Source organism: Cyanistes caeruleus, chromosome 20 (assembly GCF_971803275.1).
Source record: "Cyanistes caeruleus chromosome 20, bCyaCae1.hap1.1, whole genome shotgun sequence".
NCBI classification, from domain to species: Eukaryota; Metazoa; Chordata; class Aves; order Passeriformes; family Paridae; genus Cyanistes; species Cyanistes caeruleus.
The window spans coordinates 2,132,042-2,274,765 of record NC_141720.1 but is presented as its reverse complement, the minus strand read 5'-3'; the positions used below and the strand labels follow the sequence as shown (position 1 = coordinate 2,274,765).

Genomic DNA, 142,724 nt, shown 5'->3' with positions numbered 1-142,724 from the left:
GAATATGCTCAAATGATTTGTGGGATTACAAAGCTCTTAAAGAGAAAAATGGCAAGGGTCTCTACAAGGGCTATTTCCTTTCTCCCCCCTGGTGAAACAGAGAAATAGATCTGTCTGAAGAGAAGCAGAGTCTGTCTCTATGGCTTTATGGCTGGTTTTAAGTGCCTGCTTAAGCCACCTGAGTATGAATTGGCCTCTGTCTAGGAGCTGAGCAGCCCTGCTGAGGTGGCAACAAGCCTGGGGCCATGGAAAAGGCTCTGCAGGAATTTTAGCCTGGAGTAGGCTCAGGTCTAACCAGCCTTAAACTTAGAATTACAGAATTAAGAACTTGTTTGGGTTGGAAGGGACCTTTAAGATCAACTCATTCATTCCCAGCCATGGGCAGGGACATTTTCCACTGGACCAGGGCACTCCAAGCCCCACCCAACATCCAGGTTCAGAATGGGCAGGAGCCCCTGGCTGCTTGCAGAGTTTAATAAGCATGCAAAATAAAATCCATTCCTTGCTGTCCCTGTTCCATCAATAAAATCCCTCCCCAAAGCACTGGTGGCCTCAGATGAAATACATTCCCCCATTTTTCCTTATCTATGCAAGTGAGCCAGAGGAGCAGCATCTCATTTCTCAGCTTAGCAATCACCTCCATCAAGGAAAAAAAAAAAACCAACAATTTCTGCTAAACAGAAAACCATTAAAGCTCATAAATCCCTGCCTGTACAGTCTCTAGGGGACAGAACAGGAACTGGAAATGAGGAAGTTTCTTATAAAGATCACAAGTCAACAACATTGTTATTGTAGTGCAACATGGATGGCTCATTAAGAGAAACACTTGTTCTCACCCAGGGCACAGGGAGCAGTGATGGAAGAGGATGCAGGGCAGGAGGGGGAGTGCAGGAGGAAATCCCAGAGGTTCCCTGTGTGTCTCTGCCCAGCCCCAGCACTGAGAGGTGCCCGAGACACAGAGCTCCAAGCAGTTCTTCCATTGCAGCCTGCTGGGATAGAAGGAGGAAGGAAAGTGGATCCAGGGTTTCAGCAATCCATTGGTGAGGAAGTGTCACATCATTCAGGCTTAGGGTTTTAGCCTGAATTTTAACTGCCTGTGTTGTCAGCTCTGGGGTTGCTCTCTGGGGGGGTGATTTACGTGATGTTTTGTGGGAAGCTGATTCCCCTACAGAGGTGAAACTTTAACCTGGCAAATCCCAGCTATCAGACTCTGCTGTAGACAGCTCAGGTACCTCTGATTTTGCTCTGTTTGCTCTCTGGTCACCCACTGTAAGTAAATGTTCCTGGCTCCCTCACTGCAAGCTCAGGCAGGAATGTCACTGGCCAACAGCTGCCTAATGTTTGGCTGATAAATTCATTTCAACAGAATCCCAAATGGCAAAGCTTGTAAATGAGGGGTTCACATTTTTGATTCACGTGTAAAGAGTGGGGGCGGAAGAGGAGCTGTTGTTTTCGTTCTGCTCTTCTCGTCTGCTTTTAACCTCAAAACCACTTGGCATGGGAAAACAATTCCCCAAAGGCTCTGAAAATAGCAAATCTGAATAAGCAGAATATTTTGCAAGTGAGATAGCACAGGCACAATCTCAGCAACAGCGCTCAGAGAGGAGGAACATCAGCAGTCACCTCCGAGGAATGGAGGCATTAATCTGGGAGCAGAAAACCAAGAGGAAACTGAAGCAGACACCTAAACGTGACTCATTACCTCCATTTGTCTCAATTAACACGCTGAGACAATGGCCTGATTATCTCGGGTCGTGGTATACCCACCAGCCAGTGTCAAGGAGGAATTAGAGAAGGACATAATGCCTTCCTTACACAGCAGCTGAGTCATCAGCCAAGAGAGACGAAATAAATCCTGGAGAGGAAGAGTGGTTAATTGATTAGAGCAGAGGAACAAGGGCCAGGGGCTCCCAGTCCAAGCTCTGCCTGTGGAATGACTCAGAGGCTGCACAGGGAGTGCGTGTGAAGCTGCTCTGCTGTGCCTGTTCCAGGTGTGCTCACAGACCTGGTTAATCCTGGGATACCCCTGCTGCTTTTCCTGCTGGGAATGGGGGAATTTCATCCCTCGCTGCCCAAACCTGAGGCAGTGAAATGGAGATGTTAGCAGGGAATCCAAAGGAAAGGGGCACAAAATGCTCCAATTTCCTCGGAATTTCCCTCCAATGAAGGAGCCCTTTATTCCAGCCTATTTTGAAAGGAAATAAGGAAGTTCCAGTGTGTTTGCATTTTCCAGGGGGATGTCTCTGTGTGGTCAGTGCATGAATAGGGTACCTCGCCTGTACAAACAGGTAATGGCCATCCCAGCTTCGGCACAATTTTGAGTTTAGATTTTGATAATAATGTGACCAAAAAGCATGAGGTAGGTACTGTATGGATGAAAGGTAATGATTTCCTGTGAGACAGTAATGTCTTTAACAGGAAAACATATCAGGAGGGAGCAGGATCACTGCAGATACTTGATAGCTTTTGCAGTCATTTGTGTTATTAATGCAAACACCACAGAGTCTTCCTTGGAAAATTAATTTAATTGTTGAAACTGTTTGTTGTCTAGAAAATAATTATGGGTGCGACGATGCTGGGCACTTCCAGAAACTCCTGGGTCATTTTCTCTTAAGGGGAGGGAAATGTTTAACTTCCAGATGGGACAAAAGGTGGGAAAGCCTAAACACATTTTCAGGGAATGTAATTGTAGCAAAAAGCCAGGGCATGGCGTGGCAAAGCTGAGGGGCAGCCCCCGGCTTGGAGCTGCACAATCGTTTAGGTTGGGAAAGAACTCTGAGGTCATCGAGTGCAACCATCAACCCATCCCTGCCAAGCTGCAGGAATCAGAGAGTCACAGCACGATTTGGGCCAAAAGGGACCTCAAAGCCCATGTCACCCCACCCCTGCCATGGCAGGGACACCTCCCACCGTCCCAGATTGCTCCTAACCCCATCCAGCCTGGTCTTGGACAACTCCAGGGATCCAGGGGCAGCCCCAGCTGCTCTGGGCACCCTGTGCCAGGGCCTGCCCACCCTCATGATGGGAGGGATGGAAGTGGTAGCTGAGTTTGAGGCCATTACTCTGGAAAGGAGGCTTTGGTGAGACTCTGCTCTCCCTGACTGGGTTTGTCAGATCCCCTTAGATCGTTCTGACCAAAGCACAGTGGGCAGGACCAGGAGGATGAGGAGCTGCTTCCTCTGGCCTTTTCCACAGCTGTGGACCAGCCCAAAAACCAGACAACTAAAACGCTTCACAATCTGTCCTGAAGAGATAGAAGACACTGTAAAAGTAGTTACCCTCTGAGTTTCCAAGGAAAAAGCTATCTCATGCCTGGCATCACTTAGATTTCTGCGTTTAGCGGGAAAACTCTGGTTTCTTGCCTGCCTGCTCCAAGGGTGAGTAGTTTAGAGCTGTGTTCCTCAAAAGCTGCCCTGGCTTGCCTGGCTTCCTTCTCTCTGATTTGAAGCAATCAGTTAAAGAGGAGACAGTGCTGAGACCATCCAAGTTCATGTCTTCTCTGCTCCACCAGCTCATCCCCACCCAAACCCAAAGCTCCAGATGGTTCTCCTGAAATCAGCCACCACTTCCACCATTATCTACCTCAGAGCCTGTCCCAGATTCCCTCATTAATGGGAAAAGAGCTGAGAAATAGCAACAGGAACACTTTGGGGTGAATGAGTCCCCTTCTCTTCCCCAAAAGTCTCCAAGAAGTATCTGCTGTGGATTTTTGGGGAAGCCTTTAGAGCAGCAGTGAGTCCGTGGTGCTCTCAGGGCGGCTCTGTGAGCGCAGTTGGCCAAACAAAATCGTGCTTTGGATTGTCACTTCAGGCTGTCTTTAACAGAAGTGGCAGAAACCCAGCAGCGTTAGTGATGAGTGAGATTTGGGGAGAGATAATGCCTGACCATCTGTCAGGGTATTTTTTAACTTAGTATGCTGAAACAGTGGATTTTTGAGAAAAGTCCTCTGTTAAAGTCTACTTTAGGCTGGGCTTAGCAGTTCTTGCTGTTCTAACAATCAAATTCTAAAATGTGAGCCTTCTCCAGGAATATCTCTGCCTCAGGTGTTTGCTGACAGAGATATTAATGGCCCGAGGGGTGAGTATGGATTTGTTTATATTTTCAGAGAGGTTTTTTTTGTGCAGCAGATGACAATGCACTGAAGCATTCATTTATTTTACTGCGGTGCCGACAACTGCAATCGGAAGTTTATTTACAAACCAAAATGTTTAGAGGGAAAACATTCCTGGGGAGATGCTCTGAATCCAGGCAGTGACAAATAACCGTGGTTTGCAGCTTCCTCTTTTAGTGGAAAATAAGAAAATAAAACAACTCTGATCAGGTGGTGTGTCAGAACTTGTAGCTGGGTTTAGATATTGGGATCAACTTTGCTCTTGGGTACAAATGGGACTCTTGTTTCCTTCCCTGCTAATGAAGAAAAATGATCAGTGTAACACAGCAATTAAGAGCACTGAATTCCCAGGGGAAGATGCTGTACAAATAGCTTCTGATTGCTTTTTGATATATTTTTTGTTTTGGTAATGAGCTGTTTCCCAGAGACTTTAATATATTTATTAAGTGACAAATGAGACTTGTTTTTTTTAAAGACAGTAAAATAAAATAACAACCACAACCTGAAATCACAACAAAGCAGCTTGATATTCTTCAGATGGGAAGCTTGCAGCAATTATTTTTTGGCCTCCTGAACCCCAGATTTGTGCAAGTGCAGGGATTTGCTGGGCAGGGTGACCTGCACTGGTGGTGTGAGAGCTGCCCTTGCTGCAGGCACACTCTGAAGACCTCCAGAGGAAGGACAGCTCCATTCCAGCAGCTGCTTTTTCAGCTTTAAAAAGGTACTTTAAAACCAACCAAACAACCCACACAACGCCAAGCCACCTCCAAAGAAACAACCAATAAATACCCAGACCCAAAGGGAAACCATAGGAAAAACTTCTATTAATCTTCAGATGTGGAAATTGCCTCAGTTGCGCTTTGGCCTCCTGCAATGGGATTTTCCAAGTGGTTTGTTTTGCCTGATGGTTTCTTCCTGTTGGCAGCAGCAGCTTCAAAAATTCCCCTTCAAATCCATCCACTGCTGCTGGTGTTAGCAGGAGGTGTCAGTGCTCAGTTTCCCAGAGTTAAGCTGCAAACACTGCTGGGATTCTCTAATAATCCTAAGGCTCAGTTTGATGCAGGGAGTCATTTTACCATCAGAAGGAGGCTGAGGAGCTTTTTAAAAGCTTGGTAGATATCCAAAGCTGTTCTTGGAAATGGAGGAGTTTGGATTAAAGATATCTGGAGGAGTTATTTGTCCCTAAGCAGAACCAGTGGTGGCAGTCAAGGGCAGAAGTGTCCCAGGCTGGACTGGATGAAGTCACATTCAAGCCATCCTCTTCTTGGAGGGGTGAACTGTGCTAACTCAGCCCCATTTGGGAGGGTCTCCAGGTCAGGTTCAGCTACTTTTCTAAAAGTGGTGCAGCTCTGACAAGAAGGATTTACTGTCTTTCTGATTAAAATGCTCTCCTGGCATGGGATAGTTTGAGCTGGGACTTGACCCCAATTTGGCACAAGTCTTGAAAGAACAATGGACATTAATTTTTTAGTGATGCCTTGGGCCTATATTTCATTGTCTGAATGGGATGGAAATAGTTTGATTTCATTGTCTGAGTGGAATGAAAATGGTTTGATTTCATCCTGATGTGACATGAAAAAAAAATAAATAAATCCCTTTGAAGTTGTACCTTTTCTCGAAGATGGATCACTAATTATTTTATTTGATTTTTTAAATCAGCTTTTTTAATGGAATGTTCTGATGAAGCTGCATGTTCCAGAACATGCTCCAGCACAGAGGTGAGGGTGTGAGATGTGGTGAATGTGGTGATTAATGCAGCTCAGCCTGTACTGGTGAGTGGGGTTGTTCTTCCCCAGGTACAGGACCCTGTGTTTGCCCTCATTGGAGTTCAAACACTTTTTCTCAGCTGAGGTCCCTCTGAAGGGCTGCTCAGCTCTGGGGGTATCAGCCCCTCCTTGCAGATTTGTGTCATCACTGAGCTGCTGAGGAGGCACCGACCTCTCATCCAAGCCACTGATAAATTAATTAAACAGTACTGGGCGCAGTATTAACAGTATTATAAACAATATTGAACCCTGGGGGACAGCACCAGTGACAGGCCTCAACTTCACCCTGTGCCACTGCTTCCAGCCCTCTGGGCTCAGCTGAGCCACTTCTCACTGTCCAAATCAGCAGCTCTGGCTCTGATGCACTGCCATTCTCAGAGAATCACAGAATATCCTGAGCAGGAGGGACCCCCAGGATCACCCAGACCCCCCAACATCCCAGCCTGGGCATCCCTGGAGCTCTGGCAGCCTCGGGGCCGTGCCCATTCCCTGGGGAGCCTGGGCAGTGCCAGCAGCCTCTGGGGGAAGAAGCTTGCCCTGCTCTGCAGCCTGAGCCTGGCCTGGCCCAGCTCCAGCCGTTCCCTGGCTGCTGTCCCTGTCCCAGAGCTGCCCCTCTGAGGAATTTGAAGACCAGAGTGAGATGTCCCCCTGATTCAGTCACTGGAGCACCAGAACTCCTGTTTCACTTCCATCTGTGTCTCACATTACCGGTGTGAGCACGGATGGCAGAATTTCCCCTCTCCCAGCTCACGCTCCCAGAGAAGTTTCGGTGTTGGTGGGACCCAGTGCAGACACAGCCCTGACTCGCTTTATCCCCAATTCTCTCATGTGTTAAACATCCTGCTGCTGGCCTGGCTTTTAGCACGGAGTTGGACTCTGAGAAATTTGCAGTGACGTTCATTGCCCCTGCAGATCATTCCTGTGTGCCTCACACCGAGAAGTGGGCCAGAGCTCTGCTCGGAAATAGAAGGGAGCAGAGAGTTTTGGAGAATTAACGCTGGACTAATTTGGTTTAGAGATTTGTAAGTTCTGAAGTATTTGGCGGAATTTTTTTCTGAGTGTTGCAACAGCCTAGATGGTTTTAATAACACCATTTTTATGAAATAGGAAAAAATTACAAGTATCTTACAGAAAGGAAGTCAAAATTGAGTTTTTCCACTCAAAATTTTGCTTCTAGACTACTCCAGTGAACAAGGAAGAAACAAGCTGTGAGGAGAAAGAAATTCAGAGGGAGCAGAATTCCTCCAGAAGACAAAAATAATCTGGTCTGATGCATGGTTTGGGGCAAAAGAGGATATTTTTAAATGTGAGTATCCAATTAAAATCATGATGGACTGTGCATCCCTTGCTTGGAAAGTTGCACACACCTGACATTCCCACACAACAGTGGCAATGAGGGTGAATGATTAAGGCAGGACTTTTGTTTTAACAACCAAGAATATTCCATTTAGGAGAAAAAGATGTGTTGCATAGGCACACCAGAGCTTCCCTGCATTTCCTCTCCTGTGTAAAATCAAAACTGGGAGAAGGCTGAGCAGCCACATGGGACAATATGAGGAAGATGAAACTTGTAAAAACACAGAGACAAAAATCTTATTTCAGAAAAGTTTTAGGTTTGTCCCCCTCACAGCAAAGCACTGCACTGGTTATGATCACTCCAAAAGTCACTGCTCTGTGAGCTCTTGAATGGGATCAGCAGTGAGGGAAGATGAGTTCTGCTTTCCTGAGCTCTAATGGGGCCACTCTGATGGGCTCAGCCAACAAACCTCAGGCTCCTGAAATGACAAGAAATCAGAGTAAGGGCAGCCTTTGAGTAATCCTCACCAAAGTGGCTTTGACAAGCAGCCTTTTAATGGAAAACCTTACTGGGAGTAATATTTTCTGTTTCAATGAGAAGAGAAATCAGGCTGAATATGCACACTGCTGTACCCCTTGGGCTCAGGGTTTAATTTTGGAGTGATAAAGACCACTTTGTCTCTCTGTTTCTTGAAATCCATGTTTTCCTGCATGTCTTTGCTCCATTCCCTCCAGCAGTTTGTTCTGCCTAATTGCCCTGAGTGTCAGAGCAGGAGCAGGTGCTGAGTGCTGCACAGAGCTGTGCTATCCATTTCCCTAACCAGAAGCTGCTTCTGGTGTCATTAAGATTTCCACAAGGCTTGTTTTGCAATGTGCTCGTTCTCTCAGAGCTGACATTTTCTCCCCAAAATGCTGATTTTTTCTTTCTGTCAGCCCTTCAAGTGTAATAGCAGCTTACAGGAATCTCAACCTGGGTTTCACAGCCCTTCCAGAGGTTTTGCTGAGGCGTTTTGCACAATTTTCAGGTTTTCATCTTTATGTTATAAATGACTTTGGTTTGGTGCTCTCAGCTGCTGAAGGCAGCTGGGTGTTTACACCTCATTATAAACCCTTCATGGTGTATCTTATAATCATGGAATGCCAGGCTGGTTTGGGTTGGAAGAGACCTTAAAACTCATTTTATTCCACCCCTGGCATGGGCAGGGACACTTCCCACCATCCCAGACTCTCCAAGCCCCATCCAACCTGGCCTTGGGCACTTCCAGGGATCCAGGTGCTGCTCTGGGCACCTGTGCCAGGGCCTCAGCACTCTCTGAGCAGAGAATCTCTGCTTGACACCTCATCTAAAGCTCTCATCCTTCAGATTAAAACCATTTTGCATCTTTGAGCAGTTTTGCAGTCCTGCTCAGCCTTGCAGCTGTGCCTGTTCTCAGGCAGCAGGGCCAGCACCAGGGAGAAAACCCAGCAGCAGGTTCTGGGTAAATCACTTTTGCTGCCTGAAGCTCTGTTTTCTCTGGGAAATAAGACTTAGAGTGTGACATGAAGACAGTTTAACTGGACAGGAAAGGAAGGGAAAATCAAGCAATACAAGAATACACAAAGCAAGTGATGCTCTGCAGTTGCTCCCTGCTCTCCTGGGGGATGCCCTGGGAGCAGGCTAGCACCCCCAGCAGTTCCCCCAGCTCCAGATGCGGGGCATGGCAGATGTCATGGAACACCCCTGGGGTCTGCTGGGCTCATCTGGGGTCTGCTGGGGTCTGCTGGGGTCTGCTGGGGTCTGCTGGCCTGGCCATGTCCCCTCCCAACCCCTGGGAAGCTGGGAAGTGTTTGACTCGGTGCAAGCACTGCTGAGCAGCAGCTGAAACATCAGTGAGTTATCAACATCACCCCCAAACCCAAACCCAAACCAGACCAGCTTCTAGGAAGAAAATTAACTCTGTCCAGCAGAAACCAGGAGAGTTTTGTGGTTGGTGTGGAGCTCCTATGAGTAACACAACTGCTACAGAAAGAATCACATCTTTGCTGTCCTAAATTCAAACCAAATCTTGGCTTTTTATTTTGCTGAATTACATATTGTTTGTATTTTGTTTGTATGTTCTTGGCACACTTGTGATATGCTGGGACCAAAAAAATCCCAGCCCTCAGACAAAACAATTTTCTTCTAACTGAAAGAGGATCTCCTCTCTTTGATAAGTTAGCCACTATTTAATTTTCTCCGTTTGAAGTTTGACTGATGTGTAAAAGGAGGTTACACAACAAGCATGCTCTTAATTTACAAATGAATCAACATCTCATTAAGAAATAAACCTCATAAAAATCCAGCCAGCATATTGTTATCCACCAACTTTTATTGTTGTTTTGCTGCTACTGAAGAAGTGCCCAGACTGGGAACTCCAGAGAAGTTTTAGTCCTTTTCTAGAGCAAAATAAAAGTGGGACCTTCATGACAAGAGAACTTCTCTGCTCCTTTTTCACCTGCTCAGCCTTGGATGGTGTCAAACACACACTTTTCACACTTAGATTCTCATCTGAAATAAGAATTAAAAATGTGTATGTAACATTTCGTAGAAACCTGATATGGTTAAAATCAGGACAGATGATTCCTCTGCTCTCACAATACTGCAGTGGGGAGAAAACTGAGAAAACATCTTGAGAAAACTGATTTTGCACATCCAGGAGAACTTGATTTTACAATTCCAAGCTGGAGAGGAAAGTTTTCTGTAGGACATTGTGTGCTCCTCTGTCCCTCTGAACATAGAAATCTACTGCAGTTATTCCTTATGCTCTCACTCAGCTGCCAGCTTGCCCTGAGGTACCTCAAATCTCTGAACTTTATTTCTAACTCCTAAAACCAACAGTGATTAAATTTCTGCTCATTTCTGCTCCTCCATGACCACACTAATGAAGCTGGCAGCTCTTTCACAGGTGAGTTCTGGTACTTTCCACACCAGAGGTTTTGCCTTCTCTTGTGTGTCTGATTCAACAGCTGAATTTAGAGAGTGCTTTGACCTGCTGGGAAAAAGGTTCAGGTGGAAGTGTTCCATGTTTTACCCGGTGTCTCTGTGGAAAATTCTTCTGCCTGGACTAAAGATCTGGATGGAGTCTGGTCTAGCAGCTCATCTGGGGTGAGCTGCCCTCCCATTCCAAATGCTCCACTTGGTATGAAATATAATAAAAATATGGGAACAGCTTCCTGTCCTTGCTCCAATAAATATTTAGTCAGTGACACAAAGCAGAGCAAGTTCATGAGGAGAAGCTGAGAGGCTGCCAGCTGATAATTAGTGGCTGCTGTGGGAGCTTGGGCTCCAGGGTTCCCATCCTTGCTCCAAATCCAGCAGCTCTGGGTCTTGGTCCTGAGTCTGCTTCACCCTGAATGGCTTTGGCTGTTGGCCTGGAGTGGAAGAGGACAGCACAACTTGTCTCCTCAGATCTGTGGGAGATGGGATTCACCTGTCCTGATGGCCTCTGAGAAATAAACATCTCCTTTCAGTCCAGAAATTTAAAAAATATTAAAATTACTCTCAGTGCAGAATTAAACACTCAATTTTCTTCAGGCTCCACCTCTCATCATTTTTAATATCTCAGTGATCTGCTGCTTGATATAGTTGGTGTCTTCTTGCAAGACCTTATGAGAGGGCTCTTTTGTTACAGAAATAATTAATGGAGTGTTTGCATTACTCAGTAATCCCAAATGGTTGGGCTTAGGATCAAGAACCTGTCCTTATTTACTCAGTTCTTTGAGGGTTTTTATTCTAAATGTGCAGGTTCTCACCTCAGCTGCAGCTAGGGACATGAATAGATTAGGGGTAAATGAGGTGCTGACATGAGTGGAACTGAAAAACTATAATTGAGACAGAAGTGGAATTTCGAGGGATACTTTTCAGCTTGTCCAGAAGTTTGTCAGCTTTTCTTGCCCTGGATATAGATCTCACTGGGTTTGATATTCAAAGAGCATCTCCTAATGTTGAAGAGATTTTGCTCTGTGGCACCTCTGTGGGGCAGGATGGAGTTTGGGGGTTTCCAGGTGAGGAGGAGTGGCAGGAAAGAACATGGGGTTCTGGCTGGGGAGAAATTGTTGAATACACATTTTTAGCTGAATACCCTTATTTATAACCCTTTCATTTCTGCAGTGAGGTCTGTAGCTGGGAGCAGAGAAGTAAGTGGAGGTTAAGCAAAGCTGAATCCTGTACTGTTAATTGTCCTTCTCAGCTGAAGGTTTCCACCCCTCCTAGAGTCATCTGTCAATATTTCCAGCTGTTATCGGGCTTAGGGTTGAGTTTTTTTTGCTCTTTAATATTTTGTTAGCAGTGGGGTTTCACAGAACTGACGACAAACACAAAATGTGCTCGGCAGGAAGGACGTGACCAAGGCTGCCATTAAAATCCCTTTTATTTCTGTCCTTGTGAAAGAAGAGCAGGAGAGGTCTTCTTGTGTCTTCAAAAATTCTTCACTGCAATGAAACGAGAGATTCTGGGGTAATTTTGAGGGAAAACCTCCATCCTGTGCATGGGAGCAGCACCCCTGGCTCGGGGCTGCTCCTCTGGCCCAGGCAGGATGAGTTGGAGCTCCTGGGTGATTTCTGGAGGCGCAGAAGATCTCAGCACCACCAATGCCGCGTGCCACAACACCCTCAGCGGGTGCACCGTCACAAACATCGCTCAAACGCTAAACCAAACCTCATCACGGGCCCAAACTCCCCAGCTAGGGTCTGACTGGAGCTCCAGCTGTGCTGGGGAGTGATTTCCCTGCCTTGCCAGCCCAGAAAGCCGAGCTCCAGCTGCATTTCTGGGACAGAGCCATCCCGTGTTGCCCCAGGAGTGCCACGCGGAGGAGGAGGAGGAGGAGGAGGAAGCCAGCGGAGCACAGGGATCATTTCAGAGAAGGGCTTGGCTAAACCCTGCGAATGTGATTTGGCCTCTGGCCACGCAGCAGCTCGGGATGACCTTAAAAAGCAGTGGAAGTTGTGTTAGCATGTGCTGCTGGAGCGGGACGGCTCCGGGTGCTGAGTCACGGGCCGGGAGCTGCGGGGGAAGGTGGATGTTGGGTGATCCATCACCACCCAGGCCTGGCACACACGGCGTGTCCGTGCTCTCCTGCAGGAACCCACACATCCCGAGTGGAATTGGGAACTTTGGCAGAAGGCAAATTCAGCTGGGATCCAGGTCAGGCTCGGGAGGTGCTGCTCGGGGTCTGAGGTGGAGGTGGTTGTACCCACAGGAAGAGACAGAAAGGAAGGAAAACAATCCGGTTTTTATGTGGCTTGGCCAAAACTGGAGCAAGTTATGGATTCCTCCAGCAATTATTCCATTAAACAACAGCCCTTGGGTTTGCCCCTCAATGAAACAGATGCCAGAAGCATCTCCAGGTACTTCTCCAGCAGCACCAGGCCTTGACCCCACAGGAGTCATCAGAAAAGAGGGTGAGGACTCCATCAAAATTCATTAAATCTTCAGAAAATCATTAATGTTGGTAGGCTTATCTCTGCTCTTGGAGCTCAAGGACACTTGAATAAAATTCTCACAGCTAGGAGTGAAAAATGAATGAAAAATTTTAACAAGGGAGCTTCACGGGCATTTCCATTTGTACAGAATGGTTGTGCTTCAGGGGAAAGACCCAAAAGTGAAAATGAAAAACTGGTCACATTTTAAATAAAGCTTCTAAAAGTGTGTGCTGGGTGTTTAGAGCATGTTTAAAGTTATGATTCATGTATGGGGAGGGTGTGGGGGGCTCTGTGGGGACAGGCCAGGACTGCCCTGTGCCCGGCACAGCCTTTTCAGCCTCCTCAGAGAAGGGCACTGCTGGGCCTGGGAGTTACATCAGGGGTTCCTCTGTGAAAAACAAGAGTCAAAAAGAGCCAAAACATCAGCCAGGCAATGAGGATGAGGAGAAAAGGGTGAGGAAGCAGCCCTGGAAACACCCAGGTCCTCAAAGGAGGAGAAGGAGGAGCAGGGATTTTGCTGCAGCCTGGGGAGAAGAGCAGAGCAGGGACCCTGCAGGGACCCCAGGCTGAAGGAGGGAAATATTTGTTTCCTGGCAGGAACTGTGGCCTGTGGAGGACCCACACTGGGACAGGTGTAAAATGTAAGGAGGGCAGAGTGTCAGGGAGGAGACAGGGACTGACCATCACCCTCCATCCCCCAGCTGTGGGGAGCAGCAGAGGAGCCAGGAGTGAAGCTGAGCCTGTGAACACAGAGGTGGGGTAGGCAGAGAGCTTTTCATTCCTCTTTCTCAATGTATTTTAATCAGCAATACATTATTTTATTTATTTTTAAATATCTGTTTTGCCAATGGCTGCAGTTGCTAAGAGATCTCCCTGCCTTTATCTCAACCTACACGTTTTTCCATCCTGTGTTCTTCCCCTGCCCTGTTGAGGAGGGGGAGATTTTTTTTCTTTTTCAGTCTCCTGCCATGTAACCAGAATCTCTTGAGGAGGAACTGATGCATCAGCATCTTCCTCAGCAGAGCCACCCCTGCCCACGGCCCTGGCAGCTGCTGCACCTCCCCAAGAGCCTGGGAGGTCTGTGGGGAGCACAGCTGGAAGCCAGGTGAGCACCATCACAAATTCTGGAGGAGAATATATTGTTACCTTGGGCTAATAGTTTGAAACCACATCATCTGAGTCAGACACCTGCCCAGGTAATCGCCATGGTGACAGCAAAACAAATAGTAACCTTAAAATGCTCAGCCTGAGGAAAATGAGGAGCTGGGCTGAAGTTTCAGAGGGTGTTTAAGATTATGCCTGTGTGGTTAAATATGAGCTTGTTCAGCACTGAAGTGACCAAAAGGCACAGAACTGTGTAAGGCTCTGTGCCTGACCCAGCACAGCCAAATCTCTGCAGACCTCATTAGTCTGGACAAAAGGAGCAGGGATATCAAGATGATCAGAGAGATGGAGAAGCTGTCCTGTGAGAAAAGGCTGAGATAATTGGGATTGTTCAGCCTGGAGAAGAGGCCAGGGTGACCTAACTGTGGCCTTCCCGTGCCTTAAGGGAGCCAAAAGAGACAATTGACAGTGGCCTGGAGTGACAGGACGCAGGGAATGGCTTCAAACTGCCAGAGGGCAGGGTTAGATGAGATGTTTGGATGAAATCTTCCCTGGCAGGGTGGGCAGGCCCTGGCACAGGGTGCCCAGAGCAGCTGGGGCTGTCCCTGGACCCCTGGCAGTGCCCAAGGCCAGGCTGGATGGGGTTTGGAGCAATCTGGGACGGTGGGAGGTGTCCCTGCCATGGCAGGGGTGGGATGGGATGAGTTTTAAGGTCCCTTCCAACCTTTCCAACCTGTGATTCCATGAAAAGTCCACACCTGCAGAAGCTCTGTCTGACCTGAACACAGTCAGAGCAAACTCCTGTCACTGTGATGTCACCTACACTGAATCAGGGGCTGTGGTTCATGGGCTGCCCATGGACCACCAGTCCCTGAGGCTCCCTGGTATTCTCCCTGCTCAGGGGATGCTCAGCCCTCAGGCTGGGCAGGGAACATCTCCCTAACTCTGTGTGTACATACTTTTCCCCCAGACTCATGCAGGCGGCTTAAAGAGGAAAAGAGTGAACAGGATTAAATGGGTATTAAAAGGAGTCTGGAGGAAGGAAAGGGCACAGGCACCCATATATCTCACTCTGGGGTATCTGCATCAACAAAGCCAGGAAAGCAGCTGCTGGGATTGTTCTGGGGAGCTCTGGAGTGATGATGTTTCTGCAGGAAAATGTGCAGTTAGATCCTGCTGGGATAGGATCAGCAGCTGCCAGGAGCTCAGGCTCCACATGCAAACCAGCTGAGCTCTGTCTGCATCGAGGGGGGAACACCAGGCTCTTGGACTGCCTTCACTGCTGGAAGGATCTGGAAGAATTAACGAGTTCACAGTTCAGGAATGCTCCCAAGAAACCACAACAAGGGAATCTGAGCAACTGCAGACATGGAAAGTCTGTGAAGCACAGACCCGAGCTCCCCGTGGAGAGGCAAAGAAAAAAAGGGAGGTGAGGATGACACAAAGAAGAAAAACCTCTGGGATTTCTGACACAGCTCCCCTGAGGGCTCTTCAAGCAGCTGCTCAGGTTGCTTCATCTGGAGAATGTGGGATTTCCTGGTGGCATCAGAGCCAGGCTGGGCCAGGTGCTGCTCCTCCCGTGGGTATCCCTGAGCTGTGCTGGGTGTGGATGCAGCACTTGGGATGGCTCCAGTGGCCTTCAAACACACAGGGCAAGGACACTTGTCACAGACGTGAAAAATCAAACCAAACCCAACCAAAAATAGAGAGAAAAGAGGAAAACCCTGCCTTCAGAACTGCTGGATGCCAGTTTAACCTGGTTTCGATGGTGTCTCTCCTCCATCCGTCTCACAAAGCAGTTATTTTGCATGGGAGAAGATATGAGCTATAAAAAATAAATAGAAAAATATTTCTGATTACACAGATGCTAAAAATCCTGCTCTGAGCATTGATTATAACATTTCATTTATATCTATCCCAAAATGATGCCCCAAACTGGTGCAGTTGTTACAGGTGCAGATCTATACAAAACAAAGCATTCTGTGGATGTGTTTAAATCAGAGATGAAAAACAAAACAAAACAAAAAACAGGGATTTTTATACATAATGGGGATGGTATAATTTTTCCAATATGTAACAGATAAAAGACAGCCCAAACAACAAAAAAGCAGCAGCATAAAAGATTTGCAGATATGATTTTAATATCAAGCCTCACATAGCTTTGATTATAATTTTTCCAGTCAGATGTACCTAATGGAAAATTGCAGTGTAGCATCAAACAGCTCAGAGTAAGTGAATGTGAGGAGTAATTCTGAAGTGACAAACACATGTTTGTAAAGCATGGTAATGATTAACAATCATAAAAATTGTGGAAATATTTCTTCTAATGCTTTTTGGCCTAGTGCTGTAGGTTCCCCTGAAGGACAGAATCTTTCAGCTGGGTCATGGGGAAAAATTCTCACTTGGCACCAGATATTGCTTTGGGTTATAAAATAGTAAACTCTGGGTTATAAAATAGTAAACTCTGAGTAATAAAATAGCAAACTCTTCTTTCATGGAGAGTTTTATTTCCACCGTGGGTTTCAACAGGGGCTGTCCCAGCTTGGACAATCTTCTTTTCACACCCCTCTTTCCCCAGCATTCCCAGCTGTTCTTGGAGCTTCCCAGAGCACTTCTGGATCTGCAGAGCTTCCTGGGGCCGCATAACCCCGCTGCCTTCCTGGCTGCAAACCCTGAGGAGCTTGTTGCTGCTGCTCACCAGGTCCTGCTGTGTGCCTGAACACTTTCACAGCCTTGGGCATCTCCACACCATCGCCCTCAAAGCCTGGTTCTTTTAGGGAAATGCATTCTGCACATTCCTGATTGTCTGACTCACAGCCCTGGTGCCAGCACTCCTCATTTCTATTTATTCACCACGGGAAGCCTGAAGTACAAATGCATTGGATGAGAGCCTGGCTCCAGCCGAGGCAAGGACAGAATTCCCATTGATGTCTGTGGGCAGAGAACTTCACTTCTGTGCTTTTGGTTGCTCTTTGCCATTCCTGGCTTAGGGCTAAAGGAGCATTTGAAAAGGCTCTGTTGCCCAGAGTGATGCTGAGTTCCAGTGGCACCTCCAAACAAAGCCCATGTGCACAAGAAGCATCTGTTTGCATCCTGGAGGCTTTGTGGCTTCTGAACTGAGGCAGATTTGAAGGAGGGCACAGCAAAGGTTTTTTTTCCACACACTCAGACTCTGAGTCTGTTTGAAGTTGTCCCTCAGGCTGGGCCAGAGCAGGGATAAAGGGATTTGTGGCTGTCCAGGTGCTGTTCAGCTTTTGGAAGCACACAGAGCTCAAGGATGGGATGGAGCTTTTGCCCACCTGTCCCACCAGGTCCAAACCATGATCTTGATGGTTCCCTCAGAGCTAAAACAGCCCCTTGGTGGTGTAACCTGTCCAGCACAGAACCACAGAATGGTTTGGGTTGGAAAGGACCTGAAAGATCCTTTAATTGCAACCCCCCCACCATGAACAGGGATCCATCTCAGCAGAATTAATGTGACTCTAATTTCTGCTGCAGTACCTAGTTTTACTTCTCTACAGAAGTGTAAAGAATTATTTTGGATTTTACACTAGTTAGGGAGAGAGACTTGGCTGCAGCCTTATTAACACATTGTAAGGGCTCTCCATGTGCTCCATCAAGTACAAGTTCTGATTAAGAACCTTTAAGAAAAAAAAAAAACCCACAAAAATAATCCTAAAAAATAACTAAACCCAGAGTTAAGCACACACTTAGGAGTGAAAATTAAAATTTCCAAAAAACCCCAAAAAACCTAACAAATACCTCAAAGTACTTTGCATCTGAGTTGAAGAAAGTCTGTTGGTTAAAAAATAATAACACTGACAGCTCCCTGGCGCTCAATTAATCATTTGCTTTTAATAACAGCGACTCAGAGGCAGCAACAAAAGTGGAGCAGGAAGGCAGGAGGAATGAAATGGGCCTTTGTCTGGGGGCTGAACTTGGTGCCCTTGCCAGGACACAAACAGTTCATCTGGGGAGAGAAACCCACTGGCCCACTTGGCATCCTGCGGCTGCTGGCACGCGCTGAACGGGGCGCTAGGTGGTCTGGCACTGCCCTCCTGGATGTGCTTTCTCACCAGCTCCTCTGCCTTGCAGGCAGCAAAAACAGCTCCACAGAAAGGGTTTGTCCACAGGATTTGGGAATTGGTTCGTGGTACTTGGAGCTCTCTGTGAAATGTGGATTCTGTAAGGCTGTCTCAGCTATTAGAGTTGTTTCATGCTGTCCCGTATCATTTCTTTGGAAACCTGTTTGTTTTCTCTCGGTGATCTCCTCAACCATTTCAGCAGAGAAATTGCAAGTAAAACACAATTTGTGTGTTGAGAAATCAAATTAAAATGAATTAAAATTATCAGGTGAAATAATGTGGCTGAAACCTTCAGATGAAGTGATGAAGAATCTCTGTGCTTCTCTCTGACTGTATTTTAGCTCCAAAGGTTGTGACATTTTTCACTTTCTTACTTCAAATGTTCAGGAGAGTTGATTGTGCTGGCAGTTACATGTGTCTTTTAATGTTTTATTGTATTATTATTATTATTATTATTATTATTATTATTACTATTATTACTATTATTATTATTACTATTATTATTATTATTACTTTTACTATTATTACTGCAGGAATATATTCATCTTTATATAAAGGATTGAACTAAACTCTTGGAAGAACATTCAGGTTTTAATTGGGGAGTCAAATGGAAAAAGGAAGAAAGAAGAAGAAATTTCAGGGTATATTGAATTTGACAAGGTTTAGTGTTTCCTCCTAGACCTCCTCTCTTCAGGGGGTGTGGAGACTGTGACTTCTGGGACACATTATTTATTTTATTTTATTTTATTTTATTTTATTTTATTTTATTTTATTTTATTTTATTTTATTTTATTTTATTTTATTTTATTTTATTTTATTTTATTTTATTTTATTTTATTTTATTTTATTTTATTTTATTTTATTTTATTATTTTATTTTATTTTATTTTATTTTATTCATTTTTATAGCCTCAGCAGAGTTATTGCTTAGCTCCCTACTCAGAAAAAAGAGACCCAAGGTGGAAGATTGTCTTCCACTGGTGTTTATTCTGGTGTGCTTTTGTTCATTTTCCTCCAACAGCTTAAACTGGTGCCTTTTCCATGAAATACAGAGGATTTATATGTGTTGGTGGCCTCAGAAATGAGCAACTCCTTAAACATGTGCAGTCCTGTTTTGTTTGATAGAATTGTCCCAGGTTTTTATTTTAAAAATTTGAATTTACTTTAGTTTAATATAAAGTGCATAAGTTATGTCCACCCTTCCTCTGTCAACTCAACAACTCTTTGGTTCTCTTCTCACAGGGAGGGTTCCCATCAGTTGAGAAAAGCCCTTCCCAGCACATGAGCTACATGAACTCTCCTGTGACATAAAGAAACAGGATTTTAGATATCAAATGAGTTTTGGTGGGAAAAGTGTCAATAACAGCAAAGTTAAATGGGCTTTTGAAGCTGTTTGAGGTGCCCAAATTCAGTCAACATCCCACTTCAGCATACCTAGACCTTAATTTTCCTTTGTCCTGAACAATTAGTGAAGGCAAGCTGCCTTCTTCCATGAGAAATGTTGGGAGTTTACTCTCTTGGGAGCTGTCAGTGCAGGAAAGGGATTCCTAAAATATATATGAACAACAGCTTTCCATTCAGTCTGTTCTGTCTTCCAAATCAAGAAGTTGAATGTGCTGCACAGCAAGATGGAAAAAATTAATTAGATTTTTTTTTATTTCAGTAGCAGTGAGTGCAGAGAGTCAGCTCGTATCTCACTGTCAAGCACAGTTGTCTCCATGAAATCTGAAGGCCCTGTCTTTAAACCACTGAAGATTTTAGGAGTTGCCCCAGCACATGCAAAGTCAGCAGAGTGTTTTTGGGAGGTGTTTCCATTCCCTCTCCAGCTAAGTGTGCCCTCTTTGTTGGTTTGGATTGGCCCAATGTCTGCATCCACTCCCCATCACTGCCTCCTTCTCCATGTGAATTCCTGCCTGCTTTTGGTACGAGCTCATAACACTCTTTGTTCCCTGAGAATCTGTTCCTCGGGAGGGGAAAAAAAAATAAAAAAAAGAAGAAGTCACTCTTTTCCAAACAATTGTCAAGAGCTCCTCGGCCTTCTGGAGCATCACACAAAACCAGCTTAATCCTGCTCTCTGCAAATGTCACTTTGCCTCCATCCCTCTGAGCAGGAGCTTGTTAAGTTGTTGCTCCAACACTCGCAGCAGCCGTGCCCTGTGTCACCTCCTGCCACAAACCACACGCAGGGAGCTGTCAGGGGTAACAAAAACACACCCAGGATGGAATGGCTTCATTCCTGACTGAGGGATCCAGGGCCATAATTCCCTTGGTTTGTCTCTGTTTGCTTCTGCTGGAGCCTTTGAGACTGAATTAGGTCATGGATCTGTAGGGGGGGTGGAATTTGCTGTGTAGAGCAGAAAAAAATTAGAGTTGAGTGTAGCTGGGGCTTGATGCCTTCATAAGGATTTACTGAAAGTGGTTTTGTAGTGTGACCTTGTCCAGAGAGGCAGAGCTGGCCCGGGGAGAAGGAGTTTGTGGCTGCCTGGCTGCTGGGGCAGGGAAGGGAACAGAGGAGTCCAGGACTGGTCAATCAGGGTAAAACTACTGCTGTTCAAGCTCATTTTCCTTTTATTTCCACTCAGGTCTCTTGAGGACATTCTGCTGAGTGAGCCTCGGCTCGTGCTTCCAAAGGGGGGGCAGGAGGAGGCAAAGACGGAGCTGGCCAGGGTGAGCTCTGAGCTGACATCCAGGGGCTGCAGGGCAGCATTTACAGCTTGGGTTTAGGGTCAGACTGTCCCCATGGGGATGGAATGGGATGGGTTGCAACCTTTGTTTGGTCTTTGGAGGGAAATTGTTGCAATCATGGAATAGTTTGGGTTGGAAGGGACCTCAAAGCTCATTCCATCCCACCCCTGCCATGTTTAGGGACAACTTCCACCATCCCAGAGTGCTCCAATTCCCATCCAGCCTGGCCTTGGGCACTGCCAGGGATCCAGGGACAGCCCCAGCTGCTCTGGGCACCCTGTGCCAGGGCCTGCCCACCCTGCCAGGGAACAATTCCTGCCCAATATCCCATCCAGCTCTGCCCTCTGGCACTGGGAGCCACTCCCTGGCTCCTGGCCCTCCATCCCTTGGGAATAGTCTCTCTAGCACCTCTGCTTTGAGGAAAGGCTGGGGGAGTTGGGATTGTTCAGCCTGGAGAAGAGAAGGTTTGGGGTGAGCTCACTGTGTCCTTCCAGTGCCTGAAGGAGCTCAGGAAAGATGGAGAGGCATTACAGGACAAAACAGGACGACAGATTTACCCCAGCCCTCAGGTGAACTTGTTGCAGATCTATTCTAGGGTGAGAACTCTACTGAGGTATAACCACTCTGCTCTTTTATTTAAGAAAGAGCTTTTCAGAGGGGAATTCTCCCCTCCTGGCAGTGACTGGGTGACAGCAGCTGTGTGACAGTGACAGCACACAGCCTCTGGAGGGGACACTTCCACTGGGTGAGAAGGAGGTGCTGGAGCTGGGCAGGAAAGTGGGTTTGTACATGGAGTTATGGCTCGTTAGCTGCCACTCAGTGAGTTTATTTCGGTGGTTTGATTTCTCCAGTGAAAGATACACAAAAGGTGTGAGAGGAGCCTTCATCTCCTCATCCTGATGAAAGTGTTCTTCATTCCTGGGAGAGTAAGTGGTAAAGGAAGCACATATTTATGTGGGAAGAGATCCAGTTCTTCTAAGACAGCTTTGACAAAATTGTCAGAGGGGGTTTTGCTGTCCATCCTGTCCATTGAGGATTTGTAGAGAGCTTGAGTCTTCTGTCAGAGGAGTAATAAATAATAAATAAAGAAAATCAAAAATAAATAAATAATAAAAAAATAAAGAATTAATGATGTTACTGATGGCCAGATACATCTGCTGGATGCAGCAGCCCACCAGCACTGTGGGGAAAAAATAATTTGTTTTTAGACAGGATTAAAGGAAAGCAGGGTTTTTTTTTTCTTTTTCTTATAACGTAACAGCCAATTTACACTTTAAGGAGACCTTTGGAGAGGAGGAATTCCCCATCTGGAGGGAAGATGTGGTCTGTGGATTCAGGTTCACTGTTGTCAAAACAAGCTGAGGAGGGTTCTAGCTGATTTTTGCAGCTGAATCACTGAGCCAAGTGTTTTGAGCTGGGTGAGGGAAGGCTGACCAAGAGTGGTCCATAATGTTCTTACAAGATTTTCTCAAGGGCTTGCAATTAGAGATTATTATGTCATCACTGCGGAGGGGCAGCCTGGAGGTCAGCTCTGGTGTGGGAAACCCCAGGCAGGTCTTTTAAAATAGCAAGGGCAACCCAAAATGATGAAATAATGAGGGAAGACCAGTTTGTTACTCAGCATGGCTTCCCCAAAATGTGCTGTGCTGTCTCAGCACAGAGCTGTGGCCCTGAATCCCAGAACTTGTGCAGTCTATTTAGACTAGAGAATGTGGTATCCTTAAAAAGCTTAAACCCAAACAGAGTTTTTCCCTACAGACATAAATAGCCTACAAATACAGGACTTTTAGGTTTGATTATTCACATAAGTATGGATTAATATCTGCCCCACACTTGTGATCAGTTCACAGCAGGGCTCTGAGAGTGGGAAGGGCGATTCTGCCCTGGAGCATTTGGAGGTTGGAGTGTCTGTGGCTGAGACAGCAGCAGATGTTCCTGTGTGCATCCCCACACACTTTGGGACCATGGTGTGGACACTTTGTTTGTCTCTGTCCTGTGTGACAGCGAGTCCTGCCCTACACGAGGGCATGTTCCTGTGCAGGACAAGCAGCATCTGGCATGCAGGGGTGGGATGTTTCCAGAATCTGAGCAGCACAGGACACTCTAAAGCAAACAAAAGGTTGAAACAATCAGGCTGCAGGCAGCTCAAAGAAGAAGAAGAAGAAGGGCTGGGGCTGTGGAATCCCAGCCAGCACATGCTCTGAGCCCAGGCTGGTGACGTTTCCCAGCAGCAATGTAAAACAAGAACTCTTTCACACTTCAGTCCCCCCAGCTCTGGGCTGTTGTGCCGGGCTAAGTGTGCCTTGACTTTGATGTTCTCCAGACAGGCCCCATATTTGTCCATGTTTACATATTTTGACAGGAAAGGAACAGCTCTGCTTCATATCCCCTGGGCTTCCTCACAGCAGATTTAAACACTGCAGGGCAAATAACAAAGCCTGCAGGTCCTGCAGAAACCCAGCTCCCACGGGCAGGGTGGTGTGGGGAGGGATCACTGAGGGGATTTGGGACCTGTGGCCTCTCCTGCAGGTGTTTGGAAAGCTCCCATTCCCTCCAAACAGGGAGAGGAAAGTGATGGAGAAGCTGTGCTAGGCCAGCCAGGGAGCTGCCTCCTCCTCCTCCTCCTCCTCCTCCTCCTGGGGAATGCTCCTCACAGGAGCTGGGCATGGAGGAGTTATTCCAGCCCAGCCATGGCAGGGATGTGCTGGGGTTCTGTGTGCAGTCACAAGTGTCCTGCCTTTAAACCCACATATGAATGTGTCACTAAATCCCAGGGCTGTGGAAAATGGAGCTGATTCTTTCTTTTTGGCACTGATCTTAATTCTGATGTGATCCCTTGTATATAAGAAGGGGGATGGAGCACATTTACTGAACAATCTTGGTCTAATTTTGTCCTCAATTCCACCAAATTTTACTCATTGCTTGTCTTACTACAGGCCCTGCTTTAATCTGTTGTGTTATGGGCAGAGGACCTGAAAAGTTGGAAGAAATAAAGGACAGATATCAGTGGATGAGGAAACTCGGGCACAAAGAATATGAAATTATTTTTCTGTATCTTGGGGGTTATCAGGGCATTTATTGCAAGACTGCCTTGCTGCATCCTTCTGAACTTTGATCATATTTAATATATTCTGTTTTATTGATCTCTTTTGCCTTTTGATTTAACAAGGAAAAGCAGCAAAGAAAGCACAAGTAAACCTGAAATGGATAAAATCTGTACACTGAAGACATAGCATGCCATCATCTAAATCCTGGGAAACTGGATTACCACTACAGGGAATAACAAAGAAATACTTTTATCTGAAAGTCAAGGCAAGGCGAGGGAAAGACACACATGGAAATGAGTGACCCCTTTTTAGGACAAAGCTTTTTCTTGGAAAAGCAGCAGATTTGGTTTAGGGAATTCTAGCACTACTCTTCATCTTTTTGAGAACTCACTCTTTCCTTGATTTCTCTCTTCCTTTTTCCCCCCTCCCTGAATATTGTGAAACAGAACATTGTGTCACACTTTCAACTGGAATCCAACAAGCTGAAACTTTATTTACATTCAGGATCAATGAGAATAATTTCAGCAAGCCAAAACCTTCATTAAATGGCAATTTCAGCGTCCAGTGGGCAGAAACACAAAGAAGCAGCAATTGGAGGAGCTGCTGAAATGACATTATTTATATTTAACAGCTGTATTAAAAAAAGAAATCCAGTCTTATTGGGAATTAGAAATACAAGACAAATCTGAGAGGGGTAGAGCCTTGTCTCTAAGTTGATATTGTAAGAAAAGCCTGGCTGCTGCTCCTGTGGTAGAGTCAGCAACGAGACCTGTGGAGTTTTCTGTGGGGAAGATGAAATGAGAGCGGATTCAGAGCCTTCCTCTTCCCATCCCAAAGTTCCTTTCCATTTGTAAATAATCTGGGAGAAAAACCCCAGAGCCCTGAGCCAAGAGGTTAATCCAGGGTTTGTTGGAACAGTGGAGAAAGCTGCAGTGCTCAGGAGGGGTGGCAGGCTGGCTGAGAACCTCCTCAGCTCAGGAGGGATTTTGAACTAAACCAGGAGAAAACTGCACCAGACACAGCAGGCTCTGGAGCTCTCACTGGACACCGAGGAAACAACTGAGGTGGAGAGGTCCTAAATGTAAAATAGACACAAACCCTGATCTGCAGCTGGGGAAAACTGGCTGAACTCTCTCTGAGCACAGTCAAACTCTGTTGCTTTGTATTTCATGGAGTTCTCTGCATTTTGGCAGGGCCATGGTTTAGGCTCTCTGACACACTTAAGTGTAGATGGGTGGATGGACCAAAGTATGATTTCATTCAGGCAGTTGTAAATATTTATGGACATCATTGGTAGGGAATGTGCTGTTACTTGGCATTAATAATAATGGAAAGGGCAAACACGGTTGGGGCTTGTGAGGCACATCTGGGGCCAGTGAAATTTATTTACTTGCCCAGATTTCTGGTACCTTTCTGAAGCTCTACACAGGTGAGCAGCTTTGCAGTGATGCTCATTTCAGGCTGAGGATTATTCCTGTGTTGATTTGAGCATACTGAAGAAATAGAGGAAGTATTTGGGTTTGTTGAGGGCAGAGGTTTGATTTCAGTGATGTGTTTGCTCCCTGCTGGCTCTAATAATCCATAAAGCTTCGTTCAGTCTTGTGCTTGTGGCCCCAGAGAGCCAATGTGACACCAGCGCAGCAGATTTTGTGATGTGGTTGTAGCTGAATGTGTGTCTGCAAGCTCAGGCTCTGACAGACATCATGAGTCATTGGGAAAAAGTAACTTTTAGCTTCAAAGCTGGGAAAGGATTGTTAGGTTAGTTTTTCTCTTTTTTGAAAAACTGATTTTTTTTTTTTTTTTCCCAGTCATGGCCATTCCAAAGAATGTTTCCTTCTGGCTCTGCCTTGCCCTGAAGCCACACATCCAGTGCAGCCTTGGGGAGTGATGCAGGGTTTGGTTTGGCTGAGGATCCTCCTGGGTGCTCCTGCCTCTGTCACAGACACCCTGTGTCACAGGGTGGGCAGCAGACAGAGGATTTGGGAAAGACAAGGAATAGATTTATGCACAACCCGTTGTTTTTGAGGTACAACTTTCAAACTCAGCCCTGACTTATTGAAGGAAGGATTTTGTGCTGTTTGCTACACCAGGAAGAGCAAGATTTGTATCCCAGGTTAATTATTCTTTTTCCTTTATGAAACTACCTCTGCAGATATTTCCATCCTTCACTGCACGACTCCAACACTTCGATATCTTTCTGCAGGAAAAAGCTTCCACAGAAACATGAATCAGATAAAGCCCAAACCAAACATCTTCCCTCACCCAGCTCCAGCCTTTGGGGCTGGGTTTGTGGGCACTGCTGCATTTTTCAGGCTCTCCTGACTGTCACCCCTGCAGTCCCAGGTGTGTTCAGCTCCTTGGCTTCCAGGACTGATTCCTGCAGTGACAGCCCAGGAGGAATGTCACCCCCCATCCCCCTGCCACCTTTTCCACAGCCACCCTTCAGCTCCCAGCCTGTCCTGCAGCACCTTCCTGAGCAGCAGCTGATTCCTGGAAGTCTGGACTCACTGGATTGAGGGGTTTGGCCAGAGCCTGGCCTGTGGAAGCCAGCAGTAAACATTCTCACGAAGGGCTCGCTGTCTGTCACAATAATTTGCTAATCTGTTTAGAGCTGGGATTCCTACAAAATGAAATCAGTCCCCCTCATAGCCCTTGCATCCAAACGTCTCCAAGAACTTGATGCCTTTGATGAGATCACTTTGCTTGCTGCTGCTTGACCCCATGACATTGAGCAATATCCTGCCAGGATTTATCCTACCTTGGAGCTCACAAGGTGTGAGAACATTTCAATCCTACATCCTGTTTCCTTACTGCAAGGGAACTCTGAAGTGGAGATGGCACAAGGTTGTCTGCCAGACACTGGTTTGCAGTAAATGCTGGTCAGTGGAAACAGGAGCAAATCCATATTTATAAATCTGAAATTGGGGTGAGTTGGAGAGTTCTGGAAGGGGGAACCACTGGGAGAGGAAGGGATTGAGAGCAGCCCTGGGTGAGGGAGCTGGGGGTGCTGGGGGTGAGAGCTGGACCTGCCCCAGCCCTGAAAGCAGAGCTGATCAGAGGGGATCAGAGGGATGGAGCAGCTCTGCTGGGAGAGCTGGGATTGTTCACCTGGAGAAGCTTTGGGGTGAGCTCAGTGTGGCCTTGCTTTTTCCCAACAAGAATTAACTTCAGGATGGGTCTGTGATCTGGATCTTTCACCCCTGGCAAAAACAAGTCATCGTCATGTTTATGCAACCCTCAAAACCTCCGGTGCAATTTGCATTTAGCAAGGACAAGAAACTGTTCAGATTCTGCTCAGCCAGTCTCCGAGGGGAGCTGGAGGTCCTGCTGTGCCCAGCCTCTGCTTTCCAAGCCAAACTGACAGGGGGCATTTGGAGAAAGCTTTGTAGAACGGGCCAGATTGTTGACATTTCTCCAAACAGACCTATTAACCCGAGGAGGAATTTGAGAACAGCACAGCCCCCATCCCCAGGGTCCCCCAGCCCCATTTCCAATCATCGCTTTATTCGTATTCCCAAAGTGAAAAAATACCCCAGCAACGAATTATGTCTGGCCTTGTGCTTCCTCCTTCTGTACAGGAGGCTGCTCCTCTGCCTTTCTGATGGCAAACTTGACCACATTCAGAAAGTTTCTGTCTCCAGGTGGAATTCAGTCTATTGACACAGTTGGCTTTTTATGGCGCAGTGAAACATTAACTGCTTCCTCTCCTCCTCCCAAACTCTTGACCTGTCATTTAGGAGCAAAACTCATTTACACCAATCAAAACCTGAGTAATGACATGTTTTTTCAGCGAGGCTATTTTTGATTTACACCCCCTTAAGAGGAGAATTTACTCCTGAGTGCTCTCCTTCCTCTCAGCCTCTTCCAGCCCAGTTAAAACATTGGAGTTATTGTAGCTCCCACATTAAATCCCAGCAACCTGGAGGTCAGGCAGTCCTAGACCATTGTGGTAAATATATCAACTCACCCTGAAATAGATCTGCCTTTCATCAGATTCTCCTTTAATGAGGTAAGAGATTTAATTTCACGGTTAAAAAAGTAAAATGAAATAAAGGACATGTGATACGTGAGCAGCTCCATTAGACCCTGCAAGGAAATGGGGATTTCCAGACCAGGTCTAGACAGCAGCACAGTCTCTGAAATGGTTAATTATGGAACAAATAGCTCACTCTGAGTGCTGCCTTGAGAGAAATCCCTCAGTCCAAGGTCTGCAGAGAAAATTCCCATTGTAGTAAGAGCATCCTATTCCTTCTCATCTTGGCAAAGTGCTCTTAAACAAAACCAGAAAGGAACTAAAAGGGAAAGTTTTGTTGGGTTTTTTTCTATTGGCTTTTTTTTTTCCTTATGTTTTTGGGGTTTTTTTTGTTTTATTTTTTTATACGTAGTACAGAAAGTATTAATTCAATGGATTGCTTTCAGAAGAGGAATCCTGAAAGGCTCCTGTTGTTCCTCTCAATATTGCTCTTACACCAAGTGCCCTTGCAGCCAGCTTCTGGACAGGACATGAGTTAAGCTGGAAAACCCAGAACGTTCTGTATGTTCCCTGCTCTCATTACTGGGCTGTTTGCTTTTGTCTGTCAGTCGATGCAAAGAATGTAAAATAATTTTTTCCTCTTTTACTGTGGCTTATTTTATTCATCTGTACCACAGCACTGGAACAGGCACAGGTGCCAAGAGTCACTTCCAAGATTATATTTTAACAACTTCCTCAAGTGTCCATTAGCCTGCAGATGCAAATTGCTTCACTGAGGCACTGCCTGTTACTCTCTCTGTACTTATTAAATCTCATTTCTGGATCTGAGACCCCCTGAATCCGAGTTTCAGCTGTCTGAGCCAGCTGCTGAAAGGAGTAAATTCTGTTACTCTGTCCTTCCTCAATTGTACCGTCTTTAAACAAGCACAGCTCACAACTCAGAGCCCCAGGGAATAAAAAGGGCAGATTTTACCCAGTTCCTTGTCTGGCTGCCTCCTTGAGGAGCTCCTTACCTTGTTTTTCAGTGCTGTGGGACTGTGACACCTCCACTAAGCAAGACATGGGTTTGCTTTTACCTGCTCACACTCTTGACTCATTAAAAGCCTTTATTAACCCTCCCAAATGGGAGTGCTGGGGTGAGTGCTGTTCACACTGCTGGCTCTGTGCTAGAGGCACAGCCGGTGCAGCAAGGGTTAATCTGCCCCTGGCAGCCCTGCAGGAGTGCCCGAAGTTGGGAGCAGGGATGGGAGGATCACAGATCCCTTCTGGCTCCTGGGGAATCCTTTCTGTGCTGCCCCAGTGAGGCACTGAACAGGTTCTGTGGTCACTCTCTGGGGCTGAGCATCCTCTGCTGCAGAGGAAAATTCATCCCCTTGTGGCTGCTCCCCAGGATCTGAGATGCTCCAGCTCAAATTCCTCACAATGTCCAGATTCCAGGGGCAGGCTCCTGAAGAGACAGAGCCTTTCCTTGGGAAAGGAATCCCCCAGCCCCAGCTGACAGTTCTTTGAGTGCACAACATCGCTGCAATTTCCAAATTACATTTGTAATTGCCAAATTTTCCTCCTGGCTCGCCCTGGGATGGGCAGGCAGGGAACACCCGTGGATAACCGGGAACAGGGATTTGTCTGCAGGTATCTGGGCCAGGCAGGAGCTCTTCTCCTCAATCCCCAACATCCCAGCCAGCCCAGGCGGGGTCAGGATGAATTTTTCACACCTGTTTCTCCAAATTCAATCATAATAAAAAAAAAAATAAAATTCCATGCGAGCTCAAAGGCGGCAGCATTCCAGTAACATTTTGCTTTTACTGAAATTTCCCGTAAGATGGGCCTCTGGTTATAGAGTGTGGAAAATGTGTCCTCACTCACTTCCCCCCAGTGCTGGGCAGACCTGGAGAGTCTGCTTGGGTTTCTCCTGGGGCTCAGAGCCACCAGTGTCCCCAGCAGCCCTGGAGTGGGGACTCCGTGCCAAGGGATGTTCCCAAACCGCGTTACACAGCAAATTGGGAACAGGCTCTGCTCCTGTGGAGAGGAGAAGGGGCAAAAAAAAATGGAAATAAAATAAAAACAGAAGTCATAACACTATCAGAGGAATATGTGAGAAGATCTCAAATGCTCCTGAACCTTGGCCAGAAGCCAGTTTGAAATCCCAGACTCCTGATGTGCTAAATTCCAAGTTTCCCACCCCACTGCTCCTTCTCTTTGTATTTTATTTTTATTTAGCAACACGTAGTGAGATACAAACTTTGCTGTTACCACGCTGAGGTTGTGGAAAACTACAGTAGGAGTCCATGGGCTGAATTTGGCTATAATTGACTGGAATTCATGACATGGGAGTATCTTTTGTTGGCTTTACAGAATGGAATCACTTCCTAAGAGTAATGAGCAATCCTGGACAGGATCATTTTGGGATAGTAAAGCCCTGGCTGTGACACGAGAGCTTCTAAAGCTCCTTGCACCACGGGCTCTGTAAAAAGCTTTTAGGAGAGAAATAAAATATTTGGAATTTGATTCCTATGGAGGTTCTGACTTCTCTCTGTTCTCCAGACATCAGTTTCAGCCTTGTGGGAGGCACTGCCTTTGCCAGAATAAATGCAGTTTAAAACAACAGCAGTACTAAAAACCTTTCATATGCAGACATTTCTCCTAAAAATTATTTTAAATGAAAAAACTTAACTGCAGTCTCACAAATCAGGGCTGTTCTGGAGAGGAAAAATATTAAATTAGAAATCTTCCTACGGCTGCAGGAACTTGTTTTTGTTAGATTCACATTTTAGTTGCATGCTTACCATTTCTTTAGGACAAAAATAACCCCAAAACATTAATTTTAGACCTTTACAACAACAAGAATTTTCTGCTCTGTCTTGGTCATTTTGGAAGCAAAGGTACTGTGAAATTACCAATACAGACGTGCAATGTCAGCAGGGAAATTAAAAAAGGGAAATGTCAGTTCTTTTGTGACAGAACTCTTGCATTCAGTTAATTTCAATGCTGTAAATGAAGTTTGGGAGGAGTGTTTGTACAATACTATCATACCACTGGCACTCAGACAAAATGGGGATAAAAGGATTGTATTCAGAATAAAAACAGCTTACATGACATCTATTGTTGCACTGTCATAAAATCAACCTTGTTTTAACAGGCAATGATTTGGATTATTCTCTCCTGGAGGTTTGCTTTATTTGCTGGCTCTGAGACAAAGATAAACTTAAATCAGGGCTGAGAAAGGTGGTTATGAGCAAGAGAGAAAGCTTAAATTTAATTTGCTCTTGTGCTGTTGATGTTGAGAGAGCCCCAAATTTGTGAGGAGGTCACAGAGAATGCAGGGAAGGCAGCTGGCACAAGGAGAAGTCAGTCAAGCCTTATCCTGGTTTAGTCTGGTGGATATTTTCCTTTTTCTGTGCTATTTGATGGACTCTGCTCTCAGTCTAAACTGGATGTGAAGAACAAAAGGATTGTTCTGGGCTCAGTCACAATTCTTGCATTTTTTTTTCTCAATTCATGGAAAATTCATGATGAATTCTCTGTCTCGTTATTCTTCTCTTTCTTCCCCCTCAAAATTCTTGCTAGGCCTGGATTTCCAAAGGCCCAGGAGTGACGTCAGCAGTGAGCTCACACATCTGAAGAAGTCTGGGATTACAGCTGGGTTTAATAAAATCTGAGTTAGCTATAGAGAATGTAAGTAAGCTAAATCCCATCTGCTTTGAGGTTTCCCTTTGGTCCCAGAAGAAGCCAAAGGCAGGATATGAGCAGAGGTGTCCGGGCTCCTTCCGGAAATGCTGGGAAAAAGGCAAGGAAAAAAGGGTTTGGTGACCTCAGCACCAGCAGAACGAGCTGCAGTTCCCCTCACTGCCAGGGAAATGGGGCCAGAGCTCTGGGATCACACACAGATTCCACAGGAATCCCAGGGAAATGGGGCCAGAGCTCTGGGATCACACACAGATCCCACAGGAATCCCAGGGAAATGGGGCCAGAGCTCTGGGATCACACACAGATCCCACAGGAATCCCAGGGAAATGGGAAATCTGAGCTCTAGGATCACAGATCCCACAGGAATCCCAGGAAATGGGGCCAGAGCTCTGGGATCACAGATCCCACAGGAATCCCAGGAAATGGGGCCAGAGCTCTGGGATCACACACAGATCCCACAGGAATCCCAGGGAATGGGAAATCTGGGATCTGGGCCCTGCTCCCCTCTCACACCTGGAGGTGAGTGGCTGCTCAGTCCCCACATTTCACTCCTGTAAGTGAGGGAGGATAATCATGAGCAGGCTCTTGCCAAAATTTAACAATTTGGATGTGATATTCCAGATGAGCAGGGGAAAATTCAGATAAGAAACAAAAGAGAGAGAGAAACTGCTTCGAACTTTCCACTGAAAATCAAGATTATGCTGGGAAATCCAGTGGAAATTCCCACAAGCCTGCTTTTCCTTGACCATGTTTTTTGTTGTGTTATCAAGCAGTCAGGAAATAATCAGGCCAGTGTAGCTGTAAAAACCTCCTTGTCCATAACTGAGGAAGCCAAAAGTAAATTTTAATTATTTGCATCTATTGCTCCAATCAGCCCCCTCCCAATTGCTCCTGGGATTTTGCTCTTGAACGTGAGGTTCTGCATCCAAAGTTTAGTTTTTCCTTGGAAAAATCACAGAGCAGTTCCAAGTTTCACACAAAACTCTTGTGCCAGTGCTGTGCTCACACAGATCTGCTGCCTCCTCCTCTCTGCTCCTGCTGGAACCCTTCACCTTCTGCTGCCTGCAGAGAATTGCACAGCAAGTGCTCGGTTCCCCATCAGACACATTCCTGATGACTTTATCTGCTGGATGGGGAGGTTAAATATCCCTTTTCTTCACTGATATGATTATTTTTTTAATTATTAAAATGATTAAATTATGATTTAATGCTTTAAAACAATTTTAGGATATGCTTTGCAGAGCAGATGATTCAATGTCTAAGGCCAACACTGAGGTTTTTAATTATTTGGGGATTGTTCTTGTCTTCTCAACCACACCTAGAGATTCTCAGCTTCCTTCTGGGGGAGATTTTTCTTTTTACTCAGAGGACAGACAGACAGACAGACAGACAGGTTCCTTCTGCTCTTAGTGGAGGGAATTGAACAGAATCCACGGGATCCCAGATTGCTTTGGGATGGATGGAGCTCTGGCCTGGTGGGAGGCAGGGAGAAGGAAATGAGCTTTAAGCTCCCTCCCAACCCACCCCACTTGGGATCCTGTGGATTTCCACCAGGTTTTCTATCAAACAGAAGCTCAGGTGTGCTCACTGTCTGCTTGTGCTGTGTGATTATCCACTCTCTGGTCTTCACCAGCAGCAGGAATCCTCTTCCCTGTGGGGCACATGCTGGCTTTCATCATATTGGATCACGTTTCTTCTGGAATGGATAAGAACTACGGATTTTTGCCTTGCTGTTAAGCTTCAGTAGGGAAACTGTGCCTGCAAGACATTTAGGGATACATTTAACATGATTAGCTGCAATTTTGACACCAACAATCTTAAAAACATGATTGCACTAAAGTGCATGTAAGTATTTTGGGACGTGTAGAAGCACTTGAGCATTTTTATGAACGCAAGCACTTCGAGGGTACAAATTGCTGTGGCACAGGATAAAACCTCTTCAGCAGCTGAGTTGTTTTCCCTCTGCCATCTCTGGATTAAACACTCAGGAGTGATGCTAAGGAGCAGAAAATTCTTTACATCAGCCCACAGAGCGAGCTTCACTTTTTCCTTCAGCCCTCAGGGATTTGATGTTCTCTTCTTTGTCAGTTTTCATACCTTGGTGCATAGCCAAAGCCATATTCTGTATCATAAACTTTTAATAAATCTACTGCAAATATGGTAAAAGCCAAAGAAGCCTCCCTGTCTCAGCGAGTCTGACACCAGCAGTTTGCATGGAAAATATTTTTGTTCCGGCATAGTCGTCACTGTCTATTTATTCTTTTTATTTTGATTTTTCTCGAGGGAGTTTTGCCCAGAGATTATCTTTCTAAATGTTTGTGATATCACTAACAACACATTTATTTTTTTTTTCATCTGGTGATTATCAGTGTGGTGATGCCTCTCTTGCAAAGAACTTTTATTTTATGGATCAGGGGAAGAGAGGATCAGATGGCACCAGGGTGCCACTCCGAGGTGTCCCACAGCTTTGGGACACTGATGCCATCAGAGAGCTGGAAATAACTTTATTAAACACCAATATTTGCTCAATTCCTGCTTGTTTGTTGCCTGTGGCTTTCCCAGGTTGGCAAACACAGCCAGGACATTCTCAGCTCTTCGGAGAGACTGAGGGGAAATCTGTCACAACCCCAGCCCCGGTGGATCTGCTCCCCAACAGCTGCTTCCTATTTCTTCATTCAGGGAACAAACCCAGCCCGTGGGAAATGCCCTGATACAAACAATAAATACAAATAATAGAGGAAAATTCCTGCTCCGTTTTGGAGCGCATCCCTTAAAAATTCCAAGATCATTGAGTATTTTTTCTTTGCCTTTTTTAGTGTTTTAATATAAGATTTATTTTATAAGATAATAAGAGAAGATATATTTAATATATTAAATATATTAAATATATTTAATATCTTTAATATATTTAATATATTAAATATATTAAATATATTTAATATCTTTAATATATTTAATATCTTTAATATATTTAATATATTTAATTTATTTAATATATTTAATATATCAGTGAGCATTATGGGGTCTTGTTTTTACAGCTTTTACTTCTGCAGCACTGCAAACTTTCACCTCCTTGCATTTTATTTATCTCAGACTTCCCCAGGGTTCAGAATGAACTTCTGCATTCTCTGATCCTCTGGGCACCTTCTAACATGGGCTGCAATTCTCAGCATCAATCCCTCCCCAAATGAATCTATGGTGGTCTGACCACTAGTCATTGTATTTGGGAAAGCTTTAGCAACATTTAATTATAGAAATTGTAATTATATAAATGAGTGTTTTCACTGGAAAAGCGGCCAAAAGTCTGCAAAAGTGTTTAGAAGCCCTTTTGAGTCATCACATCAGGGGAGGGGGAATATTAGTGTAGAAATAACGTGAATTATTGTAAATAGAGATATTTAAAGCAATAATTGAGATGTTTTCTGGGGAAGTTACCTGAAGTGTCTTGTTTAATGGTGTTGAGTGGTTGTAAGGAAATGCTCTCATAAAAATCGGTTTGTTTGCAAATAATTGTCAAAGAAGAAGCAGCAAATGGTTTTCTGCAAATTCCTGGGAAATCAACAGAAAAGTAGAAGATAAGGTGGTAATCCAAGAGCCAGAGTTGTAGCAGGATTGCTGGAATATTGCTCAATATGAACCACAGTTAACTGAGCTGCATTTGGCTACAGCTGTACAGGAATGGAGGCAATGCAGGTGCAAAGACAAAAGCATTTATATCTTGGTTCTGTGCCAGGGAAATCTTGTGAATGTGGTCTGGAAAGACAGAAAATTTAGGGAAAGGACACTCAGTGAAGAAAGATCAAAAAACTTCACCTAAAATCATCATTCTTAAGAATGGAGCATGGAAAGGATCTTAAAATCTCCTTAAGGATCAGCCTTGTGATATCAGAGTCTGTCTTTAAATCTTGATTTTTCCTCTTGCAGTTCAAGGAGTTGTTTTCAGCAGGATGATTTCCTTGGGACTCAGCTGGGGCTGTTTTCAGGCTCCTGGCTGTGCTCTGTCCTGCTCTGTGCTCACATTCTCTGGCTGCCAGAGCTCCAGGAGCATTTGGACAGCGCTGCCAGGGATGCCCAGGCTGGGATTTTGGGGTGTCTGGGCAGGGCTGGGAGCTGGACCTGGATAAAATTTGTGGGTCCCTCCCCACTTGGGATATTCTGTGATTCTCTGGTTCTATTCCAACATGACTTTTCTCTGATAAATGCATTTCCTTCCAGCCACAAGCACCGAGTCCTCCTAAAATCGTTCAAATCTTGTCATTTATGTTGAATTCCTGGGACTCACTGCAGTCCCATCCACAGGCTCCTGAAGCTGGCTGCACTCTCTGCATGGAAAAAGACCCCCAGGCTCCACTGAGGGTGCTGTAAATTCACATTCAGGGCAGCTTTCACTCTCAAATGTGCTGCTACAAAGCAGATTATTCCTGGGGCTGTGTGAACCAGCACAGGTATTAAACTGGAGCCAATTCTAATTACCCAAGCTGTAACAATTTTGTCCCAAGGTAATAATGAGGTTTTTTTGCATTTCAGTAACAATTAGTTGGTCTCTTTAAGGCTTTCATAAATTCCTAGATTCCTAGATAAAATCCTAGATTTTTCCTGTTCCTAGACTTGTTTATAATGTATGGCTTTCCATAGATTTTTGAATTTCATCCCTAACACTGACTTGCAAGCACATAAAACCACAGCAACACACTCCAGCATATCCAGCTCAGTGTTCATTTAATTTCTCCCTGTTCCTTTCATTTTTAAAAAAATCAATTTCTATCCACATCCATCTGATGAAAGAGGGCACCGCAGGGCACAGAATCCAGTGCTGGTCCTGCTCGTTAGAGATCACAACCTGGAGCTAACTTTCTGATTAAAATACATTTTCCCTGTTCTTTCATGTTATCATTTGTTTCTGACTCAGTCGATGGTTCAATGTTTGCCACAGACTGTGATTAAGGATGGGTGAGCCCAAAAAAAGATAAAACAAGAACAAGCCTGAACTCTTACCTGGAACTTATCTTCCTTGGCATTATTTATTTTTTTTTTTAAAAGTCAGGAAAGTGGGTGGTGAATTATTGGAGAAAAAATTAGTTTAACTTTCGATTTGACAGCTGTTGGTGGAAAAATGGCATTAGCAAATGCTCCCAAAATAAATCCCACAAGTTGCTTCCCACAGTTTGACTTTATCTTGTGTAGACTCGTGTGCATGGACAGGGAAATAAAGTGTTTTGTAAATGTTTGTGAAAGAACTACTGAAATAAAGACAGGGAATGCTTCATTGTATGGAGAACTGTCATTTCCTGAGTCCCATTCTGATTTTGTTGGAAAAATTGTGTTACATCTTCCATGCAGGTTTTGGTCTTGAGTACACACTTCATTGAATTATAAATCATCCTCAAATCACAGAATATTCTGAGGGGACATGCAAGGACTGAGTCCAGCTCCCAAGTGAAGGCTCAGACACCCTCAGGGTTATTTCACACCCTCATTTGGGGCAGAGCTGGCTGCAGGACCAGCTGGAGAAGATTCTGAGAATTACACACAAAAAACTGGAGAATTTTTTCACTGAATTCAACAACCCCGCCGCCTCTGAGGTTGGAGATGCCCAGAACAAGATGTTCTTCAAAGAAATCAGCGCTCAAGGAGGGTCCAATGCCTTTAGCAGGAATTAAGTAACATTTCTGACCCTCTTTCCAGCACAGGCTCATTTGTTCTCCGAGGGCTGCATGGCTGTTCTGAAACACAGCATTTCACAAAATTAATGCAGAAATTGGAAATGGGTGTTCAAATTTGGAATAGACTGAAACTGGGGAAGGGAGCTTGGGGTGAGCTCAGTGATATAATCAGACAAGAAAAAGCACACCAGGGGTCAATGTTATACAGGAAAGTCACAGCAAGGAAAATTTAAGTAGTTCAGTGGGCAAAAGAGCTCAGAATTTTAAGGTCTTCTAAAATAGTCAGAATTTCAGGGTCAGGGATTCCCCCGTCCTTTTCTAAATGTGTCGGGTTGGTTGTGCTGTGGAGAAGCAAAAAGGAAAAAATCCTGAACCACACAATCATGGAATATCCAGAGTGGGAAGGTACCCACAGAGTTTATCCAGGCCCAGCTCCCAGCCCTGTCCAGACCCCCCAACATCCCAGCCTGGGCATCCCTGGAGCTCTGGCAGCCTCGGGGCCGTGCCCATTCCCTGGGGAGCCTGGGCAGTGCCAGCAGCCTCTGGGGGAAGAACCTTGCCCTGATCTGCAGCCTGAGCCTGGCACAGATTCACGCCCTTCCCTCATAAAGTGTCGGTGGAGCCAGGAAAGGCCATCTGGGAGGAGATGTGATCAGAGAGGAATATGACCCAAAATTCCCAGGCAATCCGTTTTTGTCCTTATGAGCATCTTTGCTCCTGAGGAGGATCCCAGGAGCAGAGGTTTGCGTTTTCGTGGCCCTCAGAGATGTTTGGGTAAGTTTTGCTTCCTAAACCATCCAACAGAAGTGCGATTTCACATTTTATCCTGGAAGACAGACCTGAAAGTTCAATCTTCCTCTTTCCTCCTCTTTCACCACCTCGCCAACAGCAGAACCCAAAGGGAAACAAACCCCGAGTGCAGCGGGTTGGGCACAGGCAGGGGAGAGCTGGGATTTTAGCGTCAGGAGGAGAGAAATGGGAGCTAATGAGAATCCTTTAACTGTGATCTTCTCTTTCTTGCCACAAGCCTCAGGTTCAAGGGCACTCAGAGACCACCAAGAGCCCTGGAAAGGTCCCGGCTGAGTGCCCTGTGTGTCACCGATAGCTCCGGCTTGGGAAGCCCTGAGCCTCAGAGAAGTACTTGGGTTATCTGTACACACAGACAGCAGCGTAATCTCTTTTTATCTGATCTGGGAAGAAAGGGAATCCCTCCTGTCTTGTCCTCTTTGGGCTTTTATCTCTCCTGTTTTAGGTTGTTGGGGTTTTTTTGACAAAGACTCAGGCTCACTTTTCTTGTGAATTCCCCACTCTCCTGCCTGCGGCTCTTCAGAGCAGGAGGGCAGAAGGATGCAAAAGAGATCACAGGCTTGAAAAGATGGGAATGTGCCAGATCCTCTGTGTAAATCTGAATTTTGCAGTTGATTCCAGTGGAGTGGGCTCTATTTACGCCCACATTCAACTCAATAATTTCTGCAGGAGTCCCTAGAATTTAAACCCCCTGATTTCATGTGAGCTTGCTACTATTTCGCAACGTTAAAATAATGGGGGTGAGGGGATTAAAACTCCTGATAATGCACTCCGCTGATGCCGTAGGGAAAATATTCTGCTTTCTGAGTCATTTGCCCTGAGCTGACTTTCTTTTTTGAATGGTTCAGGGGGTTTCCTTCTTTAGCCATAAATCGCATGCAAATTCTTTGTGTGTGTGTGGATGACAGAGTGTGTGCGCCTTTCAGCAGCCACGCCAGGGAGAGGAGAGGCTGTTCCTTTAAAGCAAAAAAAAAAAAATTGCCTTCAGGCGTCCTATTACAGTGGAATGAGCCAAGGATGAGGATTTGCAGCTCAGCTATATAAACCCAGCAGAATCTGGCTGCTCTGACCAGTTTGCCTTGCTGTCAAAGCTCGCTGCCTTGCGCTCGCACACACGGACAACGCAACTCCACCGAGTTTTGACAGGACGGCAACAAAAGTCAGGAGCGCTGAGCTGGCTTTGAACAGCGTATTTATTTCATGGAGGCTGCTCACAGCGGGATCTAAGCTCTGCCAGAGTGGTTAAGGTAAGTCTGATTCCTCCCTGAATTAAAAAAAGTCAGGAGCTGCTCTGGCCCAGGAGTTCGCAGTGACCCCGCGCTCCGGCATCCCCCCGGGATGGGATGCCAGGAAAGGGTCAGGGATCCTGGTGGGAATAATTTGGGATTGGAACATGCCTGCCTCGAAGGCTGTGTGCCCTGTGCAGGGTGATCATGTAAGAAATGTCTCGATGACATCCACCCGACCCAATGAATGAATGGCTGGATGCTGGGCATCCACACAAGTCCGGGCAGAGACTGGATGGACAGGCAGGCGAGGAAAGCAGATTTGGGATTTCCTCTTGGCTCCTGGAGTGCTGTAAGTGTTTCCCCCATCCTCACCTCGAGAACCAGACTAAATCCACTCGCAGGTTTTAACCCTCCCAAGCAACTCTTCTTGTGCTCCTCTCTGTGACCTGATGAGAGCCAGGCCCTTCCCACTGGTCATTCCCTGTCCCCACATTCGTTTTGTGGGGTTTTTTTGCTCCAAAGACTTTGTCACCTTCCTCTCCACCCCCACTGTGCTCCAGTTTCTTTCAAAAGTGCAGTAATATTAGCCTGCAGTGGGGAGCAAAGCACAAAGGAAGATTCAACTGGTATTTTATTACCAGTGCTTTGCTGGGTGGGTTCTGGGAGCGGGAGGGTGAAATTCTCCATCCTCATGGAAAAACAGAGGCACTTGCTCCGAGTCTCAGCTCCTCGCTCCCTGGTGCACTGAGATTTTCTGCATGACTGTGTCTGCACTTACCAGCAAGGCTCAAATTGGCTTAAAAAGGAGAAGCTGGCTGGGAGATGGTGAACACACTTAGATTCGTTTAGGAGCTCAACCCACTCACTCAAGACTTAGTGTTACATCACCTTTGCAGAGTTTTCCCTGCCTGATTTTCTGTCTGGCTACCAGGACAGAGAGTTTTTGGCAGTGAATCTAAACTTCTGAAAAGTCTGTCTCATACTATGGGAAGGAATGTTCAGGTTGAAATGATGGTGATGTGTTGTGCTGCACAGTGGAGATACAAAATTAAAAAGCGCAATAAAAACACTTATAAAAGTTTTCTTAATAGAAAAAACAGAAAACAATGAGGTGGATGTGATTCTATGGTCTGGGTAAAAGCCTTGCTGTCCAGCTGTTTGGTTTTTCTCTCCTGATTTAATTTTAATTTAATTTTAAGACTATAATAAATAATGGGAATTGATTTTACACACTTCCCAATTAATGTTACATGTGGGAGCTGTTTTGTTGTTCTGGGTTTGTGCATTTGCCTTTTAAAGCTGTGAAATCTTGAATGGTTTGGGATGGATGGGACCTTGGAGATCATCCAGTTCCAACCATGGGCTGGGACACCTTCCACTAGCCCAGGCTGCACAGTTTAGGGGTGCTGGAGTCCAGAAATGAGGTGTACAATGGGAATTAGGGACCATCCTCTGAATCCTAGGGAAACTTGCAAGAAATGTGATTTCTTTTGGGCTGTTTCTTACTGATACAGGGAAGCTGGGGACAAATTCATCTGGTCAAACTTCTTCAGATTCAAAGTGTTTAGCCAAGAGACGATAACTGGTCTGTGTGCAGCTCAGCTTCCCTGGCAGGGGATTTGGGAAGCCTCTGGAAGAGCTGGCAGGGTGTTCCCAGGGCAGGTGCTGCCCTGTGCTCAGGGAAGGACATGCCCCTGAACTGGAGCGATGGGACAGGAGTGACGAGGGCTGTGCTTCCCATCACTGACCCAGTCACTCTCCCAAATACCAAATTGGCACTCACTTCCCATATTTTGTGCTCATTAATTTTATCCTCTGGCTCCTTTCAGCCCAGAGAAGTTTCTTTGTAAGTCCCAGCCCTTAATCCTCTCACTGCAGTTACTTTATCAGTGTTTCCAGAGCTGTGGAAGAGCCAAAGGATCTGCTGCAAAGCCCCCAGCCTGCAGATGAGAATGTCAGGTCTCATGCGAAGAGAAAGCAGAAATTCTGCTAAAGAAATCCCTTCCAGGTACACAGTGGTCATGGGCACATGAAAAAGACAAACAACCAGACCCAAATTTCCTGCTCAAATAGTGATGCTTAATGAGGTTAGAACTTACTGGGAAAACCCCTAAACACAGGCTAAAATGTGCTGCACAAATTCTAAGTAACTGTTAGGTGGAGACTTTTTGAAAGCCATCCTCTTTTATTATCCCAGCTCTTTAAAACTAGATTATTTCTCAGTATTCACTCAAAATTAACTATCATGTTGCTATAACATCATTTCTAAAGGTATTTGACGTTCAGCTTATTTTTCATATTAGTGCTTTTTATAAAACATCTAAAAAAAGCCAAAGACTATTCATGGGTGAAGATGTTCTGACTTGCTGTAAAGAGACTGTCAAAGTTTGTTCTTGAGCATTGTCTCACTTTTTGATAAGAAAATGAGATTAAATATCAGGGTCTGTGCTTTTTGGGTCTTTCTCATCCTTTCCAAGAGTCAGGCAGAACTAAAAAGCAGAAATGTCTGTGAAAAAGTGATGCTGCTTTGGAGCCAGAGCTTTAACCCTTTCATCCCTCCTGGCAAAGCCATTTGGAAAAATGACTTGGCCAGGTCTGTGCTGTTTTCCTGGTACAAAACCACGGTGCCTCTGCCCACCCAGCCTTGTAGGATGTGTCCAGTGCTTTAAGTGGTGCTGATTTAACTGTCCTGGGTAAGACAGTGGGTGTCTGATGGAAATGGATGTAAGGGAGGAACAGTTTTCATCCAGTCCTGTATCCCTTAGACAGCCCTGGCATCCCTGGAGGAATCTTATCTTTGGAAGGAAGATTAATGCAGAGGGTGGTGTCTGTTTTGTTATCAGCTACACATTTACCTCTGTGCCATCAGAAATCCAGAGTGGCCAAATAATTACTCTCATTTGAAGCCTGTGACTTGATAAATTCCTCCTTGGCCTCGTGCCATCACAGTCTGCTAAGCTGAAGGGCCACTGACAGTTTTAAGGTCCAGTGACTCATAAAACTCCAGGCTTAAGAGTGGATGATTTACATCCCTGGAAAGTTCAAAATCTCAGCTTTCCAATAATAAAGGGAATTTGTTTTGAATTGTGTCAGTTTGGGATACAGGGCTTTGAAACTGGGCTCTGATTTACCAGTGTGTGCTTTCTCAGACTGGATTTCTGCTGTGAGTTTAGCACACCCCGCTCAAAGACTGAGCTCTGATCTAACCCTGTGGTTATAAACTGCAGAAGTCTGAAACTACTGTAAAATGTAATAGCTGCCCTTAGTGGTTTTAAGGAAGCTGCTGATGTCATATTGCAGAAAAAAATCACTGTTGCTGAAGTGGGAAACTAAGGAAGACAGCAATCTAAGTGAAAGGAGTTAATATTTTGTCATCTGGCAGGCTCAGAAATTTTCAAAACTGCAAGCAATTATAGGATTAGTAACTAATGAGTTCTGGACAGGAAACACCATAACCTGAGGTCAGGAGCTCAAAATAAGGGATGTGTACTGATTGCTTATGAGTTTTTAAGATGCAATTTAGTTCATGAAACTGTTTGATATTGAAGAGGACTTGCTGTCCATGGTTTTGGTTGGTTGATGCTGTAATTATTGCTCCAGCATTTTAGGGTCTCGCTGTATTAGGAGTGAAGAGGTTTAATAAATTATATTCTCTGCCACAAAGAACCTGCAGTTCCCAATATTAACTGCTCCCAAAAGGATCTTTTTACGGTGAAGAGAAAAAGGAACTAAAAAGGCAGTTGTTTGAGGAAGGGGACTGCTGGAAAGCAGAGAAATGAACAACCCTGAGGGACAATCTTGAGTCGCCACAGTTTCCACCGAGCTCAGGGTTTCTGCAAGTGTGAAACCTCTCCTCCCTCCGTGCTCGCTGTCCACCCGTGGGTCTGACCCTCTGGCCAGTCAGAGCTGGAGTTAAAAGCCTTGCACATGTGGGAAAAGTTAGAGACTGGGCATGATTCCAGCTCCTGAAATCCCTCAGAGCATGATGTAACCCCACGGTGTGGAACGGAGGAGTCAGTGGGATCCTGCCTGACAAGAGGTGGCTCTGGAGCCTGCAGGAAGTGTCTGGGCTTTGAAAGAAGGAATAGATGGGGTTCCTTCTACTCAAACAGCAAAGTTTGAATAATTTAGTATCACGTTTTAGCATTGAATGAATGGTAGATGGGCCTTTATAACTAGAATTGTCCTTAATGTCATTTCTCTCTCCTATATGCTGCCTGTCCAATGTGTTGCTGCCCAAATAACATCAAAAAACCTCCACCTGTACCTTCAGAGAGTATATCCAGATGTAGAATTCACATAATAATTATTAATATAAATTCCACCCCTCCAACACACCCCTCCTGAACCAATGTGAGGTTCTGCTGCTCAGGCTGGGGAGTTAACGGGAAATATCTCACCATTTATGTTCTTCTTTGGCTTATGCATAAGCCAATCACCCAAGACAAATCCATCCTGAGCTGATCTCGTCCCAAGAAATCTCTCCAAGCTCCCATCCCATAATTGTCTGCAGTTTCAATTAAACGAAGGTGGGACTGTGCCAAGTTTTCAGCTCTTCCAAGGGGAGAGCCCCGGTGCCCGAACAGGCAGTGGCATTTTGTATTCTTTGGGGAGCGGAGGGCAACGTTGCCAAGTTTGCATTCAGTCATCCATCACATATTAGCCCACTGGAGGTCCATTCTTCCCAAGCAATGGGGGAGCTCTGCTTCCTACTTTAAAAGATTACTCACACAGAAATCCCTTTTCCCCAGCCCCAGCCCCGCACGGGCCGCAGAAAGGAAGCTTTTCTTCCACTCATACAAGCGCTGCCTTTCCAAACTCCCCACAAAAATGATATTGTTTCATGCTCAGAAAACATATTCTCTTCAGCAATCGAGGAGAAAGTGCAGGGTGGTAGGACAGAAACCTTAAATACAGATTTTTTTTTCTCCAAAAGTGCTTGCTGGAATCATGGGCTCAACAAAGGTCTATTGTAGTGGCTGCCTCTTCCCATGGCAGGCTGGAGCATTGACGAAGTGTGGACAGATATTGGCCAGGAGCCTCCCAGGATGCTGAAACTGAGAGCCTGGGGAAATTCCATTATAATGATTTTGGCTTTGACTGTGCCCAACAGGCACCAGAACTTGCTAAGCCCATAAGCCTAAAATTGCAAATGCTAATTTTGTTGTGGAATTAGCAGAATATTTAATCTAAACAGTCTTGATTCTCCCTTAAATTTATCTTCTTTTCTGCCATTCTGACAGCACAAAGCTAAAAAGGGAACATAAATTTCTTCTTCTGCTTAAACATGAAAATTAAACTGGGAGATCCTTTCCCTGTGTGCCCACCTGGCTAGAGTTATTTCCACCATGAAGGAAAGGCTGGAAAAAGGCTAAAAAAAGCTTTATTTCCAAGACATAAGTTCACTTTCCATTGCCAAGAAATCAAAAGACCTGGAAAGAGGCGGATTTTGTCGGTCAGGTTGGGGTTTATCTCAGGCACAGGATGCTGTGGGCTGAGGACTCTGGGGACTGTGGTTTTGTGCCTCTTTGCCCTGATGAAAAGCCTTTATTTGGACAGGAAAGGGTCACTCTCAGTGTGTGCTGAGCACTCCAGCACCAGCCCTTGGTGGTTATCTCCCTCCCCAGGATTTCATCTTGTCAGGAGATGTTTGTTGGCCTCTCAAAAGGAGCTCAGTGGCCAGTTTGCCCCGGTTCATTGTCTCTCCTGGTTCCTTTGGAGGGCCAGCCTCTTTTGGATATGCTGAATCCTCCTAAATAGCTTCTCTGTGCTGCAGGACGAAGGTCTATGCCAAGAAAGATATAAAGGTAGCTTGTGATCTGCAGGCAGCCCATTCCTCTTGGCCAGAGCCAGTGTAATGCATATTTTCCTTTTGCTTGTGGCTTGTACTTCCCTCCTGCATGGCTTGTACCGCAGTAATTCAGGGCTGACTCCCGATGAATGCTGCACACTGTGGCCCACAAGGCACGGCAGAACGGGATACATATGAAGGGAAAGTTCTCAGATCATTTTTCTTACTGAAGGATTTTGGCCATGTAAACAGTTTCCAGGGGAAAAAAAAAAAAATGCTGGCATTTCCCATGGTGAGAGCCCCTTATGAATGTCCTATCTATTTTTGCAGTTTGGTGGCCAAGTGGAGTGTTTAAAGGAGGATATACCACCTACAAGCCAGGGAATTTATATTTCCACTGCCAAGTGTTAATTATGATGTTGACTTAGCCACTTTACAGGTTAGCAAGTCAATCACTGGGAGCCAGCACTCCAAGTGCTGCAGCTCCAGGCTTGATGGAAAGCCTGCAGCACCCAGAGAGTGCCATTCTCAAACACATCAGCATTATTTGTTGCTTTATTTGTCATTCTCTGATTGTTACCTCATATGTATTTATTTGTCTTAGCAAGAGCACATTGGGATTTGCCAGGGTTGCTGCCAGAGAGAAGGAAATTCAGTTTATTGTCACCAGCCATGTGGCAGGGACACCTTTTTTGTTGTTCTGATCCCTGACCTTGAACAATTCCAGGGATGGGGAATCCACAGCCTCTCTGGGTTATATGTGTCCTATATATTGTGTATCCTAATATCGTAATAATAAACTGGAAAAAGGGGGGCTTAATTTAATGAAAAATTAAATGAATTAATTTAACTGAGAATTGAGTCTGTGGTGTGCAGCTCCACCTGGGAGAGAGCTTTTCCTGCTGACAGGAGCAATGCTGAGCTCTCTTCGGTGCAGGGTGTTGGGTGTCCATGTCACACACATTGCCTCAATGATATCCTTTTGCAGAAGGTGCCTTGGGCTGCCCCAGCTTGGTCTGTGCTCATATGGGTCAGGAGTGGGGGACAAACCCTGGCTGCCAGAGGGGAAATCAGAGCCCAGGGAGTGTTTTCCATGCCCAGAGTGGCCCTTCATTGCCTGCATTGTCCCCTGTCCCCTCCAGCCTGCCCTGCTGAGGGGATGGCTTTCTCCTGGGCAGACTTCAGGGGCTGCCAGCCAGATTCTCATGTGACACAATGGCATTGATTTCACTGGGGATCTGGTGCTGGATAATTGAGCTCCACGTCCCTCCTTTCACCACCCCAGGCTCAAATTGCTGCTGGCCAAGGCTTCAGTGCAGGCAGGGCTCGAGTCACTGTGGGTTAAGAGAACGAGGTCAGGGCGGTGCTGGTGGAGGGCTCAAACCTCCCATTAATGTGGCAGTGCCCAATTTGTTGACATTTGAGACAGCAGTGCAGATTTTTGTCCGGCTTCAGTCACTAATCACTGCTCAGGGCTGTGTTTATGGCTGTAATTTCCATTACATTACATAAGTGCCTCTGCTTTACATCAGAGCACTGCAAAACATCCCAGACCGGACTCTTCAGAAGCTGCCTCCTCTCTTTTTCCAAAAGCCTTGCACACAATTTGTTTCATATCTTGTGCCTCTCATTTATATTTCATTCTACCTTGCCAAGCCATGGCTGATTTCATTCCATCTTCTCTTCACGATGTGTTTTGCTCTGCTCTGAGTTTGCTACCCTTCCCTGGGCTGCCAAAGATGCAAATTCTTGATGCTACCACATGTGACAGAACTAGGCCAGGCAGATCTGCAGCCCGGGGGCGATTACTGGAAGTCAGATTTCAAGGAACTCCTTCTGTGGTCTTGTGAGTTAGAGAAATGTGCACATTCCTGTGTGTTTGAGGTGCTAGTACCAAGGACAGAGGAGCTCCAGCAGGGAGGAAAAGCTGCCCAGGGAAACTCAGAACTGCTTTAAAAGCAAGGAACTGCCTGGTGAAGGGTTCCCCATCTGTTTCCTCAGCTTCTTTTAAAACCATGCCCAAAGTCTGCTAATGACAGGAGGCAAAGAATGAGAATTCTGGTCCCCAGGAATAGTACAGGCTTTTATGGTTGAGTCTTGAGTCATTTTTAGTGCTTGAATAAGTCTATGGCTAAGTCAAAGTAAAATTATAAAGCACATGCAAATATTTATAATGAATTCTGAAAGTATCCTGCTGCCTGCTGACCAATATCATCTGCAGCAATCCATACAATTAAATACTTTCCATCATTCCAGACCAATATAAATGTAAATTGTTCGTGCTTTTAGTTACAGCAGAGCCATTAAAAGAAAAGAATTCCACCTCTCTTGCCTCTGTACGTGACATTCCTTCAGCTAAAATAATTTTAAATATGGAAAAGTGTGGGGCTGGGTGTGTAGAGCAGAATTTTGGCTCATCTCTTGCTCCTGACCTCCAGGAGAAATTTGAAAAACAGCTTCCTCAGAGGTGCTGCACAAAGCAGTTCGCAGTGCCTGTTCACTGTGGATTTGTTTAATATGTCAGTAGTTTATGGTTCTAATAAATGATCCTTATTTCTATTGCACAGATTCCACCAATGTTTTTGGTAAATGTGTTAATTTGGCATCTGTTTTTTTTAATAGCACATCAGTTATTCCTTCACCTGTTGTTATTGTATTTATCAAGAGTATTGGTGGCTTATTTCCTACCTCTCATTATCAGTAAAAAAGATGATGTTTGGTACCTAAATCATGAACTTTTGAGACAAATGGCACTGGCCAAGTTCCCATCTCCAGGACTGGCTGCTGCTTTGTTCTCAGCAACTCCCGCTTGGCATGAAAAGAGTGGGAGGAAAAGTCAGAAGTCTTAAATTTCTGCTCTTCCCATCTCATCCCAAAACCACCTAGAACTTTGTGAAATGGGCTCTGGAAAATTTATAGGTGGTTTTGGAAGCAAGAGCGTGGAGAAGGGCCTGGAAATGAAGCAGAGCTTTGTGTGTGGAAGGAACACGAGTTGCTGTGATTCATTCGAGCGAGCACATGAACCTCATGGTCTGAAACTGCATCAGCAAAACCCTCAAAGTATTTCAAAGTGAAGCCTCCAGCTTCTACCCAGAAAATAATGAGCTCCTGACAAAGTGTAACTTGGCAGAGAAACTTTCCAAAGACAAGTTTGGAAAAGCGTAGATCTTTTCCAGCTCCGCGTCTTTGCTGCGAGCAGGGAAAAGCCAAGAGCCCCAGCGAATGCTTTTGCTATTAGCAAAGGCTTTATTAAAAGGTACAGGGCGTACTAAAGAGGCAGGAGTGGATTCTGCTGGGAGATTATGCACAGGAGCTGCTTTTGCTGTGAAAGGCTTGCTTTTTTATTTATTGGAAAAGGCACTAATTGATGTTTCTGTGGCAGCTCTGCCCCGGCCCGTGTTCAGCTCCCTGTTCAGCAGCCCTGAGCTCTGCTTGTGTCTCCAGAGAGCGATGGGAAACATCTCTCCTGTGCTGGAAATGCACACAGGGGGTTCAGGCAGAAGCCAGGCAAAGGGAAGGTGTGACCCATCCATTCTGCTTTCCACATTCCCTCAGATGTGACCCATTTCCCCAGCTCTGGTTCTGTTTTTAGAGCAGTGCCAGCATTTCTGAATCCAGTGTTGGCTCTGCTGTTGCCATCTCTGGTGTGCCCTGCTGTTTCTAATCCACACTTTTTGTTCTAGGCTCTATCTGCCATGGGCTTTTTCTTCCCTCTCTGACAGCTACAGCAGGAACAGAGGTTGCTTTGCAGATGTGAGAAAAAAGTACTTAGCAGATGGTGCTTTTTTTCCCTCCCAACCCCTGAGTTTGCAGCAAATTGCTCCACTTGGCTGATTGCTGTGCCCCCTGCCAGGAGCCTGAATGCAGCTCCAGAGCACCCCACTGACCTGCTTGTTTTGTTTCTCTTTTCTCCCATTTCCAGAAATTGATGCTCAAGTGTCCGAGCACTTAACAAAACCCCAAGCTCCAAGGGCAGACTGAATTCCCTGTTAACTTGTGCCTCATCTCAGTCCCTGTGAGTTAGAGCAGCTGGGTTTGGTGTGAGATCTCCCGTGGTTACCTCTTGTAATGCTCTTTTTCATTGTTGTTTTGTTATTTTTATTAAGTTCATATGCAACACATTTGAATGATCTTCTCTATAAAACAACCAGGCTGTTTCTTGTGGCTGCTGTAAAATTCCTTCTGTGGTCAGAGCTGGATGAAGGATTCTCCTGCACTTCCCATCCACAGGGCTGAATCACTTGGGTTGTGTAACAGCAGCAAACTTTGGCACTCCGAGGTGCAGGAGGATGGTGCACGTGTGTGGGAATCATCCCTCTGATCCCATAAAATATATAGAGATTAAAGGACTTTCAGTTCATGCAATAGAATGAGCTAGAGCCGTGCATTTTGGGTCAGTTGCAGATTTTTCTCAAACTCTTTCTCTCTGGGTTTTGGTAACCTTGTAATTTATTTCCATGGAGTCATCTTCTCATTCTGGTAACTGGCCTGGCACATCCTCTTGGTTTCAGAGTAAGGCTGCAGTTTTCTATTGTTAGCCAGAGTTTCAGGCAGTCCTGGAGCTCTGTGTGTGCTGCACATCTGGTCAGGCTTTCTTCTTCAGAGCAAAAGATTTCAGAGAATCAAAGAAGACAGGATGGCTTGGTTTGAAAGGGACCTTAAAACTCATCCCCATTTTACCACCCCTGCCATGGCAGGGACACCTCCCACTGCCCCATGGGCCCAGCTCTATTTAGCACCATTTCTCTTGTTATGGAAAAGAAGATTTGGGCATGGCAGACCCTCAGTCAGGAAGGTTTTATCTCAACCTTTATTGTTGAGATGTAGTTTTTACAAGCCTGGGGAATCCATTCTTTTTTGGGAGACCTGTTCAGTCCCACTTTGCCCTGACACCATAATTCTGTACCTCACCATTCCACTAAACTCCAATTCCATTTTCCTTGCTGCTCTCTTGGTTCACCTCAAACTTTATTCCAATTTATATTTCCCCATCATTCAGCAGACTCCTGGGTAAGCCAATTTGTATTCCCAGATTCCATAAAGGAGAATTTGTCCTCTCCAGAGAGGTCCATCCTCCCAGCACCACAAAGCAAGGTTCTGTGGTAAAGCACAGGTGAGCTCTGTGCCCCCTTTCCCTTCACTCACCTTCCACAGGTCCCTGCAGGATAAATCCAGAAGGAATTTGCTCCTTTCCTTATGCTGCAGGAGAACCAGGATCAAAATCCACACCCACATGTGTGCCACTGTTAGAAAGGTTAGCCAAAATACATTCTCAAAAATAAGATTATTCCAAATGAGCTTTTGTTTGGCATTTCCAGCTCAGCATTTCAGAGTTTCACCTCCTCACATCCTAAAGGGAATAAACCTAATTTGTAAGAAAAACCCTTTGCTTTTTATAGATGCAGCTTTTTCATTTCCTGGGCTTTGCACCTCTAAGAAAGAGCAACACAAACCATGAGTGAGACATTACTTCAGCCAGCCTACTCCAGGCTGCATTATTCCCTTGAACTCATTCAGCAGCATCCTTTTTGCACAGTCTTATCTTTTTCTTTTTTTTTTTTGCCTCCAACAAGAACAGAATTTTTAAAGACATGATACACAGACATATTTTTAGCTGCTGTGAATCCCTGCAGTGCCATGGGTCAAATCCACCAGCTGGTCTAACATGTTTTGGAGGCAAAGGAGAGGTGGAGTTGTCTGAGACACCAGAGCAGCGCCATCGAATCCCAAACCTGAGAACCCTCCGTGTCTGTCTCCTCTGCTGCCCCTCCCCAGCTCTGCTCTCTCCCTTCCAAGCTGTTTGTTTTACATCTCGAGCCAAGCTGACTCCCAGCCAAACATCCTGGGGGAGCAGGAGAGTGGTTTTTATCCATAGTTATGATCCTTTGGTGGATATCAAGCAGGATTCTTCTTGGGAAAAGGAGAATCGCTGTCCTTGGAGATGGCATCAAGCTGAAGGTAATTGGGCAGAACAGCCAGCAACAAGGAGCCCTCTGGCTCCTGGGCCAGTATTTTTGAAGTGTTTTGCTGCCTGAAAATTCAGTTTGGCGTTTGAAAATGAGCTGACACGTTTTACTCCCCGATGGGAACAACTCTGAGCTTTTAGAGGTGGGAGTGCACATGAGATTAATTCTCTTTTTTCTGTCCTGGGGTGCAGGAGAAGGATGAGCACCGTGGGTTCAGTTTCATAAATTTTCACTTACTAATTGAAGGCCAGGCTGCTCTGGCTTTTATTAGAAAAAGGAGCAAGAATCCTTTGAAGAAATGATTGAGGTGGTTATTCTTTCAAACAGGCCATTTGGTTCAAAGCAAGCCATTACTGGTTTCAAAGATTTATAAAAAAAGGTTTGTCAGGGAATTTTTTTCTCAAGAACTCCTGAAATGCTGCTGACTCCCTCTTAGTTTCCTTCTTGCTGAGTCTTCAGAATCAAATGAAAGAAAAAAACAGTCAAATGAAAGATGGCACCTTTCAGTGACCAAATATGTGGTGTGAAAAGTTTTATCTGTTACTTTATCATCACCTGGCTCCAGTTCTTTTATAGAGGCAACATTTACACTTTGGGGTTTTTTTTGGACGTCCAATGGAGAGGACAATGGAGGGAAATACTGAATGAAATTATAAAAAATGAGAGGAACAAAAAGAAATATTTAATTCTGATATAGGGAACAACTGATGCCACCAAATAACTGATTTGAAATATTGTCATTCTAGTAAGTACAGTAAATATTCTAGTATGTACAGTAAATATCATTTATAAATATCCTTGAGTGCTTACAGAGAGATCAGTGCCAGCCAGCCAAGTCTTTCTTCATGTCAAATAAGAATTGGAGCCCAATTTCAGTTCACCTCCTCCATAATGGAACAAAAGCCCATTTCTGGTGAAGGGTTTTGCTGCTGCTGCAGGTGGGTGCTGGGTCACTGGGGCAGGGAGAGGTGTGGGATGGTTTGGGGTGCTGCACTGTGACCCTCCCAGGTGACATTTGGGGGTACCTGGTGTCTGCCACAGGGCTGGCTCTTATCTTGAAATCTTGAATTGATGAAGATCTTTGTCATCTCAGAACAAGGAATCAATTTACTGTCCCCCTTTCCCATCTTATTCATCTCCCCTTTTCCTGTAGGGCAAAATGAAAAAAAAACCCAAAACAAAACCACAAAAAAACCCCAAACTCCATTTATTTATTCACTTCTCAATTCTGCCAGAGCCTGTTTTTTAAAGACCCTTCTTTTGTGAGTTTAATCAGATGCTTGATAAGAGAAAAAGCGTTGCTAACTAACGCTGGCTACAAAGCAGCCCCTTCAGGGAACACATGACCTCATCCCCAGGATTACTCCAGCCCAGGAATTCAGCCTCCAGCACACCCAAAATAAACCTTTGCGGGGAAGTGCTTTATCCGCCTCGCCTTGGCCGGGCAGACGCTTTGCCAATGTCCTCCTCAGTGGCTGGGACCAAACACGTATGGAAATTCAGATTTTCCTGCTCCCAAGCAGCCTGCCCTGCTGGCTGGAGCAGCCAGCCCTGGCACAGGGATGCAGTGGTGGAGCAGGGCTGGTTTTCACTCCCAGCTCCCTTTGTGCCTTGGGGTTTTGTTGGATGCTCGGAGTCTTGGCAGGCGGGAGCGGCTCTGGCAGCGCCTGTGGGGTCACACACAGCGCTCCCCAAACTCACCCTCTGCCAAAAGGTGGCACAAATCCCTCCCTGATGGAGGGGAAGTGGCACCATTGTGTGTTCTTGGTGCTCTCAAGGCCTTTAGCACCTAATATTGGACAGCAGCAATATCCCAAGGATCTCATCCCTGCTCATCCCAAGGATCTCATCCTAAGGATCTCACCCCTGCTCATCCCAGGGATCTCATCCCAAGGATCTCATCCCAATAATCTCATCACTGCTCATCCCAAGGATCTCATCCCTGCTCATCCCAAGGATCTCACCCCTGCTCACCCCAAGGATCTCATCCCAAGGATCTCATCCCTGCTCATCCCAAGGATCTCATCCCTGCTCGGGAAGCTGCTGGGTTTCCAGCCAGGTGCTTTGGGATCTCAGTCTGGCTGTCAAGACTGAGCTCCTGCTGCCTCTGTGATGAGGATGAGGATGTGGTGAGCAGCTCCCCACCCTGGCACACTTTTGCTGGACAAGGCCTCCAAGGAAATGCAGGAAGGGCTCCTGCAGTTCTCGAATTAAAATGAGCTAAAAGGCAATATCCCATCAAGGCCCAAGCTGGAGACCTGGGTTAAGCCCAATTATCCCTAGTCAGGAGCTCCTAACCATGCTGGCAGGCAGCACATCTGCTGCTCACACTGAGATGTATCATTTATTTGTTTCTAATTATGCACATTTAGCAGCAAATTACATGAAAGATTAAACACCACATTACAAGTGTGGTCTGATTAATTCTGCACCATGCTTCCAAGTCACTTAGCAATTACCTTCACTCATTTTTGATGCAGATAATTTTATTAAATCTGGTGGTACCAGAAATGAGTTAAGAGCTTTGGATTCCTGTTTTTAGTGTGGTCTCTTCCCGAGGCTGGCAGCCTATATATAATTATTACATAATGCCACGTTGGATGCTTCTCATTTAAACAACAGCTTAAATAGCTGAGAGGCTCCGACATGAGCCAAGGCAAGCTGGGATCTCACAGGGTCCAGCAGATGCCACTTCCTTGGGCACTGCTCCTGTAAATGTAAATTCTTCATCATGCTTGGGATACCTGTTGGAGACAGAAGTTGCAAAGCCTCCAGGTTTGAGTTTATTCTAAAAATAATTGGCCTGAAGGGTAAGTCCTGCCCTAAACAGCATGGTGGTGGTGTCAGAGCAGCTCTGCTCCAGCCAGGCTGTGCCATTTCCAAAGATCTCCTTTGCCCTTTTCACCACCAATCTTGTCCCCACCTTTGACCTATTTAGGGGGTGACTGTGATTAAACCTCATTAAGATCTGTAGACATTTTTCTCCTCTTATTTAACACATTTGGGGCTTCCTCCAATCCAGGTGATATATTAAAAGAATGAAGACATTCTAGCATGATGAGCATTGAGTTTATGCAGAAAAACTGAGAGCAAAGGAAGCCTTTCCTTAGGGGTAAACTGAAGGATCTTTCTAGAGCAGTTAGAAATGCAGAATTAGGAAGTTTAATCTTATTTTCACTTTTGTTTAATTATTGCATGTTTTTAGCAGTCGTTTTCTCCTAGCTGTATCTCTGCCTGCTGATTTAATTTTTCATTTAATTAATGAGATTTGCTTCAATATATTCAATATTTCACTGGTCAAAAGTGTCACTGTTACTGGAATAAGACCACCTCCAATCCCTGAATTTTTACTCTGCTTTGAAAAAGAGCCAAACTCATTGTTTAGTTTGGAAAGTTCTGTTCTCTCTCGGAGATCCTGAACAAGGATAGACCTGGAGAGATTTTCCATGGCTAAAAGGACAAAACTTCTGAAACAAAAGTAGTTTATAATGGAATAATCATGCTAATTTACCTCAAAATAGTCACTGTACAACAGAAGGTTGAGTCTCTCATGGGTCTCCTTCTATGCTTATCATTCAGAATTTACCAGAGCTCTTTCACTTTTTTATGGATGTTGGCTTCAGTGGGTTATTTCTCCTTCCCCTTTGTGGCACTGTCATGCTGATGGCTTTGAAATATGAGCCTTTGCTAAATTCCAAATTGTACACAAAGCAATTAATTAAAATTCCTTCCAAAACAGCCCTGGCCACTGCTGCTTTCCAGCCAAGGTAGAATGGGCAGAGGCTACAGTGCATCAAAGTTGTTTTATTTCCATATTTGTACAGTAGGATCTGTGAACCAGAAACTCTACAGCTTCCCCAAAACAGGAACGTCGTCTAAGAGCCGAAGGTGAAAACTGAACTGAGAAATTCGGGCTTAGCTGAGTGATATTTAATGCAGGACCTCAGGGGCTGCATGGGGCAAAAAGCACTCATGAATTGTTTTAATTGCAGTTCTTTGAAAGAGTCTGAGGTATGAATGTGATCACAGGACCTCTCATAGGATTTAAGATAATCTAAAATTCCTATTGTTTTTATGAGTAATTCCAGCGGCGTGAGCCAGGCCCTTGGAATGGATGATGGATACATTCTGGGCTTGAGAACTCTGATCTGTGACAGCTCAGGAATCAACCCTGCATGAAGTGCACTCAGGGTGTTCTTGGTTGTGTCTGTCCTCAGTCCCAGAGAGCTCCACTGCTCTGGAATGTGCAGTGCCAGCCCCAGATGGGACCCAGGTGGCATCCAGAGCCCTGAGCTGTGGCTGCTCACCCACTTCAAACACAAACTGCTGCTTTGCCCTGAAATGAGAAGGATTTAAGTCACAAAGGCAGGCACATCCAGAGGAAAATGTGCTTTTATGTGCTTTAAGAGCTCTAAATGACTTCTGGGAGGTGTTTGAACCACTGTGGTGGCACTCAGTGGTGGCTTGTAGAGGAAAATACCTCAGCAAAAAGTCAGAGGCTCCTAGGGAGCTCAGGGCTCTCAGTGCCAGGCTCTCCATGTCCCAGCTTTCCATATTTAAAGTGGAGGAGTGTGCTCTGTTTATCCATTATGATTACAAAAGCTTTTGGAGAAGAGGCTCTTCACCTCCCTGCAGCACATGTGGGTGCCATGAGGCTCCTCTTGAGGGGCTGTGGACATCACTGAGTCCCTTCTGTGACAGAAAAAGTGTGTCTGTGTCACTTGTATCCCTACACTTCAACTCCTCTAATCAAACAACTTTTAAAACTTCCTTCCCAGTTGTTTTCTACCTGCCCATTTCTCCAAGGAGTTTTTCCAGAGGATGCCTCCTTGCTTTTTCCCTCTTTTTCACACTAATTTCACTCCCACAGACAGACAGATCATTCTGGTTAATGCTTATCTCCCTTTGTAATTTCCAAGGAGAGCTTTAATCTGAAAATCTGGCATAGGTGGGGTAGCAAAGGCTTTTTATTCAGTGCTTGCACGTTTTTCTATTCATTAAAGGAAGGTCACTGAGCCTGGATCCATAGTTTTGTGGGGCCTTACAACTGTAGGATTTATCATCTAGAAAACTGTAGAGCAAATGCAGGATGTTTATTCTTTGTGGCCTGGTCATGGAGGTAGAAGTGAAGTTGTTTGACTATAAATAAAAGGTAACTCCTCAACCTGGAACCTGGATGGATTCCTGCTTATCACTCTGCACTTTATCTGTTCCAACCACTGAGAAAAAGGCAATCAGCTTCCTTCTGTCCCCTCTGAAAGTTATGACCCTTTGTTCATCTCTTTGGGCAGCCAGGTTAAGACTTTGAAGAAAATTCCTGAATAATGAAAATTTCCCTTTGGAGTTTCACACCCTCAGGGCCTGCTCATTTCTGCAGGGTCTAATTGGGGTTGGAATAATTGCCACACTTCTTTGCACACACATTCTCCAGGAGTCTTGGGGAACACAGTGGATACTCTGAATTACTCTAAATTTGACAGCCTTAAAATTTCCCCCCTTAGAAGGGATACAGTGTAAATAAGAGGAAAAAAAATTACATAAAAAAAAGGTGTCTTTGATCATTTCTGCTGAAAAGATTCAGGGGTAATGGTTTAGGACTGTTATGAATTTCTGCTCTCCACTGTGATTTAATGTAGTTTGACCTCCACTGAGTATCCCTGCTGATTCCTTCACCCTGTTGGAATTGAGGATGGAAAAAAAATGATTTTCTGCCATTATGAAAGTGTGGAAAGAGCTGTGAAAGATGATGAAGTCAGAGCTGTTCGTGTTTTGGCCCAACACGTCAAAACTTCCCCCGTCCCTTGCTTTGAGAACATTTCAGCTGAGCTCAGACTGAATGTTCTTCTGCTGGAGAAGATTCCCAGAGCCTGGGGAGTCCCGTGCCAGAGCCACCCCAGCACCCTGGCTTTGAGAGGTGGCATCCTTCGAGGCCTTGCCTTGTGAAAATGCCCTCTGGCAGATGGTGTCAACTGATGAGGAACAACTTGTGTTCCTTGCAGAAGGAACTCCCCATACCTGGAGCTCATGGAGGGGGAATGGTCCAGCTCAGATCAGATCCCTGCTGTGGCTCTTCTGCTCCTGGGGCAGTGATAACCTAGTGTCAGTGCTGGGCACTCCAGGCTGCAGGGAACACATGGATCACACCTCACTGGAAACACCAAATTCCCTCAGTTAACAGATCACAGAAAACTGTTTTGGGGTTAGCAATTTACAAACCTCAAAGTGCTCCTTGTTGTGTTCCCTGGAGAGGGCTTTGGCTCTTCTCCAGCCAAGTCTTCCTCCCTGTCAGAATCCAACCCGCTGCTATTTTAGCCAGATTTTAACAAGATCTGCTCGACTCCAATATGCTGCTGACAATATTTGATCCCCTCCTGCTGTAATGTTGGAGGTATCTCCTTGGACAGGAATTGTTTTCCTATTTTTCCCTTCTCTTTTTTCCCCTGCCACTTTTATGTCTAATTTCCAAGTCATGACATGTAGAGGGTGTCTGAGCAAATCTAATCAGCCTTCTGCCTTCGTTAGGAAGGACAGCTGAGATAGTTTTTAACACCTCCATTCCTTCCTTGCTGCAATCTGTTTTGATTAAAATTGCACAGGGCTCTCATCTGCATATTTATCATTCCACATACCCACAAATCATCTCACAACTCTGCCACTCCTGAATGTTCAGGAGAGACTGGAGTGCCACACCGGGACTTTAAAGTGTGCAGACATTAATTTAGTTCCTCACACCTGCTGCTTTCCAGCAAATACGGCTTTGGGGAAGGGAAATATTCATGCATTACCTTTGCTTAGTATTCCCCAGGAGTCAGGATTCCTGGGGGGTTTTTCAAGATTGATTGAAAATTTCCTATTAAGAAACAAATTTCTAATTAAATGTAAAGGTCCTGAAAAAGTTCTGATGCTGGGAGGGGAGCAAGAGGAAGGGGGGGGATGTCTAAACAAAGAAATAACTCTTTTTAATAACATTTTTTCAGCTTTTGACAGCCAGACTGTGACGTGCTTTCAGATCTTCAGATGAAAGGGCTGCAGTGGAAATGAAAATTATTCCTTGCCTTTGTGCTTTTGGCAGTCCATCTTACCTCCACCACATATTATTAAGTGTATCACCAGGCAGTGACCAGGTTTTTAAGGAGTGTTTTCTAGAAATAGCCTTCTTCTGTTCTTTGGTTAAAATCTAACTTTCAAAGTAAATGTTCGTATAAGAAAATTCTCCTATTACCTGGATCTCCTTTTCCCCCAGCTGGTACTGCAGAGATGCTACGATTTGCTTCTCAATTCATAATCTATATTTTTTGATCAGATATTTAAGATGTGTGAGGGGCCACAACACCTTTTCTTCTCATTCATATTGAGGTTGTGCCTGGGGGAGCAGGAGAGCAGGAGACAGCTCTTGCCCAAGGAGGGTGGGAATGTGCCAGTGACCAGATGGGGAGAACAGGATCTCTAGATTTGTTGTCCTGCATGACAAGCAGAACATTTTGCAGACCATCCACATCATCCTGCCCACAATTTTTGTAGTCAGGGAGGCAGGAAGAACCGAGGGCACGGCTCATTAGGATGAAAGCTGTTCCCTATTAGACAAAAAAAGATTTGTAACAATAGACACATTCTGGGTCATACAAACCTCTCAAAGTACCTGAGAGATGTCACACATCACCCAGCTCTTCTAACAGACCACAAGGCCAAACTCATGCTGAGAAGGGTCATTCTTTTGCCAACCTTTGCTGCAAGACTTTTAGGTGCCCCTAAATAATCCAGCAGCTGATGTCTGCAAAGGAAGTATCAGGAGGCTTTCTCCAAGAGGCAGGTTTAAAATACAATCCACACAAGCTGTTCTGAAGGGAAGATGAGAGAAAATGAAGGGACAACAGAGCCTGGCAGTCACTGTGGCTTCATTTCTCTCCTGCTCCCGGGTGGTCGATTGTGGTCAGGGCTGTTGTTTGGATGTGTTTGAGGAACTGGGGTTGGAGGGAAGGATGTCCTCTTTGTTCTCCCAGCCAAGACCATGGCTAATGTATAAACAACTGGAGGAAGGTGTCTGGTTTTGTAGATGTCAGATCCAGGAGTGGAGCTCAGCTAACCATGCTGGGCCCTTGGCAGATGGGATGGGAAACACCTGATGGGGATGGATTAGCTCAGACATCAGAGGAGGTGTCAAAGCACAGGGGTCACAGTGCAGGCGTGGAATGCTGCTCCGAGACCACCACAATGTTTCTCCAGAAACTTCAAAAGGATGTCAGCCAAGACACATTAATTCTTCCAGTATCATCTATGAGCTGGGTTTGGCTGCCTCTAATGCAGCAAGTGTCCTCTCAGAGTCCTGGTGTTCATGTGGCTTTCCTCAGTAGTGAAGGTGACAGTGACAGTGGCTCTTGCCAGAGCAGTTTCTCATTTTCCCAGGCGTATTAAAGAAATCACAGTTTGTATCATGATTAAGTGGTTTTTCAACTCACACTGGTCAGTAGAAAAAGTGCAGTTTCTTTGGTTTGGGCCAGGCCAGTATTCCTGTAGGTTGGTATTTACAGAAGCCATCAGCTTTCACTAAAATTCAGTGAGAATGGGTTGCAGAGCTGCCTCCAGTTTGTTCCATTTTCCACTGGTGATCCATCTGTCAAGCAGCCCGTCCCTTTAATGACTACTTGAGGGTTAGGCACTAGTTTTATGTCCTTGTCCTGGGGTAAAAAGTGCATAACAGCACATGGAATTGCATAGGAAGCACTTTGCAAAGCCCAAGTGGGAGTTCTCAAGACTAAAATCCCACTTCAAATACAGTTCCAAACATGTTTCATGAACTGGCAACCCAGTTTAGGGGTTGAGTGAGAAATGAGACCTGGACCATGTCTGTCTCTGTTATTCTTTATTAACAACCTTGTAATCTCTTCTAGTGCAGGCAGGGCTTGCAGAAATATTTGAGCAAATGGGGTAAGTGTTAGAAATGCCTTAAAGCTGAATGGTTTTCTGTAACAAGGAAAAAGCCTTCCTTGCTGTTTGTTTACTTCTGATTTATTCCCCAGTAAAATGGGGTGAAGTTTGTCCTTTGTGAGCTCAAGGTTCCCTACAAAACCCACTAAACTTCAGTGAAGTGTCTGATGTGTTATTGTCATTCCCTCAAAAAAGCAGCTGCAATAGCATGGGAAAAACAATCCCTCCACTTTGGGGGAATCAGAAGGGTGGAAGAGGCTGGTCTCTCATCTGACAAATAAATTAGCATCAAAACTATGATGTTTAGAGAATAAATTGCTGTTTCCTCCATTAGTGGCATTTCATAGCTTGCAACCACTGAAAGCACAGTTGCTGATCTAACCATTAAACCAAGCTCTTCTGGGAGTGGGAAGGAAAACAAATGCTGAGATGACATTTATGAGGTGTGCTTATTCAGGCAGTCCATTACTGCTTTGGCTCCTCACTCTACGTGCTGAGGGGCTGATCCTGCATGGAAGTCAATGGATGTCTTTCCACTCCCCTGGCTCACTCCATTGAAAAGGAACATGCACAGACTGAGGAGGAAGAGGAAATATTGGAGCTAATTGAAAAGAGTGAGTTTAGGAGGAGCTGTAGAGGCCAGACAGGTGATTGTAACTTTACACGAGTTATTGTGTTATAGCTGAAGAAAGATCAGACAGTGGGAAATGCTGCCTGATGGAAAGGGATATTGGCTGCTAAAAAGGCATTTTTACACATGTGGTTTTATTGCTGTCTCTATGACTGGAGTCTCTGCTTCTCTTGTATCTCACTACTTTTATACTAAAATATCCCTGTGATACAAGCATTGACACCAGAACCTTCTACCTGCAGAGAGCTCCATTTATCTTCATGCTCTTGATAAATCATCATACAGTGGAGCTCACTATGCAGCTACAAGCCCTGGAGTTCAGATTCCACAGCAACCTTGGAGTAATTTAAAACATAGAAAAGGGATGGGATGAGCTTGGTGTTGATGCACATTTTGACAATGTCTCGAGTTTCTTACATGGTCCAAACTTGAGCAGCCTTCAAGCAGTGGAGGGGTGAAGGAAATACAGAATTTAACATTGGTTAAATCATAACAGATCACATATTTATTTTATCTGCCTCTGTTTTCGGTTGAGCTGAGACTCAGCAGGCATCTTTGCCCAAGTCTTCTACTTGAGGGAGTTAAACTTTCTACAACCCACTGTATTTGCTCTAACCTGGGAACAACAGCAGCTTCCTTCATCTCTGGTAACATTTCCTTCAGAATCACACTGGGATTCTGGAAAACCACTGTTATTATACATCAGAGCAAGCTCAACAGCTTGGGTGAAGTGTCCTGTTCTCGGAGGATGCAACACACGAGCAGTTTTGTTAGGTGGTGTGGCTGCTGTTAATCCCTGTTCCTTCTTTTTTTAGGGAACAAACACACCAGGAAAGAAAAGGATCTCCAGCTTGGTTTGGCCTGGTTCTCCAATTTCTGCTGCAGATTACAAAGGCCAGGCAGACCTAAGACTCTCTCAGCCTTGAAAGGGAACCAGGCACCACCATGGGACTCCCCAGCCGGGTCTTGGCCTGTGCCATCCTCGCTTTGCTGTCCCAGCACGTCACTGGGGGACTCATCAAGAGAATTATCCGGCAGAAGAGGGAAACTGGGCTGAACGTGACCTTGCCAGAGGAAAACCAGCCTGTGGTGTTCAACCATGTCTACAACATTAAGCTGCCCGTTGGCTCCCTCTGCTCCGTGGACCTGGACACTGCCAGCGGCGACGCCGACCTGAAGGCAGAAATTGAGCCTGTCAAGAATTATGAGGAGCACACGGTGAACGAGGGGAACCAGATTGTCTTCACTCACAGGATTAACATTCCCCGCCGGGCTTGTGGCTGTGCAGCTGCCCCAGACATTAAGGATCTGCTGAGCAGACTAGAGGAGCTGGAGGGGCTGGTCTCCTCCCTGCGGGAGCAGTGTGCCAGCGGGGCTGGATGCTGTCCTAATTCCCAGGCAGTAGAAGGTAAGTCAGGCTGGGGACGCTCTTGGGGGAAATTCTTGTGCTGGCTGTAGATGTTGTTTAGAGTGATATTCCAATCTGTTTCAAGAATGAGCACAAGTCAACCTGTTAAATTTGAAACATAATAAAACCGGGAATGTGTTTGGCCAGCATGCAAAGTACATTCATTCACAGTTTCACAGCTTTGTGGATCCGTGGGTCAGGAGTCGGCCTGGGACCCTTTGTAGCTGTGGCACTGAGCATGGACAGCCCTTGGGCACGGTGATAATCTGTGTCAGGGTTAAGATTAAAACTCACACAGTCCAAGCTTTTGGCTCCACTTATTGTCCCCTTGAGGAAGCTGCCAATGTAACCATTTTCGCTTCCAAGTTTTCTTTAGTAGAGACCAATAAAAATACAGCAGGACATAAGGCAATAGACAAGCACAAATAGTTATAGAAGAGGAAAAAATGTGTCTGGCTGGTTGATTTTTAAATTGAGGGAAGGGATTTGGTCATACAAGAGAAGAAACACAAGTCTTCTTCAGAGCAATGTGTCCCTCTGAGCTCAGAGCAGTCTCCCAGTTGCTGATACAGCAGATGACACAATGTGCTGCCTGACTTTTTTGTGTTCTGGGGTGAATGGATGAATGATGTTTCATGGTGCATGCCCTAATGAAGTAGTCAGGAAAGCTGCTCAGTCAGTGGAAGAGGATTTTGAGAAGGGAGGAGGAATCTAGCATGCTCAATTACCAAGTCGTTGGCAGGGGCTCTTCCCTGGAATTAGAGCGAATTAAAGCTTTCCTGGCAAAGTAAATGTAGCTGGAGAAAGAAAGAGAGGTTCTCATTTAAAAACTTTGAAAACCGATATCCTGTAGGGAACTGGGAAAATCAGAGTCCTTTTGGGTCATATGTGCCACGCTGGCCTAAGGCATCCTAGTGCCATGAGAGTAATGAGTTTTTGGGATGGTTGGTACAGGTCGCCTGGACACCACACCCTATTGCAGCGGGCACGGCAACTACAGCATTGAGATCTGCGGCTGCATCTGCGAGCCTGGCTGGAAGGGCCCCAACTGCAGCCAGGCCTCGTGTCCCTCCGACTGCAACGACCAGGGCAAGTGCGTGGACGGGCTGTGCGTGTGCTTCGAGGGCTACACGGGCCCCGACTGCAGCCAGGAGCTCTGCGGCCAGGGCTGCGGCCCCCACGGGCGCTGTGTGGGTGGGCAGTGCGTGTGCCAGGAGGGCTTTGTGGGTGACGACTGCAGCGTGCCCCTGTGTCCCCACAACTGCCACGGCCGCGGGCGCTGCGTGGACAGCGAGTGCGTGTGCGACGAGGGCTACACCGGCGAGGACTGCAGCGAGCTCATCTGCCCCAACGACTGCTTCGACCGCGGGCGCTGCGTGAACGGCACGTGCTTCTGCGAGGAGGGGTTCACCGGGGAGGACTGCGGGGAGCTCACCTGCCCCAACGACTGCCATGGCAACGGGCGCTGCGAGAACGGGCTGTGCGTGTGCCACGAGGGCTTTGTGGGCGACGACTGCAGTGACAGGAGGTGCCCCAACGACTGCCACCACCGCGGGCGCTGCGTGGGCGGGCAGTGCGTGTGCCACGAGGGGTTCCTGGGTGAGGACTGCGGGGAGCTGCGGTGTCCCAACGACTGCCACAACCGCGGGCGCTGCGAGAACGGGCAGTGCGTGTGCCACGAGGGCTTCATTGGTGAGGACTGTGGGGAGCTGCGCTGCCCCCACGACTGCCACAACCGTGGGCGCTGCGAGAACGGGCAGTGCGTGTGCCACGAGGGCTTCACCGGGGACGACTGTGGCCAGCTGCGGTGTCCCAATGACTGCCACAACCATGGGCTGTGCGTCAACGGGCAGTGCGTGTGCCACGAGGGCTACACGGGCGAGGACTGCGGGGAGCTGCGCTGCCCCCACGACTGCCACCACCGTGGGCGTTGCGTGGAGGGGCGCTGCGAGTGTGACAACGGCTTCACTGGGGACCACTGCGGCGAGCTGGCCTGCCCCAACAACTGCCACGGGCGTGGGCGCTGCGTCGACGGGCGCTGTGTGTGCCATGAGGGATTCGTGGGTGAGGACTGCCGGGAACGCTCCTGCCCCAATGACTGCAACAACGCGGGGCGCTGCGTGGATGGGCGCTGTGTCTGCGAGGATGGCTACATCGGGGATGACTGCTCCGATGGTAGGTGATTCCCCTTGGGCCATCCAATGGCCATGGACACTCCGTGAAGCTTTTCCAGAGAGCTGGGCCCTTGTTGCTGCTTTTCCGTAGTCCAAACAGCAGGATCAGAGATGCAACACCAATAGCTCTTGGCATCCTGAAATATCAGGGCTGAGTAGTGTAGCAGGTTCTGGTGACTTTTGGTGGTCACCAAGACAGCGGGCTTCTGATGGTACTGCATTGCCTTTGCCACCTCCACTTCTGCTCCCACCATGATGTCACCGGTGCTGTAGCCAGCACTGGCTGGGAGTTGTCACCATGACCCTTCAATTTCTCATAGCACCTCTTGATGCTAGAAAAAAAAAAAAAGCTAAAAGAAGCTGTTCTAGCTAAGGAGAAAAGGGAAATGTTCCAGAGTCTTCTTACTACACATGCGTGGGCACACATATATAAATATATATATATATATATTTGTATGTATATGGATGTGTGTATATTAGATCTCACAGAAGCTTAAGAGGAAAATTGTGGGATCAGCTGGAGTGGAAACTTAGCTGTAAAGTCACGTGCTTGTTTCCCCAGGACCACTGACTCTATGGAAATTGATAGAAAATTTTGGCAGCCTGATAATGACAGGCAATACACCATAAATGAAGTAGTTTTCTTTAGTAGATCCCAGGGGAGAAATTGTGAAACTAAATTTTGGTAGAGTAATCAAAGAGAATTTTGGGGATGAGAACACCATAAATGACAATGAATACCCTTTAAAAGAAATTCCCATCTTTCATCTCCTCCTTCTGGAAAGTGCCTAAGCCCCACTTTGTGATCTTGCACAGGCAGATCTATTGCAAGCATTTACTCAAATAATAATGTTTTATTTTACTTTGGAAAATCTGTGCAAATCCCAGGACTTCTAGCTCTACAATCATGTGCTGCTGGCAGTTGAATTAAACATCTGAATCCCTCAGGACCCAGCTATAGCAGTCTTGTGCTGCAGCCATGAGAGGAGCAGCTGGAATGCAGTCAGCCAGAGGTTGTGTGCAAGTGTGAGAGCAGAATTGGCCCATGGCTTCTGGAAATGTCTGTAGTCTCCATCAGCTGAGCATTTCTTTCCTCAGCAGCTAATTTGTGGGACATGCCTTCCCCATTCCCTGCGTGTGAGATGAGCCTTAGGAACCACTCCTGGGAAAATGTGAAACTGGGCAAGTCATTATTCCCTGAGCCTTGAGAACTTCTTATAAATTTGCTTTGGCTTTTTTATTTCCCCCCCTCCATTCCCAGTGTCTCCTCCAACTGAGCTGACTGTGACCAACGTGACGGATAAAACTGTCAATCTGGAGTGGAAGCACGAGAACCTTGTCAACGAGTACCTCATCACCTACGTCCCCACCAGCAGTGGGGGCTTGGACATGCAGTTCACTGTGCCAGGAAACCACACAGCTGCCACCATCCACGAGCTGGAGCCAGGCGTGGAGTATTTTATCCGTGTCTTTGCAATCCTTAAAAACAAGAAGAGCATTCCAGTCAGCGCCAGGGTAGCCACATGTGAGTATAATATTCCCTGTATTCATCTTTTTGTCTGCTCTGTTTGCATCCCTCTTGTGGGTTGTTGCTTATTTTGTATTTTCTATTTTCACTTCGTATGTGTTGACTCGCATCCCTTTTTTGGGGGTATTTATTCTGTATTTTCTATTTTCAGTTCAGACGTGTTGATTTACATTCCTTTTTTTGGGATATTATTTCTTTTGTATTTTTTACTTTCAGTTCAAATGTTGGTCTGGAAAAAACAACCTTCTGCACTTCCATTTTCTCCTTTCTTCCAGTACCAGGGACTGTGTTAGAAGCACAGCTCACAAGCTCTTCTGCTCTCAATGTCTCCCAATATAGGGGTCTTTGTGAATTAAGAACTGTGGCCTCTTTATTAAAATGCACATTTATTTATTATAATGTGTATTTCATTATTATAAAGTTAATTTTAAAAATTCTGGCAATTTTTCCTGGGAAAAAAGTAAAAAAATGTAGCAGCATGTAAAAGAGCAATATGAAATCACTTGAATTTAAACCATTTTAGCTAAAATGGAGTTATATTTGTTTTATGTGTTTTAATACATCTTACCTTTTATCTGCCTTTTATACCTTTTATCTGCCTGTCTGTTCTTCTGTTGTTCATCATCCTTTTTGTTTTGTGTACATCGCTGTCATATCTAAACATCCCAATATCAAAAGATGCTCTTTGACTTCTGTCACTGAGCTCACTTCTGGAGAGCTGGGACAGGATTCAGCTCTCCTGACTTCCCAAGTCAACACCAGGCTTCTTTCGAGAAGGCACCAAAAAAAGAGATTTCGATGGTAAAATTAATTTTATTCTAAGTTGACATATAAACCAGCTCAGGAAAGTCTCTCCAAAACCACAATAACTGGATCTGAGGAGAGTTTAACCACAAGAGTTTAACCACCTCAGCTGCAGATCCCCACCTGGCAGATTTTTCTAAAAGTGGAAAGATGTCTCACCCCAGTACCCTGTTTATGGGAATTTGTCACTCATGTGAGATTATCCCTTTCTTCTGCCACAGATCTGCCTGCTCCAGAAGGTCTGAGATTCAAATCTGTTCGGGAAACATCCGTCCAGGTGGAGTGGGACCCTCTGAACTTTTCTTTTGATGGCTGGGAGCTGGTCTTTCATAATATGGTGAGGAAGCAGTTTCACATATAGACTGAAAAATCCTGGATTTTAATGTTTGTGCTCACTGATTTGTCCCACGTGTTCCAGAAAAAGGATGATAATGGGGACATAACCAGCAGCTTGAAAAGGCCAGAGACATCCTACATGCAGCCAGGTTTGGCACCTGGGCAACAGTACAATGTGTCCATCCATATAGTGAAGAACAACACCAGAGGACCAGGACTGTCCAAAGTCATCACCACAAGTAAGCACAGCCTCTGTTTGGTCTGGTTTTAGTTGGCCACCAAGAAAACTTCTGCTGTTTGGGGTTTTTTAAACAAGAGAAATTCAAGTTCTACACTGTGAGTTAATGGAGTGAGGTGGGGGGGAAGGAAACAGTGGAGTTGCTAATGAATACATGAGGAAAAAATAATTCCTCTCCACATTTCCTGTTTGAAGCAGAAAGGGAATTAATGTACAGCTAGAAAGTAGCACGCAGTACTCACTTTTATTCTTTTTTCAAGGTGTACATCAGCAGGAACTAGAATTCCTTACTAGAATTTGTTTCATCCTGGTGATATTTGCATGAAGGGTGTGTGAAGGTGGGGCAGCTCTTAGGGTTCCTGCTTTTCTGTCTTTTGGCAGCTTCTGGTTTGAAGGAGATTTGATGGATTTGCTTCTGATGGATTGATTCCATTTGGATCTAAAACCACAGGATCCAAAGGAAGAGCGTAAATGAGGATACTAATTTTAACTTTGTTCTGAATCACCAGTTCAAGGCATAAGAATATGGGGATTTTTCATGACAAAGTTTATTTTAAAAGCCCCTTTCCCCCTCTCTTTTGCTCGGTAACAGAGCTTGATGCCCCCAGCCAGGTGGAGGCCAAAGACATCACCGACACCACGGCTCTTGTCACCTGGTCCAAACCCTTGGCTGAAGTTGAAGGTGTAGAGCTCACTTATGGCCCCAAGGACATTCCAGGGGACAGGACAACCATTGACCTCTCTGAAGATGAGAACCAATATTTCATTGGCAACCTGAGGCCGCACACAGAGTATGAGGTGACGCTCGTCTCTCGTCGAGGGGACATGGAAAGCGACCCTGTGAAGGAAGTTTTTGTCACAGGTGAGGGGCTGGGAAGGTGACACAGGCTCCACCCATCCTTCTGTGCTGTTTGTGTCTGTTGGCAGTTAATGACCAACACAAAATCAGCCCAATTTTAGAGGTACATGAAAGTGGAGAATAATTTCCCGAGCCTTTTATGCCTTGTTGGCTCACCAAAATATTTAGAACCCCCCAAGAATCTGATTTTAAAAATGGGAATTGGGTTATTGTGTCTCTTACCCTAAATCCCTACTTCAAAAAGCAAATTCCTCTGGGTCAGTTGTCTGTCTGATGAGCTAAATATCTTCCATAGTTCATATTCCATCTTATTTCTCTTTGCCTAATTAGTTTAGAAGCAGAGAACTGGTTTTTTTTTCCTTCTTCAGTTCTACAAATATTTCCTGCCATTCTTTTATAAATTTACTGCGCTCCTCAGTGATTCTGGGAATGTTTTTTGCAAGTGTGGGTCTTTTAGAAGGTTATCAAGGCTTGATGCATAAGAGAGCTGCAAATTAGATCGCTTTTCATCCTAAAATACAGTTGTTATTTTGGAGCAGGATTTGAGGCTACTGTAGGTGTGAGAACTGAAAGATCATTTAATTTCTATATCATATTCACCTTTTTTTGAGACTTAGAGTTCCTTCCAGCCATGAATGCAAGATGTTACTGAACAGAAATTCCAGAGATGACCAGTTCTCTGCTCTTTTTTTCCTTTTGAAAGATGAGGTATTTCTAAAGGAAAACAGTAATTTCATCCAAATATGTTTTTCCACAAACCTGTTTAGTAATAAAAACTAATTGTTAGGAGTGAAAATGTTATTTTTGTCTCAGGAAATAGAAGTTAAATTTCTTGAACCAAAACTGGTGAGCTCTACTTTTTCATGCTAGAAGAACTCTGTTTTTTGTAGTTAAGACATAACAGGATCATGAGAGGAAATTTTCTGGGTCATTTCACCTCCTAAAAAGCACTGTCCCAAGAGACTGCTGCCAGAAGAGAAATCCTCCTAAATATTTATTTATTGCTTGGTTGATTCCAGACCTGGATGCTCCCAGGAACCTGAAGAGAGTGTCCCAGACTGACAACAGCATCACCCTGGAGTGGAAGAACAGCCACGCCAATGTCGATAATTACCGAATTAAGTTTGCCCCCATCTCTGGTGGGGACCACGTGGAGATTGCGGTGCCCAAGGGCAGCCAGGCCACAACCAGAGCTACACTCACAGGTAGGGGAATGGAGAGATATTTTTGTCACCCCAGGGCACAGGACATGGAGATAAAATGTCCCTGTGGTCACTATACCTTAGAGGTACAAACAGATTTTGAGCAATCTCAAGCATATTTTTTTGAGACAAGAGGTTACAAATTTGAAATTAGATGTTAGGAAGGAATTGTTGCCTGTGAAGGTGGGGAGGCCCTGGCACAGGGTGCCCAGAGCAGCTGGGGCTGCCCCTGGATCCCTGGAAGTGTCCAAGGGCAGGCTGGATGGGGCTTGGAGCAGCCTGGTGTCCCTGCTCATGGCAGGTGATGGAACAAGATGATCTTTAACATCCCTTTCAACTCAAACTATTCCATGACTGTATGATTTTGAGTAGACCAAATTGAGTTAAAAGCCATGTGAGCTGGATTTACACACCTGCAGGTGGACAACCAGCCAGCAGGAGCTATGTAACCATTTAGTTTCCATGTCCATCCCTGAATCCAACAAGTCAGTTCCCCGAATTCTAAGCAGCTTTGTGGAAGTGGCTTCACATCCCAAGCTCCAGAGGCATTTTCATGTGCCAGGGTGGGATTCACTGGTGCCAGACTGCAGCTTGTCAGCTAGAGGGTCAACAGAAATCTCAATTCTCTGCATAGAGGAAAGCAGATCTCTTGCTTTGCATCCATTCAGCCTTCCTTATTCCAACAAATGCCTGCAGGCATATTCCATGGACAGGAACTGATATTTCTCCTCCTCATCTCATAGGTTTGAGGCCTGGAACTGAGTATGGCATTGGAGTGACAGCAGTGAGGAACGACAGGGAAAGTGCTCCTGCCACCATCAACGCTGGCACTGGTGAGTGTCCTGATCCCATCTGAGCTCTGCAGGAGGCAGCAACTCAGGTGGAACCACTCTTTCATTTCTAAGAGATGCCAGAAGAGATATTTTAGAAAGTTCTTGATTTCATTTTGCTACATTTCCCCTCAAGGAAAAGAAAAAAATTCCCACAAAGATCATGACCTCTGAATCTGACTTCTTTTTGCTGTTCTTCTTAATGTTCTGGGAGTTTTGTCTCCAGGTGAGCTCCTTAATGACAATTGTGTTCCACTGATCACTCTGGCCATCCTCTATCTGTGGAATGGTGGTAGCCAAAATGTTAATATGACAAGGAGTGGTTGCAGTACTCCTGTCTGACCTGGCAATCTGGAATTTCTCACATGATACCCCCTTTTCCCAGGTGAATTATCTGAAGGCTTTACTTTTGCCTCTCAAGTGTAAGTGGGGGAAATTTGTTCTGGTTTTGTCTGTAAAAGAGATCAACATCATCATCCTCTACCCATTTCAAAAGGTGCCAAAGGTGGGCAGACCCTGAGCTGCTGCTTCAGTGGAGATGTTCCTCTACAGATGCCTGGAAAAAAACATCTCAGGGCAGTTCAGAGACACCCCAACTTTGCTTTTGTTTGTAGATCTTGATAACCCCAAGGACTTGGAAGTCAGTGAGCCCACTGAGACCACCTTGTCCCTTCGCTGGAGAAGGCCGGTGGCCAAGTTCGACCGCTACCGCCTGGTTTACAGCGGAGCCTCGGGGAAGAAGAGCGAGGTGGAGATCCCTGTGGACAGCACCTCCTTCCTGCTGCGGGGGCTGGATCCAGGCACCGAGTACACCATCAGCCTGCTGGCAGAGAAGGGCAGGCACAAAAGCAAACCCACCACTGTCAAGGGTTCCACGGGTGAGTAACAGCTTTTGATGGGCGAGGACTAGCCCAGGGATAACCTCACCTGATTTCCTAAGGCGTATCTGGGGAATGTCCTGAAGAGCACACAGCTCTGCCAGCATGGGAGAGTGGAGGGTGGCTCTGTATTTCCCTCCCTGCTGTGTTCACCTCCATGTTCCCAATGAGCTCATCCTCTGAGAGGCCTCACAAAGAACTCATCCACTGGTCCTGCATGGATGCAGAACTCATTCTTTGTTTTAGACGTGGGTATTGTTGTGCATCATGTCTTCTAACATGTTTTGCTTCCTACAGCCAAAGAACTAAGAGGAAGAGCAACCAGAACGTGTTTAACATTGCTTGTTCCTGCCTAATTGATTCTCTTCACTGCAGGCCATCATCCCTCAGCAGGGCCTGTGGGGCTCTGATGTTGTCCTATTTCAGTTTTATCATCCAAAAGTGGGAAAGGCTCCCGCCTCAATCTGATTCCAGCCACCATTTCCACTGGGTACTGTGACATATTTCTGTTTCTGCCATCTCCATTTGTGCAAACCTCTCCCACTGACCAGTATCAGATGACTTACTGAACAAGGTTTTATCCTTTGTGAAACATTTTGAGCCAAAGTTTGTTGCATAGAGAATTATATCTCAGTACAGAACAGAAATGAGTCCTGAATCTTTAGGTTTCTCAGCCTAAATCCTGTGAGGCAAAGCCTTTACTGCTCTAAGCAAGCAGAGATGGTGAAATCAGAATCAGCTGGGCTATGGTTATTGTCCTTAGCAGATACCAGGGTGTTTATCCTTTTCTCCCAAAGACCATCTGTGAGGTGAGCACGTGCCAGACGTTGTGGATTTTACAAATTAATAACTACACAGCTTAAATGATCAAAGATGGGTTCATATTCCCTGGCAGTGTTCAGGCCAGCACAACCTCTGAATGCTTTATAGAGACAGCAATCCATCAGAGAGTGACATGGTCTGGAAACCATCAGTCCTGAATGAGCTGTTTGATGCCTAAGCCAGGCCTGTGTCCAGTGCAGGGAAAAATGGGGAAGCCTTGAGGCACATACAGAAAAAAAGAAGCTGTAGGTTTCTGTGGCAGCAGTGAGCAGGCTTCAATTTTCCAGCTTTCTCTGCTGGAAGACTGAGAGGTTTCAAGGAAGTCTGCAGAGATGGTGAAGAGGCAGAAACAACGTGCTGTGGAATTTCACAGCCTGGTCTTTCCAGCACCAGCTCCCAAAGCTTCACAAGGAGGCCTCTTTATCCTAGTTTGCCTTTTATTTTATTTTGTTTTTCTTCATCTGGCCGCTGTATTTGTTTTAGGTCTTTACTCAGAGCACCAGTAAACACAGAGGGCTCTGCAGTGGGCTCCTGGGAGCAGCAGCTGACATAACCTGGCTCTGTGACCTTTCTCCTGCATGGGAATGGACAAATCCAAACACAGAGCACAGGGAGCAGAAATTCTCTGCAAGCCTGAGCTGTACAAGACAAGTGGTCTCTTCAGTTTGCTTTTCCATCTACCCTCAAGACACTCTTCTTTATCCATCTTCCAGCACTTGGGAGGTCCCAAGTCCTCAAGCTAAAGGCAAACAATCTTGTTTTGCCCTCTCTTGCAGGGGCAAGCTGAAATATTCAGAGCTCATGAACCTCTAGTGAAGGACACATCACAAAATCTTCCACAGCACAGGATGGAAGCCACTGTTGCTTCTATCTTTTCACAGGGATGAAGTGCAGCTCAAGTGACAAAGTCTTTTTTAACTGATCTGTCTGATCCTGCACTCAAGGGATGGCAAAGATTACAGAGTGAAATTTTCTAAATCTTGCTGAAAAGGAAAAACTGAATATTTCACATTTCCATTTGCTTGTCTGTCTCTTGTAGCTCCATGCAGTGTAATCCTAATTACAAATCCTAATCCCAATACAAGCAAGCATTGAGTCCTGACCTAGAGGAGCTCTCTGAAATGAGTTTTTTTGCTCCAGAGGCTTCATGAATGCAGGAGAATTCCATGAGGGACCTTGTGGTTCTGAGGGAAACAGACCACACAACTTTAATGTCTTGTGGTGTGTGAATACAGGAGCCTGCAGCAGTTTTGTGCTGGAGCACATGGAAGTGTCACAGCAGAGCTCTTCCTGCCCAGAGAACCCCTGGGAGCTGGGATTGAGCCTCCAAGCCAACACTTCCTATAAAATCAAGGTGTGTGGATTGGCTGGGGAGCAGCTGGAAGCTGTGGCTACAACAGGAAACTCCTTTCTGTTATTAGTGAAGGAATCATGAGGGTTCCACCCAGCACTGCACAAAGGTTTGACTCAGAAATTAAAGAAAATGATCCATTTTACTCCTTGGAGGGACCTTGCCTTGAGCATGTCCCAGCAGATCTCAGCTCATCTGTAGGGTGAGCACGTAGCCCAGCTCTGAGCAGCTCAGCACTCAGTCTGCAGCTTTGTTCTCTCCTGCTTGGCTTCTGGAAGCCTGCCTGCAGAGCACAATGTGGGGCCTGGAGCAGGATGGATGGCAATGCATCAGGCATGAGAGGCCTGGGGAGATAAATGAGCCAGCACTAGAGAAACCCAGAGCCAAGCTCAAATTCCTCTGCTGAAGGACCCAGATTGTGCAGCAACTGTTGATGAATCGTGGATGTGATGCTGTCTTGCCTCTGGAAGTGAGTTTGTACAGCAGAGCATGGCTTGGAGAAGTGACTTTTCCATTCTGCTGAATGTTTTTCAGAAGATTTATGCTGTTTACCAAAGGCCCTTGTCTGTGTTGTGCGTCAGTCCCTCTTCCTCTCCTGGCTGCTCCGAGGCTCAGATTGCGCCACCCTTTTTTATACAAACTCAAAGGAACATTAGCAAGAGTGATTAGGTGAGCCAGTTCCATGGGAAAGTGCAGTGCTGACCACTGGGAAACTCAATTTGCCAGGGAAGATTGTCCATTGGTTCAGCTAAACCCTCCTTGGAGAGCACCTGAGCTCAGGATGGGGATTTTTAGTGGTAGCTACTCCAGTATCTCTGGCTTGTGACATGCTGCAGTGGTTTCTTCATGAAATTCAGAGGGGCACAGGCACTGCAATCCCCAGTTTAGTACAGTGTTGTAGTTTAACCAGATTAAGAGAGGGGAAAAGTGGTTTAGTCAAAGGAGACTAAAAAGAAAACCTTGCTGGGTCATCATGTCTCACATGAGAGATTGGGAAAGCGGCTAAGAGCCCCTCTTGGGGAATAATATAAAATCCCAGATTCAGAAGCAAGAAGTAATACAGAATACTCTATCCCAAGAGGTCAGGGAAATGTCCTGGCAGCACATGAGCATCCTTTTTAGTAAAATCACCAGAGAAACATTCCAGTGGAATTCCTCAAAAGGCCAACACCACACCACAGACACATTCAGGCCAGGCCCAGCCTGTACCAAGAGATATGGAGCTATTTCCTAAGCTGACAGTAAGAAGTATCCCAGCCTGGGAAGGAGTGTGTGTTTATTATCCATCCAGTTTCCCTTTTACACATCTTTAATCTCTGTTCATTCATCTCAGCACTGTGAATCATTCTCTGGCTGTCACCCACCCACCTAAAGCTCCCAGAGCTCTCTTTTTTCCCTGCCCATCTATTCCCCTTGTTGTTAAATCAAGTGTTTGAGTTTCGCTGCTCTTGTTACTCTACAGTTTGATTGTTTTCCAGGTTTTCCATTAGCTGTTACAGCATTCTGCCTGCTAAACAAAGAACACTGTCTGTGGTATCAGAGTATTTTCCATGTATTCATATCATTTTCATTTTGTGTCTCCTGTTTGTTTGTACACAAAGCCACAAATTCCCCTGAAACACACGAATTTATTGTAGGATATATGTGTGTTAATATCTGTGGTAGAAACAACTCTTTCTCACCCACAAATGATTTGTGGAGTAATTAACTCCAAGGTAATATTCAGAATTACATTCCCTATGTTCCATGTCTGTACATGGCAACCTCCACGTAGCTTCCAAAGCTGGAACATTAAAATAAATCCACTTGTGAATACAGCAAATTTCTGGATTCAAATTTCCCACAGGTGATTGGTCCCTCAGGTTTTTCATAATGTACTTGAACTGCTGCTGCATTTTCCATCCAGATTGGAGTAACCAAATCCTTGTGTGGCTATATACTATAATATATAATATATAATATATTAATCTATAATCTATAATCTATAATATATTAATCTATAATCTATAATCTATAATCTATAATCTATAATCTATAATCTATAATCTATAATCTATAATCTATAATATATAATATATAATATATAATATATAATATATAATATAATATATATAATATATAAAATGTAATGTATGATATGTAATATATTATATATTATATATAATATATTATATGTAATATATGTAATATATTATATATTATATATTATGTATTAATATATTATATAGATATAAAACATAAATATAAATATAAATATAAATATAAATATAAATATAAATATAAATATAAATATAAATATAAATATAAATATAAATATAAATATAAATATAAATATAAATATAAATATAAATATAAATAAATATGAATTGCGCTTTGCCTTACAGGCTTCTCTCCTTCCTGGAGGTGAGCAGAAAACCATGTTTTCACACCTGTATTTGGCCTAAGAGCTTATTTACAAGATAACATTTCTGCATCTCTTTGAAACCATTTCTAATAGATTTTGCTCCTCTGCAAATGTATTTCTTTGTGATGTAAGTGTGAATTCAGAGACATGTAATGAATCCCGGGTACATATTTGTGCCCAGCTGATGGATGGTGCTCCATGACTTGCTCTCTCTTATTGAATGCAAGTGGAGCATGAAAGCAAGGAAGTCACCGAGGTGTGAAATGATGCGGGCTCCCACTAATGAGGAGATAATTCCGCATGTCAGAGAAATCCCTGCCTGGGGCCTTGTGGCTGGGATCACAAACACGTTCCCTGTGATCTCCGAAGCTCTCAGATTTCCACAATCTGACTGTTCTGCCGGATAGATCCATAGATCATCCAGCATGTTGAAAGCTTGGCCTTTCCCCTTTCCACTCCTTGGGATCTTCTGTAAGAAATGGTTTTTAAGTTCTTTCTCTCACGTTTTTAGGCAAGAATGTGTGTCCCCTCCACTTTTCTCTTCGTGTATCGCAATGGATAACCCCTCCAAGCCTGTTTTTGGTAGGATTTCTCAGCCTGGCTTTGGATGTGTTTGTGATTTTTGGCACAAATTCCCCTCATGGTTTGTACTAAGAGCATTCACTGATGGGTGTAGGAAAGACAAAAGGCGAGTTGGGATGCTTAGGGTTCCAATGTGATGTAAATGAGCAAAGTTCTGTAACCAAAGAGAACTGATTTCCAGCAGCTGAGGATGTGCCAGGAATGCTGGAAGGGTTCCATCTCATCCCTGTGTCTGCTGCCCTGGACCTGCTGTTCGGTGGCTCTGTGGGAACCAGGCTGTGCTGCTGATGCTCCCCTTGCTCCAGGCCTGGATTAAGACTCCAAAAAACCAGGAGAGCTTCTCTGTTTGCTTTGTTTTCAGAGCTCCTAAGGCACAGCACACAGAGAATGCTGGAGAAGGTGTTAGCTGTCGTTCTGGGGTTATTATGTGAGCCTCATTAACACAGAACCTCATTAAATAATCCGACATCAGCACCACTCTGCAACCCAAGTAACAGATTGATTCTCTGTTGTTATCCAGAGGAGGAACCCGAGCTGGGAGCATTTTCAGTAGCAGAGACTGGCTGGGATGGTTTCCAGCTCACCTGGACAGCAGCTGAGGGTGCCTATGAGAGCTTTGTCATTCAGGTGCAGGAGCCTGGGCAGCCCGAAGAGAGGAGGAACATCACAGTGCCAGGGGGCCTGAGCTCTGCCAATGTCACCGGCCTCAAGGCCAACACTCCTTACACCATCACCCTTCAGGGGGTCGCTCGGGGCTACAGGACCAAGCCCCTTTCTCTTGAGACCACCACAGGTACCTTTCTATCCTCCAGCCCCCGGTTCTTTCTGACAGGGATCGGAGCTCTTGTGAGAGCTGGGCAAATCCTGCTTGCTGCCTCAGCCTTGCATGGAGAGCTCATTAAAGCTTGGCTGGACTTCTCTGGCACAGAATTCCCTCATGGTCAGGCTTTCCAGCCAGAGCTTCAGTGCCCTGGTGCAGCCCTTCCCTGCCTGCTGTCCCCACCCCACCTCACTGCAGCTTTGTTTTTGTTCCCTCTCCTCACTTACGTGGCTGACACTAACAGCAAAACCCCAGCTGGATGTTGTAGCTGCTTGGGAAAGGCCAGGTTGCCTGGTAAAATTATAAAAATCTGTCCTAATCAAAACCTGAGAGTGTGTTCAGTTTTTACCCTTCAGAAGCTGCCTCTGAAATTCTGCAGTAGCTTCTGTGTGAATTTCTCAGTGTGGTGAAGTTGTGTGTACCTACTCAGGGCAAGGACAAACACGTCCTGTATGTCCTCATATAGGAAATACACAAATTAAAGGACAAAAATTTATTCCTAACAAGACTAATAAAATATGTAAAACCATCTAAAATGATGGGACAGTCTGATTGGCCTGAAAAAGACATAATTCAAAAGATCAAATCCAGCAGAACTACCCTGGCATAAAACTGGCCTGGGAGGAGGCAGGTGAGCTCTGCTATCAGGAGCTTGCATGAAACTCATCAAGGGCCCCAAAATCATTTTCTGGCTGATCATCTAAAGGCAGCAGTTTGAAATAAGAGCTTATCACAGGTTTTGACCATGAGATAAATGTATATTTGCATCTCTGCTGTGTGGCTGTCTGATCCTCCCAGGTGCTATGATAACAGTGTGAATTAATTGGCACTAAAGGGGCACCAGTGGCCTTTCCTCAAGATAATTTCTCATAGATGATTTCTGCTGCCTCTGGGCTCCCCTACAGCCCTTTGCAGCCCCCTGTCTCTGTGAGACAGCCAGAGCTGGCTCATGCCAGGTTCCCCCCAGCTCAGAAAGGGCTGGAAGCACCTGTGAGAACTGAGCAGAGTGAAACAAGGAGTGCAGCGTTTCTGTAGTGCTTGAAGCAGCCTGGCCTGGGCAGGAATGTGTCTGTGCTGAGCTCTGAGAGTCCTCACCAGGAGCTGGGAGCAGATGCCCGTGGAGAACAGAGCAATGTGCTGGAGACAAAGAGACAAAGCAGGAAACACATCATGGGTGTCCTGCCGAAATATGCAGTGTGCTCCCTTCCTTTACCCTCATGAAAACAGAAAATGCCCTGCTGAGGTTTTCCCTTCCCTTTCTGGGTCAAGCTCAGCACCCAGCTTTTCAAAGTCTTCCCTTCTGGGGACTTCCAATTGTTAGAAATATCTGAACCTTCCTGTAACTCTGTGGGGATGTCTGCAGAGAGGAAGAAACCCCAAGGCATCTCTGCCTGTTTTGCATTTTGGCTCCAGCTCCAAAATTACAAGCCAGCTTTCACAGACTTAAGCTGAAAGGGAAAGCAGAAGAGTAAACAAAACACAAGATTTTCCTTGGGATAAAGTGACAGTTTGGTTTTAGCTTCTCCTAAAACTGGAAACCATCTCTTCCAAATGCCCCAGGGGCATTCAAGAAAGTCCTTTTGCATCTGCTTTCATGCTCAGACCTCAAAGACATGGCTGCTCCTGCAGGGAGAGGGAAATAACCATAGTTTAAAATGTTATTTTAATTTATTTATTTTTCCTTAACATTTTTCGTTTCTCTAACATTTTGCCATGCTTTCATTTGATTTCCTCCCCTCAGTAGTCTGCTTGTAGCAAGCTTTTACTCACACCCCCTTGCCCAGCTCGGAGTGCTGCCAGCATGGCAGAGAGGAGCCTTTGAGAGCAGGAGGAGGTCGGGGGGCCCTTCTGACCGCTGTTGTTTCCCTCCCCAGGAGAGCAGCCCGGCGTTGCTGAGCTAATGGTCTCCGACATTACCCCCGAAAGCTTCAACCTCTCCTGGACAGCCTCCAACGGGGACTTTGACGCCTTTACCATTGAAATTATTGATTCTAACAGGTTGCTGGAGCCCATGGAGTTCAATCTCTCAGGGGACTCAAGGACTGCTCATATCTCAGGGCTTTCTCCCAGCACTGATTTCATTGTCTACCTCTCCGGGATCTCTGGCGGGTTCCGCACACAGGCAATCAGTGCTGCAGCTACCACAGGTACACAAAACCTACCTCAGCTCTAACTCCGCTTTTTTGAACTCTTCCTTACAGGTTGTGCCCCTCCCCTGCCCTCAGCCACCCCACCAGCCCACCCATTTCCCAATCCTCTGCGCCTTGGGAGGAAGACCAGCCGAGGACACTGTGAGCTGTGAATGTTGAGCCACCATCCCACCCAGCAAAGTCAGGCAATCACATCGTGTTGGGACCTCATTCACACAATGAGTTCCAACATTAGGGCTGGGGCAGCCTCTGAGGCAGACGAGAAGCAAAGCAAATATCCCCAAAACCAAGCAGGAGATGATTCCTTACGTTCAGTTTCCAGCCTGCGTGTGCATCTGTCCCACAGCACAGAGCAGACGCAGTTTCTCTCAGATAAGCTGATTTCTAGACACAGATTTACCCTGATTCTCCCAAAAGATGTCAGGCACGTTTCAGGCTGTGCCAGCACAATCCTGCAAGGCATGCTCACTGCTGAAATTCAGCTTTAATTATTCAGGTTGTGTTTTGTGAAAGATTGAAAAGTCCATTTGAGTTGGTGTCAGAGAGTGGAATAGGCAGGAGCTGAGTTGTTGGCACGCTGCACATTTCAAGGTTTTACAGCTGGCAGAAAAGACAGGGAAGTCAAATGTTCAGGATGAGAGTGGGAAGTGAGGACTGGACTACAGAAACAGAACAATGTATCTGTAGGCAGATAATGGCTCATGCTGTGATTGTTTAACACCTCCACCAAATTTTGTCCCTCTAGGAAAAGTTGCCATAGTGATTTGTCATAGGAATGGAGTAATGTGGTCAGTGAAAGTAAAATATCAAATCTCAGCTATCAGATAATATAATATCAGTTTCCAGCAGCAGCAGACTCTGAATATCCTCATTTGATGATGGGTGGCAGGGTCAGGGTGACAGGAGGGGTATAGGAAACATGGAAACACAAGGCTGGGTGACCCGTGTGACCTGTAAATTCAAACTTCTCTATTAATTTATTTTATTGCTTTGGCTTTTAATAACTGTGATACATTTCCATTTGTTTTTCTTCCTGTAGTACAGGAACTTCTCCTTAGCAAACTCAGTGTACCAAACGCTACCTCAGACAGCCTGTCACTCGCCTGGGAGGCACAGGACAAGGCCTTTGAGCATTTTATTCTGGAAGTCAGGAACTCTGACTTCCCCTTGGACTCCCTGGTGCTCACTGTGCCGGGGGACTCCCGGCACTCTGTAGTGACCAACCTCAAAGCTGCCACTAATTACACAGTCCAGCTCCATGGGGTAATTGATGGGCAAGGTGGGCAGACCTTGACAGCCATGGCAACCACAGGTATTTCACTGTTTCACCTTCCAGGTTTGCTTTTTATTCTCCTTTCTCTTGCTGTCCACTGAACTGCTCTAAAACGTGGCTCCAACTCATCGTCGTTCCCTTGAGGAATTACAGGGAGATCACCATGAGGGGAGGCTGAAATGCACTGAGAGGGCTTGGAAAAAGATCTGAGGCAATGGAAAAGGCTGAAAAAGTGCCCCCAGCATTAAGAGAGTCAGTAGTAAACCGTGCTGGATTCCTTATATATACACACCCCTCTGCAAGTTCAGTGTATATATAACTGCCTTGCTCCCAATGTGTTTCACTCAGCATCTTTGCACCTGATCTTGAATGAAGTTGTTCATCCCACCCTCCCTTGCTTTGCTGGGGGTGGGAGAGAGGCCTCCATGTGGTTCTCAGCCTGGAGAGGCTCCTGCATGTCAGTTTTGTCCTCCTCAAACCCAAATGTCTCCCAAGGCATTTGCATCTCTGGTGGGCGTTTCGTGCCGCATGTGAAATGACCAACCCAAAATGCATGGAGTGGTCTGGCCACCTTCTGCTGGCTCTGATACGATCTCTGCCCAGGATTTTCGTGTTGTCAGCACAGAGCAGGGCTCAAAAACCAAATTCCCCTTTTCTTGGTGGCCAGCCCACCACTCTGTTCCGTGCACCGCTCCCTTTGAGTCTCCAGGGCCTGTCTTGTTTTCCCGTGCTGGTGGTGGTGGTGATTCCAGGATGGCAGGAGATCACTAAGACTTGCCTGAGGATATGATTCCAGCTGATTTTGCATGCAGCATTCACGGGAGTCAGGCTGTCATGACGGGAATGTGCCTGACCGTGGATGCAGGTGGCATGTGAAGGAATGTGGCCATGCCAGGACGAGGTTGGAAAGGCTCCGTTTGCTCTCTCTGAGCTGCATGTGGGGCTGAGGGCTCCGTTCTCCTGGGTGTTCCATCCACGCCTGTTTGCTTTGTGGATATTTTCTCATCTCCTTGCCTGTCTTCAAGAGCACCATGGTGGCACTTTCTGTGCTGGCCATGAAGGCATCCATGGTCACTGGTTGAGAGCATGACATCTGTGCCATCTGTGTCCTTAATCGGGGCCACTTCCATTCACCTCTTCCCAAACAATTCCAGAGAAAATCCAGATGGATTATTACTTAAAAGTCTTGCAATGAGGGATGGGACTAAAAGTTGGAACATCTTGCAGCGGTTTTGTTTTAGCAGAGAAAAAGATTTCACTCTTTCACCACTCTCTGTCGGTGGGATGCCTCTCTCTGACTTTTCTCCCAGCATGGATCACTTTCCCATCATTATTTTTCTGTGTCTCACTGGCTGCATTTCCCAAGGTGTTCTTGGTTCCTACTCAATTGGCAACATAAAAAATAGATGACCAGCCCAGAGAGCAAACACAGGATTCTCTGACCCTCTGACTGTTGGGTCGTGTTTGTTCTCTCTCTGGGCTTTAATGAAACTTTAATGATTTTGTGTAAAAAGTTTAAAAGAGAATGGGTAAGGAGCTCTCCCTCTCCTGAAGGACAAGGTGCTGTCCTGGCAGGGCAGAGATGTGAATTTTAATTTCCTCCAGCAGAAAAGGAAAGTCCTTGCTTCTTAAGGAGGTGCCCTGACCACTGAACAGTCAGGAAGGAGAGAAAGAGCAGAGCTCTGGGGTTTATTGTTCATTAGGCATTCTCTGATTGTGCCTAATCAGAGGATGAGGAACACCTTATCTGTGGAGTCCAGGGAGGTTTTGGCCTGAGATTAGTGCTGAGATAATCCCTGTTAGGCCTGAAATCCCTCATAAACCTCAGGGTCCAAAAATAGAAGTATCTGCAACTCCAGGCAACAGAAACACCAAACAGAACCTGGATTGTGATTTCAAGGATTCCTGCCTGAATCCCACTTTCTCTATTTTGGAATTGCTGTGGGTCTGTGTTCCCATCAAATTCCCAGTGTGGAATTCCCCCAATTTGTATGTGTATGTTGTTGGTGCTTCTGTAAACCACACCCACCTCTCATCAGGCAAGCTGAGTATATTTTAGAATATTTAATGAAAAAAATATGAATTAAAAGTCAGCACTAATTTCAGTGGCTTCTTTCCAAAACCTGAGAAAATAGCTCTTGTAAAGCTGCTTTTTAAAACAAATTTTATTTTATTTTGGTTTGTTTTGTTTGATTTTGTTTGATTTTATATTTTATATTTATTTTATTTTTTACTTTATTTTACTTTATTATATTTTATATTTTATATATTTTTTATTTTACTTTATTTATTTTACTTTATTTTACTTTATTTTATTTTTTTAAATTTTATTTTATTTTACTTTATTTATTATTTTATTTTATTTTATTTTATTTTATTTTATTTTATATTTTATTTTATTTTATTTTATTTTATTTTATTATTTTATTTTATTTTATTTTATTTTATTTTATTTTATATTTTATTTTATTTTATTTTATTTATATTTTATTTTATTTTATTTTATTTTACTTTACTTTATTTTATTTTATTTTACTTTATATTTTATTTTACTTTATTTTATTTTATTTTATTTTTTATTTATTTTATTTTATTTTATTTTTTATTTATTTTATTTTATTTTATATTTTATTTATTTTATTTTATTTTATTTTATTTTATTTTACTTTATTTTACTTTATTTTATTTTACTTTATTTTATTCAACCACAACAAAACAACATTAAAACATTATTTTTTGAGCACCTACAGCCCCCCTCTGCTGACTCCCCCACCCCTTGGAGCAAAGCCACCTTTGAAAGTTCACCAATGTTCCTTTCTCCCCCAGAGGCTGAGCCACAGCTGGGCACGCTCACCCTCACAAACGTTACCCCCGACAGCTTCAACCTGTCCTGGAGCACCCGAGCCGGGCCCTTGGCCTCGTTCCTTTTCCAAAGGCGGGATTCCCTGGAGGGCCGGGAGCTGGCGGTGCCGGGGGGCTCCAGTGCCCACCCTGCCCTTGGCATTCCCACCCAGGGCACCACCAGCACAGGGCTCCACACACAGCCCCGCACTGCTCCTGGCACCACAGGTACCTGCTCCGAGATCTGGAGCCCCTTTCTTGGCTCAGGGAAATGCCAAAGCGGCTCTGGCCGGCAGCAGTGGGTTTGTTTAAAGTTTGGTGCAAATTGGGGTCAGGACAGGGATGTTGAACTTATAAAAAACTCCTAGCAGCAGGATTAGTTTAAAGGGAGTTAAAAAGATGAGGCTCTGAGCAAGCTGAGATAGTGGAAGGTGTCCCTGCTGGAACTGGATGAGTTTAAGGTCCTTTCCAACACAAATTATTCTGTGATTCCATGATTCTGTCATTAAGACCCCTCTGGAGCCTTTCTCTCATGTCTAATAATATTTTATAACTCCTGAAGTTTGAGGGAGACATTTGCCTGATGCTCAGCAGTTCATCAGACAGGATTGGCTCGTGGAACACCTCCTGTCCCAGGATGTTCCTCTCCAGAGACCCACCCAAAATGTGAATCTTGGGCATTGCTTGATTAGAAGTAAATAAGATGCAAAAAAACATCTCTAGAACGAGTACACAAATGTGTACTCAAAACCCAAAAATATTATTACATAAGGACTTCCAATTCCTAACTCTTCAGAGGGGAATTTTTATGCCAAGTCCTAACAAAATCCATTTCAGTGTTTGTGAAATGTCAAAAGCAAACCCAAAGCCCTTTTCAGGAGAAGGTTCTGCCTTTAACTAAGTGGTGTTTTCTGAAGTGAGTGGAATTCTGAGTGTTTGGAAGATTGGTTGGATCAGCTCCTGAGCCAAGCTTGGACAAATACTGTGGAGAAATTCAAGCAGTGCCTGGGATCCAGGATCAAAGCCAGGGCTTAGAAGAGCCACCTGATCTTCCCATTTGATTTGTCAGATTTTGAGTGAGCAAAACACGCTGAGAATCTTGTGAAACTTCAGCGCTTTTTTTTGGCTGAGACTTAGTGGATAAATTCTGAAGCATTTTCCACATCTTTTCATTTTGACAAATGTCACACTGATGTGAAAAAGGACCCCTCAGTGGAACCTCTGTCAGCAGAGCACAGCAGCAGCTGGTTTGCTCTGGCTGTGACCCTGAGTGATTAATGTTCCTGTTCTGGCACCTCTGACCCCTCCAGCACCAAAAACTAAAGCTGGAGATATTCATGTGAAACAGCTCAAGAAGCAAAATACAGTTGTGGATGCCCAAAGAGAGGCTTGTCCCTAAAGCACTGATGCTGGAGAGAAGTAAAAAGAAATGAAAGCTTTATGTGCAGCATTTCTAAAGCAGTTTTGGTTATAAGTTCCTCAGAGTGCAAGGGCAGCAGCAGCGATGTGCTCACACAGGGAGCTTGGGAGGGGTTTCTGTGGAGCTTGTCAGAGGAGGTGCTGAGACATCTTTGAGGAAAATTCAAACCTGAACTCCATTGAAAATCCTCATCTTGTGATCCTGGCTCTCAAATCCACACTAGGGGGAAAAATGTGATTTTTGTTTGGTGGAATCTGTGACACTTTCTAACTTGCAATGTTTTTTCACTTTTTTTTTTTTCTTTTTTTTTTTTTTGTGTGTGTGTGTGTGTTTTTACACCTTCCCTTCTTTTAGAGGCCATGCCCCCACTGGAAAACCTAACAGTGTCTGATATGAACCCCTATGGGTTCACAGTGTCCTGGATGGCATCCGAGAATGCCTTTGACAACTTTCTAGTAGTCGTGGTGGACTCTGGCAAGCTGCTGGACCCACAGGAGTTCCTCCTTTCGGGAGCCCAGAGAGAACTGAAGCTTAAAGGCCTAATTACTGGCATTGGCTATGAGGTTTTGCTTTATGGGTTTGCCAAGGGGCACCAAACAAAGCCCCTGAGCGCTCTGGCTGTTACAGGTATTTCAATGTGAGCAAATTGTTCCCTTCCACCCTTCTCTTCTCTCGCTTTCCTTCTCGCGCGGAAGACGTTTCGTGCAAACCTTGGCTTTTGCATCCTTCTCTGCATCGTGGCTCCACGTAACTCCTCGTGACTGATGGGTTCACAGGTGGAATTCTGTTCCCTTTAACTTGGTGTTTCCCCTCTGAGGGATCCTGTGGAGGAGCATGTGGGGGGCTGAGGGGTGAAAGTTCCTTATGGTCTTGCAGGTACCTCTAACAGAGTCTTGAGGGAAGAATGGCTGCATGCAGAGCTCGTCTCCTTAACAGCTGGGCACATCAGCATTCTCCAACAGCATCGTTCTCCCACCTTCCAGCCATCAGGACCTTCAGGACGAGCCATGGACTTCTTCCCATGGCCTCCTCTCTCTCCCTCTCCGTGTGGGTTCCACCCACGGTGGGATCATTGCCACCCCAAAGCTGGCACCTCTCTCCTCAAAGCAGTTTGTGCTTCCAACCACATCAGAGCTGCTGTTTTCCAGCAGCACTTGAGCTTCCTTGGGAAACCACTGCAGGCTGGTTCCACAGCCCCAGAACCATCTGCTCTCATCTGCACATTCCTGTCTGGGCAGCAGTGAAGCTGGGGGGGATCTGGTGGGAGGTGTGAGAGGAAATAAATAGGAATGGCTGTGTGAGGAAGGAGGGATTGCATTTGGTGGGAGGTTTGAGAGGAAACAAACAGGAATGGCTGTGTGAGGAAGGAAGGATTGCATTTGGTGGGAGGTTTGAGAGGAAACAAATAGGAATGGCTGTGTGTGGAAGGAAGGATTGCATTTGGTGGGAGGTTTGAGAGGAAACAAACAGGAATGGCTGTGTGAGGAAGGAGGGATTACACTGGGGGTGCTGTAGGACACAACCACTCCAGCAGCATTTCTCTAGGTAAGGGTGCCTGACCATGCTGAGTTAAAGATGTTTTGCAGGTAATTAATAACTTACAGCCCTTGGGACCCTTTTGAATGGGTTCATTAAACAAAGGCAGCAGCTCTTGCATTTAGATTGCAGGGTGCTGTTTAAGAGAGGAATTTTCATGATTCCCCTTTGCTGTTTAAGAGCACAGTAAAGGATTCATCGGATCAGAAGCATCACAGATGCCAGAAGTGCATAAAATAAGGGACTTGCATGGAGAAAAAGAATTTTCAGTGACTTCTATGTTGTCCTCCTAGCAGAGTGAGGCCTGACAACGTTCCAGACACGTAGTTCTGTAACAAGAGCTTGTTTTTATTTGCCGTAAAGGTGTCCCACAGGTAGGGAGGGAGAAATGCCCAGGAAACTCACCTTTAGCATGTGTAACTCTGCATGTGGGAGACAAACCTGTGTGTCCATGCAGTGGTTTGCTGTTCAAGAGTGAAAGTTGGAATGGGGCTGCACACACTCACATTTATCCTGTTCTGTATAACACTAATATTTATCATTATTTTTTTTTTAATAGCTGGCAGATTGTTCCCCTTGCTTTGAACTGAGGTCGGATTTTTGCAGTGTGCTATAGCCAGACCTCAGGCAGGTCTCTGATCAACTGATTAAAAAATCATTTCTTTTCCCCACTGCTATCTTCTCCTTTTTTAGAAGCAGAACCCGAGGTGGACAACCTTCTGGTTTCAGACGCGACTCCAGATGGATTCCGTCTCTCCTGGACTGCGGATGACGGGGTTTTCAACAGTTTTGTTCTAAAAATCAGGGACACCAAAAAGAAATCTGACCCCCTGGAGCTGATAGTGCCAGGCCATGAGCGCACCCAGGATATCACAGGGCTGAAAGAGGGCACTGAATATGAGATTGAGCTCTATGGAATTAGCAGTGGACAACGTTCCCAGCCCGTAAACGCAGTAGCATCCACAGGTATTGTTTTTGCAGTGGGAAAAGTGTGACATTCCCTGTTCCTTTCAGCAGCTCCTTTCCACAGCCAGCTCCTGCTGTTCCAGAGGTGGCCTGGACTGTCTCCTGCATGTCCCTTGTCCAAGTCACTGGTTCAGTGTGGTGTGGTTATTTTGTGGTTATATTTGTAATCAGTCTCAGCTCCCCAAGCTTCATCACTGTCTATTTAATGTGGTTTAATTGAATTATTTTAATGATCAGGAATTAGGCAGCAGAGTGTGGCAATTAAAACACTGTCTTTGAGAGCCAAGAAATACTGTCTGTGCATCAGCCTTTTCCAGTGATTTTCAGTGACTAATTACATCTCAGCCTAAAGGAGGCATTTGCCAGCCAGCACCCAGGAAAAGGGCAGCAACAACTCAGTGTTGGATCAGCTCCTCCTGAAGCAGCCTCAGAGCCCTCACCCTCCACCCTGCTGCCTGTGGGCTCAGCTGCAAGCACAGAAAGGCCCCATCTCCACCATCACATCCCTGCAAAAAGGATCCAGGCCACCCTCAGGCTCCCCCAGACACTTCCAGGGAGCAGAACATGGATCAGCAGCCCCCCTTGGCCAGGCTCCTGTGGGTTGGGTCCTAATGGAGAGGGATGTTTCAAGTCCTCTGTGCTTATTAGCAGCACGTCCCCATCCTCACTGACTCCCAGGGTATTTATGGGAAGCCACTGAGAGTTATCATTTTCCTCATGACTGCATCCCAGGGAGATTTAGCACATGTCACCTACTGCAATAGCCCAAGAGATGTTTGTCAGCTGTAAATAGCCCATGAATAATAACAGAGCCACAAAAACCCAGCTAAATAATTTGGGCTGCAGGTTACACCACACTGGGTGGGTGGCTGCCAAGGCAGCCAACAGATTTCTTTTTTAGGAGTGGATTATTGCACAAACATATGGATATTTATAGCATTTCCAGTGTGGCTGTGAGGAAATATTTCTATCCCTGAAGAGGGAATTTATCCACTGCTGTTCTCAGAGTTGGAGTCCCTTAGAAATTTATCAGTAAAATCTCAGTTAAGGTGCAATTTAACTCTCACTGGGAGACCACAACACATCTATGGCCCAATTAATATCCTTGTGGGAAGTGTGAGTCTCGTGCTGCTGCTCTCCTCTTTTTCCAGTGTTTTTTTGCCACGCTGTGACAGCATTTTTTTACCTGAGATGATGGTGAAACACTTCACATGCTCGTGGTGTGTGATAAACACAACCTGCTGCTTCCTGTTGACTGGGAGAAGAAAGTCAGGGACCATCCTCCTCTAGTCTGTTAGGAATGAAAGAACAATTAGCAGAAAAAGAAATCTCAAAAAAAATAGCCTCTCTCCAGTACCATGGGTGTTTTAGCAGCCTCTCAGGAGAGTTCCCTGTCTCTCACACCTCTCTGGGGATGATGCAGGAGGATAAAGATAATTTACCTGTGCCTGCCCAACAGATGCCCTGAGGTTCTCTGTGAGTGCCAGGTCAGGAGCACTCTGGCTGCTTTCTATGCCTGCTTAATTCTGGCTTTCAGGAGCCCAAGAAGATGATTTCATTCCCTTCTTTTTCATTTCCCTCTCTCCCATCTCTGGGACTCATTCCAGGACAGATGCTCTGATGGTCCAGTATATTTCTTACCAGGTTGTCTCCCAGGAAAGCTGCACTCTGGGGTGTGGAAAACTCACAACAAAGCTCTTCTTACTGCTCTTTGTCACACAGCTCACCTGGTGCAGAAAACAAGCCTGAGCCCCATGGAAATGTGCACAGCAGAGTCCAGATGGGATGGACTGGGGATTTTATTTTCTGGGAAAGGCTGAAGTTCTCCATGTGCATGAAAACCAAGTGCTGCTCCATCTCTTTGATCTCCAAAATCACCACTGCCCTTTTTCCAGCCATTCAGGCCACCTATAATGTGAAGCAAAACCAATGTGATTTTTTTATTTTTCTGTCTTTCCCACATTTTCTTTATTTTCTCCAATTTCCTTCAGCCTGTACTCAAATCAGCAGCACCTTTTTGAGCCACGTAGCTTTCCCAACCCCACCTTGCTTCCTTTCTTATCTGTAATTCTTCCTTTGTCCACATGAGCAAACCCCACCAACACAACACTTCAAGTGAGCTCCAGAGACATAATTTACATTTCTCTTCAGAGCTCAGTTGTTTTTCATTCCTTGCCTTTCAGTTGATTTAGAGCCCTGCTGCTTTGGGGACACATGGAACAAACAGCCTCTGACTCCTTTCCCACAGGCACGTTCTTTCCAAGCTATTTCAAGCCCAGTCCTGAATTTTTTTCCCTCCCCTTTCCCCCCTTCCCCTGCCCCCAGCCTGTCTCCAGTGTTCTTCGTGTGGCTGATGTTTGGGATCTCTCCTCTCTGTACCAAGGGCCTGCTCTGTGTGTGGTGTTTATCTTTGAATACCTCAGGGTTGTTTTGGATACAGCCAGAAAAGCTGGAAAGATTGGAAGTGGGATGCTCCATGTAAACCTGGAGGTGGCAGCTCTCTTTACCACGTCCTCCCAAATCCCTTTCCATGCTTGTTCTGCAGGATCTTAATTGATTGAACATTTCAGATACATGTTTGGTTTAAGTTTGGGTTATTTCTGGTAAAATTTGGGTTTCATTTCAGCTTACTGATTTAATTTACATGAGCAAGCGCAGTGCTCAGGTTTGGACAGGGAGTTTTATGACAGCCACAGGTACCTTCCTTCCTCATGGTGGTTGTACTTGGATGTTCTCTGGATGGATCTGCTTGAAAGAAAAATCATGGGCTCAGAGAGAGAGTCCAGGAGGAAAATCTCGTTCCCTCTGGTTTGAAGCTGACAGAAGTTCCAGTGAATCCTTGAGAGGAGCCTTGATGGGCTCCCACACCTGAGTCCAGGTCTCCTTGGAGCATCCTGCATTAGGAACTTTAAACTCAGGAAGAGAGATCTGTCTGTGGCTGTCATTGCTGCGTGTCACAGAGGGACCCAGTGGAAGGTCTAAAAATCCTCCAACTGAAACTGAGATAGAAAAATAAATCTTAAATACAGCATCCCATGGGCAGCAGAATGTCATTTATGTGCTTTTCTACAGCACTGAAATCTCTGTTATTTCTATATGAAGCTACACATTGGGTATTTTTAACCTATGCAATACTTGAGTGGTCCTGAAAAAATGGAAAATTTGGATTGAATAGGTTGTTGCTGTGATAAAACCCTTCAGTTTGTACCCCCTGCATTAATGTTCAGGGCAGAGCACTGACAGCACCAGCTCCTGCCTTAGGGTGATAAATCAGTTTTCCAGCACTAAGGACTGATAACCAAATTATTTACCTTTTCTTCGTGTGTGGTGTGTTCTCTGTTCTCCCCTGACAGTGGTTGGCTCTCCCAAGGGAATTTCTTTCTCTGACATCACGGAAAATGCTGCCACAGTCAGCTGGATCCCCCCTCGCTCCCGCGTGGAAAACTTCCGCATCTCCTACGTCCCCGTCACGGGAGGTGAGCAGGGACAGGGGGTGGCAGGGGGAGCAGGAAGGCTTTGCTGGGCTGCCATCCCAAATTTCAGTGCATCCCCCAGGTGATCTCGCATAGATCATCTCTGTTTTTCCTTCAGGATTGAGGGTGTGCAGCCAACCTTTGTCAAGACACCGTGTCCACATCCCGTGTCCACATCCCGTGTCCACATCCCGTGGGCAGGGCGTGTAAGGCAGCTCAGAGGTGGATGCTGGAGTGTTTGTGCTCCTCACAAGTCTCTGCTGAACCTCCTCAGAGAGGTTTAGCTTCCAAACTGCCTTCATGAGCTGAGCACACTGGAAAAGACGGCCCTTGGGAGTAGCAATCATAATCCATGGTTATAATGAAGTTTCAGGGCAGTGATTTACTCATTGCTCCCCAATGTTGTCTCTCTCTGGTTTGGTGTTCAACTTCCAAAACTTCCTCTACTTCAACAGATTTTTAACCTAATTTAGGGACTTCTCTGAAGGGAAACAGCTGAAGAACAAGCACTAAAGACATCAGCACCAAAACAAGTCCTGCTGTTGCCTGAGACAAGGAAAGATTCAGATCTTTAGACAATATAGCCTGGAAGCACTTGTGCAGATTTAAATGTAGTGGTCTCACAGAAGAAAAAGAATCCAGTCATAAAGTTAGGCACTTGTTTAAGTGCTTTCCTGGAATAAACCCAGAATCTGGAGTAAATATGGCTGCTAAGTCCTCAGCCACACACAGAGCACCTTTTAAAATAACATGTACTACATCTTTATTCTAAATGAGGGGGTAAAGGAGAATCTTCCAGCCCTCACCACAAACAAGGCAGATCTAAACTGCAAGTCCTGTCCTCAAGATGAAACTGGGGCTTCTGCTTACACCTTGCCTGGGAAATGGTATTTTTCTGGACAGAAATCACAGAATGGTTTGCATAGGAAGGGACCTTAAAGCTGTTCTCATTCCAGCTCCCTGTCACAATCAGGGACACCTTCCACTAAAATGTTATTTTCTTCTTACTGAATGCAAACCAGGGATTTAGATTTAGGTGTTATGGCAATGATATTTGACACCAGTGATTGTAACTAACTGGGGAAAATTCAACTCCTGCTGCAGAAACACATCCATGGAGACTTTAATGTCTTTAAAAACACCCTTCTAGCACTTCCTGGGGGATTGTGTCACTCATCCCTGGGCATTTGGGCTCATCCTAGGTACTCCAAATGTTGTCACAGTCGAAGGGAGCAAGACAAGGACCAAGCTGGTGAAGTTGGTCCCAGGTGTGGACTACAATGTCAGCATCATCTCTGTGAAAGGCTTTGAAGAAAGCGAGCCCGTCTCTGGCACCCTGAAAACAGGTAATGAAATAAAAGCAGGAAATAGCAGCTTTTTACATGGATCACCTGGGCTGCAGGAGATGCTCAGCCCAGAGCTGAGCTGCAAACCCACCAAGATCCCATTTTTGCTGCCCACACAAACTTCTTCCCACTCCTTTGTCTTTGCATTTTACACAAGAATGAAACTTGTAAAATTTGATCAGGCTCCCATTTGCTAAATGCTAAACCTGTGAGACTGAGACAATGAATGTATTTACAGTTCTAATTCATCAGGAAAAAAACCCAGTTTTGTTCTCTTTTTAATTAATGGCCTTTTTGAGATGAGGAGGCAAAGGGCCAGCTCAGCTGAGCAGTTCAGCTCAGTTTCTGTTGTGGACTTCACATGTCCCAGGTTCCAGAATGTTCTAAGCATAAAAACATTCTCTCCTGATTTTTTTCTTCAATATTCTCTCAATATTATTCTCAGTATTCTGTCTCTAATCTAAAAAAAATCTAATTCTGATTTTTTTCTTTAAATATCCCTGCAGGAGATGAGGGTCCCCCCTACTCCTGCTGACCCCTCCCTGTGTTCCTTTTGGGGGCTAACAAATTCAGAGAGCTGAGGCAAAGAACAAGGTGATGAGTATTGGAGAATGACAGGAGATTTAGAACCCATTCCAGCAGTTCTGGAGGCAAAGATCCATCTTAATTCAGGGAGAGCATAAACCTGTGTGAAAAATAGAGTCCTGTGAGGAGGCAAGGCAGGATGTGGGGGGATTTTGGATGCCTGGCTGGCTGCAGGATTGGTCTGATCCAAACAAGCTGCTGGAAGGTCACAGTGACCATCAGCTGCCATCACTTTGGTTATTTTTCCCAGCTCTTTCTCCTGAATTTGCTCTAAAAAACAGCCCAGACTTGTTGAGAGAAATGTGTCAGCTTTGACAGAGCTGTTGAGATCGGTGGTATCAAGAGTGATCTGAGAACATGGTTAATTCTGCTTCTTCCCAGACTTTCATCTCTTCCAGCACTGACCTCCCTTTCCAGTGGAGGTTTTGGTGTCTCTTCATAGGCACTGACATCTTTCCTGCAGAAATCCAACATTCCAAAGGGAGTCATAAAAGCTGCACTGAGTTTTGGGCATTTTCTCTCATGGATTTACAGCAGAGCGTTGCACAGAGCTGAGAGTGTTTGTCAAATTCCTTCAATCTGGTTTTCTTCCAGCTCTGGACAGCCCATCAGGCCTGGTAGTGGTGAACATCACAGACTCTGAGGCTCTGGCAACCTGGCAGCCAGCAATTGCTGCTGTGGATAACTACGTGGTATCCTACTCCTCTGAGGAAGGTGAGAGGAGTTGGGAATGGGCTGGGGAGCTGAAGGGTGCTCATTGTAACTCCAGAAAAATCACAGAATATCCAGAATTATCCATTAGGATGGGAGGGACCCCCAGGATCACCCAGCCCAGCTCCCAGACCTGCACAGACCCCCCAACATCCCACCCTGGGCATCCCTGGAGCTCTGGCAGCCTCGGGAGTTATTTGGAGGAGAGGATTTGCTGAAAGCATCTAAAAATTGACTTTTTACTTCAGCACTCTCCATTCAGCCGTGAACAGAGTAAGGGAGATTCCTGGGGAGCAGAGGCGCTGTTATAATTCCTGTGAACACTAGAGAGAGCTCACACTTCTAGAGAAAGGGCTCTGGTGTAACCCAGACCCAGCAGAGGTGTCAGCACAGGCTTGGGATTTTATTATTTTGCACTTGCACCAGGTAGAAATAAAATAAACCAATGAGTGGAGCACGGAGCTGAGCACAGCACGAGGTGTCTGAATGACATCAACACCTCCTTTCTCCTGTGCTTTGTTCCCAGAGCCAGAAGTGACCCAGATGGTCTCGGGGAACACGGTGGAGTACGACCTGAAGGGTCTCCAGCCCGCCACCGAGTACACGCTGAGCATCCACGCGCAGAAGGACGCGCAGAGGAGCGAGAGCCTCTCCACCCACTTCACCACAGGTGCCACCCACAGCTGCCATCCCTTCCAGTCCCACCTGCTCTGTGCTCCTCTGGTGTTTTTGTTCACTGGAAACCTGAATTTCCATGGTGTTTGCACCAGCCTGGTGTGGCTGCTCAGGTGGTTTTCTGTCACCAGTTCTGCAGGTTCTCACACACAGCTGAGCTCTGACCTGGGGGCTGCTGTTGGCTGCTGAAAGTGCCCACTTGGATTCATAATCCTGCTTTTCCATGGACATCCATAAAATCAGGGATGTTTCTCATTTTCCTGGCTTGGCTTGTCCCAGGGTGTTAATTAGGGAGCCACAACAATCCAGTCCTATAATCTCAGAGGGGAGGGGAAGCTGGAGCTTGGAGCCAGACCAAGCAGGAGAAGTTTTCCTATTCTAAAAAGGTTTCCTATTCTAAAAAGGTTTCCTATTCTAAAAATGTCTCCCATTCTAAAAAGGTCTCCCATTCTAAAAAGGTCTCCTATTCTAAGAGGGTTTCCGATTCTAAAAAGTTTTCCTAATCTAAAAAAAGCATCATTGGAACCAAAGTTTTACTTCCTGGGAATAAGTAAATGACAGTCTGTCTTCTTGTGAAAAGTAATGAAATGCACAATTTTGTCTCAAAAGCCATTTCCGTGCAACTGCTCATAAAATAAAGTGCCTGGAACAAGCCAGTATTTTAACTTAGATAAAGCTGACACCTTTATTTTAAACTACAATGGGAGAACGAATTCTTAACCACAAAATTTAGGTTGGAGTGTTATTTCAAATTTCTCCGGTGAGGAGGTTTGTTTTCCTGGCTTGTTTTAATATATGGCCCTGTGGAATTATCTTTGTGTGGATGTGATGGTAATTGCTGTGGTGCCTCCTGCAGGGCTGGATGCTCCAAGGGATTTGAGTGCTGCTGAGGTGCAGTCAGAAGCTGCTGTGATAAACTGGAGGCCTCCCCGTGCTCCAGTCACTGGATATCTCCTCATCTATGAATCCATCGATGGCAGCGTCAAGGTAAATAAATCAGGGGCTGTGCCTCGAATCTGGGCAGTGGAGATGCTCTGAAGTGTCTAGCAATGCAATATAATCTGCCTTAATTGAAACAATTTAAACAATTTAAACAATTTAATTTAAACAATTTAAAAATACTAACTGTCCCTTTCATTAATGTGGACTTCACATGTCCCAGGTTCCAGACTGTTCTAAGCATAAAAACATTCTCTCCTGGTTTTTTTTAACAATATTTTCTCAATATTTTTCTCAGTATTCTGTCTTCTGATTTTTTTTTAAATATCTTTGCAGGAAATGAGGCTCCCCTCTTTCAGTGCTAGACTGAGCACAGATGCCTTTAAAACCTATTAAGGGACTTTTTACATTATACCCTGAAACAGAAGCTCCATTGCAGCCTGAAGTATTTTTTTAATATAAATTAAATTACAAACATTTTCCGTCATTCCAGACCTCAATCATGGAATGAACTCACACCCCCAAAGGAGTGATTCCCTCTTCTAATCCCAGGGGAATCCCTGTGCAAAGGGCTAAGGAAGAAGGAACTGCCTGTGGAAGTGCCTCTTATTCTCCTATAATTTTATTTTGTTCCTACATAATTAGATTGCACTAAATGCTTAAATACGAATATGGGGAATCCCAGCAAAACTAAAATTTTTGATGCCCACCCTGGCACATCAGGAAAAGTTCTGATTTTCAGGAAGGCAAATTCCCCAAGCACACTGAAAATCAGTCTTTCAGTTCCAGCTTTTTGAAGCCTGGAGTGTAACATTTACTTCTCCTAAAGGACGAGTTTCACAGTTTTTTATGAATTTCACAATCTGTATGTTCAGGGCATGCAAACATTTATGCTGCCTTGCTTTTGAACCCCCCAGCTTGTACATTATGATGGTAAACACTCATTTCCAGGCAGGCTTTACTGAACTTTGAAAGATTAGCTTGGTAAAAACCTTAGAAGAGTAGCTTTATATTCATTAATCTAGATGGTTAGAGACACCATCAATAATTATGAGAAAAAAAAAAATAATGTGACAGACTAAAATATGTAACCATTCCGGTCATTATGATTTATTTCTCTGAGATTTCACTGTATTATTTCTTTTCTCTGTAGGAAGTCATCCTAGACCGTGGGACAAGTTCCTACAGCCTGGCAGAGCTGAGCCCCTCCACGCAGTACACGGTGAAACTGCAGGCCCTGAGTGGGGCCCTGAGGAGCAAAATGATCCAAACCATCTTCACCACCAGTAAGAACACAGCTAAAATAATCCAATTTACTGCTCCTGGGACAGAGCTGAGCTCTGCTGTGAGGACACAGAGCCCACACAAGGTTTTAATCCATCCCCAGGTCTGTTCTCCCTTGGCAGGAAGAAATTCTAATATCCATCCACGTCACCCTCACAGGCTTTTCTCTGGTGAAACATCCTGCCTTCCCCATGTGGAATATCAGCAGGAATTCTTTAAAATCCAGCTGGCACCTTAATTTCCTCCTGTATTGATCCAAATGAGTTGGGAAAACAAATCAGAGTTTGGAGCTGAAATGAAGCAAACCACAAAGGCCCACGTGGATCAGTGCTGGGGTGAGGAGATGGATTTCTGGGCAGGTTTCTCTCCTCTCTCTGAGATGGGCTGTCTCAAAGCCCCTCTGCACATCAGCTCCAGCCCAACAGGACAGCTCTGCAAGGATAAACTGGCTTCTCTGAAGGTCACTTCACAGCTGACTTTAAAAAAAAGAAGTTGTTCAGTATTAGCTGTGACACTTTGCCTGCCATTTGTCTCACTTTTCCCAGTTTTCAGCCTTTCAGGCCCATCAGGACCTTCAATCATTTCCACTCCTCCTCCTGCTGCTGGCACCAACTCCAGCCCAAGGACTGCCAGAAGTCCCCCAGCCCCAAGGCTGTACAGGGCAGCAGGAGCTCCACCAGCACACCCAGAAATAGGAGATTAATTAAATCTGGGTGTATTTAATGATGTTTGGCAAATTGACCATGAGCAGGGAGTGTCTAGGTGCCTCCAGCCATGTGAACAGTGTCAGACTCATTCAGGCAGAGGCTTAAGGCTGGCTGTAACTCTGAAAACACATTTGTGTCTGTTTAGTGACAGGGAAACACTGAAGGAGCCCCCTGTCACTTTTCTCCAAATCCCAAAGCTGATGGCAGGGGAGATTTAGGTTCCATATCAGGAAAAATTTCTTCATGGAAAGAGTTGTGAAGAATTGGAATAGGCAGTGTTGGAGTCACCATCCCTGGAAGGGCTCAAAAAACCTGTGGAGGTGGCACTTGGGGACATGGTAGTGAGCATGATGGTGGGACTGTGTTAATGGTTGGACTTGATCTTAAAGGTCTTTTCCAGCCTTAACAATGCCAGGATTCTGTGAAATTCTCTGGGGCTGAAGCACAGGCAGGGATGTGCAACACTGGCAAGGGCCAGCAGCCACTCTGAGAAGCTACAGAGCTACAGTAAAAACTACCTGGAACAGCATTTAATTGGCTGAAAAAGTTAATGACCTGAGTGAATAAAAAGAAAAAAAAAAGCAAAGCTTTTTTGGGGGATTAGAAATTGTTCTGACTGCAATGATTTTACTGTCTTGTTGTCAGAAAGAAAAGCTTAACAACATTTCCCTGTAGTTTCAACTGTTGCTGTTTGCTTTGTTTTTTAGAAGTGTACCTTTATAACACATTTAATATTGCCCTTGCTAGCAAAACACTCCCAATTAATTTATTTCTGATTGAAGTCCTGTCTTTGTATTTTCCCCCTCCCTTTTCACATGATCAGAGTTTGGTAGATTTGTTTTTCCCCAAAGTTGCTGTAACAGAGCTCCTGAATTTCAGTCTTTAGCTGGAGGATGCACTCTCATCCTAGCAGGGAGTAATTATCTCACATTCCCAGCATTTCCAGGAGGGTTAGACAGATGTGAAAAAGCACATTCAAAAGAGGAATTCACCTCATCAGCTGCATCCTGTGGATGTTCTGTATGCAGGATGCAGTTACAAACCTGTTCCTGGGATCCGTAGCTGCCCCTCGAGGGATTTTCCTGACTCATTGCATTCAACACAGTCCTTGTACCTGCTGATTTCCTAAGGAATGCTTTCTCTTCCCTGTCTGTGCAGCTGGGCTCCTCTATCCCTACCCCAAGGACTGCTCCCAGGCCCTGCTGAATGGAGAAGCCACCTCTGGGCTTTACACAATTTACCTGAACGGGGACAAGGCTCAGCCTCTGCAAGTGTTCTGTGACATGGGCGAGGATGGGGGCGGATGGATCGTGAGTATGGGGACAGCTCATCCCATCCCTGCTCCTCCCAGCCATCCCCAGAGTGCTGCTGTCACACTAGGGCTGCCTTGGCTATACATTTGGGGAGTTTTATCCTGGCTAGGACACTCCAGTGCCCGGAACAGGGCTGTTTCTGTAGCTGGAGGAGAGAGAGGTGTCTCCAAAGGATGGGTCACAGCCCTGGTTTCAGCCCTGGTCCCTCCCCGCTGCTGTAAGGGCTGCTGAAATGATCATAGTGGATAACAAATATTCTAAATAATCAGCAAGGAGAGGGGAGGGTGAACTGACTCTGAATGAGAGAGGGAGGGAGGTTAAAGCACAGCCCAGGGGAGGCATTTGCTCAGCAGCCATGGGGTGCAGTGGCCTCCAGAGCCACTGTGCAAGAGGACACATCCCACCCAGACAGCAAGGGAATGGCAGTAAAATGCCACATCTCCACACTGACATCCCCAAATTTGAGCCTGCCAAAGGGACCCCGGGCACAGAAAGGCAGGAGGAGCTGGAGGAATGCTCTTAGCTGGGAAATGAGAGGATGGAGAAACCCTTGGATGAGACATCCAGAACTTCAGGATGCGATTAAAAGGACAGAGAGCAGGAACTGAGAGGCCACATCATTCAGAGGAGCCTGGGAACCCAACAGAGAAATTGGAGACTTGAAAAAACCACATGGAGCATCCAACAGCCTGGGTGCAGCTCAGTCCTTGCAGTGATTCTCTGCTGGGAGGGGTGAAGGCAGGGCAGGAGCTACGCTGAGCTCTGTGTGTGTAAAAGCTTTTTCCCTCTGGCCAAGGCGGTCTGTCCATAACATTTCTTGTTTTTAGGTGTTCCTGAGGCGTCAGAATGGAAAGCAAGATTTCTACAAGAACTGGAATACTTACGTGGCAGGGTTTGGAGATCCTAAGGATGAATTCTGGATAGGTAAGATAGATAAGAATTTGTATTTTTGGGAAAAAAAAAATAACAAAACACAAACACAGCCCAAAAGCCCAGGAGACACTTAGAGACCTCCTATTAGCTGGCAGGAGTATTTGTAAAGGAAAACAGGAGAAAAGGAGCTGGGGACACTCTCTGTGAGGGAGGCTGGAATGGCCAGGCCCAGCCAGTCCCTCCAACTGCAGTTCAGGCCATGCTGGGGTCACCAAATGCACCCACCCGATGCTCACTGGGGCTCTGGGAGAAGTCAGAGCTGGCCTGGGGAGCAGATTCTGCCTCCTGGGGCACCCCAACAGCAAAGGTTGATGATCTAGAGAGGAAAAGCAGGACAAGCAGAAGTCATAAACTCACATTTTGATATAATAGAAGTAAAACCTCCACATTTTCAAAGGTTGAGCTGTGTTTTTCTGGGAAACTTTTTTTTCTGTGTTTTTTTGGGAAACTTTTTGGGAACTTTTTGGGAACTTTTCTCTCTCAAGGACTGTTGTGTAAATAAGATTTTAATTCTCAAAACAATGACACAGATGTTCTGAATGTTTTTCTCTTGTTCCACCCATGGGGTGAGAGAGGTGTTGTTCCTTGTACCAATCAGGTTAACCTGTATGGGAACACCTTATAAAAAGGGTTGAAAACACTGAAATAAAAGCTTTTACCTCCTTAGAAATAAAACCTCTGCTGATGTAGTATTGAACCCTCATTCCTACTTCATGTCCCCTAGCGACAGGAACGTGTTTCAGCTTTGTGCCTAGGGAAAAGCCACGGAGCTCCAAACAGATGCGTAAAGAGCACAGAGAATATAGAAAAGAAATAAAAAACACAAAAAAAAAAAATAAAAAAATCATTCTCCATGGAGACAAAACATCCCTTTCCACCCACAGGTCTGGAGAACCTGCACAAAATCACTTCTCAGGGCCAGTACGAGCTGCGGGTGGACCTGAGGGACAAGGGGGACGCGGCCTACGCGGTGTACGACCGCTTCAGCGTGGGCGACGCCAAGAGCCGCTACCGCCTGCGGGTGGACGGCTACAGCGGCACGGCGGGTGAGACCAAAAATTGCCTTTTCCTCCCTCAAAACACCGATTTCTTCCCCTCCTCCTCCTCCTCCAGCTCAAGGCAGCCGTAACATTTGCAGCCATAACATGAATATTGCAGGTCAGCAGGTGCCTCTCCCGTGTGAGGCATTTGGGAATCAAAGGTGCCGATGTGTTTTGTGTTTTGGTGGTGTATTTTACGGCCTGCTTGAGGCAGGATTGGAACAAGTGTATTAAACCACAATATATCGAATTTAGCCAATCTCGGCTGTCATTTATACAGCCAATAATAGCCTGGCACAGCTTCTTTTCTTGTCAGTAGAATTTGCAGCGAAGCCCCGCTTTGTAATGTGATTTATAATTTTCCTGAACAAATCATCTGCCTTTTGTAATCATACAGGGGCAAACCCTGCAGCCCTTGGCGAGTCCTCTTCAGGTCTCCAAAGGATTAAGAGATAAATCCAGTTTAACAACATGTCTTAAAAGGAGATAATTTCACACTGCTGGGTGCATAAACCAGAGCAGAGGTGTGGGTGTGGGCTTTTACACAGACTAAAGAGATACAAAGGAAATGCAGCAGTGGAATTAATGTCTATTTAATTTAGATGGGATATTGGGCAGGAATTGTTCCCTGGCAGGGTGGGCAGGCCCTGGCACAGGGTGCCCAGAGCAGCTGGGGCTGCCCCTGGATCCCTGGCAGTGCCCAAGGCCAGGCTGGACAGGGCTGGGAGCAGCCTGGGATGGTGGGAGGTGTCCCTGCCATGGCAGGGGTGGGATGGGATGAGCTTTAAGGTCACTTCCAGCCCCCAACCTTTCCATGATTCTATGGTTTAAGGCAAATTCTCTGGTGCAGAGTAGTAGCAGCTGCTACCTTCAGTAGGATTCAGTCAGTGTGGAGACTCCTTTGGTCTCAATTCCCTCCTCATGAGCATCTCTTTGGTCTTGGCTTGTCCACACTGTAAAATCCAGCTTTTAGCAAGAAATGCAGAAATTGAGCTGCATGAAAAAACCCCACTTCATATATTGGGGATTAGAGACCACCTGAAAAAATATTTTGACCTGCCTGCAATAACAAAAATTGTACCTTTCCTTCTGTATTAAAACAATTTTTAAAAAGTTTGATGCAGACAGGTCCTGATGGCACGGTCCAAATATTTTCTGGAGAATGGGCACACCCATGAAATGTAAACCAGGCAAACCACTGAGCTTGCTCTTTCTTTTGTCCCCCCCATCCAGGTGACTCCATGACCTACCACAACGGGAGGTCCTTCTCCACCTTTGACAAGGACCACGACTCTGCCATCACCAACTGTGCTCTGTCATACAAAGGAGCTTTCTGGTACAAGAACTGTCACCGAGTCAACCTGATGGGCAGATATGGTGACAACAGCCACAGTCAGGTGAGTTTGGGTCTGAAGGCTTCTCTCTGTGACAGGAAGGGGAATTGCAGCTATGGGTTTTTTCTGATGGTTCAGCCAGCAAAAAATCACAGCATGCCCTCCTCCCACTCTCCATAGGGAAATGTACGGGCAGTCGCTCACAAAACAAGAATTTAATATCAGTGGCTGAAATCTTTTTGGCTTTGTCTGATTTTCCAAGGGACTATCCCAAGTGTGCAGGGAATAATTGCTGTTTTCAACGTGTGAAACAAAAATGTTCTTCCTGCCACAAAGGCCAGGCCAGGAGGGACAGAGGTTTAACAAGACCAAGCTCAAGAAGCTGCACCTGGTTTAGGACAAGCCCTGGGATCAATCCAGGCTGGGATGAGCAGATGGAGCAGCCCTGGGAAAGGGAGCAAGCTTTGGGGTGAGCTCAGTGTGGCCTTGCTGAGCCTGAAGGAGCTGCAGGAAAGATGGAGAGAGACAATTGACAAGGGATGGAGGGACAGGAGCCAGGGAATGGCTTCAAACTGACAGAGAACAGGTTTAGATGGGATATTGGGAAGAAATCGTTCCCTGTGAGGGTGGGCAGGCCCTGGCACAGGGTACCCCTGGATCACTGGCAGTGCCCAAGGCCAGTCTGGAGCAGCCTGGGATAGTGGAAGCTGTCCCTGCCCACACCAGGGGTGGAACAAGATGATCTTTAAAGGCTCTTCCAGCCCAATCCATTGTGAGTTTCCAGGATTCTGTGGCCTCATGTGAGTGAGTTTGTACAGGCTGGATATTCCACAGCCCCTGTGCTCCCCAAAGCTCCTCCACTTCGTGGTGCCTCTGTGCCCAAATCAGAACCATCCCCAGTCCGAATCAGGGCCAACAAGTGAAAGTGTGACCTCCCACCTCTCACCTTTGCCTTCACAGGGCGTCAACTGGTTCCACTGGAAGGGCCACGAGTATTCCATCCAGTTTGCAGAGATGAAGCTGAGACCCTCCAGCTTCCGGAACCTGGAGGGGCGGCGGAAGCGAGCGTAGAGCCCCGGGGGGCTGCGGGCAGGGGCTGGGGAGGGGATGGAGAGGGGATGGAGAGGGGATGGAGAGGGGGGTGTGGGGAGACCCTCTGGCATCGCTGGCCTGGGGGTGTGAGGAGCTGGGACTGGTACCAAAGCATCGGTGACCCGTGGCCCGACAGAGGCTTTGCAGCATTCCAAACAAACAAAAAAGCCTTAAAGCATCCCAGAGTTTCCAGCAGAGCAGCTCCAGCTGCCAGCCAGGAACGTCCTCCACACCAAAGACAACGATCTCAAGGGTTCTGTGTTGTTTTATTATTTTTTTTAAATTTTTTTTTAAAATTTTTTTTTGCCAGAAAGCGTCTGGGATAAAGTTCTTCCGATGTCTGACGATCTCTTGGGTGGCCCAGGGGAGGGGAGGGAGAACAGCTTTGTACATTGGTAGTTTGTTTTAGAACCAGCCATATTTTACACACAGAAATGTGTAAGATTAATTATCATTATTATTATTATTATTATTAGTAATAAATGAAAAGAATTGGTGGTTTGAATGCCTTTTTTTATATATATATATATCAAGTACCACAGAGAAGGAGGGAATGGGAAGGGAAAGCAGTTTGTTTTTAAATTTAAGCATAAGATTAATATTATTAATATAAAGACAAAGTAATAATAATAATAATGATAATAATAATAAGCTACATTTTGTCATTTTTAAGAGAACCATGCTTTTGGAAACACAGCAGGACAGTGTCTGATTGTAAATTTTTTTTTTATAAATAAAAGCACAATTACTTTTAAATAAATTTCTACTTTTTTTTTTCATCCATGTGGAGTATGTGCATGTCCAGGATATATTTACTTAGGTGGGGAAATAAAGACAGACTGAGAATAATTAGAGTGCTGAGCCCAGACTGAAAACTGTTCCTTTTGTCAGTGACTGGTTGTAATTATTCTGGTGGCTTTGTTACAGTGAAATGCCCGTGAGGATTTGGGTTCTTTCAGAACAGAATTTTTATTTTCTTTTTCCTGCCCAAAAGCTACTTCCATGTTTTTCTAAGTGTTACTGACCAATGTTTGCTCCGTCTAGGTGGGAATAACTAACAAAGCAAAACAAAGAGAACCCAGAGTTGTTGTTAGGTACCATGGGCAGCTTTGAACACTTGTGTAAATAAAGGGCTCTTTTTTTTTTTAATATGAATAAAAATCCATGTAGTTCCTCTGTATCACACTCTGCAGTTCAAGACAATAAAAGATCTCTTGTTTTAATCCAGTCTCTCTGCCCTACTTCCAGGTTGCATTTTGCATAGGTTTTGTTGTGTAAATGTTTCTTGCCTCCCTCCGGGCTGAAGTTACACTCCTGAACATTGTTTGTGTTGCACGGGGGACATAAATCTCCTTTGACCCTCCAGAGCACTGGAAGCACTATATTAAATGAATTCCCTTTAATTAATTGCCCTTTCTTGGTGTTTATCACAGTAACTGATAGGCAGCATAAAGGAGAACAAATCCAGTAATAAAGAAATACACTCTGCTCTCCAGATGCTTTCCAAGCTATTAGGAAATGGCACTGGATCCGTGTTTCTGGGAGCTGGAAAGCTCCTGCAGTCTGTTTGCAGACAGTCAGGGGAAGAAGTGACATTTATGGAATGATTTCCTCATTTCTAGCAACATCCCAGAGCTGCCTGGCTCTGCCTCGGGTGTCATTTACCTTGGCAGCTGCAAAGAGCTACTGGAGACAGGCTGAGGTTTGTGCCTGGCCCCAGACAAGACTCAGCCACCCTGCACAAAAGGACGATGATATTTCCTGTAATTACTCACTGACAGATGCCCTGCTTGGTATTCTCCGTGATCCCCACTGTGAGAGGGAAGCTGGCAAATCCTTGGAGTCAGAGCTGCCAAAACACCCTTCAGAGCTGACACAAGCTTGATTTGGGACCAGCAGCTCCATCACGGGCTCCTGGAAGAGGAATTCACTGGCTTTTCCCCCTTTCTTGTTTGTAACTCGTGAGAAGAGTTACAAAACACGCTCAGATTTGAAATCTGTTCGTGAACCTGCCAAACCTCAGTGCTGGTGTTCGTCCTGAATGTGATGAAGCAGTTTGGGAGCCTCAAGGGGGCAGGAGAGGAAGGGCTTCAAAAAATATTCCCTCAGGCAGATTTAAGGTCCTAAAGGAACTGAAGGGGATATTTGGGGGCATGAGAAGGGTTTAATGGGGTTAGGACTGTATCCATGAGGTATTTTTGAGAAAAATGGATGTAAAACTCCTTTTCCAGTGTCACTGTCCTAACCGTAACTACAAGTCTGAGTAAGATTTCAAGCTTGGATTTCTTACTTAAGTTTGGGTGAGGAGGAATCTTCAAGCCAGGTGGGCAAAAGTCAGCTGGATGCAGAATTTGGAGTGAAGCTGAAGCTGATGGTGGCTTTCATGTTATTTAATCCCCTGGCACTTTGTGAGCCTCGGACTGCTGAGTGATGTGGCTGTTTGTGACTCCAGGCATGAGTGTACAGTGATTAGAGCACTCCAGGGTGATGTGGGAGATGACAGATACTGTAAATTCTTGTCTCTGCCACAGTAATACCTGGGTGTCAGCTCAGCTGGAGCGCCCACATCTGCTGCATCACCTCTGGGTGCAGCTCCTCTCCTGATGCAATTCCAGCCAAGGGAACTGATCTCACCTCTGCTGGGCTAAATGTCACCAGGAGGTCAGGGAATCTCACCTGAGCCTGCAGGAGTGAACAAGTAGCCCAGTGATTTGTGACCAAAACCACAAATTTCCCATCTCTCTTGCCCAAGGATGTCCCTTCAATTAAAATTACAAGTTTGGCTTTGTTTGCTTTAAGAGCAGTTGAGCGTAACTGAGAGCATGAAAAACAAGAAATTGAGTACACAGAGATCCAGTGGCTGCCCCTGATATTCATTTGGTCTCAGTTTTCACTACCTGAACCCAAAACTGCAGCCTTGAAAAACCTTCTTGCATCTGCCATGTTAATCCTGGGGGCTGTTAAACTCTGAAGGGACAGCTCCTTTTTTAATTTGTGGGGTTTTTTTCTCTTCTTTTTCTCCTTCTTCCTCTCCTTCCTCTCAGCACTCTTTGTGCTTGACCCACTGAACCTTCTCTACCAGAATTTGATCAGAAAGGAAAGCAGAAATGTTTAGATGTCATCAACAAGCAGCAGCTTGATCCCAGGAAATGGCAAGGAGGTGGCATCAGTCTCACAGGTGCCTTGCCACTTCTTATTTCTGGTTTCCAGGGATAAGAAAAAGACGACCCAGGGCCCTGGAAGGGAGCTGGGATTGCTGAGATGGTGCTTGGCTGGTTGCTGCTGGTTCTCTGCCCTCCATCAGGAGCTCAAGGCAGAGTGGAATTCTTCACAGAGAGTTACAAACATAGGGAATTGACCAAATTTATTTAATTGCAAGTGGGAAAAAATAATGTAAAATGAAAATAAGGACGGAGACATGAACCCCCCCAGCAGCTTTGGAGCCCCTGTTGAGCACTGCCTTAGCATTTTCATTGAAAAAATGTCCTTTGTTCCCCAGCAGGTACAGAAATCTCAGCCTGCAGAGCTCCAGCAGCTCTGTGTTTGTACAACATATGTTGGTCCTGATAAACAAGGTGTGGTTTGTCAGCAGGAGACTGCCAGCAAAGCTCAGAACCACACAGATGATTTTTTTATTCTTAGAGGGCCCTGGAAAAACACACACCTTAATCAGGCCTTCAATCTAAAGGTGAAGGAGTTGGTGTAGGTGAGAGGGAAAGATGATTCTCAGAAAAAAAAAATAAAAAAAAAAATAATAAAAAAAATAATAAAAAAAAGCAAAAAACCAAAAGACAAAACCAGAATAAAAGATGATGCAAGAACCGCTCTGGCTTTCTGGGTCACCCTCGCCTGCTCACAAGCTGTTCCTGGCTCCATCCCAAAAGCTTTAGGAGTAGAAACACAAGCTGGTGATTGTACAGTGAGGTTTTCGCTTGACTTGCAGCCTTGGTGAGGAATTTCCACAGGGCTGACAATGAGTCTCCATCCGGGCTTGCATCAATCATGTTCCTGCTGCAAAATGAATCAGGCCTGTTGCATTTTGCAGTGGAAATGAGATCCTGAGTGGAGGCCAGAGCAGGAAAATGTAACCACACACAGGCATTTCAACAGCTCTGTAAGCTGAAGGAAGGTTTCCTGGAGGGGGTAGGACTTACTGGACAGGGGAAGTTGTTGCAAAATAAAGAGGCTGGGGCTGTACACAGCTAGAACATCTCTGGATCCCTTCCACTCCTACATTTAGGCCCACTCAGCTGAAAAATCCAGCTTTAGTCACTCGTGGAGCGTGGGGAGCTCACGGCCTCTCTGAGATGGTATCTGCAGGGTTACTCACTTGTGCCCTTTCAGCTGACACTGAGGATAAGGGTTTGGGGTTTTTTTAGGGCAAAAGTCCCCTTTCCAAGACCTCTGAAATTCTGAAAGTCTGGGCTGAGTTTTTCCAAGGGGTATTGCAATGGAGGGGGCCCAGCTCTCATTCCTTAGTGCAGCTCTTTGGCTTTCCCAGCTCAGCTTCTTGTGGGGAAGGGAAAGGTTTGGAAGAGCAGCTAAAAATGTGCCTGTCCCTCCCTAAGTGCCCTCTTTGTCCTTTCCCAGGGCCATCCTCACATTCCCTGGATGCCCAGAGAGGTCCCCACAGCCACTGTGGGCAGAGTGACCGTGCTTAGAGAGGTTTTTAGTGCACAAAGTGCAGCATCACGCACAGATAAACATCTCCTGTTATTCACAAATCACCAAGCACAGATCCAGGACTCCCCTTTTCTGGGATTGCCACAGGGAAAAAAGCCAATCCTCCTGCCTGACCTGGTGAAAAGCATCTCAAATGTCTCTCTTTCCAAGGCAGCAGCCACCTGAAAGCATCGCTGCACGGGCAGGGATGGCTCACAGGGCCTGATGATGACTCTGCTCCTTCACCTCTCCCTCAGGTACTTTCCTCAGAGGAAATCATTCAGCTTCCTGTGTTTTTACTGTAAATTCTGTGCTGCAAAGAGGAAATAGAGAAAGAGCCCAGCACAGATAGAGAGATTGGGGTGGGGGGAAAACCAAGACACGGTGGTTTCAGTGCAGATAATCCCTTTCACTCCCACTTTTGTGGCTCCCTCTGCCAGAGGCATCCCCCTGTTTTAGAGCAACAGAGGGTTAAAAGCAACATCTGAGCTGAAAACTGATGCCCTGCTTAAATTGAAACTACTTTCAAGACTCAGAGTGCTCATTTCCTCCCCGCCCTTCCTCTGCCTCTTTACTTTTACTTTACTTTGTGCCTTGTCCTTCTGTGTCTGTGATTCTGTGAAAGTGAGAGGAGAAATAATGTGAAAAAGGCTGGGTTTTGTCCAAGTGAAAGAAAAAATGCCTGCCTGTGTCACTAGAGAGCACAAGCATTCAGATTTAGTCTGAGAGATAATTTCCACTTTGTCATCACACCAGTTGCAAAAGTCACAGCTTTAGGAAGAGCTGGGACTTTTTTATTAACAAGATATTCGAGGCTTTCATGCAAATAGAATGCTGCCTGCAAAGAAGGTACTCAGCAAAAAACAACCAAAACCACCAGGTCTTCCCTAGAAAAAGGTTTTAAAGGACAATTTTGAATGTTTCAACTCCATTCTGACCAACCAAAGTGTAAATGGCTGAGAGAAATGGGAAACAGAAGTTGAAAAAATCATTCTCTGCTGCCTTGTATCCTGAACCATTTGACTTTTCCCTGGAAAATATATAGCAAAAACCAGATTGGACCCATGAGATTATAATTTTTATTTGTTTTTGGTGTAATCTATGTGCATCCTCTGCTTTATGGTAACCACACTAGCTGGAAATTACCCCCCACACTGCAGCACTGGCATAGCAGCCAAATTAATTGTGATTTTTTTCGCAATAAAAAGTACATACAGGTGGCAGCTCTGTGTTCTGGCAGTCTCACATCAGCCCATACTGTGTGAATATATCCCAGCCCTGGGTTCATGGGCAGGACTCAGCAGGGAACTGCCCTGGTGCAATCCCTGCTGCTGGAGGATGTGGGGAGGCACTTCAGGTGTCACTCCTGTCCCTCCTGGTGCAGAACATTCCCCTTGGGTTTTCATCCTGCTTGCCTTGGGACAGCTGCTGTGGGTTGGGAAAAACCCTGGTGATCCCCTAGGATTTTGGCTTTTATATTTTCCATCTATTTGCAATCCTGCAGTTCTCCAGTGTGTAACTCCAAACTCCACACACACTGGGAGCTGCTGCTCCCCCACTTTGGGCAGACACAGCAATTCCTCTCCAGGCCTGGCAGCCAAGGACACCTCAGTGCCTCAGGCCCCAGAGATGGAAACAAAAGGGAGCTGGGGGCAGCAAACCTGGGGGAAATGACTTCATTCCCTGCAGCTGGAATTGGGGGATGAACCCCAATGTGCAAATGGACCAAACTTATAAAAGTGTGAAACCTGTGAGTTGTGGCCCATTTTTGGGCCCTGGGGGGCTTTGACTGCTCAAAATGCACCTGAAGGCCCCTCAATAAATAGAACTCCTCTTTATTCCCTTAACTCCATCTGGCCTCTGTTTTTGGGTAGCCCCAAAAGGCAGCTCCTGGGGCTGGGCTCCCCCTGCCAGCCTTTGCTGCTGGGGTTTCAGTGATGCCCCAAGAGCAGGGGGCACTGATGTGAGCTGCCAAACAGGGACAGCCTCCAGAGGGGCAGCTGGGCTTCACCAGGAGGCATGGGAACGATGCCTTGGGATTTCAGCTTTTCTATTTTTCATAATAGAAAACAGTGTTTGTAATCCTGCAATTCCTGTAATCCTGCAATTCTTCAGTGTGTCACTCTGGAGGATATATGGATGCAGAGTTGTGCATATCCATGGATAAACTATCCATGTCTGTGTTTGCCCAAAAACATCCACACAGAGAAATAAAACAAAGAATGAATATATACAAGAATCATAAAAATACAATGATTTCCAGGCTGGGAGCATCAGTGGGACTCAAGCCCCAGGGTGCTGCCAGCTCAGCAGAAATGTCAGCTTAGAAAGTGAGAGGAAACCACCGAGGTTTCAGGTGGCAACAGGTGCTGATCTCAGAGCTGACAGCAATGCCTGGGGCTGCCTTGGCCCTCAGCCCCACGCTGAGGCACTCAGGGATCACCAGCACTCCCAAACTGTGGTGGATCCCCCCTTCCACCCCGTTCTGGTGGGTGAATAAAGCACAATGAACTTTCTTGTTAAGGTGTGATGATGAGTAGGAGTTCTCTGGTTCCTGCAGAATCACTGATGTCTGTGCTTCAAAGGACATCAGAGGAAAAGAGAGGGAGAGCCCAGGAGTGTCTGTGTCCTGGGAGGGATTCTGCCCAGATCAGAGCTTGTGTTGTGTGCCTCAGGCTCGAGCAGGTGGTGAACAAAGTTAAAATAAGGAACAGAAATCGTGTACTCCCAGCTTTAGTGCTCTTATCTGGAAAGTTCTGCATCTACCACAGAAAATTTTCATCAATCTGTGCCCTCAGAGCCTCTTTCCTTGCTACAGTTCAGCACTTCTCAACAAATTTCCCACCTCAACAGAGCGTTGATTTGGGAGGATTTGTGATTCCCAGGCTGCTGGAAAAATCTGTTTTTCCTGTGAGCTGAACACTGGATAATCACCACCTGCCTGTGTGCCTGTGTGGGTACCCAGGGGATGCTGCAGTGCAGCAAAGCTGGGGGCACCCAGCCCCTCTGGGACAGGAGATGAGCCATTTTCATCTGCAGTAAAATTGAGGATTTTTCCTCAGCTCCATCCCAAAGGCACCAAAAGCAAAGGCAAAAAAAGAGAGGAAACAGGGCAGGAAAGCGAATTGTGGGCACACTCAGCTGTCTGAACTAGGGCTCACACCAGAGGGGTAACTCTGTGCCCTTTGCTAGGCCATGGGTGTGGAGAAGAAACAGCAGCAAGGATGCAGTGGCTGGCAAGGAGCTTTTATTGCAAAATGACCACACATGGGGAGACTTCGATATTTCTGTAGCAAAGAACCTCTGAACTTTGCACCCACCATGGGCCAGAGGAACTCCAGCTGCTTTGTTTTTCATTTCAAGGCTGCATGAGCAGCTGCAGAGGCAGGACCTTTGCCAGGGCTTTGCTCCCTCCCAGGCTGCCCAGGTGCTGCAGGTACAGCAGATTTCTGGGGCTGTATATATGGATATATGGATATATGTGTATATGTGTATATGGATATATGGATATATGGATATATGGATATATGTGTATATGTGTATATGTGTATATGTGTATATGTGTATATGGATATATGTATATATGGGTATATGTGTATATGGATATATGGATATATGGATATATGGATATATGGATATATGGATATATGGATATATGTGTATATGTGTATATGGATATATGGATATATGGATATATGGATATATGTGTATATGTGTATATGGATATATGGATATATGGATATATGGATATATGGGTATATGTGTATATGGATATATGGATATATGGATATATGGATATAAGTGCATATGGATATATGGATATATGTTTATATGGATATATGGATATATGGATATATGTGTATATGGATATATGGATATATGTGTATATGGATATATGGATATATGGATATAAGTGCATATGGATATATGGATATATGTTTATATGGATATATGGATATATGTGTATATGGATATATGGATATATGGATATATGGATATATGGATATATGGATATATGGATATATGGATATATGTGTATATGGATATATGGATATATGGATATATGTGTATATGGATATATGGATATATGGATATATGGATATATGGATATATGTATGAGGAACTACAAAATCAAGTAGTGACAGGACAAAGGGAATGGTTTTAAGCTGGCAGAGGGGAAATTTAAATCGGATATTAGGAAGAAATTAGGAAGGCCCAGAGGGTGCCCAGAGCAGCTGGGGCTGTCCCTGGATCCCTGGCAGTGCCCAAGGCCAGGCTGGACAGGGCTGGGAGCAGCCTGGGATGGTGGGAGGAGTCCCTGCCATGCTGGGGTGGGATGGGATGATCCTCAATATCCCTGCTCACCCAGGCCACTGTGTGGCTGTGAGGATGTTGCTCTGTATCTCCTGTAAGCAGCCCAAGAAATGCCCCATCAGCTCAGAGGGGAGCAGCACCAGCAGCAGCCATGACATGGCACGGAGAGCAAACATTTCACAGAAGGCTTTGGTGTTGATTGTGGTTAATTGCCCTAGAAGCACTTTCCATGAGAAGATGGAGCTGCTCAGCAGGGCTGCAGTGGGAGCTCCTCACACCCTGCCTGGCACCGAGCCCAGCTGCCCCTTTTCTCAGAACAGCAACTCCCAGAAAGGATCTGAGCACTCTGTCCTACAGTGGCCACCTCTGCCCAGGTGTTTTTCCACAGACAAACCACCCCAGTGCCTGGGCTGCTGTGGCACCACCACGTTTCTTTACAGAACAAGCTCTCCTTCAAAGCCCAGTGATGTCAGGGGTCAAACTCGCCAGAAAAACCAATGGGCCAAGGCTGTTTGTGTGATCCGAGCGGAGAAACCCTTTGTGGTCATCCTCACTGACCCCAGGAGGAAACAGCAGAGGAGCTGGCAGGTGTTGGCATCTGCAGTGGGCAGAGTGAGAAAATAATAAAGGAAGGCAGGCTGTCAAAGAGGATTTTTAGCAGCCGGTACTCACGTTAATCCCCTGACCTACTTTCTGAAAGACCTATATAAGGAAGAATATTCTGCACTGAGCAAGCAGCTAATAAGCAGTGCCAGCATTTAAGAGTTGGGAGCGCATCAGTTCTGAGGTTCAGTTATCTCTTCCTGGAAAAAAATTAAAGCACACAAAACAAACACTCTTCAAGTAGAAAAAAAATCCACTAGCCCATTTATTTCTAACGAAGGCTTTGCACCCCAGCAGGGCTGTGAGCTGGCACCGTGGTCCCAAACACCACCATGGTGTTTGTGGGTGAGCTGCCCAATGGCAGAAAGAAAAATTCCTGCCTTCAAATTGCCACAGCTTATTTTACTGGAGCTGCTGCAAACATCCTTTGAGCCACGGTGCAGTGCTGGCTCCAAACTCCTCAAGTTCCCTCCTGGGCTTGGAGCAGGTCCAGAGGAGGGCATGGAATAGGTGAGGGGACTGGAGCACCTCCCCAGTGGGGACAGGCTGGGAGGGCTGGGAATGTTCATCCTGGAGAAGAGGAGGTTGTGTGGACACCTCACAGCACCGGGGAGCCAGAGAGAAACCCGTCATCAGGGCCTGCAGTGATGGGACAAGGGAGAATGGGCTCAAACTGAAAGAGGGGAAATCAAAGTTGGATATTTGGAAGGAATTGTTCCCTGGCAGGGTGGGCAGGCCCTGGCACAGGGTGCCCAGAGCAGCTGGGGCTGTGCTGGATCCCTGGCAGTGCCCAAGGCCAGGCTGGACAGGGCTGGGAGCAGCCTGGGATGGTGGGAGGTGTGCCTGCCATGGTGGTGGATGGTCTTTAATGTCCCTTCCAACCCAAACCATTCTGGGATTTTATGATTCTCTTATTCTGCTATTCTACTGCTGTTTCCTTTACTTGTGATTTCAAACTGCATACAGCTCTAAGCCTATGGGGGAGGCCCAAATCTGGCACAAAGGTCTCTCACTCACTTTCTGCACTGCCATCCTCATTCCTTCACACCCTCACTCCTCCGGGCACAGGGGTGAGCAGAGCTAAGCACACAGAGCTGGAATAATTTCCACCCAATGTCCTCAGTGAAAAAGAAAAAAAAATAAAATTAAAATAAGACAGAATGTACCTTAAAGCTTTTTTTTTTTTTTTCTTTTTCTTTCCAAACTAACCTCACCAGCCCCAGGGGAACATCTGGCACAAGCAGCTCCCTCCACCTGTCCTCTCTGCATCACTGTGTGCACACAGCGTGCCCTGTGGGAGGCTCTGGGATGGATTTGCCACAGGTGCTGCTAAAGAAAAACCACATTTTCCTTGCAGGTCCAGAACCTCATTGGCACATCCCAATCCCTGAGGGACCACCAGGAGCCTCAGCGTGGGTTTGTGCCAGGGGCCAGAGGCACAATCTGTGTCCCTGGGGAACTTCTGACCTGTTTGTTAGAGCGCCACAGCGCTCAGGCACTTGTGGGTTTTTGTAAAGCTGCAAAACAAGAAATGTCCCCTGATTCTCAGGAAACCTTACAAAACCACACCAGAAATCTGTCAGGCAGCTTGAGGTGTGTTCTCACTGTGCCTGCATCTGTAGGGACGGGAGAACTAGCACGCATCAAAATTAAAAATGACCTGGCATCCGCTGAAATGAAAACAAACCTAAAAAAGCTGCCTCAGCTCTTTTAACGAGCAAATAGTGTTTCATTTCAGTTTTTCTTCATGGTTTCAGAGTCTTCTGCTCTCAGATAAACCTCTCAAGGCCAAGCAGGGCTGCTCAGTGCCCTGGGAAGGGCTGCATCCCTTCCTGCAGGGGATGGGGGCAGCTCTGGATGCCCATGGGCAGGGTCCTGCAGGTGCTGCTTCATCCCAGAAACCAGCAGAGACACCTTCCCCTTTCACCTGCTCACTTCTCATGGCTTCTGCTCCAAGAGGAAACTTTCTGTCCTTGTCCCACAGGGTCACAGACCTCTGCTCTGCCCTGCAGGATTTGTATCAGGACCACATCTTGCTTTTGATTTTCCTCCTTCTTTCTCAATGTTTGAGACCTCAGGCAGTGCTGCCCTGGCCAGCCAGGCTGTGTTTGTCCAGACACTGAAGTGTCCCAGGGATGAAGCTCTCCCAGCTAAAGCTGAGGGACAGGACATGAGCCATGCTCTCCTCAACCAGGAAATATAAAATAAAATCAAATCAAATAAAATCAAATCAAATCAAATCAAATCAAATCAAATAAAATAAAATAAAATAAAATAAAATAAAATAAAATAAAATAAAATAAAATAAAATAAAATAAAATAAAATAAAATAAAATAAAATAAAATAAAATAAAATAAAATAAAATAAAATAAAATAAAATAAAAATAAACTGGACAATCCCCTTTGGAAAAGTTCCATTTCTCTCTCTTGATTTCAAAATAAAGAGGTTTCAAAGATCCCTATTAAATCTTGACTGAGTGAAGGCAGCAAGCCAGGAAGGAATCCAGACCATAATTAAACAAACCTAAGGAGCATGCCAGGAAAACAAACCCTTCAGCATTTCAAATAAATGAAAATAATGTTTGTTTTCTACATTGCAATATCAAAACATGGATATCACTGTCACAAGGTGTGCTGGAACCAGATGATCCTTTAAGGTCCCTTCCAAACCATTCTGTGATTCCATTCATTAGGTGGCTCTGGAAAATCTGCCCCTTCTGGGATCCAGAATGGTTTTATTTATTTCTGTATGTATTTATTTATGTATTTATTATTTTAAGTATGTACAGAAGACGCCTTTCTGTGTCTATTGCTGCTCCTGGCATAAAAATAAAGATAGAACTTTAAGCCAAGACGGAGTTTCATCTTTACTCAGCTAATATCGAAAGGGTTGTTGATCTCCTGTTGAGTCCAGGTCATCAGAGGCTGAACTCACAGACTCCTCTGGTACTCATTCTGGGAGTCCCAGGGAGGGAATTTTAGCTTGAAGTTTTCATGGAATTATTATCAGGTATTTTCCTGTGCTTTCATTCAGATTATGGTATTCTAATTTGTGCATGCTGTCACAGTCATGATTTCTTGAAGATGGGGGAGGTTGCTCAAATCTGTGCTCTGAATTACTCAGAGAGTAATCTGTTACGTCTGTTATTATGGCATCTGTTGGTAAATTAATCAGCTTGGTAATGGATGAGGAAAAATACCTCCATCATCTGTCTCAGGTTTTGGCAAAAGCCAAACCAAGCAACCAATCTTGGATCTAAACCACTGCTTTATCTCATCTAATTCTGATGTTTCAGCACTTCCAAAACTTGTGGTTTCACCTCAGCCGCTCAGCAAAACCCAACTCAAATTCATGAACAGGCTTGGTCAACCTGAAACTTTCCTTTCTAATGAATTGATGAGTCACTGAACAATTTTCTCCCGGTTTTAGAGCCCCAGCATTTCAGGGCAGGCAGCTCTTTGCTCTCAGAGATGGCTATCGCAGCCCATTCCGCCGTAGGAGTGTTGAAAGCTTGGGCTGTGGGCTGTGCAGCCGTCTAGGACTGCATCCTGTGCTAACCTGAGCTCTTGGGGCACCTCCTCCTCTCCCTCTCAATTAATCCAGCTGGTTAATTGCCGTTCCATGGCTGCACCCAGTGAACTGCTCACCGGGGTTGAGCTCACCAGCCTCTGCTTCTGGCTGGGATTTGCTGTGACTCGCAGGTCCACAATGTGCTCTGGCACTCTGCTTTCCTCCTGGCTGCTTTCCTTCCCCCTGTGCTGCACACTCAGCTGGAGGCCAGCCCAAATATTCACATTTTGACATTACAAGAGCAGAAATGTCGAAGTCTCGAAGGCTGCCTATGGAAAATTTCTCCTTCTGTGGAGAATCCCTGATCCAGCTGCTGGCTGTAATCAGAAAAGTGGTGCCCAGGAGAATTTCCTAAAGGAATTCAGTGTAGACAGCAGTGTTTGTTTGCTGCTCTGCTGGAGCTGCCTGACCCCTGCCTGGCTCCATCCCCTGTGACACTGCCCTGCAAGGATGGGCACATCTTCTTGTGCCCAGCTCCCATGAAACCTCCATGACAACATCCTTCTCATTCCCTCAGACCCACAAATTTAATCCTTTTAATCTAATTCCTCACCTATCCCTACAAATCCTTCCTTCTCCACCTCTTCCTACAATCACCTGTTTTTCCTGCCTGCAAGTCCCTGTCCCCTCTTGTGCATCATCATCCAATCCTCGCAGCTCTGAGGAATTCTTTGTTTCTTCAGGGGACAAAACAAAACTGATCCTTTTCCAAAGTGTTACAAAATCCATTAGACTGGCAGTAAGGGAAAGTTTCCTGAATTGCTGAATAGAAATGCTGACAGAGTTTGCTATCACTGGAAAACTGCCAGTGATGCAAATATTTCATCAGGAATTAATTAGTTGTTGTGTTTGGCTTGTAATGAGGCAGCTTAAGAATAAATTATATTTGCAAAAAAATCCTAGAAATGTATCACAAAGAAAAAGTCCCTTTTTCCACCGCTAACATGTAGCAAACAGAGATCAAAAGGCTTAATTTTCCCCATGGTTTCAAGCTGAATAAATACGTTGAATAAATAAATTAATAACAAGTGGAGAGTTCCAAAACAAAATGTCATTTTTATAGAAAAATTAAATCATTCTATTCCCCAAATGCTGAACTTGTATCTTTCAAGCTAATTAAAATAAAAGCAGGTTTTGTTGTTTTGTTTTTGTTTTAATTTCTGAATGGTTTTATCAGAATGATTGTCTTTCTAAAATCCGGTTTTGCTTTTAGTGAAACGGAATTTCTGAGAGGAGGGGAATCCACTGCAATATTTCACAGAATCCCAGAATGGTTTGGGTTGGAAAGGACCTTACAGCTCATCCCATCCCACCCCTGCCATGGCAGGGACACCTCCCACCATCCCAGTCTGCTCCAGCCCATCCAGCCTGGCCTTGGGCACTGCCAGGGATCCAGGGGCAGCCCCAGCTGCTCTGGGCACCCTGAGAAGCTCCAGCTGGTTCCAGACCTGATGGCTGAGGTTGCTCTGAAGGTCACTCTGAAGCCTCAGTGGCCAGATGTATCCCCAGTCCATCCCAAATAAGCCATGGCACTCACGGGGTTCAGGGTATCTTGGGTTTCCTGATGCAGCTGGCATGGATTTACCAGCTGGAACTTGCTGGGACTGTCCCCCATGGCCACAGCCCACCTGGGCATGCAGAAATGCCTTGGGTGCCTCAGAACCCCAACTCTAAAGGTTCTCTCTTTCCCTTTCCCCAAAAGCAGATCCACCCCCTGCAGGACCAGCACTGAAGGCTTTGCCCACCCCAGGGATGCTCCAGGAGAACAAGAGCAGTCCCCACACTCCAAACAGGGACACAGAGCCTCAAAACCCCGATAAATGTGCTGTGCCTCTCCTCCTCATCAGCCTGTGCACCACCTGATCAGGCTGCACTCCCCAGATACCTCAGAGTGTGTTTGTGCAGCACCCAGACCACAGGTTTCCATTGCTGGCTGTCACCATGACACCAGCAAGGCTTTGCCAAGGCTAAAACACTTCCTCAAGTGCTCTGCTCACCCTGCTCAGCTGCTTGTCAATGCCTTTATGCCTCATCTCGAGTTTTTTAGGCTTTCAAGTCTTTGTGTCTCTGCCTAAGGTGTCTTTTGGCAAGAAAAATGCTGTAGGGGTATGAAGAATGTCACAATAATCACAGCCCCAGAGCAACAGTGTGGCTGTGCCCTCCCTCCCTCACCTCTATTTGCTTTGTGGTGAGCCCAAACCTGGCTCATCTCAGCCCTCAGCCCTCCCCTGCTTCATATTGATTATTAATAACAGCAGCTTATCTGTGACCTGTTTACCACCCACAGATATCCACCCCCCCAAAAAACCTCCAGAGGAAATAACATGGGGTAACTTGTTGTGTTTTTTTTCTTCTATTTATAAACAGAAAAAGACGATTCCCACCCGTAAAAAGAGGCTGAGATGTTTATCTGCTACTGCAGAAATGTCGAGTTGACTTTCTGAAATTCCAAATGTGAAGTTTCCTCCGCTGGTGTTGAAGCTGCTTCATTTTCTCTCACAACCTACACCACCACCTCCTCACGGTCTTCACCACATCCCTCCCTCATTCCTTGCCTTGCCCAGCTCGGGCTCAGCTGGGACAACAGGGACAAACCCCTGTCACAAGTGCTGCAGGAGTTTTTCTCTGGCCAATGATCCTGTTGGAATTCAGGGAAGAACCCCACTGCAGCTCCACAGACCTCACTTGCCCAATTCATCCAGCAAAGCTTTTGGGGAGTCTCTGATTCATTTTTCACTTCTGCACCTCCTGCCTGAGATTTTCTGTCTGTAAAATGGTAAAAATCGAGAAGATTTTGCTTCTAACAGGATTTGAGCCGTGGGGTGAAAATAGGTGGGTTGAGACACGGAGATTTTATCATTGTCAGGTGCTTCTGCTCAGAGCTGGGTTCAAACATCTGGGTTCAAACATGTGGGTTCAAACATCTGTGTTCAAACATCTGGGTTCAAATATCTGGGTTCAAACATCTGGGTTCAAACATCTGAGTTCAAACATCTCCCTTCCCGAGGCGTCCATGGAGCAGCAGCAAAGTGCAGAGCACATCTCGGTGGCTTTCCTTGCAGATGGCCACTGCTCCTCTCCCACTTCCCCTTGGGCTTCTGGCCTAAGAAGCTCGAGGCAAAACCCTGAACATCTCCCCTAAAATGATGTTCCACTTCCAAGGGATGCTGACACCCTCCCAGGCGGTCATGCCATGCTCCTTTCTCCCATGGGACATGGTGGTGACACAGCCCTGGGCAGAAACCAGATTTGAGACCAGATTTCCTCCTAGTCTGGGTTTTTCCCACGGGCCAACCTTCTCTAGAAAATAGTTCAAACCCAAGCAAACCAACCAAAAAGCAGAGTATCACAACACATCCTGAAACTGCCTCGTTACATTCAGCAGTGGCCGCAGAGGAAGGGGATATTTTCTGCATTTGTGTGGGTGCCTCAAACTTTCAATTGTTTGCTGTGTTTTCATTTCATTCATTCAAAACACTGTTTGAAGCTGCATTTTCCCATCCTGCTTGTTTTGAGAAGTCACTCTCTCTGTTGAGCAGGGGAAATTGGGTACAGATTTTCCCTCTCAACCAGGGCAGGAGTGAACAAATGATTTGGGGTCTAGAAAATACCTTTATTGTGAGAAATGTGAGCAATTTGGTTTGTTTGTTTATTTATTTATTCCAACTGGGGATAGAAGGAAATCTAAATCTGGGTTCAGGTGAATTTAGCTTCAAATAATTAAGTTTTGACCAGTGGAAATGAGAGTTAATGACAGATGAGGGAAAATAATCCACAAGGATTTCCTCTTTTGTCTCTGGTTCTGTCAATCCAACAGAAAAGAGAAGCAAATCCATGAGACTGGAGTTAGTTAAACATTGTGACTCCTTGGAAGAAGTGGCAAGTCCATCCTGGCTGGGAGTGTTTGAGCTGAAACCTGGCTGCCTTCTCAAATGAAATCTTCCAGTCCAGTTGTGTTTCTTGGTTCAGCAGTGCTCAATAAGGTTATTTCTAAGGAATTCAGCAGAATGGATTAGTGCTGATATATCCTGGATGACAGAATTGGCTCAGTAGGTGAGACACAGCCTCAAGTGTACCCAGGAAAAATAAACACATCTGCTTGTGTATCACTAAAAATGAGATATATTTCAAGACAAGTTTTCTACAGTTTTTTTTCCATTCTCACCCATCTTCTCATTCATGTTTTAATTTCTCTATGATTTAGATTGTCACTGATCCAAGGTTTTCATGTGCACCACACTCAAATGTGTGTGAAACCCTGAGTTACCAAGTGCTTGATGATTTCCCTGACTTAGAAATTATCCAAGTTTTAATCTCCCCTGGGAGAATCCCCTGTTAATCAGTAAGAGAGAACAACACCAGAGTCTCGGCATTTTCTAAATCTCTTTAAACCCTGAGATATAGAAGATATAGGTTTGGCTATGCCACACCTGCAGTGATTTCCCACCATGACAAAGAATCCAGGAATTTTGTCTTCCAGACATGGACTGAAACCATGCTAAAAAGACCAAAGCTAAGGCCAAAACCAAGCTTAAAGCCCAGGACCCAAGGAGGCTAAATCAATCAATTTTCACTTGAAACCAAGTGGGGAGCACAGAAATGTCTCCTTGCAGCAAAGATTTCCATCATCAGTCATTATATTCCCAGGAGGCAGAAGCAGCCAGGTCACAATTCAAAGCTTTGTGTCTATTTTATCTCAGACTCCATGAATTTTTTATAATGAAACCCCAAAAAACAAGGTGAACTGCATGGTTTGGTCTGAAAACCATGAGCTATTCTGTGGTTTTGCTTAGATTTGTACTGAAACCAGTCCGAACTGGGGAGTTTTTCTTAGCTGGATATGACCTGAAGATATTGAATTCATTCACACCTGAAACTGAGAGCGAAATTTAGGGGGCATGAACCCACACAGACTAAAAGGAGGAGAAAGGCTTTGCATGAAACCGCAGGCCAGGTTTGCTCAGTGAGCTCAGCAGCACCTGAGTTGCTCTGGGAGGTGTTTGCTGCTGACTCACCAAACCACAGCTCCTGGACCCCACAGGGCTGCAGCTCCTGGGAATCGTCAGCCAGCTCTGGGATCACACAGGTCCCCAGGTGCTGCTTGGTGGCACCTCTGCAGCGTGGCTGAGCTTCCCCTGCCTTCCTCTAGAAGAAGAAAAGGCTCTGGGGACATCTTGGAGCACCTTCCAGTGCTTGAGAGGACTTAGGAGAAGGTTGGGAAGGGACTTTAAGAGGATGGGTAGTGATGAGACAAGGGGGAATGGCTCTAAGATAAATGAGGGAAGGGGTAGATGAGATATTGGGAATAAATCCTTCCCTGGCAGGGTGGGCAGGCCCTGGCACAGGGTGCCCAGAGCAGCAGTGCCCAAGGCCAGGCTGGACATTGGGGCTTGGAGCAGCCTGGGACAGTGGGAAGTGTCCCTGCCATGGCAGGGAGGTGGCACCAGGTGATTTTTAAGATCCCTTCCAACCTTAACCATTCTGTGATCTATGTAGGCTGGCAGGCCTCCAGCATGGAAAATCTAAGGAAAAAGTTTGGGAAGTAGAACTGAATTGCCAGAAAAACACTTGATTTTTGTTACAGGGGCTCATCTTAATGGGTTCTCTTGAGTGTCCTTCAGGCATCTCAGTGCCCAGCTCTTGTGGACAGGGGAAAATCCTGCTTTTCCTCCAGCAAAACCTGCTGTGTGTGTGTGCCCAAGAAGCCCCAAGACATTTGCACAAAGGCACCAAAGACAGGAATAAGAGAGGGGTAGAATTCAAGAATGGGCAAGATTAAATTGTTCAGCCTGCACAAACTGAGAGTGACATTGCAAAGGTTCTGGGGTTTCATTAATTCAAGAGAAGCTGGAGTAGAAATGATGTGAATATCAATGGGAATGCACAGAGTTTTTATATGTCCTGATTGGAATCAAAGAAAAATGCCAAACTTAATTCCACAGAGGGCAAACCAAACAGGATCCAGCGTGGATGTGTCCTCCTTGTGGATATGAACAACAGCTCTGAAAAGGCTTTGGGTAATTCCAGGGTTTGTTCCAGAGAAAATTCTGGCAGATGCAGGATTTTACCTGACAATTACCTCTGTGAGGATAAATCCATCCCAGGCTGAGCAACAGAAGGCAGCCCTGGCACCTAAGGCACTCCACAGTGGGAATTTTGCAAGATCTTTCCTTATTTGCCCTATAGGTATGGAAAAAATAAACAACTTCACAGTTTCTTGCCCGAGCAGAAGTGATGGAGCTCCCTTATTTTGAGAAAGGTGAACTAACAAAGCCTTTCAACCTGCCAGAATTATAAATAGACTTTCACCCCACATTCCTGCACTTCCCTTGATGTACAGACTGCATCTCAACCTAGTGAAACTTTGATTTTTCAGTGGTTCTCAAACTATTTCCCAGCAGGGTTCAGTGTATGAATGCCATGCTGAGCAGACCCTGTTTGTAGGACACAGGGAGATTTAGGGGCTGTCAAATGCTGAATGCCAGCTTTTGGGGGAGTTTTATTTCTCATCTGGGTACCTTTTGCTGCCAGGTGAATTCAGCTGTGAGGTAACTCTGCTGTCCCAGAGATGATGTGGTCCCTAGAAAAGTTTGGTTGTTTTCAATCTGACCTCAGATCTCTCATCTCTCCTCTATCAAAAGCTTTCAGCACTCATGCACAGGGAGCACAAATATCAGCCTCTTCCCTAAATCAGACTGACCAATCTTTAGTTTATAGTTTCTCCTCTTTCCATGGCCAATGATTAATATTTCATACTCACACTGGGTAAAACACTGATTATTGCAGCTGAACCATTCCAGAGCCCTGCCTGTCCTAACCCAGACCCTCAGATCTGTGTCTCAAAGACACCCAAGCCGCCCTTCCCAGCGTCATCACTTCCAAAACCCTGCTCATCCCCACCCCTGGCTGCCCACAAGGCTCCCACTGTCCCTCAGGTGGGTGTCAGGGCCATGTGCAGGTGCAGGATCCTGCCCCACCTCAGCCCCCACCTGATCCTTCCTTGCCTGGCTCAGCAGCATCCTCATTTCCCAGGGTTTGGGATAAAACTCTGTGCCCTTTCCTGAATAGCCTGTCAAGTTGCATCACCTAAAAAAAACCCTTTCTGGCTTAAATTCTGTTATTCTGCAGATTTAGTGGGGAAGATCCTTTCCAGTGATGCTTTTGTGGTTGGTGCTGCTCTCAGTGCCAGTTTTGGGTGTGTGTGCCCCTGGGCAGTGCCCTGCCCCTCACACCTGCAGTGGTCTCTGCAGGGCTCCCCCAGGACCCAGCACAGCCAAAAATGAAGCTTTTCCCTTCACATCCCTGGGCTTTGGTGGTTGTTTCCTCCTGCTGCCCAAATCCAGGCATTGGCACTTCCTCCTCCTCACCCAAATCCACCTCATGGATTTGCTCAGGTCAAGATTTTCAGGTGGACCCAGAGCCACACTCACACCAGCAAGTGTAAATGTCCTTTCTCTCTCTTTTAATGAACCTGAAATTGATACAATACTCTTCCTTTTTCCTTTTTTTTTTTTTTTTTAATTAATTAGATCCCAGAGTAAGAACAAGACTCTGAATATACTTCTCTATTGCTCCATTTTTTTATTATGCTGCTGAAATCACACAGAAAGAGCCTGGTTTTCAAGAAATTATGAGATCCTTATGAGAAATGAATGTTCTGCTGCTGTTCCATAACAGAATAACTGGAATTTCAGTGATTTGAAATCTCTTGATGTGCCTGAGAATCTCATTCTGAGTAACTCTGCATTTTGTTTTGTTTGTTTTTTTTTATTTAAACTATATTAATTATTCCATTTCTTCCAGCTTTGCAATTCATGCATTATTTTCTTCTGGTCATTAAGCAGAACACAGAGGGGTTTAATACCCAGAAATGAGTTTTCCACTTGGATTGACTCTCTCAGGTGCTGCTGAAAGGCACCACAGGTTTTCCAGCTCCCCCAGTTTGGGGGATGCCACATGGGAAAGACTCCAGGGTGTTTGGGCAGACAATAATTCCCACTGAGCAAACTCTGACAAATTTGTGGAAGTTACTGCACTTTCATAACTGTTCCATTTGTATTGTTTTATTATTGCATTTTATTACCTCTCCTAACACCTCTGCTTTCTACCTGAGCTCCAAAGGAGGTGGATGATGCACATCCACTGCAGTATCAAGAGGTGTTTCTTTTTCCCCATAACCAATTTTCAGCTAATTTAATACACCTGATTTTCCATATTCTCACAAGACTGAGTGATATAATTCTTTTGAGCAAGGGAGGCAGCAGCACAGCACAAATAAACCCTCTGCAGCATCCCAAGGAGATAATACTGCTCAGTGGCAGCTTTAACCTTTCCCTTTTCCCCTCCTTTTCCTCCTGCCTGATGTCTGTTTTTATCCAGTGATCTTATCTGAGAAACAAAATGAGTAAAGAACATTGCTATTCTTGGAAACCCTCCAAGAGGCTGGGATGAGAGATGGGAGACAGGCAGCATCTCCCTCAGAGGAGTGTTTTGTGCTGACAGCCAAAGGTATCCTCACAGCAGTGCTGGGAATGAGATACTGGAGCATCATTTCCTTCAGCCAGGGATCAGCTTTGCTCAGGACCACGGGAATGGACAGAGATTCTAATAAATTCACTTAAAAAAAAAAAATATATACCCAAACAACTTTTCCAGCCTCAGCCCAGGGCTGAGATGTGGAGTACGAACACGACCCCGCAGTGATTCATCAGAGGAAACACAAAGACGAGGTGATTCATCCTCTCAGCGCTCAGGGTGTTTTGCAGACACCTCAATTTACTGATTTTGCATCTCCACATCAAATGCCCTCCACATGTGCTCACATGTTCATGTGTGTGCAGTCAGCTGCAGCCACGGGGGGCTCTCACTGACGATGGGGGATCTTGGAAATCATCTCATTCCAGGCTGGATGGAGCTCTGAGCAACCTGGGATAGTGCAAGGTGTCCCTGCACATGGAGATGGGATGATCTCTAAGGTCTGTTCCACCCCAAACCCCTCTGTGATTCCCTGATTCCATAAGAAGCCCAGCAGCATCCCTGCTGTCAGTGACCCTCAATGATGGCAGGAATCCCTCAGGGTAATAAAACAGACATTGTGGTTCTGTCTCTTAGCTCTTGGCTGAGGTTCTGGGAATCAACTCCACATTCCTGATGGCTTTGACAAGAAATGGACACACTTCATACAAACCAAAAAACCTCTAAAGGTACCTACACTCTTCACCCCCTGGATTTCAGTGGAAGCTGGGTGCCCGCACATCTCTCAAAAATTGGGCATTATTGTCCTTGATAAAGGTTTCAGTTTTCACAACTTCAGTCAAGGGTGAATTTCCAGCAGCCCCATGGATGGGCTCTCAGCTCTCAGGAACTTCATTTCCTTTCAGCCGAGGAGTAGAACAATAAGTACGAAAAATGGGCTGGGATGTTTTGTATTTCTCCTGACAAAGGCAATCACTTGCAATATCTAGCAAGAAATAATTAGAGCTGCTGGTTTTGTGGTTCACTTGTTTTCTGCCTCCCTGCCCTTTTACGTAAAAGCCCAAGAGCTGGCTGAGAACTGGGCCCTCCTCATGACATCCTACAAACCACACCACCAATATCCTCTGCAGTATCATCCACCCCAGCGAGGGGTGTGTCTGCTCAGTCATGAGCAGGGGTTGCTGGACTGCCTTGCTCACTCCAAAACTGTGGGAATTTGGATTTTCCAGCATTTCAGAGCTCTCACATTGTTGAGGAGGGCTGGGAAGAAATTACTTAGATAGGGGATCTCCTGTGCAGCTTCCCAAAGAGTGGATTTGCTGCTCTGCCCTCGCTGCCTTAAGGGCTCAAATGAACTTTCACAGACAAGAATTTGTAAATCTTCTTTCCTTTATAACAAAGATTAATTTCCTCTGCTGCTCGTGGCTGTCCAGGAGTTTTGCATCTACCAAGAAGGACCCAACAGGTGAGGATCCACCTCATCCAACCTGCCAGGTCTGGCCAAGTGAGACCATTCTCTCATCCCTTTGTCCCTGGTTAAAGCAGGTTGTGCCTGTTCCCATGGTGATAAGGGATGCTCTGAGAAACACTGCTTTGCAAACCTGTACAAGCCTTTGTAGTGCTGTGCCCCAGCAATTTTATTTTTTTTAAAGATAGTGGTAATGATAGGAAAATGCCACAACTCTGCAGTGTCAGGGGGTAAAGAACAATTGGATTAAAATTGGAAAGTTCTACCTTTTATCTGGGAGGCCACGAGCACAAGTCAGAGGAAACTGGAGAATTGCACTCAATAAACACCTGTTTTTTCTGTTCTGATATTCTTCCCACAGAATTTCTTGTTGCTCTCTACTGGTGCTGATCTGGATGGGTCATTGACAAAATCCTCTTTGCCTTCTCTGATGTCCTTGTAATAGCAAATTTGGATTAGCTGAGACAAATAACCCAGGATTTTTTTCCCTGTTAAATGAATTAACTGGCTTGAATGGATGTGATTCAAAAGGAGACACACATCCAGCTGGGAACAGAAAAACTCAGGTGTCTTTTGACTTGGACTGGCCAGAAAGCCAGGAGTCATCCCACAGGAAACATGCAGGGTCCTTTAACACTGGAATGTTATCAGATAAATCTCACTTGAGCTCTGTGCAAAGGCAGGGTGATAGCACCAGGCCAGGACAGGATGGAAATGAGCAGGAATTCCCTGACTGCAGATAAACCTGGGATTACAGACACCCTCTGTGGGCACATCCCAACCTCTGCATTCAGCTACTTCGGTGTCACTGCTTCCTTTCTGCCCAGAACCAGCACCCTGCATCAGAAATGTATTTCTGACATATTTCTGTGAAATTCTTCAATGAAAATCTCACCCAAATATCTCCAGACCTCCACAGACAAGGGTAGTAATAGAATTATAGAATATTTTGAGCTGGAAGGGATCCATAAAGATTGAGTCTGACTTTCTGCTCCTCCCAGGAGTGCCCAACACAAACTCCTAAGACAGAGAGGATCATCCAGAGGTTCCTTTAGGAATGGGCTGGGGGAGCCTATTCCAGGGATCAGCCACCCTCTCAGGGAAGAACCTTTCCATAATATCCACTCTCAGCTTCCCCTGATGCTGCTCCACTGCCTTTCCTCCTCCTGTGCTGTCCTGGCCACCAGAGAGGGGATCAGCAGCTGTGCCACGAGGTCCCCTCCTCAACCATCCAAGTCACCCAGATGTTCCTCACAAGTCCTGCCCTTGGTGCCTTTTTGGTTGCCCTCCCCTGGACACACCCTCAGAGCCCGATGTCCTTTTCCTGCTGAGATGCCCCAAACTGCTCCCAGCACTGGAGACAGTGCAGGGCAGAGCAGGTCCATCTCCTCCCTCCCTCCCCTGGCTGGTGATGCTGTGCTTGGGGCACCCCAGGGCACGGAGGGGCTGCCCGAAGGTCACCTGTGGATGCAGAGCTCTGGAGGCAGCTCTGGAGGTTTCAGGGCACGACAGGAAGGCAGAGCTCGGGGTGACTCCCTGAGCCCAACTGCAGCTGCACGGAGTATAAAATGAAAGAGAATTTGCATGTCTCCCCATCTCACAGAGCCGGTGGCTGGGCGGGGGATCTGTTCACCTTGTGACATCAGAAACCTCGGCTGCAGAGCAGCACCTCGAGAGAAATCCCTGAGCGAGAACATGAAGCTGCTTCCCCTGCTCACAGCTGCCTCCTGCCTCACGCCCCCGGGGCCCTCTCTCTCTGCACAGCAAGTGATGAAGTTGTTTTTTCCAGATCACATGAGCCAGGATGAAGGGGGAAAATCCTGCCAGGAGCAGAGATGGGCTGCAACTTGAACCCGACCGAGGGGAGCCACAGAGCAGTGCCTGGAGGGCTATATAAGAATGTGCCAGGCACAAGAGCAAACACTTTCTCAGGTGAAGGACTCGCATGAATCAGCCATGAATGAAGACGCTGTTCCCAGGAGGCTTGGAGCCACTAACAAAGTCTGTTTGTATTTCATCATCGCCACCATGGGCACATTGCTCGTCTTTGCCTTGGCCACCATCATGGTCCTGGTCGTCCAGAGGACGGTAAGAGATTGATTCTCTTCTCTTCTCTTCTCTTCTCTTCTCTTCTCTTCTCTTCTCTTCTCTTCTCTTCTCTTCTCTTCTCTTCTCTTCTCTTCTCTTCTCTTCTCTTCTCTTCTCTTCTCTTCTCTTCTCTTCTCTTCTCTTCTCTTCTCTTCTCTTCTCTTCTCTTCTCCCTTCTCCTCCCTTCTCCTCTCATCTCCTCTCTTCTCTTTTCCCTTCCTTTTCCCTTCCCTTTTTCATTCTGTGGCCAGAAGAACATTTCCTACCTCTGTTACAAATTCACACACACATGAAATAGGGGAAAACTCAGATGAAAGAACTTCAGAAAAAGAGGACCTTTCTCCACAGACAGCATTTATTCTTGGCACTTTCCTACTCTGTAATTGGAATTGTACTCTGCAATTGGGATATTTAATCTGTAAATGGAAAGAGAAGGCTCCCGATCCAAGGTGCCAAGCAGGCTCTGTCCCTCCTGGTTTGCTGAGTGTCTCCTGTTGGTTCTTTGGAGAGCAATCTGCGTTTGAGAGGGTTTGCTGTGCTCTGCTCCTCTGACATGGATGGCAGCAGGGGACATGGCACAGCTCTGTGGTGCTGCCTGCCCATGTGGGGAGGCAGAGCTGTCCCAAAGCGCCCAGAGCAGTGCTGGGGGCCAAGGAAGTCCCTCGTGCCCCCTGTCCCCTCAATCCTGCCTTGGGTGTGGTTTTTAATGCACAAACAGAGTTGTAGAAAGGGTATCAGTGGCACAAGGTCACACACAAACAACTTTTCCCTCTTCCAACAGTCACTTTAACTTCTTAAAACAAAAGATTGCTCTCGAATGGATCTGGAGTTGATGGAGAACCAGTGACAGCCAGAGCAGAGATGGTTGTGAGGATAAAAAGTGAATTTCTGACCTTGTAGGGGCATTTCCATCAACTTTACCCAGGTAAAATGCCAGGTTAGAAGTTTTACAGTCTCTGAAATCTTATTGCAAAAATCAAAGTGCTGAGGTTCCCCCACTACTGTTCATAGGGATGGAGCATATTGTGCAGGAGCTGGAAGATGCTGGCCCAAAACAAAAATATGATCCTTTGACTCAATATTTTCTCTTGCTAAATTTCCCCTGTGCAATTTGTGTGCCTGTGTATGCACATTACCAGAAATTAAACCGGGAAGGCTTGACTGATACTCCTTCAAGAGAGGAATCATTTACCTGTAATCAGTGTTCTCCCAAAAGAGAAGCACTTTGAGGACAGTTAACTTGAGGCATGGGGCTTTTTAAGTGAGAAATAGTGGGATATCAGGGGAGATCTTTAAAATAACAGTCTAGGTAATTACAGACTTGCCACAGCTTTGCTTTATAATGAGGCTTTCATTTGTACTGATTATGGAAGCAAGCATTAAATCACCTCTCCATCAGGATAAAGCAGTTATAGGAGTTGCCAGAGGAACAAGATTGCTGAAAGAGCCAAGGTTTTGACTTAAAAGAGTAATGACACCATTGCAGCTGCTTTGAAAACAAGCTTGGCTGAAGGAGGAAATGAGAAGCTGAGGGGTGTGAGGAACAAATAAAATCAAGCAGCAATTTTACGCTCTGAAGAGAATTTGGCAGCAAAACACAGATTGTGTTTTGCTCTCAGGGAGTTCAGGAGCAGAACAGCCTCCCCCCACCTGAACTCCCTGAACAGAGTCAGGTCCTGAACTCCCAGAGCACAGAGCAAGGGCTGCTGGTTCTGTGGAACAGGTTCCACAGGGAACTCCAGGCTTGGAGCTCTTGGCTGCACTGTCAGAGTGATGCTGGGCACAGAACCTTTTGGGAATCAGCTGTGGCTGGGCTGAGCATCCCCAGCACAGCCTGCCAGGAGGGGCTGGGGAATCCTTGCAGCCCTGTGGATATTGAGTTGCTGTAGGGACCAGAGCATCGCCAGCTGACTTCACTATTTTCTTTATAACTGTGACAAAAGAACCAACATTTTGTGTGATCATCTCCTTGGGACAATCAGTTCTTCCCTGGAGATGTTTTCAGCTGCTTTGTGTGATTGGTCCCTGACTTCAGGGGTGACTTCACACCCTCCTCACGCTGAGCTGAGAGAGAAGCTTTCCTTTCCCTCTGTTCCAAGAGGGATGGTGTTTGATGCTGTGGCACCCAAGGTTGGTGCCACAAGCATTAAGGGGCTCGTGGTGTGACAAGATCACACTGTCCCTGCCCCCATCACAGGCTGCCTTCTGATAAATTCATAATTGCCTAATTTAAGTCGAAGGAAGACAGGCTGGAAAAGGAAAATCAAACTCTGCAGAAACCAGGCACCTGCAACCCCCACAATCTGGGTGCTCCAAAGAAGGGAAACACAACATGAAAGGCCGGATGAAAAAGGCAACTATGATTCAAAGCTGCTTCTCTGAATCCTACAGCACCTCTAGCAGACATTATCACACCTCCCCACTTTCCAGCACCCCAAGAAATTTCCTTTACGCCTTGTTTTTAAGAAGGGTGGCACAGCATGTTAGTGCCACATCTGGGAAGAGTCAATTTTAGAGCTAAACTCTGGTTTTTTTGGAGCTATTTGCAGTGCTGAAGTCAGTTCATTTCTTCAGCTTTCATCTGCTGAACCACTTGGCTTCAGGCCATTGTTGATCTTTCACAAGCGACTCAATTTTCCTCTGGAATGGGAATAGTCTCTGTAAGGTGGTCTGGAGCCACCATTTTTCTTCTTAACACTGTTTAGAAGAGTGTTAAACCCTCCACCCTTCTGCCTGCTGCATTCCCTGCTGGATATATGTGTATACACACACCTCTGGAGATATCTGTGAGTACTGAGAGAGAGATGTGAAGCCAGGGGCAGAGAATGGGACAGGAAGGGCTGGAAAATGTCATTTTAAGTCACACAGACCCTCACAAGTCTGGTGCTGTACAGGAAGCTTCATCACACACCTGGGCCTCCCATGAACAAATTCTGTGTGAATGTCCAGAGTCCATGATCTGGGTTAGTCCATCACTGCTCTGGATTTTGTAGACTTCATATACTGAACCTCTAAATTGTGTAGGAAAACCTTTTTTTTTTCACCAGTGTGGCGAATACTAAAGGTCAGAGCAGGTTTTTCTGTTTGCTGAGTTGCTCTTCAAGGTTGTTAAGAACCTTTAGCAGTAGGTTTGTGAATGACTCATAGAGCACCCAGCAGGATCCTGCACTATTTATCCAGGTTTTATTTCTCCTTAAAACTCATTTCAGCCCCAAGGGCCCACTCGGGGCCTGCTGGCCCCCTCTTGTGGCAACGCTGACAGACAGGGAAATAAAACAAAATTTAAAAAATAAAAGTAAATTCAAATACTGAAAATTCCTCTAAAATCAGATTTCCCACTCGCTGAGCACTGCAAGAAATCCTCTGAGGCTTTTCAGGAGAAAACTGCCCTGGCCCAGCTCTTGCTGTGGCTGTTCTGTGCAGTGACAGTCACCTGCTGGCTGGAAGTGACTTTAACCACTTCAACAGCTTTGGTCAGCACAGGAAAAAACCGATTTTCACCCTGGGCTGTGATTCCTGTGAGGTTCATTATCCTGTGAGCCGTGGGGACAGTGCTCTGCTCTCTGCACTTTTCATGTCCCAGCTTCGGCCTTCACCCCTTGGTGCCTCAGGAGGAGCTGCCCCCACCTCCTTCCCCAGCCAGAGCTGGGGCACAGAATAAATCCCAGGATCACTGAGGTTGGAAAAGACCTCCAAGATCATCAGATCCAGCCTGTGCCTGGTCCCCACCTTGTCCCCAGCCCAGAGCTCTGAGTGCCACCTTGGCCTTCCTTGGGCACCTCCAGGGACGGGCACTCTGAACCTCCCTGGGCACTTCCAAGGCCTGATCACACTTTCCATGAGGAAATTCCTGCTGAAATCACAGTGCTTTGAGGCTGAGAAGAAACCCAGGAGAGCCCTGGGGCTTTGTTTTGATTGAAGAATTTCCTTTGAGGGCAGGGGACCAAAGAGCTCTTCCCCATGAGCTGCCATGTGGAGATGCTCTTAGAGAGAGGGCCCTGGCCCAGTTACCCTGAGCCCCTTATGGGGACTGTGGTTTGGGGGAATTTCCTTTCCTAGAGGCAGATAAAGATTTCACAGAATCCCAGACTGGTTTGGGGTGGGAGGGACCTTAAAACTCATCCAGTGCCACCCCTGCCATGGGCTGGGTCCCCTCCCACTATCCCAGACTGCTCCAAACCCCATCCAGCCTGGCCTTGGGCACTTCCAGGGATTGTAAAATGACTAAGAGAATTAAGAAATAAATCACTTTCACTGGCACCTGATTATAATTTTCTCTAATACAGCAAACTCAAATTGTTCTGCTTGCTGCGTAAAGACTGAGCTCCTTCATCACCAGCCCTCAGATCACTCCAGACAGGATGGAATTTGTTGTCTTGAATTTTTTCTGGGCTGGCACTGTAGAATTTAATCTCTTTGGGCTCCTCCTGTGTGCCTCTTTGCATTCCAAATGACAGCATTACATGAGATATTCTTGCTGCTGGAAAAGAAAGAAATAATACCAGTAATATTTCAAAGGAAGTCCTAAAGGTTTATTTCAGTATCTACTCAATTGTCACTAAAATAAATTGCGTTGGTGTGTGCTGGTTTTTCTTGCTGGGATCCTTCCCAGGTGAGAACACAATGCCTTTAGTCCATTTTAATTTTGTTTTTATGCTCTGAGTGCAGAGCAGGCTCTGAGCCCCCAGCAAGGCAAACACCTCCCTGGCTGCCTGGTTTCATTGAGTGCAATCTCACTGGGGGCAGAGCATCCTTTTTCTGTCACCTAAAATGTCCTGAATTCTCCACAGAGAGCAGGAATGTTCAGATATTTCTGTGAACAGCGACATTTTCCTGAGTGTGTGAGAGACAGCAGCCCAGGGCAGGGCAAAGGAAGGAGCTGAGAGGTCCTGGCAGAGATTCCTGGGGGTATTTTCAGTTCCAGCCCTGCTCAGTTTAACATTTGGTGATCTGTGATGAGATCCATGAGAGTTCCCAAGTGAGGATGTTGTCTCAGGGACAAAAAGCTTGGAAATATCTATATTTTTTCAAATGACATCTCTGGGTCCCTGCTCTCCTGCTGCCCAGCACCTGATTAGCCTGCACAATTAGCCCAGCTGAATTGCACCCATGGAAGAGGAGCTGGTTCAGCCCAGCCTGAGCAAAACCCAGTCCCTGAAATCCCTGTGAGACTGAAGGGAGCTCCCAGTGCTCTCCTCAGCTGCTGGAAGAACACTTTGCTCCTTGAGGGACATTTATGAGCTTCCAGGGACTCTGGGGTGTTTGGGTGACAGAAAGGTGTCACCAGAGGAGTCCTGCTGCATTTCACCCCTGGAGCTGGGATTTCTCACATCATGCTGCTTGAGGGCAGTTTTGTGCCATTTTCACCCTTGGTTTTATTTCAGAAGAAGTAGGAGATGTGAGGCAGGACATCACTGTCGTGCTCAGACCTTTTTGGGGCTCTACAGCTTCAGTGATCTTTCCCAAGCACTTGGCTCTCCAGGTTGTCCAGTCCCACTCTGTCTTACTCTCTCCAAGCCTTGCAAGCCACAGAGAGAGACTTTTACAACTTGTGCTTCAGAACAGAACCCACATCATTTTCTTACTGTGTCAGAAACGTCTGTTTTCTGTGTTAGAAAAAAACAGAAATGTTTCAGATCCACAGTTGCACACAAAATGGGTGTTTCCTATTCCCAGAATAATCCAACTCTTCTCTTTTTTCTCTTTTAGGTAGCTGATCCTGCCATGGAGGGCATCAAAAAACCCATCAGGACAGGTAAGACCTCTAAACAATACAGGCAATTTGTTATATCTGTAATACAAATATTGCCCAGGGTCACAAATAAGCCAATTGTGCACATCCTAACATTTCCAATAAAAGCTCCTCTTGGTGAAGAGCCAAAGTAGTGGGGAAAAAAAAAAAGAAAATAAGAAAAAGGCTTTCAAATTACTCAGTACATCCACGATCCAGTGCATGGCTGAAAAAATAAAAATATTTCAGAATGTGCCCTGGGGTGTCTGTTCAAAAGAGCTTTTTGCCAGGAGATGTGAACATCACTTTGATTTTAAGGTCTTGTTTTAAGTGCTAGCTCTTGCAAATGCGTGTAAAGTCCTCCTCTTTACGGGGGAGGGTGAAAATGTGTTCCACATATCCCAAAAGAACTCCTGGTTTGAGGGGAAAAGGAAGAAAGGAATGGGTGGGTCAAGAAGGGACAAGGGAAGAAGAGCAGCAAAAGGCACAGAGCAAGGAATTGAAACAGGCAGAGTGTGAGCACAGGGAGCCTGAAATAAGAAAATTTGTCTAACAGAGAATTTTCTGAGATTGTGCCCCAGCGTAACTCAGGAGCATCGGTCACGTCACTGGCACTGCCTCACACGGCTCCCAGCACCAAAATTCCACTCCTTGCAAATGCAAGTTCCTGCCCCATCCCAGAGGGCAGGAGGTGCCAGTAACTCCCACCACAGTGGGGAATTGGAGCCCCGTGCTCATCTAGAGCAGGATGGGAGATGGGAGGGCACTGGGATTGTTCAGCTGGAGCAGACTGAGGGCAGAGCTCCCCGGGGGCTGCAGCTCCTCCCGAGGGGCAGCTCCGCTCTCTGCTCTGGGACAGGGACAGCAGCCAGGGAACGGCTGGAGCTGGGCCAGGCCAGAGCTCATTAATTAATATACCCACTGAGGGCCCCTATCAGAGAGCTCTGCCAGCTGCTGGCAACCAAGCAGGGACTTGTGGCAACTCCAGGTCCCACCCAGAGACAGGAACAGGAGAAACATTCAGGAAGAGGCTGGTGTGGAGTTAGATTTGGATCCATTTTTATCTGCCAGGGAGCCCAGGTGGAAATTGGGTGTGGTTTGTACCATGAGCCAGGGCTCCTCTGTTGTTAAAATGGGCAAGGGAATGGAAAACCAGCATTGCCCAGCTGGCAGCAGGGTGCTCAGCCTGGCTCTGGGATGCTCTGGGGGTGCACAAGGCCAGGCTGGACAGGGCTTGGAGCAGCCTGGGACAGTGGAAGGTGTCCCTGCCCCTGGATGAGTTTTAAGGTCCCTGCCAATCCAAACCATTCCATGATCCTGTGACACAACAATTCTCTGCTGGGTCCAGCTGAGGTCTCAGCTTTCACTGAGATGCCAAGGGCAACAACCCAGACCCGGCCACAACACTGAATTAATTGTGCCTTATTAAAGCAGGGAAACACAATGATTTAATTTAAATCTCCAGTGAGATTCTGTTCTATTGTTAGCTAAACACCAGTGGGCACTAAAGCAGATTTATGGGACGTTTCCAGCCCTGAGTCAGCTGTCAGGCCCCAATGGATGGGTTGCAGGAATCCACAGGCACAGGCTGAGGGTGATGCAATGTCAGCTCATTAAATGTTTGTGTGAAAAATGGGATCAGTCTCCTCAAATCCTCCATGCCACTGTCAGTGCAGGACCTGAGCAACAGGGAAGGAATTAAATCCATCACCAACTAAGAGTTTGTGAAATGTTCTTTCTGTGAAAGCATTTCTCTGCAGAAACTCATGCCCATTTCACAAATAACAAGTCATGTATTAGTGTGGATCTGAGGGGTATTGTTATGTTCATTTTTTAGAGGGAAAATGAACTCACAGACAAATTGATGACCTGGAAAGGTACAGCCCTCATCATCTGCTTGCTGGTCTCTCCGAGCCTCATTTCCCTAGGAATTGTGTAATCCTGGGCTGATGGCTTTTCTTGTTATTTGAGCTGCAAAGATTTGGAATCAAAATCTCATTTACAAGAGGGAAAAAACAGAAAAACCTGCAGATACAAATGAACACACACACACTATTTATAGGTATTTTGCTCTGGCACTGCACAGACCAGGAAAAGAAATCCAGCACCCAGCTCTCAGTTTCAATATATAGGTTCACAAATAAAAACCTGGCTCTGAGAAATTAATATCATACAGGTGACAGTCACCAACCTGCTACTGTGGAGAAAATCAGGCTGAAGCTAAGGAGCCTTTTCAGATTTGCAGCAAAATCTCAGGGGGCAGTTTGGCCTTCTGCAATTAAATCTGATCCCAACATGATGAGGGGGCTGGGAAGGGGCTGGAGAATTCCTGAGGGAGCTGGGAAGGGGCTGGAGAATTCCTGAGGGAGCTGGGAAGGGGCTGGAGAATTCCTGAGGGAGCTGGGAAGGGGCTCAGCCTGGAGAAAAGGAGGCTCAGGGGGAATTTTTGGCTCTGCACAAGTCCCTGGCAGGAGGGGACAGCCCCAGGGAACAGGGACAGGAGGAGAGGGAACGGCCTCAGGCTGGGCCAGGGGAGGCTCAGGGGGGACAGCAGCAGGAATTTCTTCATGGTAAGGGTGTCCAGGCCTTGGAACTGCCCAGGGAGGTTCAGAGTGCCCATCCCTGGACGTGTCCAAGGTGGTAAATTGATTCAAAAAGACAAAAATAAGTGATCTGATATCTTCTTTGGGGACTCCCCCTGAGACCCCTCCCTCCCAACAGCTTTCCTTGAAGCAGATCTGCAGTGCCTGTGTCTCACAGCACACACTGAAACTCGTGTGGCCTCCTTGGTGCTTAGCCCCAAATGTAACTTTGTCTTTCCTCCTCCTCACAGCGTTTTTAAGCTCATCTAATCCCATTGATTGCAGAGGGATTACCTCTGATTTACACCATGACTCGTGCAAAGCCCATTAGGCCATGTGAGCACATCCATCGATCAGTCCTGAAGCCCTGGTAATTTCAGCCTCTCTTGTCTTTGAGCTGAAATGTTTCAGAGAAAAGAATTCACTTGAAAAATAAAAGTAGAAAACAGTAACAAGCTGCCTCAGCAGAGTGAGGACCAAACCTGTCTCTCTAAAACAATTTTTTTCTCCATAATTTCCCTTCTGACTAATGCAGCTGATGTCACCGAATTTAAATACAGGCACACCAAACTTGCTGACACCAATAAACCTTAAATACAGCTCTGGAAATGCAAAGTGCAGGTGGGTCAGTGGGGGCAGATCTTTAGAGATGCCAAGGACACCCTGAGCAGCTCTGGGCAGTTTCTGGGTAGGTTCAGGGCTTGCCTTGAGCTTGAAGGGCTGCAGCCTCCAAAGGCTGCTTGTGCAGCAGGGGATTTTCAGCCTTTGGAGGGTAACTCCCCTAAATGCACCGAGTTTCTATAGAAAACTCACAGAATTTGAGTGTGAGTGGGCTCAGGGTGTTGATTGTGTTACCTTGTTATCACCACCAGAGCTTTAGGTGAAGTAAGGGCCAGGAGGGCTTTCACCCACCCTGTGCCACATCTCCACATCTCTGCAGTGCCTGTGCCCTCACCAAAACACTAGATTGACATGATTAACACAGGGAAAGCAGTCTTTGGTTTTTCTTTGGGGATTTCCAGAATGGTGAAGGGACTTTGGTACATGACTTACTCATTCTTGGAGAGCAGTGAGCTCCTGCTCACCACAAAAGTCTTTAAACTACTGAAATCAGAGAAATGTCGCATTTTTTTTCGAGATATCCACAGTTGCTGTCTCCAACAGGGAGCAATACACACCTCACCAACCCCCTCCAGCCAAGAGAACTTGGGTGTGGCAACAGCTTCTCCCTGATTTTTCCATCCTCATTATCAAAACTCCCTTAGAAATCAGGTCATGCAGATACAGCAAGGGTCTGGAGATTTGATCTCTTATCATTAGCCCCGTTTCAGGAATCCTGTGAAACTTAAGATCCTTATCCCACTCTGCATATAAATAGAGTTTTGTTTGGAATCAAGGAATCACAAAATACCCTGAGGCCCTGGCCCAGCTCCAGCCGTTCCCTGGCTGCTGTCCCTGTCCCAGAGCAGAGAGCGGAGCTGCCCCTCGGGAGGAGCTGCAGCCCCCGGGGAGCTCTGCCCTCAGTCTGCTCCAGCTGAACAATCCCAGTGCCCTCAGCTGCTCCTCATGGGCCCCTCCAGACCCTTCCCCATCCTTTGGACACTCTCCCACCTTTAGATCTTCCTTTATTGTGACTCTCAAAACTTCCTCCTGGACCTGAGGCGAGGCCACAGCAGCACAGAGCAGAGTGGGACACGTGAGGATCTTGACACACAACATCTGATGTCGAGTTTCAGTAGGATTTAATTTTGTGCATTAACTCATCCTTCAGAGTCCCTTGTAGGGCTGGGGATTGTGATATCAGTTTAATAAACTGAGTCACAGAAAAACTTTGGAGTTTTGTGTACCCTGGGAGAGGGAGAATAATTTGCTAAGGCTTTACTCAAACTCCTTCCTGCTTTATTCTCGGTGTTCAGCTGTGGAATGAAACACAGAAAATTCCCAATTTGCCATCTGAGCTCCTGTGCACTCCCACAGCCACAGCAGGGCTGGGAGACAGAAAAGAGAGCAAATACAAGGAGAAATAACCATTCTCCTGTCAGGTTGGAGCACTGGGATATGCACTGTTTTCCTGAATCCAACCCTTGCCCGTGTGTCCATCCACTCATGGACTGAGGGGACAATTCTGTGTCACACAGAATAGAGACAGAATAATCACAGAATCATTGACTGAATCCTAGAATGGTTTGGGTTGGAAAGGACCTTAAATCTCATCTCATTCCATCCCCCTGCCATGTGCAGGGACTCCTTCCACCATCCCAGGCTGCTCCAAGCCCATCCAGCCTGGCCTTGGGCACTGCCAGGAATGGATGATCAGTGCCATTAACTGAACATCCACTATGGTGAGAGGAGGAAAAACGTACAGAGAGGAGATGGAAGGCAGGAATATGGACGGAAATGCAAGGGGGGAGCAGGGTCTGGGATGCAGGAACTGGACCACACACAGGGATGCAGGGCAGGGATGCGGGGAACGGGACTCGGCTCCTCGGTGCGCTGCGGCCGCTGCAGTGCCGGGCACGGCCGTGGGATGGAGCCGTCCCCGCGGCCGTGGATGGAACAAATCCCGCGGCCGTGGATGGAACAATTCCCGTGGCCGTGGATGGAACAATTCCCGTGGCCGTGGATGGAACAATTCCCGTGGCCGTGGATGGAACAATTCCCGTGGCCGTGGATGGAACAATTCCCGCGGCCGTGGATGGAACAATTCCCGTGGCCGTGGATGGAGCAGTTCCCGGGGGATGGAGCAGTTCCCGGGGGATGGAGCAGTTCCCGAGGGATGGAGCAGTTCCCGGGGGATGGAGCAGTTCCTGCATCCCGAGGGATGGAGCAGTTCCCGGGGGATGGAGCAGTTCCCGAGGGATGGAGCAGTTCCCGGGGGATGGAGCAGTTCCTGCATCCCGAGGGATGGAGCAGTTCCCGGGGGATGGAGCAGTTCCCGAGGGATGGAGCAGTTCCCGGGGGATGGAGCAGTTCCTGCATCCCGAGGGATGGAGCAGTTCCCGGGGGATGGAGCAGTTCCCGGGGGATGGAGCAGTTCCCGAGGGATGGAGCATTCCCGAGGGATGGAGCAGTTCCTGCATCCCGAGGGATGGAGCATTCCCGAGGGATCATGAAGCAACATTCCAAAAGCACCCAAAGAGCCATTTTCAGGACTATGCCCCGATTAAATGTTTAAATGCTTTCTGTAGTTGCACCACAAAAATAACTCGGTTAAATTAAGCTTACCTGCACATGATTTCTGTTTCATAGAATCAGAGAAACCCGGGCTGGTTTGGGTTGGAAAGAACCTTAAAACTCATCTCGTTCCACCCCTGCCATGGCAGGGACACCTCCCACCATCCCAGGCTGCTCCAGCCCTGTCCAGCCTGGCCTTGGGCACTGCCAGGGATCCAGGGGCAGCCCCAGCTGCTCTGGGCACCAGAGCCTCCCCACCCTCACTGTAATTTCTCCTTGTATCTATTCCAAACACACCCTCCTTAAATTTAAAACCATCACTCCTATTTTTAAGGAACAGGGTAAGGAATTTCACGGCTGAGAGCTGCAATCTGCTGGAGCTTTAGGTTGTTATAGATTTACCAGCTGAGTGACACTGTTCTGAATTCCCATGGCAGGTCAGAATTCCTTAGCCAAGGAGTAAGAACCATGCTGGAAATGTGGGACTAAGTGCTGACTGCATTTTACAATTAAAAAAAAAAAAAAAAAAAAAAAAATAAAAAGCTCAGGAGCAATGAGTGAATCTGTTGTTTTCTTCAGGGAACACCTTTGAAGACTATTTGAGGATCCTACAGAGTGTCCCAGGCAAGGGAGCTGCTGCCTACATGAGAGGTCAGTGGGGAGTCCAGGGTGGGGGAAAAGGGTTGGGAAAGGGAAATTTCAGAGCTTGTCTGAAAATCTGCCCATGTCATTCACAATGGGTTTAGTGGCAAATAATGTTTCTTGTCCAAATGGACATTTTATAGGAAAAAAATTCCTTAGCTCTCCTGGAATGTGGCTGGCAAAGCCCTATCTGATCCTAGAAACCCTTTTTTTAACTTGATAAAAATAAAAGGAAATAAAGATTTGTCTTCTGCACACACAGAGAGGAATGTACATTTCCGTGAATTGTACAATCTCCATGAATATGGAAAGTACATGAATGCACATCTCTCTGGATTCCCTTCAAATGCCAAGTGGGAAAATAACGGAGATGAACATTCACGCCTTTCTCTGTCCTGGGTAAATCCTTGGAATTCTTAGTGTCTCACATCCATGTGTGAGCTCCCAGCTGTGTTTCCAGGAGTTTTCCTGGAGTTTCCTGCAGGAAACCACTGAGCAGGTGTGTCCTTTTAGCAGGAAACCCTGCTGGAAGTGTCCTAGGGCTGAAGAGAGGTCAGTGGAGCTGGGAGCTGACAGCCCTTTGCTTTCCTTCCAGTGTCCAGCACAGTGAACAGCTCCAAGCTGAGCCTGGTGGAGAAGGGGATCTGTGAGAACATCCAGTGTAACGGCCAGGAGCTGGTGATCACGGAACAAGGCCTCTACCTGATCTTCTGCCACTTGAACTTTCACTTCCCCAACTGCTCCAAGAGCCCCATCGACCTCAAGATCGAGCTCCTGGTGAACGGCAGGGTGGACAGGCAGACGTTGTCCACACTGTGCACGTCAGAAACGTGCCAAGACAAGACTTTTAAGACCTTGCTCCAGCTCCACTTGACAGATCTGAAAGTGGAGGACCGAATATCAGTAACACTGAACCATCCCGAATTCCTGAATGACGTTTCCCTTCCCAACGAAAACGTTCTTGGGGTCTTGAGGTACAGGGATGGAATGGCAGCTCCCTGAGCTCCCACTGCCAGCCAGACTTTTTCTCTGAACACCAGCAGCCTGCTTTAAACCACCAGCCTGGTTTAAATTTCCCACCTCACCTCATCCCTAGGGTGAACAAGGAACTTTGTGAGTGTCCCAGAAATAAAACACTGCAAGAGCTAAGCCTGCCAGCTTCCCTGGCTTGGCTTCGGGTGGGATGGTTGGACTCTCCAGCACACAACCCACAGACCCACCGAGGGATCCTCGAAATAATCTGTGCAAACACAGATTAAACCTCAGGCAGATCATGGGAAGACTCCACAATACGGAGATTTTTAGGGTCATAAACTGCTGGCACAGCACCTGTGCTCTGGACATGGGGAAATCTGTTTAACTCTATTTTATGGAGTAGTGATTTAACCTGGTCTTTCCAAAAACCCAACAGTCAAAGCTTGTAGTCAAGGCCCTTCTTTACCACAGGCACACGGTGACAACTCTGGAATAGATTCATGGTACAACAGCAAAAATGATGAAATTATTGACTCTCAGGCTGGTAGCTAAACTTTGGGGCAGGACATAGGAGATATGGGATTTACAGGATATTTCTGTGCTGCATTCTGCTATGGACCTTATGCCATTTCCTTCAGGTGTCTTCCTTGTCACTATTTATCCATCTTTCCTATTTAAATATAAATCTCTCTGGGACAGAGACTTTGTCTAAGCAGAGTGTTCAGCCTCTGTTCTCCCCTGGGGTTCTCAGGCCTTTCTACATTAAATATTAAAACAGCAATGGAGTTGCTGATTTGGCAAATAGCAACGTTCATTTCCTCGAGTGCCGCCCTGCCAGTCTGGCAGTCCCAGTGTGACACAGACCACACCGGGCTGGGAATCCTCTTCCAACACCAGCACTTCCTGGAAAACCAGGGCTCCAGACTTCCCCAAAGCCCAGACTTTGATCCAGACTTTCCCAAAGACGGTTTCAGACTGGCCCTCAGCAGAGAGCTGAGATGTTTGAGCAGGCCAGAGAATGGGTGGCATTTGAGCTTCTTTGGCTGCCTGGAATGTTCAGAGAATGCAGAATAGAAGAACAATCTCAAATCCTCTTATTCCATGAATTGCAGTAACCCAAACATTTATTTGCAATTTCATTCTTACAGTGTGGGGAGGGAAGGGACCAAGATGTTGCCAAAGTTGGTGCCAGTTTAGCCCTTCCCCTTTTCCCCTCATCTCTGGGATCCCAGGGAGGCCTTTTCTCACCATTATTGGAGTTTTTCCCCTTGCACAACTGACATTTTTCTATGACTGGAGCTTGGCAAACTCTCCACAGCAAACATTTAGTCATAGATTGAGTTTCTGGCTCCAGAAACCTGGTGGTTTATCTCATCCAAGCTCAGTGCCTGCTGCTGACTGATGTAGCTCAGTTGGTGTGAGCACACTCCAAATATTCCTCAGAGCAGCAATTTGTTTCTTGTTTTACATCACCAGAAACTGATGGTGCATATCAATGAGGTTTTGTCTCGTCCACCAGGTGACTTCAAATGACACCAGACACTTCCCAAAGGTCAGGAACAATTGATATGATTCACTTCTAGAGATACCCACTTTCTGTTTTGATGAACATTGATGCAAACAAAAATTCCTTTTGCTGTCAATGACTCAGGGGGAAAAAAATAAAAGAAAACTAAATCAAAAAGAAAAAAAAAAAATGAAAAAGCATGGATTTAGTTTTCTCTTCTTTCTTTTTCCCTTAGCAAAGAGGAATTTATTTTTATAAGAGTCAGCTGACCCTGCCTATGACTTTGGAACTTCCTCTGGGATCTTTTCACCCCTCTGGGCCCTATAAAACCCTCACATCTCTGAAAAGGGATTTTAATTTCTATTTGCCTCCACTTTGATACACACAACCAGTTTCCAGAGACGTTAAAGCAAGCCTGGCAGTGAGGGATCACAGCTCCTGAACATAGAAGCAGTCAGTGAATGAAAATATTCATCTCCTCACAGATCCCACTACTCCTCCTCTCCCTCGAGGCTTTGAATTCAAGGAGAAAGGGCATTCTTTTAAAAATAAAGCAGCTCTCCCTGCACAGGGTGATTTTATTCTATTATTTTGCCAGATGGAGAAAATCCTGACAAAGCAATGCTAAGCTGCTCAGCCCCAGGCATTTTAATACCTCTGGATAAAGAAACCTGGCCTCTACCCCATTGCCTCTGAGAAATAAGAATAAATTATAGCCAGAAAGAAAGCCCATTAATAGTGGACAATTTCCCCACCAGATACAAAAATATTAAATACCTTTCACTGAAGCAAGACCCTGAGCCAGGCAGACTCCAATTCACTTCATTCTTTCATCCCTTTTCCTTCTTTTATTTTTTATTCCCCCTAAGTTTT

General features: G+C 45.9%; 2 protein-coding genes across 5 annotated transcripts; both read left to right on the top strand.

Annotated features, from left to right (window-relative positions):
- The first annotated feature begins 38,700 nt into the window (after positions 1 to 38,700).
- Positions 38,701 to 103,281, top strand: TNC (tenascin C). 4 transcript variants are annotated; one of them, XM_086857903.1, is made up of 27 exons: positions 38,705 to 38,909; positions 61,020 to 61,612; positions 62,567 to 63,787; positions 65,048 to 65,311; positions 66,340 to 66,455; positions 66,537 to 66,693; positions 67,285 to 67,554; positions 68,571 to 68,756; positions 69,497 to 69,586; positions 70,198 to 70,461; positions 76,141 to 76,413; positions 78,315 to 78,587; positions 79,630 to 79,902; positions 82,690 to 82,932; positions 84,479 to 84,751; positions 86,354 to 86,626; positions 89,980 to 90,102; positions 91,302 to 91,445; positions 92,625 to 92,744; positions 93,268 to 93,411; positions 94,273 to 94,403; positions 95,509 to 95,641; positions 97,505 to 97,656; positions 98,487 to 98,583; positions 99,477 to 99,638; positions 100,866 to 101,029; positions 101,927 to 103,281. In XM_086857903.1, exons 2-27 carry the CDS (start codon positions 61,150 to 61,152, stop codon positions 102,035 to 102,037), a joined length of 6,120 nt encoding a protein of 2,039 aa, XP_086714029.1. In that variant the 5' UTR covers positions 38,705 to 38,909; positions 61,020 to 61,149; the 3' UTR covers positions 102,038 to 103,281. The 4 variants fall into 4 exon arrangements, with proteins under 4 accessions (XP_086714033.1, XP_086714029.1, XP_086714030.1 ...); XM_086857904.1 differs by lacking the exons at positions 79,630 to 79,902; positions 82,690 to 82,932; positions 84,479 to 84,751; XM_086857905.1 differs by lacking the exons at positions 76,141 to 76,413; positions 78,315 to 78,587; positions 79,630 to 79,902; positions 82,690 to 82,932; positions 84,479 to 84,751.
- Positions 103,282 to 126,816: 23,535 nt separating this feature from the next.
- Positions 126,817 to 142,419, top strand: TNFSF8 (TNF superfamily member 8). The gene is made up of 4 exons (XM_023938084.2): positions 126,817 to 127,240; positions 132,950 to 132,995; positions 139,307 to 139,378; positions 139,965 to 142,419. The coding sequence occupies exons 1-4, from the start codon at positions 127,052 to 127,054 to the stop codon at positions 140,369 to 140,371; spliced, it is 714 nt and encodes a 237-aa protein (XP_023793852.2). The 5' UTR covers positions 126,817 to 127,051; the 3' UTR covers positions 140,372 to 142,419.
- Positions 142,420 to 142,724: the final 305 nt, after the last annotated feature.

What these genes read in the sequence shown, in the direction of transcription:
- TNC (XM_086857903.1), top strand. Translation starts at nt 61,150, where the DNA reads ATGGGACTCCCCAGCCGGGTCTTGGCCTGTGCCATCCTCGCTTTGCTG. An exon ending in TAATTCCCAGGCAGTAGAAG is followed by an intron (nt 61,613 to 62,566) that starts GTAAGTCAGGCT and finishes TGGTTGGTACAG; the next exon opens with GTCGCCTGGACACCACACCC. An exon ending in GAAGGAAGTTTTTGTCACAG is followed by an intron (nt 67,555 to 68,570) that starts GTGAGGGGCTGG and finishes GGTTGATTCCAG; the next exon opens with ACCTGGATGCTCCCAGGAAC.
- TNFSF8 (XM_023938084.2), top strand. Translation starts at nt 127,052, where the DNA reads ATGTGCCAGGCACAAGAGCAAACACTTTCTCAGGTGAAGGACTCGCAT. An exon ending in TCCTGGTCGTCCAGAGGACG is followed by an intron (nt 127,241 to 132,949) that starts GTAAGAGATTGA and finishes TTTCTCTTTTAG; the next exon opens with GTAGCTGATCCTGCCATGGA. An exon ending in AGCTGCTGCCTACATGAGAG is followed by an intron (nt 139,379 to 139,964) that starts GTCAGTGGGGAG and finishes CTTTCCTTCCAG; the next exon opens with TGTCCAGCACAGTGAACAGC.